Consider the following 121,896-nt stretch of genomic DNA (forward strand, 5'->3'; position numbering starts at 1 on the left):
AACACCACGTTGGAGAAAGTTGGATAAAGTACAAAGCCAATGATTTACAGAATTAAAAAGTGACTCTAAGGCCTGAAGAGGTCATGCACAAGGTCACATGGTTCATGGATAGCAGCCAGAACCAGCTGCTCAGATTCCTGATTTTATGCTAGTCCGGTAGACTCCAACAAGCCAAATAAAAAGTATGAGCTCTCTTCACACAAAACAAAGAAACTTGACTAAAACAAGGTAAATCTGACCTGCTCTCATTTTCATTAAGGTTCCACACTGTGAGGAAAATCAGTTAGCAAAATGTAAGGATCAGGTTACTGGCTTTAATGCCAGGACAGAATGAAATCGAAATTTATCTGAGGTGTGTCCAGAGCAATGGTAGGCATGAGAAATCTTTGCAGTTCCGTAGAAATGAAAATCTGTTGAAGGCAAAGGTAAGAATTTTAGAAAATAAGATCACTGGGGTAGATGAGTTGTATGAAGCCAGTAGCTTGGGTGGGGGTGCATCAGGGAATGGGGAGGAGTTGTACGTACATAGGGGAGGACTATGGGAAAGGGGTAACTTGAAGAAAAATGTGAAAATCCAAATGCTGAATTATAAAGCTAATCCAAGGAGTTCTTGAAATTTATTTACAGAAATAAAAATATACAAGAAAAAGGGGCGCCTGGGTGGCTCAGTCGTTAAGCGTCTGCCTTCGGCTCAGGTCATGGTCCCAGGGTCCTGGGGTTGAGCCCCGCATCGGGCTCCCTGCTCAGCGGGAAGCCTGCTTCTCCCTCTCCCACTCCCCCTGCTTGTGTTCCCTCTCTCGCTGTGTCTCTCTCTGTCAAATAAATAAATAAAATCTTTAAAAATATATATACAAGAAAAGGATTCACCTTGGCAAAGGGAACAAGCTAAAGAATGGAGAATAGGGATTTCCTTTTCTTTAGCCCAGAGAAGATAAAAATGATGATGATTTTAACAGGAAGGTGTACAGAGTTACAGTGTAGGCAGGGCAAGGAGGGGGCTGGTGAACATGATCCAGTGAAGTGGTAGAAAATGTAGAAATTTGTCACCATGATCTGACACATAAAAAGTGTGCACACAAAAAAAGTGGGGCTCTTAAAATAACCAAGAGGGTATTTTCTCTTGCTTGCTTGCTTGCTTGCTTTTATCTTTCTTTCTTTCTCTGTCTTGGTGAGACAGAATGAGGTTATCCTAGCAGTAAATATATTTTAGGAATTGATGAATTCAAATAATTGGCATCAGTATCTAGAGTCAGACCACCTAAGAGGGGCCACAACCCAGTCAACTTTAGTTTTCACAGACAAGGTTAAGGGAAATTTTTTTCCATTTTTAAAAACTTGGTTGAGGATTTTTTTTAAATGCCTTTCTTTTGTCATCTGTTTTCATTTCCCTGTTCCTTAAGTAGAAAGAGAGAATGCATGTGTGTCTGTGTGTGTGAGTCCATGTGTGAGCAGTTCTTCAAAGGTCTAACTCCCTCCTGCCCAAGGCACTCTCTTAAATACCAACCATGCCATCTTGTGGCAAGCTGACATTTGTGCACCAGGCTTAAATTTCACTTTGAAAAATGAACATCATGTTTGAAAAAAAAAAAGCAATATCCTGATTTCTCATTACCTTCAGTCATTAAATAAAATATTAATTCTTTTTTTTTTAAGATTTTATTTATTTGAGAGAGAGAGAGTGAGAGAGCACAAGAGGGGGGAGCGGGAGAGGGAGAAGCAGACTCCCCGCTGAGCAGGGAGCCCGATGTGAAACTTGATCCCGGGACTCCAGGATCATGACCTGAGCCGAAGGCAGTCGCTTAACCAACTGAGCCACCCAGGTGCCCTAAAATATTAATTCTGAAGCCATGAGTTTAAATTAGAATACATTAGCTAGATGCTTGTTATAAAATATTTGCTGTGAAATGAGGGACAATTAAAAATTTAATATACACAAAACCCTTTACCAGAATCTTCCACACAAAACTCGAGAATTGGATCAGTGATTACAGTTGTAAAGACTTTTTTTCGCTGAAACTAAAGTAGGTCCTCCTCATCCTTCTCTACTTCAGCCCCTTAGCCATTTCCCTCAGATTATTTATTACAACTTTCTGTTATTTTATTTGCTTTTTTCCTCCAGAAATACTCTTAGAATGCAGCAAATTTCATGAGATTAAGGATTGCTTTTGTGTTTTTCACCTTCGTATGCCCAGTGCTTAGTATTATTCCTGTCACATAATAGATACTCAATAAATATTAGTCAAGTGAGTTTCGTTGAATTAAAAATACTTCATAAATAAAATACACTCAAATTTTAAAAAAGTTATATGAACACATATAAATTAGAAAAATCCCTCTGACTGAAGTGAACTAACATTGTTCACGGAATTCTGTCACACTGGTTCTGATATATATCTCTCATATTTTCAAAAGCCGCAGTGTTTGGGGACATGCTGCCCACAGTAAAACTGCTAGAATGCATACATTCTTCGGTGATAGGTCATTAGTAATGAAAAGCCCCCTTACTTAGGCTGAGATCCTAGCAGTAAACTGGTGCCTTTCAGAATCAACAATCAACTCAAAGAACAGCTGGGAAAGTCACATCTTGATGTTTTCCAGATTTCACTGGGTTATCAAGTGACATGTAAGTAATTGATTTAAGCCCCAACATGGGTAGCATAATAACTTAGTTTGTGGATGTCAGTGCACTGGAAGCAACGTGCTAGGGCTCTGCTTTCTTAGATATAAACTTAATCATGTCACATCAAATATTCATTTTAAATCCTAGTACACATCTGTACTTTGACTTCTGACAAATGCCAAGTGTTTCCCAACACACACATTCTTGTCATGGGTAAAAGGTATTCAAACACCAGCAGAAGAAATCGTGGAAAGGTAGAAAGCTGAATTGCACATGGTTTTGAATTTGACACCGTGTAGATTTTGTGTGCGCTTGTCTTCATTCAATTTAGAGAGTAAGCATGTGGGTTCCTAAAAGTTCATCAAGGGACATTATTCACTTCATTGCAGGAACTGTCCCATAGGAAATGGGATGTGGGTGAAATAATGATCATAATAAGTCAAAGTCCTAGTCTTATTTGGGGGAGAGGATGTGTTCTGGTTGGCTCTTCTTTCTTCCGCCACCCCCTCAACCCTCACCAGAGATGCCGGTAAACCATGGAGTGAGTGTGGAAGTGGGGCTCTACCGGCTGAAGTGTTTTTTATTGACAGCAATAGGAATCAAAATTTAATGTGTACTGAAATCACTGCAAAACTTGCTAAAATACAGAGTCCTAGGCCCAGCCCCTTCTACCTCTATCGATGTGTAGAAGCCAGGAATCTGGTTATCAGGTGAGGCATAGAACCACTCTAGGACACCTCAAATTACTACTTTCAACCCTGTAAGTGTGGGGACTCTTTTTTTTCACCACTGTATTCCAAGTGCCCCTGGCACATGGTTGGTATGTAATAAGCAACATGTAGGGTGGGACAGTGGGTGGGTGGAATGATGAATGAAACAATGAATGTGTAGATTTAGGTACTCAGAGTAATTAAGAGTAAAATTTCCAAGGTCCACAGATTCTTTGAATTTATCCTTAAATTTATGATACATCGTATGTTGCATTTGCCCCTGATTTTGTGTGACCTTTATTTAAATACCATCTCCCTTTGACAACAGAATAATTTTGTCACTTGGGATTAAAAGTGATATCTTTTGCAAAATGGCAAACCATCTTGACATTTCATTACAAACCTTTTAACAAATTTCTGTTCTCATTCAAAACTGTTCTTCTAAGTGGAACAGAGACCACAACCCCCATCAGTAGTTTTACAAAAACAAAATGCTTCTTTGCAGGGAGAATACAATCAGAGGGGCCACAGGGAGTGGCTAGGAGTGAGGAGAGCTGGATTCCACGTGGATCTCCTCTGCTAATCTGACCTGTGACCTGGAGCTGCCTGAGACCCAGTTTCCTCTTCTGTAAAGTGCGAGATTTAAGCGGATGGTCTCTAATGCCCTTTGGGTAATACATATTACTTAGTATCACTTTGTAGCTTTGAAATTCCTCATCCCTGGGTGCAAAAAAATAGACTTTCCTGAAGGCCTCCACTGATTACATTGTGGGAAGCAGAATAATGGCTCCCCCAAAGATGTTCATGTTTTAAATCCTCATACCTGTGAATATGCTATCTTACATGGGAAAAAGGGACTTTGCAAATGTGATTAGGTTACCACCTTGAGAGAGGGAGATTATCGTGCTCATCCAGGTGCACAGGATCTAATCACAAGTCTTCAAAAGCTGAGAACCTGTCCTGGCTGTGAAGAGAGAGAGATGTGACTGTGGAAGGGGGGTCAGAGAGGACATTGGTGGCTTTAAAACTGGAGGATGGGAGCATGAGCCAAGGAATGTGTGCAGCCTCCAGAAGCTGGAAAAGACAAGGTATCAAATTCTCCAGAGTTTCTGGAAAGGAATGCAGCCCTGCTAACACCTTGATTTCAGCCCAGTCAGACCTGAGTCGAGCTTTTGACTTGAACTGTAAGATAATATATTATTTAAACTGCCAAGTTTGTGGTAATTTATTATGGCAACAGTAGAAACCAAAAATGCCCTAAACATACAAGTCATATTCTAAAGCCTGGCCCTTTGCATAGCCCATTGATGGAGCAAACCAGGGCCTCCTGTAAGTGAATCCTTGAGGGTCATTTAGCCTGGGCCTCAGACTGGGCACATACTTGGTATCCTTAGCAATTCTAATTTAAGAATCCTCAAAATTAGAATTTTTGACACTGATCTCCAAACAATCCCTTTGAAAAGTGAAATATATACATATATATATATATATATATATATATATATATATATATATATATATACACACATATACACACACACACACATCACATATCCTATATATGTGTGTGTATAAATACATTCAGTCAGATATATTTAGGTTAATTTTCCCACACCCCTAGAAAAACCACTGGATTTTATACTGGATGACCTATATAAAAACTGAATTGATAACTTGTAACAAATGGCACTCAGGTGAAGCCAGTTGCAATGGGCATGCCCAGTGTAAATAATAAAAGGACATTCTGAGGCAAGTAGCTCTGAATCATGCAGCTCTGAATCAGAGAGGTAGGTAGTTTGGGTCTGAGAAACTTGGAGGCTACAAGCAGCATTTTTTTTTAAAGATTTTATTTATTTATTTGAGAGAGAGAATGAGATAGAGAGAGCATGAGAGTGGGGAGGGTCAGAGGGAGAAGCAGACTCCCCGCTGAGCAGGGAGCCCGATGCGGGACTCGATCCCGGGACTCCAGGATCATGACCTGAGCCGAAGGCAGTCGCTTAACGAACTGAGCCACCCAGGTGCCCCCAAGCAGCATTTTGATACATGTAAAAGTATAGAATAGAAGGAGACCTTGGAGGTCTCCCAGGCCTCCTCTTAAATTTCACAGATAACCAAACCAAGACTCAAAGATCAGGAAATGTCCCAAAACTGAAGTATAATGTACCTGAAGTATTATTTCTGCCATAGTAGAAGGTCTTATGACCGAAAGGAATACAGGATTGCAAAGTACACTTAGATCACCGTGTCCTAGAATCTGCATTGCATGAGCCTATCTTGCAAGTCACTTGTCACATCACATTTTGAGGTCTTGCTACTCAAACCAGGAAGCTGATCATGATTTTTGGAGGCAGCAGGTGAAGGGGGAGGCAGCCAGGATATAAGAACAGACACACAAGCTAACAACTCACGCTGGCTACAAATAGGCACATACATCTCAAAATAATAAGTAGAATCTCTAAAGTGGTCTGCAATCTACCTTGACCTAAATTATCTGGATAATTTGCATATTATCACTGGTTTGATTCCATAACAAACATAAATGGGCACCATCTAGAATGTTAGAGGTGGAAGAAACCTTAGGAGCATCTAATTTATCCCCAGAGTTGTACAAATGGAAACAGGACCAAGAGGTTAAGGGATACATCCCAGTGGCAGAGCCCAGGATTTCAGCCCCATTTGTCAACTCCCAGGCACTTGCTCATCCCCTCTGCTCGGTGAAACCTAGATGATGCTTTATTGTGAGGACCCTCAAAGCATCATGAAATGTATGATTGGTCTCAGCCCCACCTACGACCATTTGCCTGTCAGTCTGAAAGTTGTGCCTCCTGAGTTCAGAATTCATATGCTCTGATAGAGAAGGAAAAAATGGGCTTGTATTCCCAACTTTTTGGTGAATAAATAAAAGACAGTTTACCTGTAGGCTGAGGACACAACTTCTTTAAGGAGACTGGGATGGAAGGCACTGATTATTCACCAGGGCTCTGAAACCCTAATGGCCACAGTGTTTGGGAAAACCAGACTTCACTTCCCTTTCCTCCACCAAGTAGTAACACTATGTTAACAGGCTGTCAGGGACTCCCCAGATATTCAGCTTAATATATTTAACAGTAGATAAAGATGTCCATCCAGAGCCATGAGATAAGCTCAAATTTGATAGTAAACCTAATTCGACAATATTATTCTAGTACTTCAAATCTCAGGCTTTGCTAGGGCAATTACTCACAGCTTTATTCCTGATTTCTCTAATTTACTCTCTGAATGAAAAGGCACACAGGATGCTTATCTGCCAAGTGCTACCGTTCTAGGAAAATTCATTTTATTGTTAATACTTAAGGGATGGGACGATTTCAGATTGGGAGTATCTGCATTCTTTTGGGGTACTGGATACGTGTCCCCCTGCTCATTTCCAATCTCATCCTAGAAATGAAATGCACAGGTAGGAAGAGTTGTGTTAAATGAACACTACCATGGATTATTCATTCGCAAAGATTGATAGTGCCATAAAATACTCCTAACTTTGAAACTGTGAGTAATAAAATGTAATCTTTCTTTGATAGTTCTGAGTGTACTTTAAAATTATGCAGTGTCTTAGAGTCATTGAAGAGAATATTACATTTTATAGATCATAGGACCATAGAACTTCAGAATCGAAAAGGACTTTTTGTGTCATCTGGTTGAGAGTTGACAACTAGGTTTTGTATAGTTGCCAACTACAGTTGATTGGTATGGGTCTGGTATGTCATGCTGAGGCTGGTTATGGGCTCGGTAGACACGTATAATGTGATTGATTGATTAGCAATGTCTGCCATGGGTGGAAGGAAAGAATAATCACTAGTAGGGCACGTATGTGTTATCCTTGTCACTTTAAACATGAGTAGACAAAAATCTAAGCATAGCTCAGAGATTTACCAGAATGAACCAGCTGGCCTATGGTTGAGCAGGATTAGCCACCACTATTTCTGACATGGCATGCTAGCTCTGTAATATCAAATCACAACTTCTACAAAATAGAAAATCAAATAAGAGTTGACTGGGTATCTAAAAACTTCAGCAGAAAAAAAAAAGGCAGAAAATATCTTTGGATGGTGATGTACATTCCCTAGGAAACCGGTGACAATTCACTGAATAATTCAGAGGAATTTGAAGTTAATTTTCCAGGGAGGCACCATGTACTTTAAACTATAATCATGCTTTCAGAATTCATTTTTATACAGTCAATTAATATGTTTTAGCATCTTCTCTATGCAAGGTACTGTATTAGAGCTGTGAGAATAGTAATGAAATAGGGGCAAACCAACTTTGTTTGGTGTTTAGATCCACAGGAAATTCCAAGAAACCAAAGATAGAGAGAATGCTCTGAAGAAAAAGGTAAAGTAAGGAAGATGCTGGCATTTTTTTCCAAAATAAATGCCCAATGAAGATGGGAAAATTTAGGCTTTAAATATTTCAAATCTTTTTTATTGAAGTATGGCACACGTACATCAATTAAAATGCACAGCTCACTGAATTAGCACACAGTGAATGGAGTAATTACATCCATGAAACCATCACCCAGGTCAAGAAATAAAGCATCACTAGCACAGAGGTCTCCCTTGACCTCCTCCCCAATCAGTACACCTTATATCAGCCCCCAAGGATGAAAACTGTCCTGACTTCCCACACTAGCCTGGTTTTGTCAATTCTTGAGCTTTATATAGATAAAATCACATTATATATATTGTTTTATATCTGGCTTTTATTCAACAATATTTTTGTAATAATTACCTGTGTTCTGGAGTAGCTAGAGCTTGTCCATTTTTATCACTGTAAATACCCTTTAGTTTCTTTACGCATTCTATCACTGTAGGATATTTGTGTTGCTTCCAGATTGGAATTATTACGTAAAATGCTTCTATGGACATTCTTGCATGCATTTATCCTGCAAATATACCTAGAATTGTAATTGCTTAGCTATATGGTCTATTTATGGTGACCTTTTTTCAAAGTGGCTAGTAATCAATTTTAATTCATACATATAGTGCTGGAGAGTTTCCAATGCTATACATTCTCATCAACATTTGATATCTTCAGTATATTGAATATAATCAGTCTAGTAGCTATTTCATTAGAGTTTTAATTTGCATTTCCCTAAATCACTAAGGAAGCCTAATACATTCTCATGTTTATTGGGCATTCAAATATCTTTTGTGAAGTACATGTTTAAACCTCTTGCTCCTTTTTCATTTGGATTGCGTTTTTTTTTTTTTAATTTGTACAAGTTTTTGATAAGGTGGATTATATTTAAAGTAAGAACATGGGGAACCTGGGTGGCTCGGTAGGTTAAGCATCTGCCTTCGGCTCAGGTCATGATCCCAGGGTTCTCAGATGGAGCCCCTGCTCAGTGGGGAGTCTGCCTCTCCCTCTCCCTCTCAAAGAAATAAAATCTTTTTAAAAAAAAGTAAAATAAGAACTTGTGTTCATCAAAAGATACAAGAGGGTTTCTGCCAGGGTTGAGTCAGGTTATATGACCCACCCCAGTTATTTAAAAAGAGAGAGTTTAATGATAAAGAATTATTAACTAGATAGAAAAACTGTTAACTGGATAACTGAATAGGCAAAAATAAAACACTACGGCATCATATAGATAGCAATTGCAGGAAACTGCTAACTCCCTGGAACTGGAAGAACAAAGGGAATGGATGACATTATTAAACTCAGAGCCTGGCGAAGTCAGCTGGTACTGGAGTCTCTGAGAGGGATGCCTTAAGGCTCTTCTGTAAGTGCTGGAAAAACTACAAACTGGATTTGATTGTCCCTGTGGGAACAAACCGACGCTGCTGCAATGAAGCATGGCTAGCACAGAGCCTTAGGAACTGGAAGCCGGCAGGAAGGGGCAAGTCCCCTCCTCCAGCCTTGAGGTATCCCATGAGCACCCCTACTGGCAGCTGTCGAAGCTGACCCCTGGTTTGCAGTGTTCAAGCCCCAACATCACAAAGCCAAATAGAGAATTATGGGGTTGTTGCTGAGAGGCAATAGCTTGATACCTAGCCAGAGAACAGAAGAACAAACAAAAGAGCGAGGGAAGATGTATATGCAACAGTGGGCATGGGTGTAGGTTTGCGTGATGCCTAGAAGTTAATAACAGCTATAACCTCAAAGGTGCTTTCCATGTGCCAGCTTGTTTTAAGGCTTCACCACATTATCATATCTCCCCTCGCAACAGCCTTTTACATGAGAACTCTCACTGTTCCCACTTGAAAGATGAGGAAATAAAGGCAGGAGAGTTTACATAACCTGCACAAAGACACACCGCCGGGAGGTGCCCGATAGAGTAGGTAACAATTCAGATTAATCTAATTCGTTTTTATCTTCACACTCAAATTCAAAAATAAAGAGGATTTACTGTTAAAAAAAAGCTATAAAAGATTATGGTAAATGAAACATGAAAATTAATAGCAGGTCTCCTGACTGAAGGGAACTTTTACAGTAATCAATATTTTCTGGTCATATTAGCTCATAAAAATATGGCAGATGGCATCAATATCTTTCCTTACCTTCTACTATATTTTCCTCTAGTTGGTCTATTTAGGAATCCTTGTCACTGTGGTGAAAAACCACAGATTCTACTGATGGGGTTGTTTAAAATTACATTTACTGACAGTTGCTTTGATTTCTGTACTTTGTTCTGACAGATGATAATTGTTTTTGGGTGAGGACAGTCCTTTCTCTCCTCTAAAATCAAAACTCAGACCTAAGCTGCTCTCAAAGCCATCACCAATAGGACAACTCTCTCATGCTGGCTGCACACAATTGTTTGGATGCATTTGAACCACTTACGTAGAGGGAACCACCATTTTGCTTTCCTCACTCACAGACACTGCCTCAGTATGCTGATCTGCTGGAGATTTGGAGAAAAATATATGAACTCATGTATTCATGTATTCTCAGCCTGAAGTGTACAGTCAGCTGCAAATCTGACTTCCTGGGAAAGACAAACCAGCATGGCAATCTTGTGGAATTAGAGGTGGGAGCTAACATGTATGGGGCATCCTCCGGGTCTCAGGCACTGTGGTAGGTACGGCAACTGCCTCCTAACTGGTATCTGCTCATCCATCCCCCCAACTCAACTGATCCTCCACCCTGCAGCCAAATGCCAAATGCAAAACTGAGCACATGACTCATTGTTATGGGGGAGATTAAAATTCTTCACTCTGTGCACCACGCACTGCTTTCCCTGGAGCCTGACTTCAGCCAATTTCACCTTCACCCCCTGACCCTTATCCCACTAGGTCCCTTCTGCCCCAGGGCTCTTGCATATGGTGTTCTGGCTTTTTCTCTCCTGTGCTCCACATACACCCCTTTCCCATAGCTGACTCTTACTAATGCTTCAGATATCATTTCCTGAGCGAAGCTTCTTTGACTTCCCTTTCCAGACAGGTGAGGTCCTCCAGTTAGAGGCTCACAGCCCCCTGTACTTTCTCTTTATGGTGTCTATCATTTATGATATATGTTCGCATGTCTATGTGAACTTTGTCTAGACTATAGGTTCTAGGAGAGGATGGTCATGCCTGCATTGCTCACCATCGTGTGTCCACAGTGCCTAACACTGCACTGGAACATGGTCACCATTCGAGAAGGAGTCATTAACATCCATGATCACAGCTGGTAGGGTACATCGAGCAACCTGTTTATTCTGCCTCTGGTCTGAACTGTTCCCTCCACAAAGGCCAGGGCACATTCATATTCTCATGTCAGCTGCATTCATTTATTTATCTATGTGGGTGGGCTAGACTTGGTTGTCACTCTTCTGACAGCAACACACATGAGGCCGTGAGGGTCACTGCATGAGCAGTTGACTGTGAAGTTCTAAGGTGGAGCCTGCAGATGTTCATTTTGGCAAGTGCTCCAGGTGTCCTGGGCCCACCTTGAGTGGCACTGCCTTGGCCCCTCACCCCCTCACCCTACTCCCTCCTTACCCCCAAACCAACCTGACCTCAGAAAGCTCTTCTCCGCTTCAAGACCTCTGTATCTTCACCTTGGGCCCTGCATTCATTTCCTTTCCCCACTGTACCAAATTCCCACAAGCTCCAGGTCCTAAAATGACACAAGTACAACTATCTTACCACTCTGGAGGTCAGAAGTCCAGAGTCCGTCTCTGGGCTGAAATCAAAGTGTTGAAAGGACTGTGTTCCTTCTGGAGGCTCAAGGGGAGAATTTGTTTCCTTGCCTTCCCCAGCTTTTGGAAGCCACTCCGTGCATGGGCTCCCACCTCACTGGTCCTCTGCTTCTGTTGTGATGTCTCCTTCTCTGACTCCCACCCTGTGCATTCTTCTTATAAGGACCCAGGGTGATTCCATTGAGTCGCCCAGGAAGTCAGGATAATTTTCCGTCCCAAGATCCTTAATTGAACACACCTGCAAAGTCCCTTTTGCTATGTAATATATTTACAGGTTCCAGGGGTAGGATGTGGACATCTTTGGAGGATTATTATGCAGCCTAGCACACACCCCAATCCCCACCCCATTGTTCTTCCTTTCTTACTATTTCTAGGGAAGAAATTCCCCCTGTATTTGCCAAAGTTTACACCACAACCTTCCCCCACCACCCCCCACCCCAGCTCTTCACATCCTCCCATGTTGCCTGCCCATCCTATTGTCAAATATTGCCTCTCATTGTCTTCAGCTGTAGTGAGTTCTTTTTGCAGACAGACTAGTCTGGGTTTGAATTCCCAGCTCTGTTACTTCCATGCTGGGAAGGCTTAGTCTCAGAACTTCAACTCTGGTTCCCTTTTAGTAGAGTTACAAATGTCTCCCTTCCGGGTTGATGGAAGGATTAATGGAAATAATGGATAGAAAGTCTCTCTCCCACAGCCTGTCAGGTGGAAAGCATTCAGATAAAGAAACTGTTGCCATTATTATCTTCATTGTTTCCTTCCTATCTTAATCTGGAGTCTGGAGGTCTACACCGCTTTTAAAGATGGTTGAGTCCTCTCTGTAAGCCATCACTCCAGTAGCGCATTCCATGACCGGACAGACGCAGGCTGGCCTTTTCTATCTGCCGCATTGTTTTATAAGCTGGATTCAGTCCAACAGTTGTTTACGAAGCCCCTCTTCTCCCCTGGGCTGTTTGCTGCGTGTACACAGGTGAGTATGGCACGGTCTCTGCCCTCGGCAGGCATTCCTCAGAGTTGGGCAATGGAATGCATAAAAATAAAATGTCAAAGTGAAGTGACAAATGCCATAGCCGCTTGGAGACATCAGAACAGATTTCTGGATGAAGGGATACTTGAGCTGAGTGAAGTAGGAAATACTTTTTGCAGGAAAAGGGTTATTGCTCTTTGTATTCATCACTTATATCACTGCCCAAGGCAAGGGGCCAAACTCTATCATCAGCAAGATTTATGCTTGAGTGTTTCAAAATAATAAGAGCTTCACCATTCTGTTCTTTCAAGCCCCAGCCGGGCACAGAGGGAACTTGTGGTGTGGGCCTGTTTAATCCCAGGATGCCCTGCTTTTCCAGGGAGAGGTGTGAAATAAATTTAAAGCAGCACTATCAGCTTGCTTGCTTGGAATGTGGCGGCTGCCCAAGCATCTTCAGCCAGTACTGAGAGACTCCTGCCAACAGGAACATGGCCATGTGATAAAGTATCAAGAACATCAGGCTGGGCTATAAATCAGTGGCTGTCTGACTTTTTAGATCTTGACTCATTACAACAGAGCGAAAAATCTACCTCCACACATCCTGTGCATGCCAGCTTTCTAAAGCAAAAGAATTCTGTGATGGCTAAGTATTGAAGTGAGCACGTAACAGTAAAATCTCTGAAAATGCATGTCACCAACCCAGTGATAAACAAAAGCAAATCCCAACACAATTTCTCAACTAAATTAATGCAATAAAAAGAGGAACAATCCAAAACCAAACCAACTGAAAGTAGCACTGATGCTATACATTTAACACAGCACCCTTCCAGAAAGTCGTGGGAGTCTCTTCGCTGCATGCTTGCGTGTTCTCAGCAGAAGCTTTGCGATATTGCCAAAGCATTGGGTGGCTTCCAGACTTACTGATAGAATATAAAATGGAATTCTTTAGCAAACTCTAATAATGCCTTAACTTAAATTTTTGAAAACCAAGTTTTAGTTGTCCGTATTTTTTAACTTTATTAATAAACAGTCCTTAGCTGTGCATCAAAGTGAAAATCTATGGGCTTGTGTCTACTACCTGCAAACAAACAAACAAGCAAAAAGATTTACATTCTCAGATCCATTTATAATCTATCCAGGAAAAGCCTGGTAACGTAGAGTGGACTCAAGTGATACTCAGAGATACTCTACTCCAAGTGACACCAACATGCATTCCTCATCTCCTAGTCCCCTTGATGTGGTTCTCTTTTCGTCTTTCCTGGGGGAAGCTAAGGAGTGTCACACAGCACTGCAAGCAAGAATCTACAAATCTATGGTAAGAGCATGAATTAGGAGGTAGATCCAGGTATTGGAATTCCGGGGACAAAGAGGATAGGTCAAAGGTTAAGGAACACAAGGTGAGCTAAGATCTGTGGAGACTTGAATTTACAGGTTTGTAGAAAATGAAAGTCGGTTGCGACATAGAAAATCATTCATCTTGAACCTTTCACTTCATAGGGAGAAAGGGACTTGAGATCATAAAAAAAAGGAAATGATAGCATGTACCTCTCAAGATAGTTGTAAATTCAATGAAGGGACACATGCAAAGCACGTGGATTTTTGGATCAGAGTAAATGTTTAACAAATGTTTGCTCATTCCTGAATGACAGGACCAGAATAAGTCTTCTCATTTAGAGGAAGTGTTTTGTCAGGCTGCCAGCAATCCCAAGCATACAGGAAATTCATATTAAAACAATGGTAATCTCCAGAGCATGATACTGTCTCCAAGCTCTGGTACACTATGAGGGAGTTCATGTTTCTGTTCGGATAGGCATGAATCTCGGGCACAGTTTACGATTCCATCTAGTAAAGTAATTCTTTTTTTTTTTAAGACTTTATTTATTTGTTTGACAAGAGAGATATAGTGAAAGAGGGAACACAAGCAGGGGGAGTGGGAGAGGGAGAAGCAGGCTTCCCACCGAGCAGGGAGCCCGATGCAGGGTTCGATCCCAGGACCCTGGGATCATGACCTGAGCTGAAGGCAGATGCTTAACCGACTGAGCCACCCAGGTGCCCCCCCATCTAGTAAAGTAATTCTTTATATGCTATCCTACCATGGCAGAAAGTTCTGCTATATAGATCTTGCCACATTGTGGTTTATACAATTATTTACGTGTATCTCATCTCAGCTACTCCTGTGACTTCTTTGGAAAAAAAAAAAAAACACCTGCTTTTAATTTGTTTTAATTAATGAAAGTAATTACCTATAATTTCATTTACTCATAAATTACTTAGAATTATGACCTATTGAAAAATAGAGGGGCACCTGGGTGGCTCAGTTGGTTAAGTGTCTTCCTTTGGCTCAGGTCATGACCCCGGGGTCCTGGGATTGAGTCCCACATCAGGCTCCTTGCTCAGCGGAGAGTTGGCTTCTCCCTCTGTCCCCACCACCTCCCCCCCGCCCCCGTTCATTCTCTCTCTCTCTCTCTCTCAAAAATAAATAAATAAAATCTTAAAAAAAAATAGAAATGTTTTAGAAGCTGGGGGGGGGCGGAATCCCAATATCCAGAGGCAACCACTCTTTCAGAATATTTCATTATTTAGGCTGTACATTGTTCGTGCTTTTCTTCTGTACACATGTCAGGATTTTCAGTTGAACAGAAACCGACTCTGGCTCACTTAAGCAGATAATATTTTAGTAGGAAGATAACCTATCACTTACAAAATATTGGACATTTTGTTTCTACCTTCCATGTTTTACATAACACTGCCAAGAACATCTTTGTGCACAAATTCTTATCTGTTCTTTGAATTATTTCCATAGAACTGAACTCTAGGAGGAGGGACTAAAGGTGAATCCTTTTAGGTCATGAGATCCCTATTTTGGGGTCCTAAATTTTGATTAAGTTCTTGGATGGCTAGTGTAAGTCTGAAGTAATTTTTATGAAGGAAAATGAGTGATAAACCTCTTTCATGTGCTTTCATGTCTAAGACGCATATAATGTCAGATCTACTGCTCTTTGTCCAAATCATGGCTATTGCTGCAGCCAAATGAAGAGGTCTGATGTCACTTGCAACTCGGACAGTTGGAGGAGGGGCATCCATGTGCAGCCACTACCACACTAACCAACCGCGTGTTGGTGCTGAATGCAACCGTTGAGACAAAGTGGCTGAGGCCCACCTTCTACTCAATCCTTCTCCTCTGAGAAGGTCCCTGCCCTTCTTATAGAGAAATGTGCCCCTCCTTCCCCAGCACCCATCATGGTTCACCTGTCATAGAAAAAGCACGCAACGTGGCCCACTGCCCTGGGTACCTTGCTATGGTGTTCACAGGCCTGCCTCCCCCACCTCCTCCTCACACCATAACCCAGCCAAGGACAGAGATTCCATCTGAGTCATCTTTTTCCTCTGCTCGTTCACTACCCTCTTTCTCCCAGGGGAATGTAAGCTCCGTGAGGACAGGCACTTCTGTCTGGATTTTTTCTGGGCGTTTGCTCAGTTCCTGTAACAACACCTGGCCCATGACACAGAATAATAAATACGATGATTAACCTGAGTTGAAGAATAGCCAAGCAATAGAGAGTTGAGAGTCTTAGTGTGATTGTTTTTCTCTCTAAACACGTCAGGATTTGTGTCTCAGCTCTGACCCTGGCTTGCAAAGCATCTTAGCCTTTTTTTTTTTTTTTTTTTTTGTCTTCCTGGCTCTCCAGTTAGCTCCTCTACTGGCACATTATTAGACTCTCTTTTATCCATCTTTCTATTTTTCATTAATTGATAGCCACATTACTCAGGCATCCATTAATTACTTCATATGAGGGATTTTTCCCAATAAACACCTAGGTTATACATTTTCCTTCTGCTTCATAATATAAATGAGGAACTGATCTCAGTTGCAGCTAAGTATACATGTACTAGAATTGGGGAACCCAAATTCAATTCATGCATTTGGAATTATATTTATTCAGACCCTAATTTGATTGGTTTTCCATCTCTCTTCTAATTTCCCTCATAAGTTGCTGGGCTTTCTCACATAGAGATACAATGAAATAGATTATTCTGATGACATCTGAATTTGGTCATTGTCTTGGTATCGTATTTTCAAGCCAGTGGCTTATGAAGTTGTTCAGTTCCAGGCCATTGGATGGCATCACAGCATTTTAGAACATCCAGGGATTGTGGAACTTTGTTCCCCTGCAAGTATAGAAGGCTGAGGACAGTTAAAAGCATCAGCCTCAACCATTCGTTTCCTTCCTTATAGTTGTTTATGCATCCATGCAAAACTTCATTTCAGTGAAGTATTTTGAAACATACATATTTATGAATACATGTGTGAACATATGTGTGTATACAAATATATACATTCATCTATGCATATATATGCACACACAGGAAATCCTCTGATGTAGTTCCACTGTGTGGCAGATGTTACAAAATATGGAACCAAAATACAGAGTATTATTCTTGCTGGCCTCTTGAAGTCAGGCTCGGCCATCGGATTCATGGTGGCCATTGAAATAAGACTAGAGGTGGGGTGTGTCACTTGCAGGCAGAAACACTGAAGAGGTAGTGCTCGATTCTCCAGAAGCAGGTGCTGATATGGGGGTGCCCTAGATTGAAGCAGCCTACACCGGGGGTCCATCTCCGAGAGTTCCCACACCCAGAGCAGACTTGATTTGAGCAAAAAATACCCTTGCTGTGTTAAGGCACAGAGATTTTGTTACTGTGGCAAAACCTCTTGCTTCCTGGCCATTATAAACCCCTGAATACGAAGCCAAGAGATAAGACATTGAAATGACCCAGCCGTGACCCAAGGTCACCATAGGAAACAAGGCTCTGGGTGGAATCTAGGACTCCCCCCGATCCCTGGCCTTGAGTTTCTCTCCCTGCAGCACTCTGTACTCTTTTGCTTCCTTACTACAGTGGAAACACCCCAATGGAATCAGGAAAAGCGAGAGGGTGAATCATAAAGCAGTTTTGTACACAAGTTTAAAAACATAAATTGTTTTACTATCTTGCAAAATCTTCCCTACTTTACCTGTCCAACCAGAGATGGATGTGATGGCAAGAAGTCTCAGTAAATTGCAACATTAAATATCGTCACAAATAATCATTCTTGCAAATAACATGCCTGAGACTTGAATAGGCTTCGGGGTACCTGAAAATATTACCAAAAGCAGTGAAAGACGTATATAAAGGCATTTTTTCAAATCCCAAATTATTCACCAATATTATTGAAATATGAAAGTGAGTAGTTAATAAAATTGTCAACACTTTGAAAGGGCTATGAAATATCCTTACTACGCCTCATTTTTATGCCTGCTCACAGAGCAGGTTTCCCTGTTCTCTCCCCTGCAGGTCTGCATAAAGCAGACAAGATCCATCTTTCACTCCCTTAGAACCCTGGGATTTACGGGATCCCAGACACCTAGACACACATTCTGAGGCAGTGGCTGCCAGACCCAGCACTTGAAGGTGAGAAGTAGACCAAAGAAAGGATGTATTGCTGGATATATTGTGTGTTTTTTCCCTGACAGGTAGGTTGCCAAAAAATTTTAAAAGCTTTCTCCACTTAGACAAGTTTAGGAAAGTATCTGTGGCTTCTAGAGCCTAGAAATAGAATTACCATGACTTTAGTATTCTAAAGATTTTTAAGACCGTGATAGAACCACTAGAAGAGCTCAACGAAACTAGGTGAAAATGATCCCCTTTCTGAATGAATCACAGAGCTACAAAGGGTTGAACGACCCTTAATTGTCAAGGGAGGCCTAATGTGAACGTGAAGGCTTGAGTGATGTTCGTATCAGCCCTCGCAGGCCCGGCACAGAGCTGGGAGCACCTCTGTGGGGCATAGAGTTCAGGGTACACGCTGGCCCTGTGGAGAGAGGATGGAGGGAGCAGAGGGTGTCCTGGTGATTATTACCAGACACAGGCCTGGGCTGTCCGGGCAAGTGATGGGTTGCAAAAACAGTGCCAGCCAGATCTGGGCAGGTAACACACTGGCCAGGTGGGGTCTCTGGCCAACAGGGGGCTGCCCATCTAAATGGGGCACCTGTCGCTTCCTTCCAGACAACCATTCCCCTGCATGAATCTCACCTAGAGCTGCCAAATCTTCCTATTTTTTAAAAAAGAAATCAATATTTGTATGGGTACTTTTCAATTTCTAAATGTTGCCCACAAATTGAAAAACTCAAGATATCACAAAGACCAAACAGAGCCTCCTAATTTTAGCCGGGAGGTCACCAGTATTTTTTATATCTTTTTTAGGAGCAGAGGCCAGAGTTGCGGCACGGACGCAGCGAAGGACTCTGGGAACAAGGTAAATCTGTGACTCACATGTGCTTTTGTGCCAGAGAGTAAAAACCGGAAGGCGTATGCAGTTCCAAAATTAATGAATTAATCTCTTAATTAAAAATGGTAACGGATGAAACACCACCCTTTTTCTACTGGCTCAAAGGGCAGCCTGGAGGCTCTCTGGGCTCCATTTTCCCCTGATTCACTGCCCTGGTGGCTGGGCCTCTTGCCTGGGAACTGAAGTGTCAGCTGTGGCCCTTGCCCACGGAGGCTCCACAGTGCCCACCCTGCTGTGGGCAAGACTGACCCCAGGAAATGGCAGAAACAGCAGGAGGGAAGAAGAGCAGCCAGGTGGAAATCTCCTGAGCACAGCGCAGCCTCGAGGAGGCTGCCCTTCCAGCCTCCGGACGGCTGCCCATCCTGCCAGCCCAATGCCAGGTCTCCAGCCAGCTGGGTGGCCGGGGACAAAGGTGCAAGGAGGGGGCACAAACCTGCCACTTCCCCTTGGGTCACCCAGAGCTCCCCTTCCAGCTGGCAGGGCTACCCTCCCTGTGGCGGGCACAGCCTGCCCTCCTGTACCCTGGAGGCCGCTGTCTGGGGAAGGCCACTTTGGCCCTGGCCGCAGAGATTTAGCAGCAGCTGTCCACCAGGGGGCGACAGTGGGCCAAGTTTATGGGCTGGGACTCTGGCCTTCCCACTGCCCTGTCCACGCACCTGGGGGCCAGCCAACACTAGGGCTGTAACCTCCAGGTGACCTTCAGAAGAACGTGGGCAGGCAGGAGGGGCTGGAGCTGAGAAGCAGGACGTGGGTAGCCTGGGCCCCTCTTCCCCAAACGGGCACCCCAGCTGCCAGGCCCCAGTCATGCGCCTATATCCACTGATCATGAGGGAAGGGCCCAGAGCCAATGCTTTTAAACACCGAGAAAGAGCTAAATTTAAAAATCTCAGGAAACCCCAAGGAAGGCCTGCTCATCCAGACTGTGTCAGGAGAAGGAACAGAAAGTTCTACTACCGTTCCTGTTCCCCTAGGCTTGTCATCAGTGTTCTGTACACGGTCCCTTCCACAGCTGCCTTGCAGAGGGGAGGGGGTAAAGAAGTGGGAGTGGGGGGGTGGGGGGGAGACCAGCACAGCAGAAGCGCAAATTCAAAAATCTTCATTTACCCCAGACTCTTCCCTTGTGTTGTAATTCCAGCGTTCTGAACATTAATAAACAGACATTTGTTTTAAAAAATAACAGAATATAGCTCCAAGTAAATCTCACTTTGCTTTCTCTAAAATCTGATTTCCTTTCAAGACTCTTTCGGCTGTTGGGCTGGTTTTAGCCATCAAACTAATTGGAGCTTAGTTTTCATCGCAGTGGAGTGAGCAGGAATGAAATCTTATCCTTTAATCATGAAGGAAAATCTTGTCTGGAAGTTGTCTTTGCCTTCTTGGTATGCTCCCTGGCTGCCCAGCAGACTTTCTCTACATCACATCAGCCAATGCCTCGTGGCCACCACTAGCTGCAAAGGATCATGAGGAAGAGGAGGGGGCTATGGGGCTGTCAGGGGCTTGGTGCAAACATGACCCCACAGGGCTGCCCACACTGTTGCCCCAAACAAAATGAGGGTTGTTAGCAAGGAAGAAGAGAGGAAATAATGTCAGGTCAATCAACATGACTGAACACTTCACTTATTCATTTATTCATTGATGAATAAATATTTTTTGAGCATTTATTAAGTTCCGAGCCCTGTGCTAGGCCTTTGGAACACATGAGTAAACAAAAGAAGCAGAGACATCTGACCTCCCAAGGAGCTTACATTCTTGGAGGGGTGAGGGCAATTTTTAAAATGAAGCCTTATAGTTAGTTTTAGAAGTTGACAAATGCTTTTGAGGGAAAATGCAGCAGAGAAGGAGGATAGAGAATGATGGGACTGGGGGTCAGGTTGCAGTTAGATACTAGTTAATCTGGGAAGGACTTCCCAAGAAGGGGCATTTGATCAAAGACCTAAATGTACAAGGGAGCAAGCCATAATCTGGGGGGGGGGGGGGGGCATTCCAGGCAAATGGAACAGCCAGTGCAAAGACTTGGGGTGGGAGTGGCCCCTACTCGGTTGTGAAACATGAAGGCCAGGATTGATGGAAAGTAGTGAGAGCGTGGAGAGAGTAGCAAAGGGGAGCCATAGCAGGATCTAAAAGCCCACTGTGCATTATAAGGCCACTGTTAAGAATTGGCTTTCACTGTGATGGGGAGTGAAGGAAGGGTTCTAGGCAGGGGAGGTACATGATCTGACTTGTGCTTTCCTGGGATCATTCTGGCTGCTTCATTAAGAACCAGCTGTAGAGGACAAGGGTGGAAGGCCAAAAACCAATACGGAGGCTATTGCAATACTCTAGGCAAAAGATAATTGACTGCTTCAACCAAGGTAGCAACATTCTGCAACACATTAAAAAACTAGAGAGCTATAATACAAAAAAGGAAGGAAGGAAGGAAGGAAGGAAGGAAGGAAGGAAGGAAGGAAGGAAGGAAGGAAGGAAGGAAGGAAGTCAGAAATTTCTCTTCCCAGTGTGTGTATCCCTGGCTGCTAATAAAGTGCAGAAGCCAGAAATTGAAACAACAGTGGGCTTTTTCATTCTCATTTTCTCTCATCTAATACCAGCCTTAATTATGTCCTATTAAAGTCAATTCTTGAGCTACAAGGCAACCATCTATGAACTTATATATTTCCTTCCCCTCTAGTTTGCAGAGCTCCTGATCAATGAACACGTTCCATGCAAACAAGAAGAAACGTGAGGGACTCAGTATGATACTTTGTTTCAGGATAAAGTTACTGAATTAAAAATAAGTGGTGAATGATCATGTTTCCCTTTTTGGTTTTAATAACCAAGGCTTAATCCAAGAAACCTGCTTGCATAGATGTTTTTGTTCAGCAATCATTTGTTATCATCCCTACTGAAAGATGTAGCTTTGGATGACTGGGTAGACTCTGGAAAGACGAAATGAAGGAGGGAGCAGATGGTGAATGGGACCGGTCGGGAGAAAAAGGAGGAGAATGGGGAGTAAAAGATCCGCAGATGGTAGCACCGGTGACCCGGGAGCAGGGCACAAAAGAAGACAGAATGAGCTAATGCTTTTCCAGCCACATCTGCTGACCCCACCAGACTTACAGCTGTCCTTTCTTGTCCACAGGGTTTTTGGTTGACCCAAGGGGCAGGTCAGGGCTTCCTCGTGTAGAGGAAACGTCTTGTGCAGGTAAGCGCAGTTTATTGAAATTCTGTAAGTCATAGTGAGGTTGATAATGCTACAGCATCAAACATGTACATCTGTACACTTGCTTTCATCCTCTCCCCCGGTTCACTCTCTCTGACACCCACGCCCCACCCATTCCGTCATCATTCTATCCTGCATTTTCTTTTCTGTCATTCTGGCATAGACTCACCCTGCAACTGACTAGAGTGATCATCTTAACTCCACTAACCATCACAAAAATGTATTCTGTGTAATTGCCATTAACCCAAATGTGAAAGGTGATACTGTCATTGCAGACATTTTTAACTAGAACATCTCATTTTGCAAATGGGTAAACAGAGGCCATAAATGACTCTACAAAGGCCACAAAGCGATTTGAGGACGGAAGGCAGGATGACACAGAGTGGATTCCTTAGTATCACTCATTAGGAGCTCTTAGTTTTTAACTTTTCGGCGAGGCACATTTTCTGAACATCTTTTTAAATCTCAGATTTATTACTCTCTTCTCCAGGGCGATGCCGCTGGTTCCTCGTAGCCCCTCCCCTTCCCACCCTGTCGAGATATGGGATTTCCTTTAAAGATTTTTCAGCTCTCCTCCGCCGCAGAAGAAATGATGGTAAAAAGACACTACAAAAATTTTTGTCTATTGTCCAAAACAAAAATCTTACCCGTCACAGCCCCACTACTGTAACACAATTATGTTCGTTGTTGCATAGCTTACTCTCTCTTTTGCCATATAATAACCAATTTTTACTTAGTTGAAGTCATAATGAGTCGTTTATTTTACATTCAGACAATCTTACTTACCAGGGAATCACAGGCCTTTTTCTATTCTGTGTAATCATCATTTCAAGCATCTGCTTCTGATTAATACAGGTTAATTTTGGAACACATGTGGAAACGACTGAAATTTGTTGAAAGGAGTATCAGCTATAAACTCCCTGCCCTCGGAATGACGCCTGCATCTTCCCAGTCTTCATACGCATACTTTGTTATTTAAAGAGTTGGAGTTAATGCCCTATAAGCAGGTTTCTATCTGCTCCCTGCCCCCTTCATTCAGCGCGAGGCGGAGACAAGGACCCGAGCCTCAGCTTCCCCACAGGCGAAACGTCACGCCAGGGGCGGGACCGGGCGAGGGCTCCGCAAGGACCGCGGCGGGCGGGAAGTCGCGAGCGACCGGGACAGCTTTCAGCCCCGCGGTGCGTCCGCCTTCCCGCCGCACCGTTTCCGGCCACGCGCTGTGGGCCCGGGGGCCGCCAGAGGGCGCTGTGGCCCCGGTGCGCGGCTGCAGCGGCGCGGTGCGGACTCTCCCCGGGCTGCCCGGGCGCCGCCCTGTCCCAGCCTCCTCTGCGGGTAAACAGACATGGCCGGCGAGAGAGACCCGCAGGACGCTGCGCACAACATGGGCAACCACCTGCCGCTCCTCCCTGGTAACCTCCCGGGGCCGGTCCCCGGCGGCGGGACGGGGCGAGGCGAGGCGAGGCGAGGCTCGAGCCCTGAGCGGCGCGGCAGGGCCAGGGAGACGGGCGGGGGGGGCACCGAGGCCTGCCGGGGCGCCCGGGGAAGCGGCCGCACGTCAGGCTTCCGGCCAGCGACCGAATCCCGGCTCATCTCTCTCCTGCCGGGTCGCCCCAAGCTTAGGACGAGGGTTTGGGATCGGGGAGGGGTCTGCATCCAAGGGCAGAGACCCTTCCCTCTCCGTCCATTGTGTGTCCAGAACTTGGCTCCAAGGAAGCGGCTTAAAACTGAGGGCGAAGCAGGGAGGGGATATGGGGGACCCGGACAGGTTAGCAGCCGTTACTTTTCTGGACTTCTTCCGTTTAATAAGAGTGACAGCTAACAAGTATTAAGCACTTATCCTGTCAGGGGCCCTGCAGTAAGCGGTTTGCATGCATTTCTCTGTTTAATCCTCCGCACATAACTTTTCTGATCCCGATTTGGTAGGTGGGAAATGAATTAGCGGATTAGTTCAGTGACTTGCCCAAGGTGACACAGTTGCAGAGCCGGAACTTCAGTTCTAGTCTTTCTGTCAGCATAGCCAATGTCCCTTAACCACTTAACTGCCAAGGCAGTATTGGTATGTTTTTCTCAAGGCATGTAGCTCAAGCAGGTAGTAGAATATGCTTGATGAGAGAGACTTAGGAATGTGATGTTGAATTCAGTTTTCCCTTTTTCCTTTATATTTCACGAAAATTTAGACCTTGGCTTTATATTAGAATCCTGGGCAGAAGAAAATGCATGAATTAATTGTACAGAATTGTCATGGAAGACTATAGAAGTGATGCTTTTCAAGAGGTTATCAGACAAACGGGCTGTTAGCTGAGTTCCTTCACTGTGTACCAGTTAGGTGGCACACTTACTGTGGACTTGAAAAGAGATACGATACACAGTCTGGTACTTGAGAAGGTTTATAATCTCTATGAAGCAAAAGGTAGTTGATTTAGGACCTGATAAATTAATGCTATTATTGTCCTTAAGAGAGATTGAGGTAAAGCATTGTGAAATGGATCTGGAGACATCCAAAAGCATACACTTAGGATGGGGTTGTGGAAGAGAAGCCCTAGGAGGTAGGTTGAGTCTAATTTGTTGGGGAGCTTGCGTCTTTTGCCAGTGGGTTGGTGCTTTTTTCTGTGGGTTGCCAAGAAACAATTGTGGGTTACAGGGAGTTGCCCAAGGAAAGCTTTTCTTGAAGGATTAATTTGTCCCCTGGGAGTTGTGTGGCTTGAAGGAGGAGAAGACTGAATGCATGCCCACCATATAGAAGGGACCTTTTATGTAAAAATAAACCAGAGTCAGAGTCGGTGGTTGTTCCTGAAGCCAACCTAGCTGAATTGACATAAAGGTAAGTGTGTCAGCCTTTGACTGAAGAGCTGAGCTGTTTATTTCAGAGACATCAGCCCCACTCTGAACATGCCAAATCCAGTGTTTCAGGGAGGTTACTGATGTTCTGTTGGCATTCATGTGGTGCTCCTGCATGGGATGAGTCATCAGACTTCACCCTGGTAGTTCCGAACACAGTGTGTGTTTTGTTGAAAAGAATCAGGAGTGAGGGGGTGTCTGGGTGGCTCAGTTGGTTAAGCAACCGACTCTTGATTTCTGCTTGGGTCATGATCTCAGGGTCCTGGAATCGAGCCCCTGCATCAGTCAGCTGCACACTCAGCAAGGAATCTGCTTGAAGATTCTCTCCCTCTTTCTCCCTCCCCCCCGCTCGCATGCGCGTGTGCTCTTTCTCTCTCAAATAAATAACTCTTTAAAAAAGAAAAAAAAAAAAAAAAAAGAATCAGGAGTGAGAAGGCCCAGAGAGGTTGTAATATAATAATAAAGCTTTTCTAAATCATATGAGTTTTATTTGTAAAGAAACATTGGATCATCCATAAACCCATGTAGTATGAGTTGTTTTGAAGAGCAGTACTCTTTAAGTGATAAGGAAATAGTTCAGTAATTAAGATCCTTGGCCAAAGGAAACGTTAGTAAACAACCAAGTAGAGGAAAGTGGCTTTTGGCCATATTTATGAGAAAGGCTACTGTATATAAGGAAATTGGTTGAGATTTTTTGTTGTTTTTACTTTTGGTGAAACTCCTCTGTTCTTAGCAAAAATACGTATGAAGTGTTAGACCACTGACCATTCAAATATAAGTTGAAATAATTATGTTACTTTTTGACCAATCCCTATATCTAGAAATTCCTGAGAATTAATAAAAAGTCCAAGGCAACTACTATATTGAAAAACATTTGTTTTTTTCTTGTCAGGAACCTACCTGGAGGTAACTTGATTTAAATAGTGGCATACACAAAATAAAATGACAATTTTGTAATTACATTTTATCTGTTTAGAAGTGTATTTGGGGCATTTAAAAGTACATGAAATATGAAATCAAAAATGAGATTCAGTTTGTCTAGGCCAGGATTTCTTAACCTCAACACTTTGGATTTTGAGGGGCTGGAAAATTCTTTGTTGTGGAGGACTATCCTGCAGGATGCATCCTTGTAGGATGTTTAGCAGCATCTCTGGCCTCTGCCCACTAGGTGCCAGTAGGGCTCTCCTAGTTGTGACAACCATATATTTCCAGACATTTCCAAATATCTCTTGAGGGGCAAAATCACCTCTGGTTGCGAACTGCTGATCTAGGGTTGGAATTTTACCCACAGCAGGTGTTAACAGGACAGACTCCCATTTAGTAGAATAGCATCTATTTGGTATAGCTTTTTCTATTATTAATAACATCAAGGTTTTAAAGTAGATCAGCTTAGTTTTCATAATTTAAAAACTGTGAGGGAAGTTTTCTAAGACATTAGCTTTAAAATATGTTTTATGTTCCATGTGAACTTTGTTTTTAAATTTAAAATTCCAAAGCAAATTTGGAAGGAAAATGATTACAGACATTTCATTTTTTAGTAGTATAGTGACAGCCAAGGAAATGATGTCCCTGCTATGAAAATGTTTTTGCTGGGTAATAATGTTAACTTTTTCTATTTTAATTAAAGGGCCTTCCTGCCTGCCTGCCTGCCTGCCTTCCCTCCCTCCCTCCCTGCCTCCCTCCTTCCTATCTTCTGTAAGAACTCTTTAAAGTTAAGAGTTTGAAAGAAACTTAGAGATTGTCTTGTTCCTGCCTGTCATTTTTCAGATGTGGAAATTAAGGCATAATCAGGTGAAATGAGTTGTCTAAGGTCCCTAAGTTAGTTACTACTGGCAAGAGAGAAGAAACAAATCTCGCACACTGAAGAATTAAAGTAATTTATGTAGATACTTCCTCTTCAAGGAGAAGGGAACATAATCCCTCACCTCTTAAGTGCGTGTTGTGCTGCGTAATTGGCTTCCAGATAGTACAATGTGGAAAGGAGGAAAAGAGTAACTTTACAGTAGAGAAACCTTTCAAAGAATACCTCAGGCAGGTGATTATGGTCAACATCAGCAGTGGTAAGTCATATTGATAGTATGCACCCTTGATATGATGTGATGAACACAGCCCTTAACCCCTTGTGGTCTTCTCCCCAAAGTACATAACGTCAGTGTAATCATGAGAAATATATCAAATTCTAATTGAGGGACACTCTACAAAATGCCTAACTAGTACTCCTCACAACTGTCAAGGCCATCAAAAACAAGGAAAGTTTGAGAAACCAGCCCCAAGGAGGCTAAGGAGATAAGACAACTAGATGTTGTGTGCTAGCCTGGATGGGATCCTGAAACAGAAAAAGGATAGTAGATGAAAATAAGAAAATATAAGTAAAATGTGGAGTTTAGTTAATAGTTAACGTGCCAACACTGATTGCTTAGACAGATGTACCATACTAATAGATGTTAGCTGTAGGGGAAAGTGGAGGGGGGATCTACAGGAAAAGGAAATCTCTGTACTATCTTTGCAATCTTTATGTAAATCTTAAACTATTCTGCAAAAAAAAAAAAAAAAAAGTGGTTAGTGGCAGAACCCGGCATAGACCCCAGCCCTCTGGCTGCCTCTTCGCAGGATGTAGAAATCACCACATGCGAGTTGCGTTTAGAAGAAGCCCTCTTCTCATGGGCTCAGAATCCTCGTGAAGGAATTATGCATTCGAAGGGAAACATCACTTTGACATTTTCTTGCATCCATTTTTTTTCTCATAATCTTCTACTTTTACAGCAGAGAGTGAGGAAGAAGATGAAATTGAAATGGAAGTTGAAGACCAGGATAGCAAAGAAGCCAAAAAACCAAACGTCATAAATTTTGACACCAGTCTGCCAACGTCACATACAGTATGTAATGTAGTAACAGATCTTAATAGATACACACATATAACAGTAGATGGAGGTTCCTTACAATAAGACCAAGGTTGGCCTTATTGGATATTACCTCACAGAAGGAATTGTGGATGAGGACATGGGCTATTTGCCAGTAGATACACATTCTTAACTCTAATTATCAAGCAGTTCAATACTATATCCTGGAATAATTCTTTGAAGAACTGTGACCCTCTGTATGTTTCTACTAATAATGGAGCTACTAAAGTACTTCTTACTCTCCTCAGTACTTGGTACCAGGGTGTTAGTTAACATGCTGACATCTTATGGTCGTCATTTGTGATATGTGAACGTAGAGATGTTTCTTATCTTAGTCAAAGAAAAATATTTTGAACTAAAAAATGTTCTTGAATTTGTGAGACATTCTTCACAAATAATAGAACTTACACTCCTAAGAATCAGAATTAGATTTTCATGTGGGAGGCTGATACACCTACTTTATTACTTAAATAAATATTTGTATCATCTGTTTATATTTCTTTTAATCTGATTTGCTCTTTAGGCTCTTGAGTTTGTATTTTTATTATGTATCTAAAATGACAGTGTATCTGTGTGTGTTCTTAAATAGTATCTGGGCGCTGATATGGAAGAATTTCATGGCAGGACTTTGCATGATGACGACAGCTGTCAGGTTATTCCAGTTCTGCCCCAGGTGATGATGATCCTGATTCCTGGGCAGACCTTACCTCTTCAGCTTTTTCGTCCTCAGGAAGTCAGTATGGTGCGGAATTTGATTCAGAAAGACAGAACCTTTGCAGTTCTTGCATACAGGTAAAATATTAGAATGAATTTGCTTAACACATTCTCTCTCACAGCAGAGTCACAGCAGAGGTCAGTGTTAAAGCCAAACCTGACTGTTATTTTGCATGCGCAGGAGACTGGATAAGGATGTGAGGTAAGAAATTTTGATGAAAGATTGAAAGTGCAAGTTAGAGTATTTTTATTGTTCTCATTACCATCGAGATCAGACATTTACTGTTACACACAATTAAACTTTCTGGTATTTGAAATTGTTTTCGTCATTAATGTCTAATAAAAATTTCTAGGATCTTATTTTCAAGCACTGTCCTTATTTAAAGAGAAGGAGGGCTTTTACATTTTAATGTAAAGGATTATTTTTACAAAGAAGTAGCTTGTTCTTTTGTCTGTCTCTCAGAATTCATAAGTTGAATATAGACCAGTGGCAAACTGGTATTTTAGGTATCTTGTGGCAACTGAAGGAAATCAGTGGTAGAGGCAGGAGATGAATACAGTGATTTCCCACCCCAGTACAATGCTGCTAGGATTAAGCAGCAGAATTGATGGTCTTCTGAAGTAAAAGAATGTCTCATTTGGAAAATGAGAGTTTAAACCCTTATCAGTCCTAGATCATTTTCAGTGACTAGAGAGCTATTATTTTCCTAAAGTGCTGTAATTGTAATTCTTTTTTTTCTTTTTTGCTCTGTCATTCTGAAGCCTTCTATATCTGCATTCCCCATGTGATTTCAAAATAAAATGATAATAGCTTTGCAATAAGGGCTAACTGCTGTAATTTTTTTTTATTGTGTATATTGCTTTGCCACTTTGCACATTTAAAATTTTTTTGCCAACTTTGCATATTTAAAAATTAAATGTTCAAAGTTATTTTCTTTTAAAATTTATCTTGGAAGTAATATACAGGAGAGGGAAGCACAGTTTGGAACAACAGCAGAGATATATGCCTATCGAGAAGAACAGGATTTCGGAATTGAGATAGTGAAAGTGAAAGCAATTGGAAGACAAAGGTTCAAAGTCCTTGAGCTAAGAACACAGTCAGATGGGTAAGAAATACCATAGATCTTAAAGCTGTATGTACATCATTAAATGAGGTGGTTTTCTTATATTTTTCCTGTTGTACTGACCCTTCACGGTTTGTAACTTTGAGTTAGTTGTTCTCTTTCCTTTGAAGGTATAACCTAGTGGTTTCCAACCTGGCTATGCATCAGAACCACTTAGGAAGTTTTAAAACTATAGATGCTTGAGTTTCATCCTCATCTCCCATCCGTAAAGAGTGGTTTAACCTTGGGTGAGGCTGCAGCGTCTCTTTTCATGATTTCCAGGTGATTCTCATGCCCCTGCACGTTTGAGATGAATAATATAAACCCAAAGTGCATTGTCTTTGGGGACAGGGCTTCTTTGGGATTGAAGGCCTCTCTTGAGAATGGGGAGGCCACAAGCTTCAGAGTTGTCTGTGTGCACACAGGACAGCTGTGGTGTTTGCAGCATTCCTGTGATATTTGAAAACCACACCGGTTACACCTACCAGCTCCTCCATCCGAGCTGCAGAAACCATTTGCAGTTAGCACCCATCTCCGGTGTGAATTTCACATCACCCACAAATGTATTAACTATATAATAAGTGATCAATAAATGCTTGTTGTGTCTGTACCTTATAAAGTTTGGCAATTCTCTGAGTATATTGTTTTAACAGTTATTTTGGCATGACTCTCATGATTCAAGCTTTTTAAGTACTACTGACCTCATCAAAAAAAAAAAAAAAATTCCAGTTCACCTTACTTCATCCTTTTAAAAACAAAGCAAAACAGAATAAGCATTTGTCCATACGATTGCATATTACCTGTTAAAGGAGTGGTTCTCAACTCTGGCACATAAGAATCACCTGTGAAGTGTTACAAGGATACAGATTCTTGGAATTCACCCAGTCCTAGTGAATTGGTCTCTTTATAGCCAAGCTGAAAATGTTATCTGACCTCTGTGTTGAACAGATAATATCTTCTGAACACATGGAACTTCAGAAGTTTTGTCTTGTTTTGTTCACATGGTGGACATTCACAAATATCACTGAAAATATGGAAGTATAATGGACAGGTGAGGCAACCCTTTGGGGCTAGGGAAGGCATGGAAAAATGAGGGATGAGGTGCCAGAGCCCTCAGTGGTACCCCCAGGACATTCACGATGCAGACTCTCGTGGTATTAACACACTGTACTGTCATTACAGGATTGTGTATCTGTCTCCCTCAATAGATGAGCTGCCTGAGGACAGTGACTAACACTTCTATATGTTCTACACTTAATAACTATAAATGCCATGTGAATGAATGAAACCATGTCCTCCTGAGGGCTCTGCATTCTGATAATTAGCAAGCTGTTTTGTTACTGCAGATTTTGCTAACAGTTCCATATTTAAAGTGCTTCTTATCCTCCTGCTTATAAAATTTTTATTATTTGTGAATAGTATATTATAGGAACCAAAGAAGAAAAATGACTTGGGAGAAAAGTATGTTTCTGAGGCTTTCTTGACTTTTGATTGTGGAAAAACTATTTTCAACACAAGATGGCAGTAGACCATTAACTCTGAAAACCGGTCAAAGACTTAGTTTGACTCTAGTGAAGATAAACATGAAACTGATAGTCAGGTTAGACAAGACTTGGCAAAGGCACGTTCTCTTTATTATTCCATAGACCCACTGCTAAGACCTCTCACAGAGGTGAGTCTTTCTTACTATAAAAGGCTTCCATGGAGTGAGATTTCTCTGGTTGCCTTGCCCCTCTGGCCTGTAACTCCCTTCAGTAGAAATGGTGAGATGGAGATAATATAGGGCAATTTCTTCTTTTTCCAAATAAGACAACTAAATACTAGAGAGATGAAGTGATTTGCCTACAGTGATGCAGCTAGTAAGCAACAGTTGGTTGGTTCTAGGTCCCCTGACTTCCAAACTGGTGCTCCTCGTACTCTACCTGAACTCCTCCATAGCACCTTGAAACTCAAGCCAGTTTCCTTTCCTCCAGTCAGGTAGTGCTGGATAATAGTCATCTGTCTTTTACGTAAATGACCCTTCACTTAAAAACTATAGTGCTGCCTTCTGACCTTGTCTAAGTTAAGAGTCTTTATTTCTTTGGCATTTTCTGAACACATGGAAGGTTTTTTTTGTTTTTTTGAAAGGTTAATTAAAAAGTAGAAGTGTGTCATTGAATCACCGTAGAACCCTTCAGAAATAACAGGATTTCTTAGCATGTAGAGGGAAAGAGATTAATACCCTATTTGGAATTACAGGACAAGTTCTCTTACCTGTCATAACTGAAACCAATAATCATCTGAATTATTAGAACTGTCTGAACCTAATTTGAAAGCAGTTTTTATTGCTCAGCTTTATTCATTAAAGCCATTTTATTTAAGTCATATTTCATTGGTTTTTATAATACTTATATAAATTATGTAACTATAATCACAAAACAACTGCTATAAACAGGTTGGGAAGAAACAAAAGTTTTGTTAAAAACAGGACCCAGCAGGTGGGAGAACTAGCCCGTGTGTGCAGCAGGCCCCGGGCATGTCTAGCAAAAGCAGCGGAGAGCATTGCTCAGTCCTGCAAGGCAGTTCAGACAGCTGGTACTGCAGACTGATCAGTAAAATGATCAGTAAGCCAATCTCTCAGTAACATTGATGTTTTTATCGTACTACAATAAAATCATACATGATAGTTGAGTTAAACATCATTCATAATTTAGTTACTGATGACCTTAAAGAAGAATCAGATTTCTAAACATTTCTTTAGAAAGGTACACACTTTTGTTCTAAAAATATGATTATAAGTATTTGTGTTCATGTGACAGGTGAAGAAAATAGATTTTGTTTTTAATGAGCTCTAATAATGTAAGAACATTTGAATATAGTTTGAACATAATTTGTTTTTTTAACATTTTCAGAAGTTATGCATACATAAATTTGAGCTTCCAGGAAAGAAATGAAGTTAGTGGAATAAGTCTAACCAAGTTAGCTATTTTTATTTAATAAATAAATAAAAGTATCAAAATTTCATTCCTAACTTTTTGTGGGTCAAGGCAGTAATTAATATGAAAAACCACTTGAGAATTTCTAAACATAACTAATAATGAAGCAGAGACTTTAATACATTGAATTTTGTCCGTCTGACAGTGATTTGTTCCAGCATTTGAATATACTAATACATTCTACATTTCAAGAGCTGTACTCTAGGAAAAATGCTTCAAAAGAAAATAGCTCATAGGTACAGTGTTCCTATTGGCATTTGTTCCTGATAAGATGTTTGCAGTTACAATATTTTCCAGTAGCAATCTGGAAATGGTGACTTCACTCTCATGGGAGTTTAAGTAATTTTTAGGATTAAAAAAAGATAATATGCATATTTTGATTCTTTGCATTTTCAAGTTAAATGTTTGAGGAGAAAAAGAATGCACATACAAATATAGGCTACATGTAATTCTGTAGTCTTATTTTAACTATCCACATAAATGGGTTCTTGATTTTCTTTTCCTTTCTCTACCTACTCCTCCAGTTAGATTAGACTTAGGAGAAGGGACAGGTGTAAGAGCCCAGCAGCAGATGGGGAGCTGGGAGGGGTAGGGTATTTAAGGATGTCTAAGAAACTAATTTAGAAGTATCAAGCAGTAGTAGATGGTTGTATATTTATTTTTTTTAATTTTGTTTCATTAATAGACTCTCTATTTATCTGAAATGTACAAATCTCCCTTTGCATTTCACAGTGAGACTGAAAATCCATGTTTTAGGTTATCTTTGATTTTAACTTTGGTATGATTTATGAAATATAGATATTCTGAAAATACTTGCATCTTAACAGTATCTTATGGGTGTGCTTAAAAAAGAAAACTGAAAATCTTAGTATTTAAAACTGCCCATAATGTTCAGAAACTTAAAGTTTGAGTTAGTTTATTTTAAAAATGAACACCATGCTTGGTTCTCTTTATTTTAGAATCCAGCAAGCTAAAGTGCAAATTCTTCCTGAATGTGTGTTGCCTTCAACCATGTCTGCAGTTCAGTTAGAATCCCTCAATAAATGCCAGATATTTCCTTCAAAACCTGCCTCATGGGAAGACCAGTATTCATATAAATGGTGGCAGAAATACCAGAAGGTGAGAAACTGATTTTTTCTTTTTTTTGGTGGGAAATAACATTTTTTTTCTCTTTTTTTTTATCATGTTAATTGCCATGCATTAAATCTTAGTTTTTGATGTAGTGTTCCATGATTCATTGTTTGCATATAACACCCAGTGCTCCATTCAGTACATGCCCTCTTTAATACCCATCAACAGGCTAACCAATCCCTCCACCACCCTCCCCTCTAGAACCCTCAGTTTGTTTCTCAGAGTCCATAGTCTCTCATGGTTCATCTTCCCCTCCAATTTCCCCCCTTCATTTTTCCCTTCCTACTATCTTCTTTTTTTTTTTTTTTAACATATAATGTATTATTTGTTTCAGAGGTACAGGTCTGTGATTCAACAGTCTTACACAATTCATAGCGCTGACAATAGCACATACCCTCCCCAATGTCTATCACCCAGTCACCCCATCCCTCCCACCCCCCACCACCCCAGTAACCCTCAGTTTGTTTCCTGAGATTAAGAATTCCTCATATCAGTGAGGTCATATGATACATGTCTTTCTCTGATTGACTTATTTCGCTCAGCATAATACTCTCCAGTGCATTCCACGTCATTGCAAATGGCAAGATTTCATTCCTTTTGATGGCTGCATAATATTCCATAGTATATATATACCACATCTTCTTTATCCATTCATCTGTCGATGGACATCTTGGCTCTTTCCATAGTTTGGCTATTGTGGACATCGCTGCTATAGACATCGGGGTGCACGTACCCCTTCGTATCACTACATTTCTATCTTTGGGGTAAATACCAAGTAGCGCAATTACTGGGTCGTAGGTTAGCTCTATTTTCAACTTTTTGAGGAGACTCCATACTGTTTTCCAGAGCACTTTTTCAGGTGTCTGTTGGCCATTTGGATGTCTTTGGAAAAATGTCTGTTCATGTCTTCTGCCCATTTCTTGATTGGATCATTTGTTCTTTGGGAGTTGAGTTTGATAAGTTCTTTATAGATTTTGAATGCTAGCCCTTTATCTGATATGTCATTTGCAAATATCTTCTCCCATTCTGTCGGTTGTCTTTTGGTTTTGTTGACTGTTTCTTTTGCTGTGCAAAAGCTTTTTATCTTGATGAAGTCCCAATAGTTCATTTTTGCCCTTGCTTCCCTTGCCTTTGGCGATGTTTCTAGGAAGAAGTTGCTTCGGCTAAGGTCAAAGAGGTTGCTGCCTGTGTTCTCCTTTAGGATTTTGATGGACTCCTGTCTCACATTGAGGTCTTTCAACCATTCGGAGTCTATTTTTGTGTGTGGTGTAAGGAAATGGTCCAGTTTCATTCTTTTGCATGTGGCTGTCCAATTTTCCCAGCACCATTTGTTGAACAGACTGCCTTTTTGCCATTGGACATTCTTTCCTGCTTTGTCAAAGATGAGTTGACCATAGAGTTGAGGGTCCATTTCTGGGCTCTCTATTCTGTTCCATTGATCTATGTGTCTGTTTTTGTGCCAGTACCATACTGTCTAGATGATGACAGCTTTGTAATAGAGCTGGAAGTCCGGAATTGTGATGCCACCAGCTTTGCTTTTCTTTTTCAATATTCCTCTGGCTATGCGGGGTCTTTTCTGGTTCCATACAAATTTTAGGATTCTTTGTTCTATTTCTTTGAAAAAAGTGGATAGTATTTTGATAGGGATTGCATTGAATGTGTAGATTGCTCTAGGTAGCATTGACATCTTCACAATATTTGTTCTTCCAATCCATGAGCATGGAACGTTTTTCCATTTCTTTGTGTCTTCCTCAATTTCTTTCATGAGTATTTTATAGTTTTCTGAGTACAGATCCTTTGTCTCTTTGGTTAGATTTATTCCTAGGTATCTTATGGTCTTGGGTGCAATAGTAAATGGGATTGTCTCCTTAATTTCTCTTTCTTCTGTCTTGTTGTTGGTGTATAGGAATGCCACTGACTTCTGTGCATTGATTTTATATCCTGCCACTTTACTGAATTACTGCATGAGTTCTAGCAGTTTTGGGGTGGAGTCTTTTGGGTTTTCCACATAAAGTACCATATCATCTGCAAAGAGTGAGAGTTTGACTTCTTTGCCGATTTGGATGCCTTTTATTTCTTTTTGTTGTCTGATTGCTGAAGCTAGGCTTCTAGTACTATGTTGAATAGCAGTGGTGATAGTGGACATCCCTGCCGTGTTCCTGACCTTAGGGGGAAAGCTCTCAGTTTTTCCCCATCAAGAATGATATGTGCTGTGGGTTTTTCATAGCTGGCTTTTAGGATATTGAGGTATGTACCCTCTATGCCTATACTCTGAAGAGTTTTGATCAAGAAAGGATGCTGTACTTTGTCAAATGCTTTTTCTGAATCTATTGAGAGAATCATATGATTCTTGTTCTTTCTTTTGTTAATGTATTGTATCACGTTGGTTGATTTGCGGATGTTGAACCAACCTTGCAGCCCAGGGATAAATCCCACTTGGTCGTGGTGAATAATCCTTTTAATGTACTGTTGGATCCTATTGGCTAGTATTTTGGTGAGAATTTTTGCATCCATGTTCATCAAGGATATTGGTCTGTAATTCTCCTTTGTGATGGGGTTTTTGTCTGGTTTTGGGATCAAGGTAATGATGGCCCCATAAAACGAGTTTGGAAGTTTTCCTTCCATTTCTATTTTTTGGAACAGTTTCAGAAGAATAGGTATTAATTCTTCTTTAAATGTTTGGTAGAATTCCCCTGGGAAGCCATCTGGCCCTGGGCTTTTGTTTTTTGGGAGATTTTTGAATACTGCTTCAATTTCCTTGGTGGTTATACGTCTGTTCAAGTTTTCTGTTTCTTCCTGGTTCAGTTTTGGTAGTTGATACATCTCTAAGAATGCATCCATTTCTTCCAAGTTATCTAACGTGCTGGCATATAGTTGCTCATAATATGTTCTTATAATTGTTTGTATTTCTTTGGTGTTGGTTGTGATCTCTCCTCTTTCATTCATGATTTTATTTATTTGGGTCATTTCTCTTTTCTTTTTGATAAGTCTGGCCAGGGGTTTATCAATCTTGTTAATTCTTTCAAAGAACCAGCTCCTAGTTTCGTTGATCTGTTCTACTGTTCTTTTGGTTTCTGTGATTGCTGCTCTGAGCTTTATTTCTCTTCTCCTGCTGAGTTTAGGCTTTATTTGCTGTTCTTTCTCCAGCTTCTTTAGGTGTAGGGTTAGGTTGTGTATTTGAGACCTTTCTTGTTTCTTGAGAAAGGCTTGTATTGCTATATACTTTCCTCTTAGGACTGCTTTGGCTGCAACCCAAAGATTTTGAACAGTTGTGTTTTCATTTTCATTGGTTTCCATGAATTTCTTTAATTCTTCTTTAATTTCCTGGTTGACCCATTCATTCTTTAGGAGGATGTTCTTTAGCCTCCATGTATTTGAGTTCTTTCTGACTTTCCTCTTGTGATTGAGTTCTAGTTTCAAAGCATTGTGGTCTGAAAATAGGCAGGGAATGATCCCAATCTTTTGGTACTGGTTGAGACCTGATTTGTGACCTAGTATGTGATCTCTTCTGGAGAATTTTCCTTGGGCACTAGAGAAGAATGTGTATTCCGTTGCTTTGGGATGGAATGTTCTGAATATATCTGTGAAGTCCATTTGGTCCAGTGTGTCATTTAAAGACTTCATTTCCTTGTTGATCTTTTGCTTAGATGATCCGTCCATTTCAGTGAGGGGTATGTTAAAGTCCCCCACTGTTATTGTATTGTTGTCAATGTGTTTCCTTGCTTTTGTTATTAATTGACTTATATAATTGGCTGCTCCCATGTTAGGGGCATAGATATTTACAATTGTTAGATCTTTTTGTTGGATAGACCCTTTAAGTAGGATATAGTGTCCTTCCTCATCTCTTATTACAGTCTTTGGTTTAAAATCTAATTTGATAATAAGGATTGCCACCCCAGCTTTCTTTTGGTGTCCATTAGCATGGTAAATAGTTTTCCACCCTCTCACTTTCAATCTGTGGGTGTCTTTGGGTCTAAAATGAGTCTCTTGCACACAGCATATCGATGGGTCTTGTTTTTTAATCCAATCTGATACCCTCTGTCTTTTGATTAGGGCATTTAATCCATTTACATAACTATTGAAAAATAGGATTTTAGTGCCATTGTATTGCCTGTAAGGTGACTGTTACTGTATATTGTCTGTTCCTTTCTGGTCTATGTTGCTTTTAGGCTCTCTCTTTGCTTAGAGGACCCCTTTCAATATTTCTCGTAGGGCTGGTTTTGTGTTTGCAAATTCCTTTAGTTTTTGTTTGTCCTGGAAGCTTTTTATCTCTCCTTCAATTTTCAATGACAGCCTAGCTGGATCTAGTATTCTTGGGTGCATATTTTTCTCATTTAGTGCTCTGAATATATCATGCCAGTTGTTTCTGGCCTGCCAGGTCTCTGTGGATAGGTCTGTTGCCAATCTAATGTTTCTACCATTGTAGGTTACAGATCTCTTGTCCCAAGCTTCTTTCAGGATTTTCTCTTTGTCTCTGAGACTCGTAAGTTTTACTATTAGGTGTCGGGGTGTTGACCTATTTTTATTGATTTTGAGGGGTGTTCTCTGTGCCTCCTGGATTTTGATGCCTGTTTCCTTCCCCAAATTCGAGAAGTTCTCTGCTATAATTTGCTCCAATATACCTTCTGCTCCTCTCTCTCTTTCTTCTTCTTCTTCTGGGATCCCAACTATTCTAATACTGTTTCGTCTTATGGTATCACTTATCTCTTGAATTCTGGCCTCGTGATCCAGTAGTTGTTTATCTCTCTTTTTCTCAGGTTCTTTATTTTCCATCATTTGGTCTTCTGTATCCCTGATTCTCTCTTCTGCCTCATTTATCCTAGCAGTTAGAGCTTCCATTTTTGATTGCACCTCATTAATAGCCTTTTGGATTTCGACTTGGTTAGATTTCATTTCTCCAGAAAGGGTTTCTCTAATATCTTCCATGCTTTTTTCAAGCCCAGCTAGTATCTTTAAAATCATAATTCTGAACTCTAGTTCCAACATCTTATGTCCGTATTGTTTAGGTCCCTGGCAGTAGGTACTGCCTCTTGTTCTTTTTTTTGAGGTTATTTTTTCCATCTTGTCATTTTGTTCAGAGTACAACAGAGGAATGAGAGAACAAAATGCTAACAGGGTAACAACGACCCCAGAAAAATATACACTAAACAAATCAGAAGAGACTTGAAACCAGGGGAAAAGAAAGGGAAAGAAAGAAAAAAGAAAAAAAAAGAATATGATCAAGTATGATCAGACTGGTGCATAGATCATTGCCACACACTAGATTTTGGGCATATTTTGGTCTGTTAGAAGAAAGTGCCTCCCAAAATTTTAAAGAAAGAAAACTTATATCTGTACAAAAATAAGGGTAAATACAATGAAGGGATGGAATATGACTGTAAAGATGATAATTATAAAAGATTTTATAAAAGGAATTGATAAGTTGGTTGAAAAAAGAAAAGAGGAATTAAAAAAAAGGGAGAGAATGTGATCAGGCAGGAGACTAGAACACTAGAGATTTAGGGTGTATTTTGGTAGTTTTTGGTCTGTTAGAAGAAACTGTATCCCAAAATTTTAAAGACAGAACAACTTATATATATATATATATATATATATATATATATATATACCAAAAATAAGGTTAACTACTATGAAGGCATAGAACATGACTCTAAAAATGAAAAATAAAAAAGATTTTTAAGAAAAGGGATTGATAAGATGTTGGTTGAAAAGGGGAAAAAGAAAAATAAAAAAGAGAATTAAAAAAATTAACTTTGAAAGACTACAGAATCATGGTAAAAAAGCCATGAATTCTGTGTGCAGTATTCCCCTAGTGCTGGAGTTCTGCCGTTCTCATTGACAGGTAAACTTGGTCTTGGCTGGCTGTTCTTGCTGATCTGCTGGGGGAGGGGCCTGTTGCCGTGGTTCCCAAATGTCTTTGCCGGAGGCGGAATTGCCCCGCCCTTTCCCAGTCGTGGCTAAGTAACCTGCTCTGGTTTGCTCTCCGGAGCTTTTGTTCCCTGCAAGCTTTCCGTGCAGCTTTGGAGGCGGAGAGTGAAAATGGCGGCCTCCCAATCTCTGTCCCGGAGGAGCCGAGAACTCGGGGCCCCGCTCCTCAGTGAGCCCCCAGAGAAAAGCAGTCAGTCACTCCCGTCTCCTCGGTCTCTGGCCGCACTCCGTGCTCACCCGCCTATGACCGAGCATTTCTATCTCTGGCCCCTGACTTGGTGTGGAGTCTCCAAACACAGCAGATCCCTGTGGTGCGCTCCCGTGCCGCTCCTGCCGGGGGAGGAAGGGAAGTCTCCCCGGATCTGCTGCTTGTTGGGTCCCTGCTGGAGGAGCAGTGCCCCGACTGTGCTGCGGATCACGGTTTATGGCAACCCCGCACTGAGAGCCTGTGCCTCGGCTCCGTCTCTGCAGCCGGCTTCCCCGCTCTGATACCTGGGAGCTCTGCCACACTCAGGCACCCCCGGTCTTTCTGTGACCCCGAGGGTCCTGAGGCCACACTGTCCCAGCGACGGTCCCACCCTTGCTTAGCCACTGGAGCGACGTCCTTCAGCAGAGCCGGCTTCTAAAAGTTCCAATTTTGTGCTCTGCTGCTCTATCACTTGCCAGAAGCAGCCAACGGAGGCTCCCTCCCCCGCCATCTACCCTCCCGAATATCACCTTGGATTCACTTCTCTGCACGTCCTACCTTCCAGAAAGTGGTCGCTTTTCTGTTCTTAGAGTTGCTGCTATTCTTTTCTTTGATCTCCTGTTGAGCTCGTAGGTGTTCAGAATGGCATGATCCCTATCTAGCTGAATTCCTGGGACCAGACGAAAATTAGGTCTCCTACTCCTCCGCCGTCTTTCTCCTCCCCCTGGAAACTGATTTTTTATGCATCTTCAAAAAATGAAGACAGGTTGCTTTTTTTTCCTGTATTTAAGAAAGGAACACAAACAACTCTCATGATTTATTCCCCAGACACCTTCTGTGGTAATACTCTAGCTACATTTGATCAAAGGTAGAGCTTCTGAAAATTTCATGGGCAGCCATTTATGTAAAAGCAGTTTGCAGAAATAGTAAAATGTCACAATACTGTAAGGTGTTCTTGCTTTTATGCCTTTCAGTTTTATATTAGTTAATAGCTTGTGATTTTTAGTTCTGGAGGAATCTCTTTCTAAATCTCTTACCATCAGATCAGATGTTTGGCTCTTGAATCACAAACACATTACCTTAAAGAAGAGTTTCGAGTAGCACATCGTAGTCATGTGTTTCAATTCTTCTGGACTTCTGAAAGAAAAGCTTTTTAGCTATCTTTTTATACAGTGTGGTTGACACCACAAAAATTGGCTTGAGACTGTGTACTCTGTTAAAACACTGCTTGTTTCGGCATTAATTCTTACACATATCCTTTTGGCTAGATCACTTTTAGAAAAAAATTGGTGAAGCCTGTTTCTACTCATTTTTGAGGTGTATCAGTTTTGAGTATAAAATTCCTGCCTATAGGAAATGACTATCCGTTTTTAAATTTAGGAAATACAGGTTCTTTGCGGTTTATCTTTTTAAAATATGGAGACGATTTCTATTTTAACCTGGAAAGTTGTGCATTAATCACCCCTATTCTTTGTCAAGTAGTGCAGGTTTTAATTGTGAGTAAATTAGCATAGGATCCTAGTTTGATATAAATATAGATAATTGAAAAAGGAGTCTTACTAGTCAGTGTACCACCACTTTTAATGTTCTGGAGGTAGAATTCATTCAGTTTTGAGAGAGGACCTTGTGAGGATGGCTGCTTGGTGGTCAGCAGGCTCATAACCAGGTATCTATATGCTTCTTGATCTTGTTAATCTGTATCTCAGTTGGACAATCTGAGACATGGTTTTGTGTATTTTAATGAGTGTTTCTAAGAGGAGTCTAATAAGCATGTTAGTTTGCTTAAGGATTCCCACGCCAGCTTGACACTATTTTTGAAGATTTAACAGATACTGCCTTAAGTTTGCAGGCAACTTTTGTATAGTTAGGCAGTCCTTCTTTTTTCAAACCTGATACAGACACTTTAGATACACTTTTACCCTTGTTTTAGTTTAATGGTAGAACAGTGGAAGATTTTGTCCTCATGGTCATTTTAAATATCACTGTTGAAATAAGTATGTCAGAATCAGCTCTGAGGTACATGGGCTCTAAGGGAGTGGCTTTGGAATTTATTAAGTCATTTAATGCCTAATAGTGTGTTCAGCACCGGGTGGTACTGAGATGTTATGTGGCAAGGAAACTGCACAAGATGCTGCCTATTTCTTGTCCCAGTGTTTAAACAGTTGTGTTCATTTTTCTGCACTAAGATTGGTTGTTAAAAATTAACCATTAAAAAATCCTAACTTTGTTTTGTAAAGTGGTAAGCATAGGGTGAGCGTGACTGTAGTTCATTCCTGACTTAAGTGCTCTGTGCTAGTTGTGTGTCCTTGTCTGTGGGATCTTGCCATTTTAAGCCTGAACATGATGAGTGAAACAAATAAGACTGCTTTTTTATTCTAATTTTTTTGTGAATTCCTGATTGAATTCTTCCTGTTCTGTGGCTAAAGCACCTTAGCTTGTTCACAGTAAATTCTGAATTAGGCCTTTGCAACAGGGCTGTCACTGGCTTACCCCAAGCAAGGAGGGCCAGACGTGCAAAGACCAAGGATGCATATGTTTGTTTGGAACTAGGTCCTCTTTTCCATATTGTTTTACTTCTCTCGTAATAATAATAATAATAATTCTAGACTCTCAAACATTAGCACTCAGTTACTTTCATATTTAGAGTTGCCAAGGACTAAACAGAAGGTGCTAAGGAAGGAGAGAGGCATAAAAGATTTTAGGAAATACAATTCCTTCATCCCATGTATTTTTCAGATTGTTAAATGCGTTCCCTTGCTTAAAATTTGAGTAAAGTTTGTTAGGTTCTGAAATTTGGGTCTCGATCACTAGGCCAAGAAAAATTGCAAGCTGATTTATTTTGGACTGCAGATGACCTAAAAACTCTGTTCTACTTTAGGGAGACCTCTCTGAGCCACTCACAAAGTGTAGGGAAAGGGGATGGTAGATGCCCTTGGCGGGAACTCCATGTGCATTGGTACCGTCTCAGTGGTTCAGCTTACCGCGCCATTAGCCGGGTGCTGACTCACCACAGTACTGGATCACGTAACACCGCTTGTCTTTATTTTTTTATTTTTTTTAAAGATTTTATTTATTTATTTGAGAGAGAGAGAATGAGAGAGAACACATGAGAGGGGATAGGGTCGGAGGGCAAAGCAGACTCCCTGCCGAGCAGGGAGCCCGATGCGGGACTCGATCCCGGGACTCCAGGATCATGACCTGAGCTGAAGGCAGTCGCTCAACCAACTGAGCCACCCAGGCGCCCCACACCGCTTGTCTTTAGATGGATATAAGGCTCAATTCACTCCTCTCTTCATAGAGTTTATTCACATTTGCCTCATATTTCCCACCAGGACCTGAAGCAGTGCATCCATTTGTCTCCATGTCTGAGAAGTAGGTAGTCAGAATTGGGAGATGCTTACATGATTCTAAACCAACCCAAGCTTCTCAGGTTGCCACACATTTTTTCAGCAGAAATGATACTTAAAGGGTCTCGAAGTGTAGTCTTCCTGATGTGTATTCAGTGAACCTTGAAACCGTTTGCATACACTTCCCTTCACATTTGCCATTGAGAACTGCACATCCCAAACCACATAAAATTAAGCTTCCACAAGTATGCCTGTGTCATCTTCCGTTCTGACAGGGCTGCATCAGAGAAGATGTCCCTGATCACTAAGGAGTTAGGCCAGTATAATCTGGAACACTTCCAGAACTCACTTCCATCTGGAAATGTTCCTTATTCTGTGATTTGATCTTTGAAACTAAAATTTGCTTATTTCCTATCACAGTGCCTTTCACTCCTCACTGGGTTTATTGTAGTGGGGTTCTCACAGTGAGGAAACTTTTCTTTAACCTACTCGGGAGCGACGTAAACGTTTTTAAGTGCACTCTCTCCTTACCCAGACTATCTCTTCGTTCCTTTATACAGCCCTGCTGTGTTCATCCAATATGAAATGTAAAAAGAAATGAAAGGTGGAAACAAATTAAGAAAGTGATCGAAGCTCATCTTTCTAGTCTTGCTGAATTTATAAGCCATGCTCATACGGAGCAGGGAAGAACTGAACACTGATTCCAAAGGGCAAGGCCCTCCAATGTGGACTCACATGTTCGTTTCCAGGTCTGCCACAGTTTCTCTACGAAGACGCAAATGTTCTCATCGCGTTCCGTTTTCTTATGTGAAAGGATACACACTGTCCTGGGCCAGGAGATTATTCTGTATGGGCTTTTGGAGCACGGCTTCCTTGTTGCTTGAGCTGCACAGTGTTCTCTTGCGTGGCTGCACTGTCACGTAGATAACCGGTCCCCTAAGGATGACAGTGTACAGTGACCTCTCATACATGTAAATATTTATGATAAGTTTTGAGACATGGGATTATTGGATGATAGGGAAGCTGCATTTGTAATTTTGACAGATATTTTCGAAGCACCTCACTAAGGAGGTTGTTGCTATGTGTACCCTGATGCTGGCTTCACAGACTGTGTAGTGTCCAGTGTAATTTTTGATGACCTGGAAAGTAAAATACAGAATCTTGTTGGAGGTTTAATTTGAACTTCTTTGGATATGAATGAGGTGTAACATTTTGTGTTGAACAGCAATTTGTATTTCCTTTATTGGGAAGTATCTGTTCATTGTATTTGCCCTTTGTAGATTTTTAGGAGTTTTTCATACGTCAGGAAACTTATCCCTTTGCCTGTAATTAATAGGTTCCAAACATTTTCCCTGGTTTGTGACTTGTCTTTTGACTTTGTCTTTGGTGTATTACAGAAAGGTTTTTTTTTTTTTTCTTATGTAGTTGAATTTACCTTTCTTTGTCAATGCCTCTGTATTCTGACTTCTTTTTTTTTTTAATGTTTTATTTATTTATTCATGAAAGTCAGAGAGAGAGAGAGGCAGAGGCAGAGGGAGAAGCAGGCTCCCCGCCTAGCAAGGAGCCCGATGCGGGACTCAATCCCAGAACCCTGGGATCATGACCTGAGCTGAAGGCAGTCGCTTAACCATCTGAGCCACCCAGGCGCCCCAATGCCTCTGTATTCTGAATTATAGCTAGAAATGACTTCCCTGTACAGAGGAATCTTTATTTTTTAAAAAAATATTAAAAATGTGATCTTTTACTTTTGATTGTTGATTTCATTGCTTTTAACGAAATCAAAGCTTTTAAGCTTTTATCCACGTATGGTTTATCCTGGTATGAATTCAATTCTACTTTTTTTCCTGATGGCTCCCTATTGTCCTGTTAGCATTTTCTGAAAAAGCTCATATTTTCCTTTACTGATAGGACCAGATATCATATAGACCAAATTCAGGATTCTTTTTCTTCTGCTTTGTTGTCAGTCTGTTTGTGTAGCTCCACAATACTGTTATAACCGTGGACAGTTTATAATTTTTATAAATGTAAATATGACTAGTAACCCCTTACTGGTCTTCTCTTTTTTCAAGGTGTTTGTGAAGGCTACTGTCGCTTCACCTTCCCATAGGAACTTCAGAATCTGGTTTTGTCTTGTCCCAGAATAATAATAGGAGCAGTAAAAAAAAAATAGCACCTGTTACCTATTTTTGTAGTAAAGAAGAAAAAAGTCTTGAAATCTTAGGCTCTGTGTAGTCAGGGACTCCCGCAAACAGAGTTGTGATTTCCCAGGCATACATCTTATCCTTGTAGCTGTGCATCTGCCATGAGGAGTTGAGAACTCTCAGAGCAGGAAAGAGCATATCCTTCCATTCTCTTTTTTACACGCAAGTAGGGATTTGGTAAAAGAAGGAAGGAAACAAAAACTAGTAGCTTTTGAATAATTTGGATAGATTATTTTCATTATTTACATTGCTGATTGTGATGGGATTTAAAACAATAAATGACCACCTTTGGTCACTGTGTATATCAGTGGTGATGATTTACTATTCATGTTTAGCCTTTTAAATTACTCTTCCAATTTCATTGCACTTCAAAGAGCCATTTAAGTAGAGTTTCACATTTTTTTAATATTCCGCATTGTTGGAAGGCAAAGTTGGAGCTATAGTTACGAAGCTTAAAAATGGAAGAATGTGATGGATTATGTTCAGATAGCAGAGATTTCATTTTAAGGGCCTTTCTGCTTGCTTTCGATAGTAAATCCTGTTCCCAGAGTGAATACTCCTTCACTAGAGAATCAGTCATTGGTCACTTTTAAGCACCTAACTTTTGGGCTAGTATTAAAATTTTTTGAGGTATAGCCCTTTTAAGAAGTAAGTCATGGTGTTGATATATGTGAAGAATGCCCATAAATTGCTAGAACTTACCATCATTATTACCCAGATACAAGACAGGAGCCTCTGCTATTGTGTCAGAAGTCTAAATTGGACTTCTAAATTTGAGATACTGAAATGGCTTAAATCTGGGCATGATTCGCTCTGTGCAAGCTAGCTAGTCTTCGCTGGTATACTTCTCTTCAGTTTGTATAGTTGACTGTATAAAGCACATCACAAATATTAAGGCTAAATATATTTAATTGATCTATAAATGGAACTTCAGAATCTGTTAAGATGATCCTGATAAGAGAATTTTTTTGGCCTTATCACTTTAAAAAGTTACAGCTTGGTCACGTTCCCAAGCATGCGTGGGCGGCAGGGCACGTGGTAACCATCCTGAGCCGCTGCGCTGCTCTTAGTAGACTAGCCAGCCACGCTTTGTTCGCCTTATATTCTCGTGGGAAGGAATGTTTATAGATGAATAAATTGGTTTGGTTTCTCTTTATCTTGACATGGGTGCCAAATAAAATTATATGCTTTTGTATTACAAAAATGATCATTCTCACATCATTCTAAGTGTATATTGATAACTGAGCTGGGAGTGTGTAGTGCATGTCAATCAGCCACACTGAAGCTTCATTGCATTTTTGTCATTTTGTAATTCTGAGTATACCACTGGAAAGTAAGCTTCTCTGCACTAAAACATAATGCTCCACAGGACAATTTTAGTATTTTTTTTGTTTTAATCACTGGTTTACCCCAAATGCGTCAAGATAATGCCTGACACATATTGGGTGTTCAAAATATTTTTTGAATATCTGAGTAATGGTTAGAGTCAGACTCCTGGATGCACAGCCTAGCAACTCCCCATTTATGAACTGCGACCTTGGGCAAGTTTTACCATCCTTCTGTGCTTCTGTTTCCTTATCTTTATTTTTATTTATTTATTTATTTTTAAAGATTTTATTTATTTATTTATTTGAGAGAGAGTGAGAGACAGAGAGCATGAGAGGGAGGAGAGTCAGAGGGAGAAGCAGACTCCCTGCCGAGCAGGGAGCCCGATGCGGGACTCGATCCTGGGACTCCAGGATCATGACCTGAGCCGAAGGCAGTCGCTTAACCAGCTGAGCCACACAGGCGCCCCTCCTTATTTTTAGAATGGGGATGATAATGCTACCAAATGCAGAATTTTTGTAAGAAATGTACAGTGGTTGCCTTTGCTATTACTGAATAGTCAGGGTTACCTGATAGGCTGCTTTAGCATGTTTTTATTCTGTGTTTATTCTGTAGTATTTATTTGTACTGTGACAAAAATCCTTAGCCTTAGTTTTTTTGTCTGAAACGTAAAGAACTGATTGGAGAGTAACTTAAGTGTCTTATGTTCCGGCTCCTTTGGCTTAAATCACTTTTTGAACATGTACTTGGAGGCCATCCCAAACCCATTCTTTGTTTTCTTGGAATTGCCAAATTTCTTATGTTTGCCCCCGTGGTAATTCATCTTTTGGTAGCTTCAAATACAAGAAGGATTATATTGAAACAAAAAATCTCATTAAAGAATCCAGTGGTTCATGAGCCTTGAAAAACAAGTCTATCCTCATCCATGTAGTAGTTCCCTAAAATACTTAAAAATTATTATCATGTCCCCTTGAGAGGCAGCTCCAAACTGATCATCCCTAAAGCAAACTCTTGACCTCCCCTTAGCATCCTGATCCCTGACCTGACAATTGGAGTTCCCAGTTCTGGCTGTTACAGAAGGGGAACATTATCGTCTCATTTTAGATTCTGGATGTCTTCAAAACCATAGGATTGCGGAGAGAGTAGGATGTGAGCTCTGCAGCACAAGGGTTAGTTCATAACTGTCAACTGAGTCCCCCAAGTCTTTCCTACATGTGTCGTGTACCTACCCCATTTCATACCCATTCATTTGGTCTTGCAGGTACAAGCGTAGGATTTCCCTTTCATTTTGTTAAATCTTATAGCTTGCTTTTCTTGTTCCACTCTGGGACAGTCCCCATCTTCTTCCTTTCCCACCTACTTTTCATGTGTCATGCCCGATGTCTGACAGTTTACAAAAATATGAATATCTGTACCTCTGTAGGTTTTGTTTTCTTTATTGAGAAAGATGAAATCATTCATTGTACTGTGGGTTTGATATGCCTTGTTTGATCAGGTGCAGCATATCCTCTCTTACATACATACACAACAATCTATTGTTCCTTGACATTTAGGTTGTTTTCAATTTGTTGCTGTTAACAGCACTACTGCAATGCATTCTCTCAGTCATGTTTTTGTGTCCTATAGAACACTTCTCTTTCCAAACTTTCCTGGTAGGTTTTATACATTTATTTTTCCAAACCAACTTTAACTTACCCTTCTAAATTCCAATCTCACTGGTTATTACATTGAATATATACTTTGAGGACTGACATCTTAATGATTATCGAGCCTTCTCATCAAACATAGAAATTCCACTGGAATTTAAGTATAATTCACATTTTTCTATGGTTTTAGGCATGCTTTCATTTGTATTCCAAAATACAACAATTGGAAGACATACCCAGTGGTTTTCCCCTTTCCCTGAATTCTATGAAATGGGGACTTCATCATGTTGAGTCTTAAGTGTATGATCATTGTTTTCTTGGAATTGCCAAATTTCTTATGTTTGCCCCTGTGGTAATTCAGTTGAAAGCCATTTAAAGTTTTACACAAAGACCATTTGGATGGTATTTTGAGTTTTCACTGCTTATACTGAACAATAGTATAAAAGCAGATAATGTGGTCAACAGAAGTATGTTTAGTCACTCTTCAAGTTCATCTTAATTTTACTAAGTTTGCTTGGCACTGAAATTTTATACTTAAACTTTGCCAGTAAGAATGAGGATTCTAGGTACAATATAAAGATATAAAAACATGATTGTCAAATTTAATAGAAAATCATCTGTTACAGGGTTATCTACAAAATGTTCCATATTTTTGAAATTAAAAAATCTTTTCCAGGGCCAAAATCAATTTTCAAATATTTTTCTTTCCACTATAAGAATCTGAGTTTCTTAAGTGACTTTCTTTTTCGGTTTTCAGAGAAAGTTTCATTGTGCAAATTTGACTTCATGGCCTCGCTGGCTGTATTCCTTATATGATGCTGTAAGTATTACCTGGTACATTTTTCTTTCTACAGTAAGCCTTTTCATAATTAAGGGTCATTAGAATGAAACATATGCTTTCATACTCAGTGGTATCTCATTTTCAGAACTAATGCCATCCTTTACATTTAGGTAGAGCACGAAGGAATCGGATACTACTGGACTTACTTTGCTTTTAATCTATAGAATTTTTCATTTTCCCAGTTTCTAGTGGCTTATAAATTCAGGACAAGATGAGACATTTTGGGGTCTATTAAGGATTTGAAATGTGGTAAGTGTAGGTAGATTTAGAAAATTAAAGAATCCCATAATAATGTTTTGGGTTTTTTTCCCTAAATGAGTATATGAACTTATTGTCTCCTGATCCCCAGTTAGTCTGTTACATCCGCAAGCATTTTGCTCCTCAAATTGTAATACTTCAGCATCACCATGCCTTGCAAAACTTAAAACTGGAATTCTTCAAAGAATCTGGGTTTTAGACATAAACACTGTGTTCGAAGCTTTTCTATCATTTCCTCTGTGGCATGGGGCAAATTACTTACCTAAATAAATTGATTTTAAAAAATGGGTATAATGATAGTCATTGTACTTGGCACACAGTAGGCATTCAACAAATGTCAGTCATTCCCCTTAGTGAATCACCTCACACACAGATATAGACTCTTGCTTGGGAAGACTAAACACTGAAGGTTGAACACTTACCACAAGCAGAACACGAAAGGAAACTACAGTTCACTCTGCCCTGCAGCAGCTTTGGGCTATTACAGATGACACAACAGACAAGTATTTGTGAAAAGATAGTAGGCAGTCTTGTGTACTAAATAGGTGCCAAGTAAGGTATGTAGGTAGCAAGTGCTCATGAAGTTTTTAGGAACCACTGTCCCTATGAACAGAGTCAGAAAAGCAGTCCTAGAAAGGGGGAGAAGGGAGACCAGTTCCACACAGTTGATCAAAGAACACCTAGAAGGCAGTGAGTCAGGAGCATGTGCCATGGGGAAAGAGACAGTGGAGGAGAGAAGCCTGGAAAGCTAACTTAGTGCCGTGCACACAAGCTGGGGCTTTGATCATCTGAGCATAAGGAAACAGACACTTTTAAACTGGGACTCAGATTTTAGTAGAGTGAAGACTTAAATTGCTATTAATATAGTAGTTTTATTAAAGAGAGTTGAAAATCTAGCAGTACGTTCTAAAAAGTCTGTGAACCTTATTATGGCTGCTTTTACTTTAAACAAGGAAACTTTAATGGATAGAATCAAGAAACAGCTACATGAATGGGACGAAAATCTAAAAGATGATTCTCTTCCTTCAAATCCAATAGGTATGAAAAGTCAGCTTCCTTCCTGGGGCCTTTTGATATTTTACTAAATTATTTTTCTGTTTAATGAAACAAAAAATTTTAGTTTAATATTTTTATTTGTTCTGAAAAGCATACATATCTGGGCTTTTAAGAAAGATTTTTTTAATTAATTGTAACAAAGTTCTTAAATTTTGTGAGTACTCTAATCTTAAGCAAAGTTTTTTCTGTTAAGTTCAAATTGCAGACAAGATCGGGCACGTTCAGGGTGGTATGGCCGTAGACCAAATTGCAGTAAACGGGGCACATCCAAAAACTTGAGTGTCAGAACGCTCCCTTTTCTTTAAGATGGCTTTCAAAAGGACCCTGATTCTAAGACTTACTTAATCTTATGTACATCATTGCTCTGGTTATTAGGTACAGTTACTGTAGCCATTTTTCTAGTCTTTTAGCAGATTGACTTCCTATACCATGGGTTTGATTTTCATGTTCAAAAGACCAAAAAAAACCTGTTGATAAAAGTCAGAAACCCAGACCCTGGAGCACAGCTCTCTTGGACCTCGCCGCCCTCACATCTTGAGAGTGTAATTTGGCTTCAGTAAACTTTCCCGCCTATACTGCTAAAAATAAGTAAATAAAAGACATTTCTAAAACCAATTATGGGAAAATAATTTTAGAACTTCCTAAGAATATATACTCGATAGCTAGTGTATTTTAGTATTAATTATGTCAAACACATTCTTTGGGAGCCCTGTAGAGAGGGTTTATTTCAAAAAGACACTGTCTGATTCATAAGTCATCTGTTACTTATCTGCTTCAAAAACTTGAAAAACCACCATGTCTTTAAGACTTTTCTTACAGAGTAGCTGCTTGTCTTCCTATTGATGATGTATTAAGGATTCAGCTCCTTAAAATTGGTAGTGCCATCCAACGACTTCGCTGTGAACTAGACATTATGAATAAAGTGAGTAAAGTGACCATGTTCGTGACACCTATTTTAGGCTTGATTATCTATGGGACCCAGTCATGTAGTCATGCAATTAGAAAACTAGTTGTGCTAGTTTTATTTATTTGAGAGAGTGAGCGAGCAAGCATGGGGGTGTGCAGAGGGAGAGGGGAAACAGACTCTCTGCTGAGCAGGGAGCCTGACACGGGGCTCGATCCCAGGACCCTGAGATCATGACTGGAGCCGAAGGCAGACGGTTAACCTACTGAGCCACCCAGGCGCCCCGCTAGTTTTACATGATTTAAAGGATAATTCAGACATTTCATTTGGGATCATACAGACACTTAGATTGTTTTTACATCCCTCACACATTTAAGAGTTTGTGAAGACACTCCATTTCTACACGGAGCATCTGTGCCTGTATGTATCTGTCACTCCTTGTCCTACAAAGTCAGTAGTTTTATAAATGAGTAGGTGTGAGATCTCAGAGGTTTTCTTGGTCCTACTTTAAAACTCTATTTTTGAATGATTGGAAGGAAAACATATTTAGAGGGATCAATACTTTAGAGAAGTTTCTTGATGAGCTATGTAATTACATAATTAAACAAGTGTGATTTTTCCCCACTAATTTTCTCTTAAATTTTTTAGTGTACGTCTCTTTGCTGTAAACAATGTCAAGAAACAGAAATAACAACCAAAAATGAAATATTCAGGTGAGAGCTTTATTACATTTTCAGTATACTTCTAAATACATTTTCCCAACTGCTGTAACAGAGTTATGGTCAAGACCATATTTCCATTTCCCATAGATTTCCCTCTATTAAATAATAATCATTCAGCAAATGCAATGTGGGGAGTTTGGGTACTCAGCAGCAATGATTATGTAAGATATTATTCACAGGTAATGAGCATGGTAGAGTCAAACAAAGGGGCAGTCCTTATTTTCCTCCATTCCTGCTTGATAATCTGTTTATCTTCTTAGTGATTAAGGACCTAACATGAATGCCTCAGGTATGGTCTTCCAGGCAGACATAGGGCCCAAAGGTAAAGTGGGACATGCTTCTGAACATGTACTGATGCTGTGATATAAGTGTTTAAGAATTATTTTAGTTAGTACTTATAAACCAGGACAGTAAAGATAATCAGTTGCCCAAGGATGACTAAATAGGACCTTTTCACTGTACTTCCACTCTGAGACTCCTTTAGATGAGCTCCCTGTTTTACAAACATGTAGACTAATGAAACTGGGCTGACTCCCAACCTCCTCTTCACATACTAAAGTTCTGATATTAGACATTTTTTTCTTCCCATTTTGACTTCTATGCTGATTCTGTCTTGTAGTTTATCCTTATGTGGACCAATGGCAGCTTATGTGAATCCTCATGGATATGTGCATGAGACACTTACAGTGTATAAAGCTTGCAACTTGAATCTGATAGGCCGGCCTTCTACAGAGCACAGCTGGTTTCCTGGGTAATGTGGTGGTTACTTTTTTTGGGGGGGGGGGAGTGGGTTTGCCTTAATTGGACAGAGTCCTAAGCAGAGCTGTTAGAATTGTAATCAAAAATAGTGAGATGAATAATTCTATTTAAATGTTCTTCATTTTATGAATGGCTAGTAACAGCTAGTTTGGCATACTCTCACTAAATATAAAGTTAGAAGGTTGGCAACTGCAGTTATCCTTAAATTAACTATACATTTAATCCAGACTTAGCTCATTCTGAAAACCAGCTGGCTTAAAACCCAATAAAACTGTATCTGAACCATATTCTGTAATGTCAAACCAGAGAATATTTCCCAAGCAATGACAAAACAGCTGGAAAAGCATTGAATCCTGGTTTTCTTCATTTTTTTTCTTTCTTTAGCCCAGTGGCCTTCAAAGTATGAGCCTAGAACTAGCAGCACCACCTGGGAACTAGTGTTAATAGTCTGCTTCCAAATTCTGGGTCAGTCTTTTATTTTGAAAGAGGCCAGCAGAGTATGAATTAATGATTACAATTATCCTTTTGGGAGCACCTGAGGAGCAAAGCTGGTTAAGCATCTTTTAGTTTCTGCTCAGGTCATGATCTCAGGGTAGTTGAGCTCAAGCCCCCACGTCTGCTTAAGACACCCCCTAAGGCTTTCTCTAAAATAAAATTAAAAATAATTGCCATTTTGGATGTAGGACCATATCACTTGAATTGTCCAAGCTTATTTAACATCCTTGTTAAGGATTAAAACTAGAATTAACTGATTTTCTGGATGAATTTTCTGACAAAGTCATTCTTCAGAAGTAGTTCTTAGAAATTCATGTATGTCTCCCTCCCACCCACCCCCCCCCCTTTTAACTCATAAGTGTATTTCTGGAAGTGGATAGTGTTTTGTAACATGACTGCAATACAAAACCATGAAGGAAAGGTACCTGCGAGTTAATCCATATTAACAAGATTAAGTTTTTTCTCCAATGCCAAGAAAGAAAAAAATAAACACAGCTTAAGAACACAATCAAATTTGTTTCAGGAAACCATATAGAATTTAGCTCTGTCTTGATAACAGCTTTATACAATGATAGGCTTGGGGTACAGAAATGTGTTTCCTTAGCTGATACCTTTCTTTAATTTTGTAGGTATGCTTGGACTATCGCCCAGTGTAGGATCTGTGCAAGCCATATTGGATGGAAATTTACAGCCACCAAAAAAGACATGTCACCTCAAAAATTTTGGGGTTTGACTCGGTCTGCTCTGTTGCCCACAATCCCAGACACTGAAGATGAGATAAGCCCCGACAAAGTAATACTTTGCTTATAAACAAATATGGTAGAGATAGTTATTTATCTAGTTGGTCTTGTAAAATCAGATCTGCTTTGGAAATTACTGCTTTTGATGCATACCTAAGTAAAAAGCAACATTATGTGGAAGGTTGCAGTTTCTTAGTCAAGGGTTTTTGAAGATTTAAATTAAAATATACTATTGAAAAGGCTGAAAAGCAGTCTAGAAAACTTGGTTTTTAGGAATATCTAGCTTGATACCATTATATTCTGGCCTGCTAGGATACGAAGACCTCTCTGAAAGGGAGGAGATGGGTTTTCCTGCACCGAACATATTTGTAATTCCCCTAACTCGAGGTTAATCATACATGGAACCAACAGCAAGTTTTTAGAAGTTCCCAAAGCTAGGGTGCCAAGTACATGTTCCCTTTGAAAGAGGCAAAGGCTTTAATTTTCTTGAGTTTCTCTCCTACTGATTTGTAAATTTTGAAAATATTAAAGAGTTAAAATACAGTTTGAGCCCCCAAATAGTGTTCATTTCCTTATGTATTTGCTGAGTGTGTCTGAACACCCTGCTTATTCTGTTCCAAATTTCAATTTGAACCTTAACTAGTATGGAACAGAGATACTAAAACATACCTCCCTTCATTCAATCAGGCTACAAGTGACTGTATTTTGTAAGCACCTTTGTTCCATGTAAATTGAAAATCTAAGTAAAGTTTAAGAGCAAATATTACACATTTTCTTTGTCTAAATAATGTAGAATATTTACTCACAAGCTGATAATTTAAGCATAAAGATGAAGCTCTAGATACTGATTAGCCACCTACCTCTTTGCTTGATGGATCCTTTCACATTTGTGTAATTAACTTCAGTTTTCATAACTGGGCAAAGGTCAACTGATGGGGAGACTGTTAAATCTCGTTTTAATTTATCAATATTTTCTTTTACCAAATGTGCAATGGTTGTGAGTGCCTAGACTAAAATGATCAACTGAAGATCTCACATTGCGTATTTACGTACAGGAGGCAAATGAAAAGCAATGTAGGACCTGCCCAAGTTGTAGGGTTTTTGTAATACTACTGAGAACCTTGGGTTTAGAGGACTATACTAGTTGTTCACATAGTCTTACACTATTCCAGTAGCAGTCACAGAGAGGGCACCCCGCTTTTACTTTTGCCACCTGAAGGGTGTAATCACAGAGTGTTCTATTTATTTTGTTCATTGACACTGGCCAATAAAATTTTCTGATATGTAAAAGAAATGCATATAACACTTTTAGATTGGTTTTATACATAACAAAACAAGGCCTCTGAAATAGCGGTATCTCTGCATACTTCCTATTTAGAATAGAGATTCTATTTTAGTAGGACTTAAATTACTGACTTGTCCCCACAGAGGACAGAGATGCTAGGACTGGCTATACAAGAAGTCAAATCAGTTATAAAATGTTAGAACGTAACAGCTGAAACAGTACTTTGCACTGTACACCCCTTTACCTACCCAAAGCATTTAGGGCTCAAACCTTTAAAAAGCATATGTACAAGCCTGGTCATGGATATTTTAATGTAGGCCATATCTTTTTAATTCGTGAAAAAAATTAACGACTAAGGGTACAGGAGAAACCTGATGTATACTGTCACATACCACATAAGCACATTTATCTTCCAGTTCCAAAGGGAATGTTTATTAAAGGCTCAAGAGTAACTTTCAAGCCAGTCTTTCTCAGGCTTAGCATGCATAAAGAAATCATTATGACAAAGGAAGGTATCAACTACATACTAAAACTTAGAGCTTGCGAGAACAAGTTTCAGGTGTACGAATGCCAGCCACCCAGGACATACCTAGTCTTCATAATTTTATACAGGATATTGTCAACTAATTTCAACACAAGTTGGTGTTGAAATTAAATTCATTTAAATGTGTTAAATTCAAGTAAGAATTAACACTTAAAGACACTGATAAAATAATGTAGTTATTTCAATAGCAAACACTTTTTTCTTAAAGATAGTTACCACTTTTTAAGATCAGTAATGCGCTACACCGGAAAAAAAAAAAAAAAAATTTAAACCCTAGACAGGGGAAGCCAACTATACTATTCACAGCAGGAACTATTCCAGAAGCAGCAGAAGGTTCAAGGATATAAATGAGATTTAAGAGGAGGTAGACTTGAGTTTACTGCCAGAAACTCAAAAAGACCTCTCTTGATCTGAGAAGGTCCTCCAAGCTGGCTTTCATTCAAGTCTCTTAAATCTCACTGAGAGGGAGAGAAGAAAACCTAGCCTTACCCCCAATTTTCTGCTATTTAGTGCCAGCTCTCATCAATTTTCGCTCTTCTTTATGTAACTTAGGAGTTCGTCTTTCTCCATTTGGTAGCCGCTTTTTTTCCACTGTTCTCGCAACTGCTGCAACAGAGCCCCAATTTCTTTTCCTGAAGAAATGCCCACTTTTCTGATGTCATGGCCACTCACAGGAAATGGAGGAATGCACCACTGCTGCATCTGCTGCAGAAGACCATGCTCTCCCTGGTACTTCAGGAGTTCACACACGCGGGGCATTGCATCAGATTCCCTAGACTAAGGGCCAGAATCAAACATTAAAGTTCCATCTCACGTTAGAATGCTTGCTAACGAGCATATCCTAAAAGGTAAATAATAACCGAGGTGAAATTTTTCATTTAAAATAAATGACATCCACATAACACACTGTAGACCTTAATATTAATTAGTTCTGACCAAGCCTGTATATACTTACATCTATAATGAAGTCTTGATAGGGTTTCAGTGGCTCTGAACTATCCATTGCTTTAACTAAATCTTTCCTGTTTTTAACTATGAATATACCAAGGTTCTTCTCTTCTTTTGAAATCTTCAACCTCAAATCCAATTTTGTGACATCATCCTGTACTTTGAATAATGAGGCCAAGAGAGTCATTGGCTTTGGTGAAAAACCATCAGCATTTTTACTAACTTTGTTAAATTCTTCTAAACTTGCACTAGTAGGTAAGCCTGTAGGGACAAAAACATTTTTCACCGATTATGATTTTTTACACACTCATATCCTCAACCAACCATGGTGTAATATACAAAATGCCCTGTCACTAGAACTCACTGATTCAGTCTGATGCTCCATCTTACAGGTTAGTTGCTATTCCCTCCCATAATGTCCCCAAAACCCAGGGGAGTCCTAACACATGAGTTTCCATTACTGAGCTACATCAGGAGGTCCTGAGGCAGTGGTGGTGTCAGACTCATGGGAGATACTAACTTACTCATGACTTCCCACTGACCTGTCACAGACCATCCACGCCCCACACTGCCATGCAAAAACTGTATATGACATAGCCCCAAGTTTCCTGCAGTGTGCTCCAGCATAGACCACTGTTCTTTCTAAAACAATATTAATTTCTATGTATCTCACTCTTTCAAGTGCTTTACACGTATTAACTCATTGAATCTTTTAGCCCTTCTATTAGACCGATGCTGTTCCTCTCACACCCTTTTGGATTCAGTAACTAATGATCATGGAACTAATCCAAATCACAAAGCTGACATCACTCAAACCCAGGTCTGACACCAAAGGCCACTGTGTCCCACCCCCGACCCCGAAGTTTATCTTATTTTAAAATACTGCATTTCTCCTTTTGGAATTAGTCAAACATTTTTCCCTATGAAATTTTAAACCAGATGTTTCACTGTAAAAAATTCAAATATTTTGTAACTTGCTCTCACCTATGTAAGGAGCCACATCAAGATCATAGAGGAGGTGAATCAAATGATTTACATGGTTACCAACAAGAATTTTTTTCAATTCCACCCAAATCCTCTCTCCTGATATTCCAGCCAAGCCTTTTGCATTTTCTGCAATTGCTTCCAAAGTCTCAGGATCGTGGTCACCAGGTTTGTCTACAATTCTCCCATAAAACCTACAAAACAAAATTCTCAGAGCATGTTACCTCTATGTTGGCGTATCACTAGAAAAATCTTGTTTTTCATTTAACTGGTACTATTCCATACATCTAATATGAGACAACACAGATTTAGGTTTAAGAGGGACCTTAGACATCATCTGGTCAAATCCTTACCTTCCTTTTGTTCCCAAATGACAAAACCTGAGCTCCAATAAAATATAAATAACCTTTTTTTTAATAAGTAACTTTCTTCAATTAACAAGAACTAGAAACCTCTACTCACTTGCATTTCCAAATCAGTGACTCAGACATTTAGAATGGCCATCAAATGTACTTCCTGGAACTGGTACCTATACTGGATGAATAACGCAGAACATTCTTGGGAAGACTGGAATGCCATCAACAGAACAGTGTACAAAGCTTGCCTCTCTGTGCCCATCAATACTTTTAATGAAGAGTTTCAAACAGGACTCATCTAGCTGCAGACAACGGAGTATATTTCTAGCAATCTCAGAATTGGAAGCTTTAAAATACACCTGTACTAACACATCTTTAAAATTCAGTTCATTAATAATGTAGATTAAATGACAGTAAATACGGATGTCAGTCTGTGTTCTATTATTTGCAAAGAGAGACTTTTGCAAATACTCCAATTTAAAGGAAAAGCGTTTACTGACAAAATATGTAGGCTCCGTTACAGAATATTCTAAATATGATCCCAACCAGTGAAAAATATTATTGGACATAAACTAGCCAGTTAGAATCGTTTTTAAAAAGGGTTACAGCTTGGAGTTTAAAAATCAGTGCTATGCACAAAACCATCCAAATTTATTTCATGCTTTTAGCAAGTTCATCTAAGGGTTTCTCATGACCACCTAAAACTGTAAACCATATGAAGGCAAAGACACTCACTCCTCCGTATTCAAAGCACCAGGAAGTGGTTGGCCTGTGGTAAACACTAAATTTTATGATCAGTGCAGGAAATAAAAAGAAAAATGGACATTTAAAAAATGATTTAAAGCTGAATTCTATAAAAGACCATCACAGAATGGAATAAATATCTATGTTTCGGGAACAATCTCACAGTTAAGTCACATTTTACTAGTAAGTCTATTGGAAGCAGACATTTGGGATGTCACCATGTTGTACTCTGACCTGCGCATTTCACATGATTGGAATTGTGCTCTGGGATATTAAAATCTGTATTATTTTTTAAAAATTCTTACCGGAAATACCGTAAAATTCGAAGATAATCTTCTTGTATTCTCTGTTTAGCATGTCCAACAAACCTAACTTTCTTATTTTTTAAATCTTCATAACCATTGAAGTAGTCAAATAAGGTACCATCAAAACCTATTCATTAAAAAAAAGGGAAAAGATCACTGTTAGCAAATAAGAACTGGAAAACAAAATTCGCTTTTAAAAACTATTACAACAGTAAAAGCTAAGTGAAGAGTTACAAAGTTAAAATACAGACATGAACAGCATTCATGCATACCTACTATCAGATGGAAGATCAAATGGAATAAAACGCTGTATTTACAACAGTAACTAAAAAGATAACGCCCAGGGGTGCCTGGATGGCTCAGTCCTTAAGCGTCTGCCTTCGGCTCAGGTCGTGATCCCAGGGTCCTGGAATCAAGCCCTGCATTGGGCTCCCTGCTCCGCGGGAAGCCTGCTTCTCCCTCTCCCACTCCCCCTGCTTGTGTTCCCTCTCTCGCTGTGTCTCTCTCTGTCAAATAAATAAATAAAATCTTTAAAAAAATAAAAAGATAAAAAGATAATGCCCAGAAATGAACTAAACAATAAATATGTCTCAAGTATGAACTGGGGTGGAGATAAGACACCAGACAAGCTGATTTTCAAGTTAATATAGGAAAATAAACAAGAATAGCCAAGGTAATCTGGGAAAAAAAATAAGTAGCAAAAAGAATCTGGAAAACTAAAACAATAAACCATAGGAAAAAAAATTTATGATCCTGGGAGAAGACCTTTCAAAATACACAGTTAGGGTGCCTGGGTGGCTCAGTTAGTTAAGCGTCTGCCTTTGGCTGAGGTTATAATCTTGGAGTCCCAGGATCGAGTCCCACATCGGGCTCCCTAGTAAGTGGGGAGTCTGTTTCTCCCTCTGTCCTTCACCCTGCTTGTGCTCTCTCTTGCTCACTCTCTCTCTCTCTCAAAAAAAAATCCAAAAAAAAAAAAATACAGTTAATCCTTAAACACAGGTTTGAACTCTATACATCCACTTACAGGTGGATTTTTTTTCCTGAAGATTTTCTTTTTTAATTTATTGGAGAGAGAGAGCAAGAGAGAGCACAATGGGGAGGGGGGGGGCGGGAGAGGGGGGCCGAGGGAGAAGCAGGCTCCCTGCATGAGCAGGGAGCCCGATTCAGGGCTTGATCCCAGGACCCTGGGATCGTGATCTGAGATGAAGGCAGACGCTTAACCAATGGAGCCCCTATCTTTTTTTTTTTTTTTTTTTTTTTTACAAGACTATAAGTGTTTTCTCTTACGATTTCCTTAGCATTTTCTTTTCTCTATATTGCTTTACTGTAGGAAGGCAGTATATAATACATTGAACATAAAAAGTTTGTGTTAATTGTTATCAGTAAAGCTTCCTACCAATAGTAGACTATTACTAATTAAGTATGGGGGGGTGGAGTCAAAAATTAATATGCAGATTTTAGACTGCATGGGGGTTTACTTAACAAAACTAAACACACAAACACACACACACCACCAGAACCTTAAATAATTCAACCACCTAAAAATCAAATATGCCTACATGACAAGAACCACCATAATGAAAAGCGTAAGATAACTGACATACTGAGAAAAAGACATGTAGGTCAGTATAGAACCAAATACCTAACTTCCAGAATATACAAAAAGCTCTTGTAAATAAACAAAAATACCATGTATAAATAGAAGAATTAGCTAAAAATATACTAAGGAAACATAAAAAACCTTTAAAAATGAAGAATTTTTGGAGAACCTGGGTGGCTCAGTTGGTTAAGCTCAGATCATGATCTTGGGGTTGTGAAATTGAGCCCCACATAGGCCTCTGCACTTAGCTGGGAATCTACTTAAGATTCTGCTTAAGATTCACTCCCTCTCCACACCATTCAACCGTCCAAATGGGGAGGTCGGTGATTCTGAGAGATACTTCACTTGTGCTCTCCCAGAAGAGAAGCACTGCCACTACTTCTGAAAAACTACTTCTCAATTTAGTTCTGTCTGAACTTTAATGCTTCTTGATATCCCGAATGCAAAAATAATAGTAAGCTCAGGCTTAACACTTCCCAAACTGTTTGGATTTATATGGCATTTCGATATGTATAGCAAATTCAAAAGGCTCCAAATTCAAAGAAATAACAGAATATGGGGGAAAAAAGGAAATAGGCAAAAATATGATTACAAAGTAGCAAGTGCATGTGGTATATCTGTCTCTTAATGACAAGATTGGACTCTCCCTGGTGAGCACGGAAGTGCTACCAAAATTTGGAGGGAAGAAAAAGAAAAAGAAAAAAAAAAAAAAAAAAACACACACAGGATAAGACAAGAGTGAAGTTTGAGAAGCAAAAAACCAGAAATGCCAGAACTCGGAATGCTTCATCCAGTAAGGCTTGAAAAAAGCCTGGATGGAAAAATGGGTTGAAAGTAAAAATTAGTGAGAATATCCCATCAGTGTGCACTTCATCTTTTGCTCTGAATAGCACTTTCAACATATGGTGCATAAAAGTAAGAAATAAAGTTGAGCTGTAAGAATAATGTGTAGTGGTTAAGAAAGTGACCTCTGGAGCCAGGATGCTTAAGTTGGAATCCTAATTCTGCAATCTACCAGCTGACTTTAAGCAAATTATTGTGGGTTAAACAGCAGTACCTGCATCATAGGGATGCTGGGAAGATTAAATTTCTGTGATGTGCACAGTGCCTGGCATATTATAAGGGCTCAGCAAATGTTAGAAAACAGTAGTACCAATAAGAATAGCTTTTATTTCTATAAAACAGTATACTGAAAAGGAATATTAGTTTCTCTCTTTTAGTTAGGTATGCTTAGGAGAAGCCAGTTACAAATTTTATAATTGCACTAGTTGGAGCAGTTTACCCTAAGTCATTATGAGCTAAGAAGAAACAAACACCTGGAGTTTGATCACATAATGGAGAGAAAACATGTCCCAAACTGGGCTCCCTCTTGTCGTAAATCACCTAGGTTTTGGAAATCCAAGCTTCAGTCATGGTAGTCTGTGACTTGAGCTAAGCTCTTAACATCTCAGTCTATTTCCTCACCAAATGGATTTAATACTTAAGTTTTTGTGACAGTTCAAAGCGATAAAGTATATCAAGTAACCGAGAACCTAGCAAGTGCTCTAGAAACACATCATTAATGCAGTTAGCAAGAGAGTCCCATCTTGGCATACAACCCCCTTCTCCATCCCATGAAGCAAATCCTATTACAGGTTTTCCTGTAATATCTCCAAGTTCACTTTAGGCCGTATCACCTTTACAAAAGACCTACATTAATACCTGTTTTTGTTAACCAAAAGAAATCTGGAAGAGGATTTTCATGTTGATGAAACAGTAATTGCTTCCACACCTTATACCATTTCAACTTGAAAAAAGTTACACAGGATACTTTTGGGTAGCAAGGAACCTGTCCTTCATCCTTTCACTATTACTGCTGCCACAACTAGGTTATGAAGAGTGGTTGCTTCAGCTCTATTTTCTAATCCAGTCTTAAACACAAAGGGCTTGACTACAATTTATAGGACAAAAAATAACGCTTCAATAAAGCACTAACTTAATTCACCTATTATGAGTCTCATTGGTTTCATTAACAAAAAAATCAAGTTGAGATGATAAATAGGTTCTCTCTTGCATGCCAGCTCTGATTACAGGTGAGTCCTAAAATGTAATGCTATGAAAGAATCGGACCTTGTGTCTGGGCACGGCCACAGAAAAGGTGCTCAGGTCATTCACAAGTGTGTGCCATGGGCACCAGAAAAGAGGAAAGGCAGGCTAGTGTGGGCATGCACAAAAGACAGTGCAATGGAGAATGATTTGGGGGATGTATGTGGGTGCATTTTTCTTACCTGAAATGTTAACCATTTTTAGATGCAATTAATAAGTGAGCACGGAATGTGTACATGTGCCAAGCACTGTTCTAAAGACGTATAATTATTAACTCCGTTAATCCTCACGACAGCCTTGCAAAGGAAGCAGATATTAGCATCCTCATTTTATAGCCAGTGAGTCAGAGTCAGAGAATTTGAATCCAGGACTTTTGGCTCCAGAGTCATCTTTTAACCCATACACTACACTCTCAGATGAAACTAAACCTCTCGGGTTGGAGAACATTTCCAGGATGCAGATTGACTCGAAAAGGCAGCTTTCAGGGGTTAAGCATCCAACTCTTGGTTTCAGCTCAAGTCATGATCTCGGGGTCGTGGGATCACACCCCACATTGGGCTCCTTGCTCAGAACAGGGTTGGCTTGGGAGTCTCTCTCCTTTTCCCTCTGCCCCTCACCCCGCTCTCTCTCAAATAAATAAATCTTTAAAAAAGGGGGGGGGCAGCTTTCAGAAAGACTGGATTAAAAAATTATCTCTAGATATTACCTAAAAACATAGAATTTATAGTGAGATCTCTGCGTTCAGCATCTTTCTGCCAATCAGTTGTGAATTCTACCTCAGCATGTCTTCCATCAGTGACAACATCAATCCGCAGTGTAGTAATTTCAAAATTTTCTTCATGAAGCTGTAATGAAATGTTTTTTAATTAGTTTTTAGTATCACTGGATGAATTGAAAAAAATAAGAGTCCTGACAAGTATATCTTCTTTTCAAAGTCACCTAGTACACATCTATCTTGAAACAGAAAGACACAATATTCAAGATAGATCCAAAGAATTTTTTTTAAAAATAAATCCATCTTAATTAAAAAGGATGAGTCTGACATTAAAAAAAAAAAAATGACAACTCTAACAAATGCTGTGGCAAGGACAGAAGAGGCCCTCAAAACAGTGTATTCCAGTTCTTCATTTCAAATTAGGCTACTCTGAAATATTTTTTAATAGCTCCAGTTTGCCTCTTAAGAGCTGAATATCAATTTATAACATATATACCATTAGCAAAGGACTGATAGAGGAAGAACTACAAACCATTAACTCCTTCTGCAACTGGTAACCATCAATGAAGCTGAAATAAAGTACTATATATATATATATATATATATATATATATATACACATATATATCGTGGGAAGAGAGATGAGCTCCAGCTGGGAAAAAGCGGAGTAGCTTCAGGATAGATGACATGTGAGCTGAGCCTTGAAAACTAAGCAGGATCTGTACGTGCACACGTGGAAAGAGCATTTCAATGAAGAGAAAAGATAACCAAAGGCACAGGTGAGAGAAAGAGGGATATATGCACAAGTATTGCTGACAAATAGCATGTTAGCATTTAGGGTAGACGGCAAAGGGTTTCACATGCCACTGAGGAATTTGGAATCTCTTCATTAAGAACTGAAGGCTACTAATGATCACTGTAAGTCTGTTCTAGAATTCCTCTCGATCTCATTTCTTCTCTAGAAACAAGTTAGATCTCACTATAAGGTTCTAGAACTCAAGAATTTGAAGCACAAGTTTTCTGTAAAGGTAAGCGGTAAGAAAAGGGTTTGAAATATGGAAGACTGAAAATCACTGTAGGAAACAGACCCCTGGAATGTCTCCCTGGCAAAGAACCAGAGATTAACTCACTAGAAAGGCTGACCTATAAACAGTCACAATTTGGGACACCAGACACAGAGGATGGTGGGAGTGAAGCACCACAATGAAAACAAGATTAAGTGAAAAAAATCAACACGACCCTCATTCTCTTTCCCCACTCGGTTTTCCAAATGCTAATAACCAGGCTTGTTCTAACCTGAATGACACTAAAGGATTCTTCTGATTTTCCCTAATGAAAAGGCCTACCGATACTGACATTGGTGATCCCACAACTAACTAGCTGACATTTCCTACACAAACTACAGTAAAGTTCGCAAGTCACCTAACGAACACCAGAGGATCACCCAAACTTAAGAACCAGACCCCATTTAAGGAAAGCCAACAGCAAAGACAGAAAAAGAGGAAAGAGAGTGTCAAAGCAACTATAACCGATATCCTAAAGAAAGAAAGATACTGCATCTGAAACAAGAAGAGAAAGTTTTCAAAACTTTCTGAGAAACACCTCAAAAATTTTTTAAATGGCAAAGGTTGCAAATATAACAGGAAAACTGGATGATCAAGTTAAGGCAATCTCACGGAAAGTAAAATAAAGATATGAGAATATAAAATAGGAGAGGGGCGCGTGGGTGGCTCAGTCAGTTAAGTGACTGACTTCAGCTCAGGTCATGATCTCAGGGTCCTGGGATCGAGCCCTGTGTAAGGCTCAGCGTGCAGCAGGGCGTCTGCTTCTTCCTCTCCCTCTGCCCCTCCCCCTGCTCGTGCTCACTCACTCTCTCTCTCAAATGAATAAAAAAAACTTAAATATAAAATAGGAGACAAAAGATAAAACTAGCAGATCAGAGTCCCCATGGTCCAACATCCAACATCACAGCAGATTCCAAAGGTGAAGACCTTGAACAAAGGGGATGGAATTATGAGAGGAATACAAGAGGGCCCACTAAGTATCCCTACACAGTGAATGAAAAGACACATCCAAACCAAAGCACAGCGTCTTGAAATTAAAAACACTACGTAAAAAGCTCAGAAAGCCTTCCTAAGGAGGGGTGGGGGGCTGGGATCCGGAGATGAAGTGGCTCAAAACACAGGAACTGAAACTTGATGGGTTTCATCTACTAAGAGGAAGGTCACAGAGTACAGGAACGAAATAATGGCACACAGAAAGCTAGAGAAAAGAAAAATGCTGTTAAGTGCAGGGAAAACCAAAATCACCCCAGAAAGAGATGCAGGCACAATACACTTCATAATCCAGCTGCAACCAATACAGTCAGAAATGAAAACACTGAACATGAATTCAACCAAACATGATGGTCCAGGCATAGTGTGAAGACGAGGGAGGGAGAGCTGCATGCACTGTGGGCAAGAAGCTCCCACTCTCCCGTGCAGCAAGTCAGCACACAACATCTCACAACTGGGAAATCTGAAACAAAGACAAACTCTGCAGCATAGAAATGACTTTTTTAGAAATGTGGGGCTAACAGGTAAGTACCATAAAAACTAGTTGAAAGTGGCTGTAGCAAAGGAGGATGCAGGGTGTAAAAGGGAGAGAGAGACAGACATATTTTATTAGTTTTTCGTCACTTGCTTTTTAAAACTAGAAAAAACATATTAAACTTCTAAAAATTACAAAAAAGACAATGTAATTGCTGTCAAACCTTTCACTTACCCTGGCAGTAATTGTTCCATGCTTTTCTCCTTTGTTGTTTATCATACGAATACCCGCAGCCTGAAACATGTCCTTCATTTGAGCAGGGGTAGCAGTGGTAGCAAAATCCACATCTTGAGGCTTTACTCCATTTAATAAATCCCTCACCGCTCCTCCTGCTATTCTTAATTCATGATTTTCTTTGACAAATAATTCTGAGAGGAGAAAGAATATATTTTACTTCAGTTTATTTAAGAATTATAAAAGTACAAGGTTTTTCCAATCTATTAGGGACAGCAGAAATTACTTAACTAGACTTTTCACATAAAAATTAGAACAAGGCCCACAGAAATGAAGTGACTTACCTAGAGTAGAATGCCTCTCACAACTCTTGAGAGCAGGGAATTTGCAGATTTTTTTCTTGGCAGATTCGGAAGATAATTCAGAATTATCTTCCCAATTATCTTCCACAATCCCCCAAGGTCACCGATACGCATTTGAATTATAACCAAAAAGTGAAGAATTCTGCTTTTCCTCCAAGTTTATGTGCATACTTCAGAAACGTCAGGTGTTCTTAGACCTATTTCTCTTTGTGTACTGATGCTGAGGCTATAACGTTCATGCATGAAGCTATGAAACTGTCAAACAACATTAGTCTATCACCCCAGGTATGATAACATTACAGCTAAGAATCCCTCAAGAAATAATCTGCATACAATGTTTATTTCTGCTCCTCTCTGTGCTCTAGAAAAGCCATAGGAAGGCTCAAACTACTGTGAGGGCCTCAATACAGGAGACCCAGAGTGGACTCCTCTAGGTACAAGATAAGGCAAAGTCCATTGTTAATTACTCATGACCAAAGGACATCATATGGCACCTAGGGAGAATGACATCCAGAAACTGGCCTTATACAACCCCCTGAGCCTTGGTATTGCCAAAAGGTGGCCTGGCACCCATAACTGGGCCCTGGTATTCTCCTGTTGAACCCAAACAATGTCAGAGAACATCCACATCAGATAAGTCCACTCGGTGACCATGATGGATCGGTTAAAACAAGACAACTAGTAATCCTATCTGAACACAGAAGACAGGAATACTATCAAAGACACCACCTTATGACAATTAATAATATGTGTGACTTCTTATTTATCCACCGGTTAACAGAGCAGAGAGCTGTGTTCTCACCTTCTAGGTAAGAATTAAGACACCCATCGTAGATTTATCCTTGCTTCCTGATACCACCTAACCCACAGGAAACTGTACTTCTTATACCTGCCCCAAAATATGATACAAGCACAAACCCTACAAGAAGTCCTTTCTAAAAACCTTTGGCTGAGATACTCCAAGGTTCTCCATGGTCAGTGTTCTCCTAACAACTCACCTGGTCTCTGACTGGAGGGCACTGACCTGAGCACTGAGCTAAATACATCAGAGTTCTGACATCCCTAATCACAAGCCAGTATGTTAACCTCCATCCCTACCCTAAATCTGTGCTTGCTCATCCTCTTCCTCTACCTATTCTTCCTAAACCTTCAGCCCAACTCTCTGGAGACAACCTACAATGATCTGCTACAAAGTAACAAATGCTCCCTCCATTTACCTTCTGGCCTAAATTTCTGGCTGTCCCAGACCATCCTAAGTCCTTTCCAAGAGTATGTGTTGTTCATCTTCCTTTCACTCCACATTTCTAATCAAGTCCTACTGACTATATGTCCCTATTAAGGGTTCCTTCATATAGGGTTCATGGTCTCTTAAAATAAAATATAAAAACCATGTATGGTAGTCAAAAAAAACAAAAACAAAACAAAAAACCATATATGTTAGTCCAGTTTTCATGAGATTTATAGAGGTCCATGACCCAAAAAGTTAAGGACTGCCAAACTATTTCTGGACTCTATCCTCATTTCTCCCTAGTTCAGGGCCTCTTCATCTCCTTCCTGAACAAGAGTGCTACATCAGCCCCCTTAAATCCAGCTTCCACCGTCTAGACAGAGGGTTCTAAATCACTCGCTTGATTAGGCTATGCCACCGTTCCTCTGACTACTCCCAGCACAATATCCACATTTCTGTGGTACATTATACAAGGGCCTCCTGACCCAGTTCTGTCTCCTCTCTCACTAATCTCTGCATCGTGCTTTACACTCAAACTCTCCCTGTAGTTTCTCTCTGTAACTTTGCTTGCAAAGATCACTTCACCCAAACACCTTCCCAGCTTACTCACCTCGCTAAGCAGCTGGCCATGAAATGTCTTGGTGCACAACCCACACCAGGAAGACATTTTGCATGTTAGTCACTCTTACCTAAACCGAACTTTCAGGATGTCATACCACACGATCTCATCTATTCTACCCTCTTTTCCTGTTTTTCTAATGCTGGTCATGACCACTAAATTGACTTTAAGGTCGACTAGTGGGGTTACTACCCACAATGAGGAAAACACTGATCTAGCACATCCTTATTCATCTTTTGTGATTCAGTTTAGGAAGCCTCTCCTGCTGGTGGAGTTAAATCAATTTCCTCTAAGCTATGAGAGGAGCCTATTTTTTATGCATACTAATTATATTAAAATTACCTGTTCATTCTTAGGGTAGAATACTTATCTTACTTATCTTTACACCAATGTGGCTCACAATGGAACCTAATTGTGATATCCCTGCTTCAAAAAAAATTTAAAAAAAAAAATCAGAGTGACCTCATTGGAAATGTATTTTTTTTTTTTTTAAGATTTTTTATTTATTTATTTGACAGAGAGAGACACAGCGAGAGAGGGAACACAAGCAGGGGGAGTGGGAGAGGGAGAAGCAGGCTTTCCACTGAGCAGAGAGCCCGACGCGGGGCTTGATCCCAGGACTCTGGGATCATGACCTGAGCCGAAGGCAGACGCTTAACGACTGAGCCACCCAGGCGCCCCGGAAATGTATTTTTTAAAGGTTTTCTTCCTTCAATACAGTGAGAAACTATTTTGAAATGCAAAAAATGAGTAAGTTTTACTTTCACTTGAACCTACTTTAACAGGATGAAGAAGGTCAAGACTGAATACAAGATCACCTGTTTTAAGATTCTCATGCTAGCTTGACCAAAATTTTAAGTTCAAAGTCACCTAATCAATTAACCGCATTACACAAAGAGATACAGAATTCAAAGTAATCTATTCATCATTTTGATTAGCCGTATGGAAATAGATAACTATTTCCCAAAAACTCACAATTCTAACATAATACCACTGAGAAAGGCGTATTAAGGCAAAAAATGTGCCCATGTGGAACAGTCATAAAAAGTGTAAGAAATGCAATGACTTTATGCTGACCTAAAAGAATAGGGATTATCAAGCTTAGACACTCCTTTTCCTCAATTACTGGTATCTTCAATCTTACAGAAATCCACATTTCAATGAATTTTGTAAACTACATACTCAGAAAAAAAATACCTAATGCAGCTAAATTTAATTGTAAATTTAAGCCTGAGACTCAAGAAATGCATAATTTCATCATTCCAAAGCTATTAATCTGCTTCAACTGCCACAGCTGATAGTAAGCTATTTTTAATTACTATCGTTAGCAATCCAAAGGACCATGATATTATATGTCAGAAAATTTTTACAATTGTCTATTTTTTTATTTTAATTTTCAATCTAATTTTCATTAACTTCTTCCCTCTACAATTTTGAATTTTAAGTTTTGGAGGAAGGGGGTACAGAAAGTGCAACTAAAATGGGAAGACCATTTTATGTCATGACTATTCCTACCAAAAAATAAACGAACTGTTCTTCAGTTTTTCCAGGATCTCCCAAACTTGAAGAGTGATCAGGTGTTCCTACTGTCCCAAAAGTTACAGTGATGGCCTTACGACAGCACATACCAAAGCACTTAAAAGCTAACCACTGAGTGCTAATGCCCAGTATTTGACCACAGCCAAGCAGCCAAAGAAGTCCTGGCTTGTCCACTAACCACGTTAACTTAGGAAAAAAATCAATGTTTGGAACTTCAGTCTCATGTATAGAATGGAGAAAAAAATCTCATATGCCCCTAGCATGCCTCTACAATGTTGTCCTCAAGCAAAAGGAAAAATAAATTACATGAAATAAACTGACAAATTATAAAATCCTATACAGTGTACAGATAATCCACTACCCTAGCTTCCCTAAGTCTTGCATACTGGAAACTAATTTCACATGTGGCAAAGCACCTATTAGGATTTGAGAACTGGTATAGTATTCAACTGCACAGTATCACCATCCAACAGCCATCATTTGTGTGTATGTGTTTGTGCATTGTTTTCATGCAGAATATCTTATTTTACCAGAACACGCAAGTCTTTAGAAAGTAGCAAAAAACAAATAAAACCAATTATTTGATTTTCTAACTGATGAGCCTTGCACTAAAAGATTCCATTCTTGCCACTTCCACTCTAACCTAAAAAAGTCAACTTTAGAATATGTCCGTGCTGGGGCACCTGGGTGGCTTGGACAGTTAGGCATCTGCCTTCAGCTCAGGTCATGATCCCAGGTTCCTGGGATCGAGCCCCACATCGGGCTCCCTGCTCAGGGAGCTTCTCCCTCTCCCTCTGTTTCCCCTGCTTGTACATTGTCAAAAATAAATAAAATCTTTAAAAAAAAAAAAAAAAAGAATATGTCCGTGCTACCATTTGCCAGGCTTTGGAGGACAAGACCCTGGGGGTAAATAGATCTGTATCTTCCCACCGTACTAAGTTCCTAAATCCATAGGATTTCACCTCTCAAGATGGAGACAATTCAACTCTTGAGGTAAGGGTTAGTAAGCCAAATGAAATTGTTAAAATAAAATATGTTCAAGAACCTATAGCAATCAATATCCAGAGCCTTGTTTCCAAAAGAAAAATGCAGAAGGACCTGAAACAGGCCACCAAGAGTTAATTACCTACATCCAAGCATTTGGCACCTTTCTTCCAAGAGGCCTCTTGCAACTGAAGGTGGGAAGATTAGGAGCTGGGAAAGGCATATAAAGAAAGAACAAGCTTGAATTCAACTCAGATTTGGAGCTTCTAAACTTGTGCTGTTCAAACAGTAGGCATATATGGTTACTGAACTGAGCACTTAAAATGTGGTGAGTCTGAATTAAGATGGTTGGGATGTGCTAACCACCAGATTTCAAGGACTTGCAAGGAAAGATGTGAAATACCTCATTAATAATTTTACATAAATTTTATATTAAAATGATGGTATCTTAAATGTAGTTGATGAAATGCTATACTAAAATAATTACTAAAATTAATTTCACCCATTTCTTTTTATCTTTAATGTGGCTACTAGAAAAGTATACATTGGACATGTGACTGATATTTCTATTGGACTGGAGTTTCTACACTTTTTCACTGTAATTACAACTCAGAGTGAAGTATCAGCTTTAGACCCTCCACTTCAAGATCACATGAAGAATCTATATGAATCAACAAGTTCTGGACCACTGACCTGTGACATGTATCTAAAAAATCATCTAAATTCAAGAATAGAAAAGTGGCTCTGGGAATAAACGAATACAAGGAAAGTCATTTCAACGCTCCTCCACCTTTTGTGCACAGGATTAATGGAGTTCTTACAAAAATTTATGGATGCCCATCCTCCCCAGAGATTCCAGTTCAGTAGGTCAGGGTGGTACCCCAGGATTTGTGTATTTTAAAAGCTCCCCAGGTGAACCTAATGGACAGCCAGGGTTGCATGCCACTGTATAGGTCATGTTTCTACAAACACATACCTTTGTGTATTTCTTAAGGGCCACTAAAATACCAGAGGCTTTGGAATGCAGCTGTGTGGCTGCTTCAGTAACAGCATAGCTGATTCTGAGGACCAGTGTAAGGAATGGTAAGACTGTGACAAGCAACCTGAAGCTGCTGTAATCAGGGACTTAGCTTAAGTCATTTCCTGTGCCCCTTCCAGGTGAGTTTTGTATGTGCACAAATGGAAGGAACTCCTATTTCCTTCTGCCTTCAGTTCACTCAGAAAGCACTTATGACTAAGGAGGAAATACAGCTTGATGGTTACAAGCTGGGTACTGAAAGCAGACTACCCAAGTTCAAAATGCAGCTCTCTAGTTATTATAAAAATGTTGGCACATTCCTAAGCCTCCTTCCTCATCCACAAAACAAGAAAAAATGTATCTACCCATTAAGTTAGTAGGCCCAATTCTGTAACCTATCTATAAAGTAATTAGCATAACATACAGAAAAGCCATGTTTTTTAATTGAAGTCACTGCCTGAATCTTTTATGTCTGGCTATAGTTTGGGATTACCCATAGTAAACCTTTCTTTTGTTAGCTCAACAGCAAAAAAAAAAAAAACCTGAGTGTTGACTAAAAAACATTAAGCCTCCATTTCTCCATTTACACGGCCTTCCAAAGCAAGAAAGCGTCCTAATCTCTCACCTGTCAGACTCTTCAATCCTGCTGTGAACAGTGACTGGAATTCTGGAGACTGCAACTTCATTGTAAACAGATACTGCTTGAAAAGGCACAGCCTACTCCAACTACCGCTCAGTAATGGCCTGCGGCAGGGATTCAGGCACCTCAGCATCTGGGGGCAAGGTCACCAACCACACATCTACAAGACAAACATGCATGTACGATAATGAAACTTACAAGTGAGGGAAACTAAAGGGATATACTGCAATTCTATTTTACATCGGAGAGACACTCAATCTCCTGTTCAGATGAAAAAACTGAAACCAGTGACAATTGGAGGGACAGTCACCTATGACTAGATCTATGCTTGTGGCTAAGCAGTTTTGTACTCCTGAAGCACTTACTGCTATAGTCGCGTTATCACCTTTTACTATTACAGTGCTCCCTGGAGAGGTGGGTTTCGGTTAAAGCCTGAGGGGAGCAGGCTGCCAAGAACAGTGGTTGCAGAAAAGGAAACTCAAAACACAGGAAGACCTGGCCTCCTCCAAAACACGGCACAGCCACACGTTTAACACTGCACTTGCCCACCTGCACCTAAGATATACGACCCAGGGACATTTCCCAGGCATTGAAAAGCATTTCCCCAAGACTCGTCTTAGCTGCCCGCTTTTTTCCTCATTCACCATTCCTTTCCGTCCTGCCGGCTCCTGAGTCCCACCCACACCGATTTCCACGTGAACCGGGTCTCCGTGAGGGACTGCCTGGATTTCAAGCGGCCCCCACGGAACCCACAAGGGAGTCCTTCCTTTCCGTGGGCAGCAGGTTTCAAAAGGCGGCGTTTCCCACCAGGGGGCGAGACGAGTTCTCCTCACCCAGACCACGTGGGGAAGAAAAAGTGTCCTTCCAAGTCCGCCTAAAATCAGAAAAACCCGCTGAGGACCCTGGCCTCGAAGAGGCGTGTCCCGCCCCTCATTCCAGGTGCCAGACCGAAAAAGCTTAGTGAGACCCTCGGGGGGCCGGCCCCAAAGAACGGAAAGTGCCCGGGGAAGCCCGATGATTCAGCCTGCAGTTACTGGAACGTGGCGGGGACGCGGCCCCACGACGTGCACGTCGAGCTCTGTTCCGCAGTGGAGAGAATGCCTCTCACCGCCACAGGCTCGCACCCTCCCCAGGAGGCTCCACCGCCCCGGGGCCCTCCCTGCGGCGCGCACCCGCACGCCTCCCCCGTGCACCCGCTCACCGGCCCCACCGCCGCCGCCGTCGTCGCCACCCGCGCACTTCCGGACGGCGGACGCCGTGACGTCACCGCCGCGCGTCGGTCGTCAGCGAATGGGGAAATCGCAGCGGGGCGTGGGCGGGGTCCGAGTGGGCTCTCCCCGCGTGCCTGCCTCCCTACCACCGGGCTAGAAGCAGAGGGCGGTTTTTCCGCGCCTCTGAAGCCAAGCTACGCTGCAGGCGGTGCTCGTGGGGAATTCGAGGCACCAGGGTCTTGTATATCTTTTAACTACATCTCGCTACACCTCTCTCTTGCCCTGAGGTAGTCAGACGCCCATCTGCGTTGCATGCCCGTGTGATCTTGGGCAAGTGTCGCTCTTTTCCTTTGTAGAATGAGACTGTCAATAAAACCTATTACAGGGGGTTGCCAGGCTTTAATGTCATGTTACTTCCCAGCAAGGAGGGAATGCTCAGTGAGTGTTATTACTCTTCCCTTTCCTCAAGACCTAAGCAGAGGGTTTCAGACACACTAGTTCTAAATTAAACCCTCTAGTTCGTTGAAATTACTGGGCATATTTTATTTTCCCACCTGGTTTTTGTGAAGTCTGAAGGCTCTCGCAGCTGCAAAATGAAGAACTTGGATTGATGCAGTTCTTTCGTTTTTTCCAAGCCTGAGAAGAGTAAATAAAGTAGCAAAGGAGTAGGAGTAAAGCCCTAAATCCTTGAAAAGGGACACTTCCAATTAATTTGCCAATTATCTTTAAAAAAAATTAAAAAATCAGGGCACCTGGGTGGCTCAATAAGTTAAGCATCTTCCTTTGGCTCAGGTCATGATCCCAGGGTCCTGGGATGGAGCCCTGCGGTTGGACTCCCTGAGTCAGCTTGTCCCTCTGCCCTTTCCCTGGCTCGTGTGCACGCTCTCTCGCTCTCTCAAATAAATAAAATCTTTAAAAATAAATAAAATAAAATCGCATCATATGTTTTCATTAAGTGTAGTCTTTATAGCACTCTAATTTCCCTAAAATTTTCCTAGGAAAATTCATGTGCCGTAGTGTTTCTGTGGTTTCCAATGATCAGCCCTCTTATCTTCAGGGCTATTAGGTAGCCCATTTTGAGAAGAACAGGCCTAGTTTCCCAAGTTGCTGTTCAGAGGCCAAGCATTGATTTATGTTTCTTCGTGTGGCAATGAATGTATTCATATATCCTAACTAGCCTGTGCAAGAAAAAAATTAGAGAATTCAATGTGAAAGAGCATAGCACTACAGACATAAGACATTAACAGGATAATAGAAGACATTATGGACAATTTTACTGACAATTTGCACTGGGGATGAAACGGACAGATTCTTTGAAACATACATCAAAACAAACAGGATGAAATTTAAAAATCTAAATAGGCCTTTACTACTAAAGAAATTGAAGTTTGTTCACAACCAACTTCCCACAAAGATAATTCCAGGCCCAAATGGTTTTAGTGGTCAAATTTATCAATCACTTAAGGAAGACATAACACCAATCTTCTATAATTTTTGTTCAGAAAATAGAGTAGGAAACATCCTCTAATTTGGGGCCAGCATGACAACTGATAACCTGAAATAGATATAACCAAAAAAAGAATTTATACATCAATATCCACATGAACCTAGAAAAACATATATTTAATGAAATATTAGCAAACCAAATCCAGCAAACTGGATTTTGATCAAGTTTGATTTATCCCAGGAATGCAAGATAGATTTAATATTCGAAAACCAATCATTGGGGGCGCCTGGGTGGCTCAGTTGGTTAAGCGACTGCCTTCGGCTCAGGTCATGATCCTGGAGTCCCAGGATCGAGTCCCAGGATCGAGTCCCACATTGAGTCCCACATCGGGCTCCCTGCTGGGCAGGGAGTCTGCTTCTCCCTCCCCCACTCCCCGTTTGTATTCCCTCTCTCGCTGTGTCTTTCTCTGTCAAATAAATAAATAAAATCTTAAAAAAAAAAAAAAAAAAGAAAACCAATCATTGTTATTCACCATATTAGCAGACTAAAAAAGAAGACTGTATGATCATCTCAATAGATGCAGAAAAAACACTTAAATTCCACACTTATTAATGACTATAACTCTCAGAAAACTAAGATCATGGAGCACTACAACAAAAACTAGCAATGTGTTGTATGGTGACTAACAAAATTAAATTAAAAAATAAAGTTAAAAAAAAAGAAAACTAAGGAGACTTCCTTAATCTGGTAAAGGGCATCTATGAAAAATGTACAGCTGCCATCATACGTAATGGTAAAATATTGACTACTTTTCCTCTGATATCAAGAACAAAGATGCCCAGTCTCATAAGTTCTTTTCAATATTTTACCGTAGTTCATAAACATTAACATGAGAAAAAGAAATAAAAGATGTCATAATCAGGAAAGAAGCAACACTGTCTTTTCAGATGACATAATGGTTTGCATAGGAATCGACAAAACTACCTGAATAAGTAAAGATCTAGAGGTCTTAGGATTCAAGGTTAGTAATTTAAAAACAAACGTATTTTTATTCAGTGGCAGCAAATATAAATAAGTTTTAATATTTTAAAGATTTTATTTATTTGACAGAGAGCGCACAAGTGAGCAGGGGTGAGCACAAGCAGGGGGAGCAGGAGACAGAGAAGCAGGCTCCCCACTGAGCAGAGAGCCCGATGCGGGACTGGATCCCAGGACCCTGGGATCATGACCTGAGCTGAAGGTAGACACTTAACCAACTGAGCCACCCAGGCACCCCAATAAGTTTTAATTTTAAAGCATTTTTTAAAAGATTCTATTTATTTGACAGAGACACAGAGAGAGAGGGAACACAAGCAGGGGGAGTGGGAGAGAGAGAAGCAGGCTTCTCACTGAGCAGGGAGCCCGATGCGGGGCTCGATCCCAGGACCCTGGGACCATGACCTGAGCCGAAGGCAGACGCTTAACGACTGAGCCACCCAGGCGCCCCAGTAAGTTTTAATTTTAATAATAACTTAAAGTATAGAGAAACAGGTTATAATACAGAAACAAATGTAGCAGAAGTTATATGGTTAGCAACCAATCCTGTAAAGACAGGCAACCTCAGTTATTAGGGAAATACAAATTGAAGCCACAGTGAGATGCTATTACATACCTATTAGAATGTTTCAATCAAAAACCTGGGATTATCAAGTGCTGCCAACAATGTAGATCAACTGGAACCCATACACTGTTGATAAGAATACAAACTGCTACAACTATTCTGGAAAACAGTTTGGCAGTTTCTGATAAAGTTATATCTACTCTTTTTTTTTTTTTAAAGATTTTATTTACTTATTTGACAGAGAGAGACACAGCGAGAGAGGGAACACAAGCAGGGGGAGTAGGAGAGGGAGAAGCAGGCTTCTCGCGGAGCAAGGAGCCCGATGCGGGGCTCGATCCCAGGACCCTGAGATCATAACCTGAGCTGAAGGCAGACGCTTAACGACTGAGCCACCCAGGCGCCCCTATATCTACTCTTAATATAAACCCAGCAAACCTACTGCTTGATATTTAACGGAGAGAAAAGAAAACTTACGTTCACATTTAAAAATGTATGTGGGGACACCCGGGTGGCTCAGTTGGTTAAGTGTCTGACTTTTGATCTCAGCTCAGGTCTTAATCTCAGGGCCATGAGTTCAAGTCCTGTGTTGGGTTCCATGCTAAGCATGGAGCCTACTTAAAAAAAAAAAAAAAAAAAGTATGTGAATGGTAGTAATAGACTTACTGATAATCATCTGTACTTGGAAATAAGCCAAATTTCCTCCAACAGATGTATGGATAAGTAAACTGTGGTACATCCATACAAAGGAATATCACTTAGCAATATAAAAGAGTTAACTCCTGATATATATCTCAATCTGAAATAAAGAAAGCCAGACTCAGTTGGCTACATAATGATTCTATTCATAAGACATCCTGGAAGAGGCAAAATTATAGAGCTATAAAACAGCCCAGTTGCCACAGAAAACAGCAGATGGAGGGAGGGGCTCACTACAAAGTGGCGTGAGTGAACTTTGGGGGGTGATGGAATGCTTCTATATCTTGATGGTGGTGGTGAGTGCATGACTGTGTCTGTCAAAACACATGAACAGTACACTAAAAAGGGTAAACTTTCCTTTATGTAAATTATACCTGAAAAAAACCTGACCAACTATTTTCTTTCCATATATTAGCCAAAAACTAGAACATGAAAGTTTAAAAATATATATTTAAAAAGGCTCTCAAGAAATGCTTATTCAAATAAATTCAACTATTAAAGCATTTCCATATGAAGGTAGAATGAAGAACTTTGAGGCCATTAACTAAAGTGGAAGAGAACTCTGTAGACAGATGCTGCTCAACCCTCCCCCCAGGACAATGGTAAGAACCACCAAAGCAATGAAAAATCCTTTCTGCTGCACACAAGAGGTTTACTATTCTCTCTTAGTATAGACCCATCCTGAGGGAAATAGAATTTTACCTGCAAAGGAACTGACATTTATTACACAGAACTCCTACAGAAAGTATTCTTATTGTATATTATCTACCCCCAAGTAAATATGAACGGAGGGGACTGTTAGGGTAGGGCAAGTTTCCATTATACTATAGAAACACCACTGCCATGAGTATTATTCTGCAGTTAGAATGCAACATATTATTAAAAAGTAAAGAAAATTAGATAAAAACGGCTTAGAATTACTTATTGTATATACAAACTTCAAGTCTTAGTTACCAATGCTGGTTTGAAAACCCATTAATGTTGGTTGGTATGCACTTCAGTGCTGGCTAAAGACTCCCTCAGGAGTGGACAGCTTTCAACTTTCTTCATAGTGGATCAGATTTTTTTATTCCAGTTTATACATCTAGTAGCCAAAATGTGGCTCCCAAATGTTCAGTTGTCTCTGTTCATCTAAGTTTTGGTTGTGTTCCTTTAAAACTGAATCATCTCTGCAAATCAGAGAGAAGTAACAGACTATGTGCAACAGTTGTGAATGCAATGCTGTTTTCATCCATCCATCCATCCATCCATCCATCCATCGTTTAGTGTCTACTGTGTCCATGGCATGTGTGAATGCTCACAGTAATGATAAGTCTACATAGTAATTTATACTATGCTTAGAATGGTGACAAGCATTGTATTCTTATTAATCCTCAGGAACATGCAATGAGGTATTTTCCAATGAGAAAACATAAGCACAGAGAGGTTAATTTGTCTAAGGTCACACAGGTAGTGAGGAGCACACGCAGAATTCAACTCAAACATTCCGACTCAAAATCAGTAGAGTACTCTGATGAAGCTGAAGCAGCAGGCAGGACAAGATCCTGCAGGGCTGGGCACCTCACATGATGACACTTGAACTTCATTTTAATGGTAATATGAAAGAACTGAAGGTTTTTTAAGCAGGAGTTTTCATAAACCTACTGTATTTTCATGTGACTAGTCTGGCTGTAGCATGGAAAATGGGTGGAAGGGCCTGGTACATAAACTTATTTTCTCCCTTTCTGACCTTCTCTGGAGGTCACAAGTCTAACATGAATCCAACAGGCCTGCATTCCCTCTAGAGGCACTTGGGGAGAATCTGTGTTTGTTTTCTTTTTGGTCCTTTCCAGCTTCGAGAGCTTCCCTCCCTCCATCTTCAAAGTCGGCAAACATAACCTCTTTCCTTTCTGACCTCTCTGCTACCTCCTTATATGGACCTTTGTGATTACACTGAGCCCCTTGGGTAATCCTGGTAAACCTCCCCATTGAAAGATCCTCACCTTAATTACATCTGCAAATAAGGTGATACGTGTGCAAGCTCTAGGAATTAGGAGGTGCACATCTTTAGGGGTGGGCTCATTATTCAGCCCTTCAAGTGTGTGCTTTTGTGGGTAGGGGGATAGGAAGATATGGGAACACCAAGGATTATCATGTGACAAAACAACTGGTTGATCAACTTGGGATAATAACTGTGTTGACCTTAATGCTGATATTTTCTCCATTTCTTCCTGTTTCTGGTTTTAGGCAGAGGCTTTGATTTCAAGTAAAAACACATGGCTGAACAGAGGTAAAAACCATTAAAAAGCAGAGTGGTAACCCTGAGATCAGAGGTCCCCACCCCACCTGCCAGCACCCACTGGCATCAGTGTCCTTAAAACATCACTACTCCAAAGAGCATCTGCATTTTGAAATAGGACAGAGAAAGGAGAATAATGCTTCCTATAAAGATAAGATTTTGTAATAGCATTTTAGGCCCCTTGAGGAAGATATTTGAAGCAATATTTAGACAAGTCAGATAAAAACATAATTTTGGCCTAATTTTAATATTCTGCAATTTGGGAGTTGATTCTGGTTAAACCTCAAACCCGTCCCCCACCCTTTTGGGGGTAAGCAACACTGAGTAATTTGTTTAAAAGACATGTTCTCTTTCAAGAATGTCTTCTTTCTTCGAAACAACAAAAAGTACCTCTTTGAAGGAAAAATCATTCACTCGTTTTGTTCTCATAAAAGTTTAATAGAAGCCAACTAAAGTTTAAGATCTCCCAGAGGACAAATAAAGAGATTTCTCAGAAAATGTAGAATCGCAATTTTCATTGGTGCTAGGGGATTTTACACACAAATGCAATTTTATTTTACATTTAAAAGAGGTAAGTAAATAGACAAATCAATTTTAGCTGTTCTGAAATCTCATACTGGGTCATTAATTTTAAAAGATGGGACTTCAATAATAGTTAAAAGAACAGAGGCCCAAGGGTAAAGACTGAGAATAATCACCTTCAAAATTCTGACTTACCAGCAGCCTCAGATCAGAACCAAGAGTCTAAACCAGCTTTCTTGCGATGTTCTCCATTGCATTTCTACCTTAAAATAGAGAATCATACGGAATTCCCTATTGTAACAACACAAACTCCCTCTTCTTTTCTTAAAACTGGATACTCTGATGGATTCTGATAAAACCAAGCTAGATCAAATTAAGACCTGCCCTTGCATCTAGTGGTGGAGATAGAGATATAAACATACTATTCAGTACAGTATAAAAATAAAATAGTCTCAGCTGCAGAATGAACACTCCCTTGGGAGAAAGGGTAGAGTCGGAGAGATCTTCCCACTGGAAATGATATTCAGACTTCACCTGAAATAATTGGAAGTTTCTCCAGAGGTATCTCTTTCCCCCACCACCACCAAGTAGGAGACTTAGTCCTTGTTAAGTACTTGTTACATTATTTCTCTTAAAATAATTATGACAATTACACAAGTGTTGCCATTGTGAGCAATGTGACTCTGGGGAGCATAACAACCAAACTGGGCTAAATTGTCTGAGTTTCAGTTTATTCATCTGCAAAATAGGCTTATAGGATTGTGATATGATAATGTGTATAAAGCAATTGACAGCCCCAGGCATGAGGTAAGTTACCTCCTGATTGAAATAGAATACTAATTTACCTTAATAAAGTAAGCTTAATTATATAGTTTTTTTTGTTTCCACATTCTGGTTGATTTCCTGTATCTGGCTTTGCAAGTAAAGAATTGGTCCCTGCAAAATTATTTTGTAATGTGTAGTTACAACAAACCATTATGTTGTACACCAACTTATATAATGTTATATGTCAATCTTACCTTAATACAAGTGAAAAAATAATACAAGCAAGAGTAAAAAGAAGAACTGGTGATTAACAACTCAAGATGCTTAAGCTCCTGGGATTCTTTTTTGAATAAAGATATGCTTTTAATTTTAGCTATACATGGTAAACCTACACATTGATTTTACACTGGAATTGTTCTAATAACTACCTAGGTTTCTATTTAAATCCTGTTAGGGCATCTTTTTTTTTTTTAAAAATAATAAGTTTTAATGAGATGTATTCACATCATAAACTTCACCTATATGAAGTATATAACTCAATGATTTTTAGCTTAGTCTCCGAGTTGGCAATCATCACCACAATTAGGGACATTTTCTTTACCCTCTGAGAAACCCCACCGCCATCAGCAGTCACTTCTCATTTTGCCCACACTCCCCCTACCCAGCCCTAGGCAATCACTAATATACTTTCTATCTCTATGAATTTGCCTATTCTAGACATTTCATATAAGTGGAATCATAAAATATGTGGTCTTTTGTGAACTGGCTTCTTTTACTTAGCTTCAGGTTTTCAAGGACCATCCATGCTCTAGCATGTGTGGGTACTTCATTTCTTTTCACTGCTTAATAACATTCCATTGCATGGATATTTATTTATTTTATTTTTATCTTTTGAGAGACAGTGAGCAAGTGAGTGGGGGGGGGATAGAGGGGTGGGGGAGAAAAAGAATCTTCAAGGAGACTCCCCACTGAACACGGAGCCTGACACGGGAGCTTGATCTCAGAACACTGAGATCATGACCTGAGCTAAAACCAAGAGTCGGACAGCTTAACCAACTGAGCTGCCCAGACGTCCATCTATTGCATGGATATACCACGTATTCTTTATCATTGGTTGACAGGCATTTGTGCTATTTCCACTTTTTGACTATTATGAATAATGTTGCTATGAACATTCACATATAAATTTTTGTGCAGATATAGATTGTCAATTCTTTTGGGTATTTGCCTAGGAATGAAATTGCTGATTCATATAGTAATTCTATGTTTAACTTTCTGAGAAACTGCCAGACTGTTTTCCAAAGCATCTGTACCATTTCACATTCCCACCAACAGTGGTAGAACAGTGGTTCTACCCAGAACCTATGAGGGTTCTAATTTCTCCACATCCTCAACAACACTATTAGTTGTCTTTTTTATTTTAACCATCCTAGTGGATGAGAAGAGGTATCTCCTCGTGGTTTTGATTTGCATTTTTCCAATGGATGATGTTGAACAGCTTTTCATGTACTTGCTGCTTATTGTGGCATCTACTTTGGAGACATGTCCATTCAAATCTTTTGTCCATTTTTCATGGGGGTATTTATCTTTTCATTGGTGAGTTGTAAGATTTCCTCATTTTTTTCCTGGTTACAAGTCCCTTACCAGATATGTAATTTGTAAATATTTTCTTCCATTCAGTGGGTTGTCTTCACTTTCTTTCTGGTGTCCTTTGCAGCACAAAAGCTTTTAATTCTACTGAAGTCCAACATATCTACCTTTTCTTTCATTGCTTTTGGATCAGGTTCAAGGAACCACCGCCTAATGTGAGGGTCACTAAGATTTATGCCTATGTTTTCTTCTAAGAGTTTTATAGTTTTAGTTCTCACTTTTAAGTTTTGATTTCTTTGGAGTTAATTTTTGTATGTGGTATGAGGTAGGGGTTGAACACCATTCTTTTGCATATTTATATGCCATTTGTTAAAAAAAAACAAACTGTTCCTTTCTCCATTGAATTATCTTGGCATCCTTGTCAAGAATCCATCAATCATAAATGTGAGAGTTTATTTCTGGATTCTCTGTTCTACCCCATTAATCTGTGTATCTCTAATACTTTTTTTCCTGCATTTATACACAATAAGATATTTGTATATATTGGAGCATAAGAAGAAAATTAAGGGACATGTTAATCCCACTGCAGTAGATGAGCCATTGGTTCCAATTTTTCACAGCCCTCTAGCAGTTGCACACATCCACACCCTTATGGGAGTAGACTGTGGCTGGGTCCACTCGACTCTGGGTGTGACCATGTCATCTGTTCTGATTCTTGGGATGTCAGTGAATGTGACATAAGGAGATAAGTGAAATGGGCTTGCACAGTTGGTCCTGTTCTCTTGCACATTTGCTATCACCATAAAAAGAACCGCCTTGGGTAGCCGTTGGTTCCAACAGAATGACAGTGTTGAGAATACACGTGATCCCACTCTGTGATCTGGAGCCCAGCCAAATTTAGCCAGAGTCTAGTCAAAACTCAGACACTTGGGGGCGCCTGGGTGGCTCAGTCGTTAAGCGTCTGCCTTCAGCTCAGGCCATGATCCCAGGGTCCTGGGATCGAGTCCCACATCGGGCTCCCTGCTCGGCAGGGGGCCTGCTTCTCGCTCTCCCACTCCCCCTGCTTGTGTTCCTGCTCTCGCTATCTCTCTCTCTGCCAAATAAATAAATAAAATCTTAAAAAAAAAAAAACAACTCAGACACTTGGGCAAGAAATAAATGCTTATCAATATTTACCACTGCAGTGTCTGTGGGTGGTTGTTCTGCAACAATAGCTAACTAATAACCTACTACTTAGAGATAACTGCTCCTATCGGTTTGCTCTTTTGATCAAAAATGAGATTATGGAAAAAATCTATCTATATATGTATACTTGCTCTATTGTTTTTGCTTAACATTTTTCTGTAATACCCTGTATTATTAAAAGTTCTTGATAAACGTTCCCTTTATTATCTACATATTTCAACCTTTAAAAGTTATCTTTCTTGCAACCATCCCCATATTATTTTTCCTATTACAAGTAAAGGTATAATGAATTTCACTCTTTTTCTCTCATATAAATCTTGGTCGCCATTTCACATTTCCATGGGATGGATTCCTACTTATAGACACATTTAGTAAGCTTCGGTAACCAGAGTCCAAAATGGAACCACTGAATCCTGAGTTCCTTCCTGTTACCCTATTTGTATTTTCAACTATACTATTTGGCTGAACCAAGATTGCTTTTCTTCTAAAAGATACAGGCAAATTTGATTTTACTTAAAAAAAAAAAAAATGGGGGGATTCTTCCAGCATGTTCTGTTATACTATCTTTGGACATTTACAGTTTATTCTAAAGAAGAAAACCATTGCCCAAAAAGTAAACTATACAAAACCATCATTTTCCTTCAGGCTACAGTGGAAATAGGACATGGAGACAAAATATAAGCACATTTTTAAAATTATTATGGAGAAAGCTGAAAAAAGATCATATATCCAAGAAGATGGTATCCAGTGTAGTAGCCAGATCTAATAGTCTATGTTCTTAACAGTGCCTGGCACTGTGCAGAGCTGCATTCAGTAAACACTCCTGGAGTAAAAGAATATAAGAAATAGAACGTGAAAGCAGACTTTGAGGCCAGAAATTATGGCCCTCACAATGATCAATAACTATTTTTAGGGTTTCTATAGTGACAAGTATGCTACACCTAAAATTAGATGTGTGGGACATCCAAGAGTAGGTCAGAGGCTGATGCTCTATCTCAACTTTGCTGGGTGCTTCTTAGCAAATAAATGGATCTCTCTCCCTTTCCCCAGGGAAAATCGCATTTTTTCAGGTCATCCAATAATGACTGATCCAGTTTGGCAACTGCTACAATGGATACCTTAAGAACCCCACTCAATGTTCTTACACATTACCTACACTGAGCCTCCGGGAAGTCTCATTCAGAGTACCTGTGGTTCCTCATCCTGCAAACAGAACTGATCTCACCTGGCAATTGCCTCTGGGCCCTTGCTCCCCCCTCCTGCTTTGGCTTCTCAGAGACCATTGTCACTCAGCTCCTGGGGCTAAGAGTGGAGGTCCCCTTATAAAGGCAACGACTAGTACCTGGCTCAGATGCTTAGTACAATAAGTGCTATTCTTTTTTTTTTTTCCTAAGATTTTATTTATTTGAGACATAGTGTGTGAGAGACAGAGAGAGCACACACGCAGAGGGAGAGGGAGAAGCAGACTCCCTGCTGAGCTGGGGGCCTGACAAGGGGCTCTATCCCAGGACCCTGGGATCATGACCTGAGCGGAAGGTTTAGCCGACTGAGCCACCCAGGCACCCCAGTAAGTGCTATTCTTATCCATTCACACCCTAGGCCACATGTTTTTAATTAGCTTTGCTAGTCAGTCACCTCAAAATTTCTAGACAGAAATGGAACAAAATAAAGGAAAAATGCAACTCAGTTTACTTCAATTAAAGCATACTGAGGACAGCGGAGGCGCTCTGCTGGAACCTGAGAGTTGACAGGAGGGAGAAGGTCCTGGGCCGTGCCCGCAGACCCAACTGCCACTGTCTGTCACAATTTGTACAGGACAAGCCAGGCTACAGCTCCCAGCAGTTTATCCACTCAGAAGCTCTCCCTGCCCCTGGCACACAGAAGTATTTGCAGGTGCAGGACTTGCTTGCAAAGAAGAGAAAAGGCTAAGGCATTCTCCTAAGACTGAGAAATGCTGCTAACGCTCAGAAGGCAGAGAGACTTATTCCTCACGCTCCATTCTTCTTGTCCTCACATGAGCCTGGCGCTGTGTGGGTGACAGAGACGCAATGCATACATACCTTAACTGAATGGAGCATGTAAAGAACATAGAAAGGCAGTGCTTGAGAGTACCCACAGAAAACTTGACCTTGTCACCCAGGACTAAATGTGACTTTCAGCTCCAGAACAGAGCCAAACATCTTGAAAGAGAATGAGAATGCAGATGAGACCGTTATCAGATAGTGGTTATCTGGACAAGAGAGATCCTTTCATTTCATTCATTGGGGAGCTGCTGTTGAGGGTCGTCCATAACTGCTTTTACAGATGCTCCTGGAGATGTGCTTGGAGAAGCTCTGTTGCCATCCCAGGTACAGCAAACTGCCTGTGAGTTTGTAACCATTACAGCTGTGATGACGAAACAGTAAAGAAGAACCGCCTCTAAGTCAAAAAGTGCACCCAGAGATAAGATTCATTTTCAATGCCCTTGCAGCTGCTCCTGATGGCATGGGGCCACCGCACTTCTCAGTAAGTGGGGATCCAAGGCTGATTCATCACAAAGTGAGCAAATGCCTTTTTTTTTTCTCTAAGAGCACCCTATGCTCCACCTCCTAAGAATTTCATTACATGGGGAAGGGTGGGGGAGGGGGAGGATAGGAAAAGGGAGAAATAAGTGATTTCTAAATATATGGCAAATTTTTAAATAAAAAGGGGAAACAAGACCCCTTATAACTATTATTAGCAGGGGCAGAACTAATAATGGTGCTATAAAACGTCTATCAGGCAGGTCATATCGATTCTGGGTATAGCATTCTATTCTTGTGTCCTTGTAACTCAGCTAAGTAACTGAGGATGGCAAATCCATGGCTAGGTGAGTCATATTAACAAGACACCTAAGGTTTTTGTTGACCCTTATATAGGGGACTGGTTTGCCATTGCTGCAGATACTTTAGGGATTAAAAGGAAAATATATACTCTGCCAAGATTTCTTAGAAAATACCTGAGGTTAGAAAACAGGGTGTAGCAGTTAATGAAATATCTTGGTGAGGACGTTTGAGAGTTAATTAAGAAAGCTACAAATTAAGGAACAACAGCAAAAAGGAGATGATTGCACTGCATCTAACTGAAGGCATTCTGCTTTTTGTCTCTCCTGGGAGTTCTGGGACTTTTCAAGATTGTTTGACTTGATACGAGATGTACAATAATTTGAAGTATCTAAAACATAAATAGCTGAAATATCTCACTTGGTTTTATTAATTATTTACCCAAACTGACAAATTTATTTTATATATTTTATATTTCCAGGAGAAATTGATTGAATGAAAAATTAAAAAAAAAAAGAAAAAGAAAAATCCCTCAGTACCCCATGAGCCTAACATTCATAAACACGTGAAAAGTGACCACTTTTATAGCCATATTGATTAATGTATCTGATACTCAATTTAATGGATTATCATGCCCAAAATTTCATTACCAGGTACAATTTTTATTTTGCAGGAAAGTTATGTCCTCTTTTGTAGCTATTGAAAAATATATTAAGGTATGTAGCTATTTGTTAAAAGTTTGCCTTTCAAAACGTAATGAAGATTTGGAAATCAAATCACCTCATTTGTTTTCATTACGTGAAATGCTACTTGGGGAAATTTTTAGGCAAGGTACCAAATGTATCACACACACACCCCAAATGGACCAGGCTTATTAATATGCTCCCAGCCTCCTGAGCTCTGGTCTCTCCCATCCCCATGCTAGATTTTACCCTGCAGAGCTGGGCTTGGTAAGGGTAGCATATTAATTTGCCTCTATTCTATACAGGGCCAGGCACGTTTAACATCTGCCCTGTGCCTGACACTGTGCTAGGTGCTGGGGCTGCAGCCAAACGCACGGACAGGATGGATCTGGTCCTGGCCCTCTGATACTGAGCACGGTCGTTGGAAACAAGAGGATCACCAGAGGAAGGTATGCCCCGGAATGGGGGAGCACAGATGCAGGATGGCAAATCATACCACGTGGGATTAGCTGGCAGACATTTAACCACCACTGGGAGATTAGCAGCAAAGTCCTTCTTCCTTCATTTTCCCAATGAAGCACCATTCCTACCTTGGCTAAAGATTGTTTATGAATGTATAGGGCAACAATTTGAACCCATGACTTATATTTTATGACTATTTCAGAAAGTTGACCAAAATCCAGTAAGAAAAAATTGCACGCATTATATACGGTCCTTATCACTCATTTATATTTTTAGGAAGCTTGCACATGTTTTCATTTGGGGGTTAATACAATATACCTAAATGCTAAATGTGTCATTTGCATTTTACACCTTGGGTTATTTATTTATTCTTCATCCCTCAAGAGATGAGTTTTATTGCTGATTACGCTGTACAGGAAAAAAAGAGGAAGTAAAAAAGCAAACTCTTTACTTTTAAGAGCCTAACAGAGCATGAATCCTCTCAGTTGCTTTTCAATTTCTGTGCACTGAGGTTGAGTCTGGAACTAGATGTCACCACAAGTGACTCAAAAAAATGCTCTAAAAACAGGGTTGCATATACAACTTTGGTTATAAAACAAATGCCCCAGGCAAAAAAAAAAAATAAGTTGAAAAAAAAAGAGGGGAAAATATTCTTAAGTTTGAACTTCGGTAGAATTTGACCAATTCTTAGGAACACTGGGGAAATCCATTGCCAGTTGCCAAAACTTAACCCAACTTTCTACAAACATCTATAGTGCAAGAGGTTGTGCTCCTGTTTTCTCCCAAATTTCCAATATATCACTTAACCAGAAGGCAGATTCTTTGAGGGCACTCGAGGAATTTTAGGTAAACTCAGTGAAATGTCACATGAACAAGTAGCCTATGATATCTCTAAGAAGACTGATTTTGTTTTGTGAGGACTGTAAGTAGGCCCATATTTGCTTTATTCTGCTGAATTTGAATGTTATCTTAACAACTTGATATCTTTCTTGCAGATTTTAATTGGTAGCCATGAGAAGTAGTTGATCATATTGTCATTTTGATATATATTTTTTTAAGCTAGAGAGGTAGCTAGCTCTGTTCTTGTACAGTGAAAGGTCTCCCAGTTGACATCTATTTAACAATATACCTTTGGATTAAAAACATGGCCCAGAGAGATTTGGGTTGTTTTTCCAGCAGTGGTAATTGTTCTGCCTGAGACCAGAAATAATAAGGGATCATAGACAAAGGCTGGAGGAGCTTTCAGGGAACAGAGCAGAGAATGAACAGGAACGGGAACCCGGGAAACACGGGTCAACTGCCAAAGCTCCAGTAATACCCAGTCTTGGAGGCAATTTATCTGGCTCACAAAAAATTGTCATTCTCACTAATATTTTGACTTCTATTTGAATATCTTGTGTCATCTATAGGACACCTAATTTTGTTGTGTCGCCTTTTTGAATGGAAAATATCACAATGAGATGTGAAAAAAACTGTATGGCTGTTTTATAGCAAAAAAGAAATTAATCATCAGAAAAGTTCTGAGTGATTGAATACAAAACATAATTCCATTTTCAGCAGCTATGATGTCGGAATACGTAACAAATTCTACAGGAGGGTGCTTGGTTATGTAAAATATTCAATTATTCTCCCAACAAATTCTATGGGACGGTGCTTGGTTATGTAAAATATTCAATTATTCCCCCACTTAGATCTTCAACAGTTTTATCTCTTCAATTACTTAACTTAGAAGGACAAATAAGTGTTTGGTCATAACATACTATTTGCTTTGCCAGTCAGTACAAGTCACTAGGGAATATCAATCTTGCATTCTTTTTTTCTGACCTAGAATTCCTCTTAATGACCATTAGTGCAAAGTTAGAGCATATCTAACATTTCAGGAAATGCTGACGTTTCAAAGACATAACTTTAACTTGCAGAGGAAACTGTCTTTATTGTTATTTGTTAAGGGTTTTTTTGGTTTTATTTTTGTATTGTTGCTTCTTAGGCTCAACAAATTACTAATGTTTCCCTTTAACTCCTTAACATTCTTACTTGTTGAAAAATTTTAGAGTATTAAAATATCTGCTTTTATTGTCCTTGTCATTTTTAAAATTCTGTTTCTACACAATGTGGGACCAGAGTAAGAGAAAATTATTTTTATCAAAAGTAGCACAATTCTGATTAGCAATACTGAAGTTTATTTGAAAAAGAAATTGATTTGTATGATGTTGCTATCTTCTATATTGTGATATTTTACTAATTTCATTACAAAGTTAAGAGTGATAGTCGTAAGGTAAGTAATAAGTTGGTTAAATAGCGAGCTAAAAAATAAGAATTTTTTTTTTTTGCCATTTAGCCAAAAGTCTATCTTCTGTGGTTACCATTATATTGCCAAATACCAGCCCATTTAAATAAGTTTTTAAAAAATATTGTACTTTATGTAATCCCTATACCCGATGTGGGCCTCAAACTCATGACCCCGAGGCCAAGAATCACATGCTCTTCCAACTGAGACAGCTGGGCACCCCTTTTTAAATAAATTTTTAAACTGAAAACTAGAAGTCACTTAAATTAGTAGAGAACATAGGCTTTGTTGTTGGTAAATCCAAGACTGGGTCCAAATTCCACTTTCTACTAGCTGTTTGATCTTTGGAAAATTATTTAAGCTTTCAGACTCCTTTTCTTCATTGCCAATTGGCTAATAACCATGTGGGCCACCCACTGAATCAAAGGGTGGAGGGGCATGAGAGATAAAAGGAAGAACTGCTTTGTAAAAGCCAGGATAGCACACAACACAACATGGAGAAGCTGTGAAAATTCTTTGTTCCTTAAAATCCAGGCCATGTGAAAAATGCCTTTCAATATCTTCAGAGGAAGCCCTCAAGATTTCTAATCGATAATTCCCAACAAGGGATCCCAGTCCCTTCTTCGACAACATGTCCAACAAGATGCTGATGTTAACAACCACACTTCCCAGACAGCCATGCTGAGTTATTATAACATTACTACTCTAGATTCAGTTTCATTGTCCAGTTGTTTCAAGTAGGTAGCAAGACCGTGTTTATTTTCCTCAGGTCTGTACCTATGTTTTTAATTCTCTTTAATGGCCTGCCCCTATTTGGATTCATCAACATATTTAACCTCTCCAAAGCTCAAAGTGCCATAATATTCCAGGTTTGTGATACGAAGTGTCTCTTTCCCACATTAAAATTGTTTTAGGGGCGCCTGGGTGGCTCAGCCGTAAAGCATCTGCCTTCGGCTCAGGTCATGATCCCAGGGTCCTGGGATTGAGCCCCACATCGGGCTCCTTGCTCCGCAGGAAGCCTGCTTCTCCCTCTCCCTCTCCCCCTGCTTGTGTTCCTCCTCTCGCTGTCTCTCTCTCTGTCAAATAAATAAATAAAATCTTTAAAAAAAAAATTGTTTTAGATTTAAGTTTCTTGTCATGTTGGCCCGTATTTAAATACTTGTTAATGAATCGGAATGGTGCTTATTTTCAATCTGAATAACAGTGCCTAGAAATTTTTACTCTTCAAAGATCTGCTCTGGTCTCCCGCTCAGTACCCAACCTCACCCACTTAATCTCTGCTCTTCTGACTTTACCCTCGCTGTGGATTCCACCAGGACTGCCTTTCCCCTTGGTGTGTCAAGAACTCTAGTTAAGGGACACCTGGGTGGCTCAGTCGGTTGAGTGACCGGCTCAGGTCCTGATCTTGCGGTCATGAGATCGAGCCCTGCATCGGGCTCTGTGCTCAGCACCAAGTCTTCTTGGGACTCTCTCTCTCCCTCTTACTGTCTCTCTCTCTCCCTCTAAAACAAATAAATCAATCTTAAAAAAAACAAAAACTCTAGTTAATCCTTCTCAATTCAGAAGTCTCTTGGCTCCTACTGTGCCCCATTCACACCTTTACCGCAACAGTGTTTAACTGGACTACAATTATTCATTTACATTTCATCCTGCCCCTCAGACTATGGATCCACGTTTTAAGAACAAAACCCAACATTTGTTCATATTTATATTTCTAGCACATAACAGATAATTCAGAACTGTTAAATGGGGAAAGGACTACATTTTATATTCAAAGGTAGCTTCCAGTTTTTCTTAAAAATGGTGACTGGTGGTGATTGGGATCTTCATCCTTCTGTTTTCTGTAGGATGTGATGATCATGGCACCTGCATTACTGATTCTGTTGTGGGCTATGGTGATACCGAGAGCAGACTTACTTCCTGATAAAAAATGTAGGTACACCATCTATTAAATTCAGTAGTGTTTCTTTAAAAAAAAAAAAAAAGGACATTACAAAAATGATAGCATTATTTTTTTCCTAAATAATCCCTCAATTAGGAAATTATGTATGGATTTTTTTAAAAGAAGAATATTTACTCTCTTCAGAATACAAACTTTTTCAACACGCTGTACTTTAAGAAAGCAAAGTTGGCTGGAATGCCAATTTTATGCTACACTGGGGAATCATATTCTGCGTGTGGGTGTTTGGGCTCTATGGAATAGAGTTGGAGCTGGTGGCCACATGTGAAATGCCTTCCCATGCAAGGGGTTGGTTACAAGTCCTCACAACCAAAGAATAAAAACTTCCACTACGCTTCAGTTCAGAAACTTGTTGATCTATGGATATGGTATAAGGACAGAGTCTAAGAAAAGAAAGTTATCATATGGTCCATATGTAATGTTGTCTAAGAGAACTTTCTATGATAAGGACACTGTTCTATATCCCCATTGTACAATGGAGTAGACACTATACGTAAGTGACTACAGAGTAGTTGAAATAGGTTCATGCAACTAAGGTAACTTAGTTACCTTACTAGGGTAACTTACATTTATTTTATTTTATTTTTTTAAAGATTTTATTCATTTATTTGACAGAGAGAGAGAGAGAACAAGTAGTCAGAAAGGCAGACAGAGGGAGAGGGAGAAGCAGGCTTCCCGCTGAGCAGGGAGCCTGATGCAGGGCTCGATCCCAGGACCCCGGGATCATGACCTGAGCCGAAGGCAGCGGCTTAACCGACTGAGCCACCCAGGCGCTCCGGTAACTTACATTTAAATAGCCATATATGGCCAGTGGCTACCATAATGGACAGTGTGATATAGACAGAGCCCTATATGTGGCAAGTATAGACGCAGAGTTATAGAAGGCTATTCAAAATTAAAGGTCAGTGGAAATATCCTAACCATGTAGTAAAGGAATAAAAGTCAGTTTCCTAATGGTGTGTACAATATTGTCCTAGTTTTAGGAAACAGTTTAACACGTTGTAGCAACATATGCCAAGGACAAAAAATAATGAATATATCACATATTAACACTATTCTCAGTTGCAGGATTAGAGGTAATTTTTCTTTTTCTTTTTGCTCACCTGTGCTTAAAGGAAAGTTTTTATTTTGAAAACGTGGTTCAAAGAAAAAAAACCTCTTTTCTATTAAAGTCTAAGTAGTTTTGCTCACAAATTGTTTTGACTTTGAATCAAAATGAGAAATAAATTAATTTTACATCAAGAACCAGTACAAATACAAATATTTAAGTACATTCATGTAGTGGAAATAAGAGGTTCGTGAAATAGTAATTATGTTTCATGGACCCTGATATTTTCTATCCTATTTTCTTCCATGTCATTAAAAAAAAATTCTAGCCACAAACCAGTAAGTTTTTCTAGCCAATTTATAGATAATGGCCCTCAGCTTGAAAACTAGAGGTATAAGGAATGATATATTAAAATATTCATATTTCAGTAAAAACCTGTATATGCTATAGGGAAATACCTGGGCAAAGTTAGAAAGATAAGGAGTTAAAAGCAGTTTTTTAAAGCAAATTTTCCAAAATTATTTCAGTATTATACACTCTAATAATCATAAGATCCTTACTCCACACTAAAGTCCTTGAAAAATTTAAAAGTGCTGCCTCCGTACAATTAACATCATGTGGCTCCTTTTCATCACAGCTTTACTTCTCCCACCTGTCAACTTCACCATCAAAGTTACTGGTCTAGCCCAAGTTCTTTTACGCTGGGAACCAAATCCTGATCAAGAGCCAAAGGATGTCGAGCTAGGGTATCACGTGAGAATAAACGCTCCACAAGAAGATGATGTAAGTATTTATTCTGACAGTCGTCTTTATTTAGAGTCACTTTTAACTCTAACTGCATTTTCCCTATCAAATTAACTTTTAAGTTACCAAAAAAAAAAAAAAAAAACCCACAACCGACCCAAGGGTTTTCCATTAGGCTCCAAGCAGAGTAGGGTGTCAGTTGAAAGGACCATGAACTAGTGCTGTGTGTGTTGCTTAGCATTCGACAGTGGCACAGAACCTTTTAACTTTGCCCCGATTCTTTCACCAAGAAAAGAACGTTTAGGGACTTTGGAGGTAAAATGGATTTGATACTTGAAAATAGGCAAAGAGAAAAAGAGAAGAGAGCAGTGGCATAAAATGGGAGGCAGTGGGGTGCTTAACCAGAGAAGCCAAGTTCGAATCCGGCTGCAATCACTTCCTGCCTCGGCAACCTTGGGCCAGTCACTGTACGTCTCAGAGACGCAGCTTTGCCATTTCCCACTGCAGGGATTATGTTAAAGCACCTGATACCTAAGAGATGTGCAGTAAAATGAAATGAAGGGAGAAGCGATTAGTATTAGCTATTTTTTTCAGTCAATATGGAATTCTAGAGAAATTTCCCTTAGAAAGTTACCTCTGGGGAAGAGACTGGGTTTAGAGGTGATGGCTGAAGTGAATGTGAGCCTTAATCATAGTATTTTGTTTGTTTTTATAGGAATGTGTTCATCTATCATTGAGGAATTATTATATATTTTTGTATGTTTTTTTTTTTTTTAACACCCAAATGCTAGAATTGGGTCATTTATTTACTTGCTCATTTTTAAAAATCAACTTCGTTGAGGTGTGAATGGTGTGGAAAAAGCTGTACATATTTACCTAACTCGATGAGTTTGGGGATGAGCAGATATGTACCTGTGAAATCATGCGCTTAATTTTTTTTCTATCCAAACTAGTTCCCTGAATTTTATTTACATGCCATTTAAAAAGTGGAAGAAAATGCCTATTGGATTAAAATAGCTCCCTTAATGCTCTTTCCCTTTTCTGCATCATGACTTGTGGGGTTTATTTTTAGTATGAAACCAGAAACACTGAAAGCAAATGCGTCACCGTTCTTCATCAAGGCTTTTCAGCAAGTGTGCAGACCATCCCATGGAATGGCCACTCCCTGCTGGCAAGCAACTGGGTTTCTGCTGAGCTTAAAGCCCCACCGGGTAAGGCAGGCTCCTAACAGCCTTGTATTGTATTCCTGACTTTGGAGATCAGGCAAAGTTGGAAAAGAAACTGGCTTTTCTTTTCCGTAGTCAGTCAGCTGTTCCTGCCAAGTATTCTTCCTCCTCATCAACATCCTAACCGAGGCTGTGATCACTTATTGTCATAACCCACCCCATTCCATCTGGTGCATCCCTGCAGACATAGCTCACCCTTCTCGCTCCCCTGCTCCCAAGTCACAGGGTCATCAGCAAAATCAGGGCCAATCAGGTCTTTCATAATTGGGCTATAAGACATTTTCTAACCATACCCAACATGATTCCTCTACTTTTCTCAGATTTCTAACATTGGCCGCCCCCCGCCGCCCCCCTCCCCCGTTCCCCCACAGCAGCTTTTTCTTGCCTCAGAGGCTTTGCTCTCTTGGATTCCCCTCTGCCTGCTCTTCTGAATCCTTTCCATACTTCAGAGCACAAAGCAAGTTGCACCTCCTCTAGAAAGCCCTTTTACTTTTCATCCCGTACACTGAAGGAGGCTCTTCCTCCTCAAAACCCACTCATGGGCTGTTACTCATTTGGCATATATGCCATTCTCTTTCACAAATAGCTTTATACCCTGCCGCCTCTGAATGTAAGCCTTTTGGGGGCAGGGATGGTGTCTCATGCTTTACTGGGCTATGGAACAAGCAGTGCACACTTCAGAAGGAGCGTTTCCTCCTGTCCTGTTTGTGGCGTTCTGCACTCTAGGACTTGTCATACCAAATTTAAGGAAGCTGCTGGTGGTTCACAGCAGCCACAACACGGAACATCCCACCATGAAGAAAGAGGATAGGTAGCATCCACTGTCTACACTGTCCTTTGGTGGGAAATTGGGGTTTCTAATACGTAGAATCAGTGATACTTGGGATTAAAGCCTTGGAAACACACACACCCACACCAGGGAAAGAGAGAAGGATCACCATGTCCCAGGTTACGTGAGCGTTCCTAGTAACTGTTGTCTTGGCCCGTCCGGCCCATGGGTAATCATCCAACCGTTGTCTCATCACATCACTGAATGAAAAGGCTGTGTAGCCTCTGAATTGTGTCAATGACCGAGAGCAGCCCTGTGAACATCTTTCTGTTTACTCATTTTAACGTGTTGCGTAGACCATAGAACAGCCAATTCACAATGGCCTTGACTCCAAGTTCAGAGACTAATCCAAGGTAGACATAAGATCACAAATACAGACCTCTGTGTGCCTTACCTTAAACTACTTTCCCACATCTCAGTAACAGGAGTATACCTGTAATGCATCTTTCAGAATTACATGTCTGCAATTCTAATTATTCTCTGAGCATGCCAATATACAGTGACAGGAATGAAAAATTAATTCTCCCCTGAATCAGTCTGAATTCATACCACATGATTCCTTGGAAGAGAGGTGGGAGGCAAACAGATTACAGAAGACTCCAAACTATACTTGGGTGTGGAACATCTGGTCATTTAACACACTGAGTACAAGGCATACATACAAGTCTGTGTACATTTGTTGTATATGAATATAGAGGAAAAAACCTATCTGACGGTGCGTGGTAATAACACAAACTAGCCAGTGTCCCTTTTGTCCAACTTCTCTGCAGACACAAGTGGTCTGTCTTTTCTCCCCCGTGAGCTACACTGGCTGACAGTGATAAATATGAATTGACTTAAACTAAGCTAAACTAAGAGACCCCCTTCTATCATTGGAGATTCAATCGCAAGGCTCCCGCTTTGATGAGGTCCTCCTTGACCCTCAGCCCAAAGTGTTTTTTCCCTCCTGTGAGCAACCACAAGGCCAGTGTCTCCACTATGGTGTGTTCTGAAGAGCCCCCAATTAACATGGTGACAGTGCAGTTTGAAATGAAAATAAGGCTTTCCAGTCAAATAATCTTCAGAAATCCTGGGTGAAATGAACATAATGCGTTTGGTGGAAAATCACAAGATCCCCTTAATATCTTTGCACAGTAAAGCTGACGTCAACAGACTACTGTGCACGGAGTCTCCAAGGAAGTTTTTTTTTTTTTTTTTAAGATTTTATTTATTTATATGAGAGAGGTAGTGAGAGAGAGCAAGAGTCGGGAGGAGAGGGAGAAGCAGACTCCCCACTGAGCAAGGAGCCCGACGCAGGGCTCGATCCCAGAACCCTGGGATCATACCTGAGCAGAAGGCAGATGCTTAACCGACTGACCCACCCAGGCACCCGAGGAAGTGTTGTTTTTCAGTGCTGCTAGAACCCACTTCCTTCGGAGCGGCAATCTATGTTATTCAGGACCATTTGGGTGCGACCTAATGAATCACATAATTCTAGGATGGAAAGTGGCACTAGAGACCTTCTTCTGTCAACTCTCCCGTTTACAGCTGGAAAAACTGAGGTCCAGAATAGTGGGGTTCAAAGTGTCACAGCTCATTGTTGAAAAATGTGGCATTAGAATACCAAGCTTTGAACGACAATCTCTTGTACTGCTCTTTAATTTTCATACAAGTATATCACGCAGACACACTCCCTTAGCCCAAAGTGGCCAGGAAGTTTAATGCCAGAAACTCAGGCTTTGTAATCCTAGCTTCATCCCCCCAGTAAGCTGGCCCTTTGCAAAAAGGTTTCTAGAAATTTATGATAACGTTTACTTTTTCATGGTAAGATGTTCCCAATCACTACAGTTTCAGAGGAAGTGCAAGATTTAAAAGCTGTCATGGCAGTGTTTTGTTCTTATTTTTGACCCTCTTATTGACCATCTAGGGTCTCCTGGAACCTCAGTTGTGAATTTAACGTGTACTACGAACACCACATTAAATAACTATAATCCCTTAAGGCCATACCAAGTTTCTCTTTACTGTACCTGGCTCGTTGGCAAGGATGCCCCTGAGGATACGCAGTATTTCCTCTACTACAGGTAAGTAGCTATGTTTACTTATGAAAAAGCATTGTTGCCTCTCATCTTAAAAACTTATGAGTGTTGCCATTTAGGTATGGCTCCTCGACCGAAGAATGCCAGGAGTATAGGAAAGACACGCTGAAGAGAAATATTGCATGCTGGTTTCCGAGGACTTTTATCAGTGGCAGAGGGAGTGACTCCCTGGCAGTGCATACTAACGGCTCAAGCAAGCATGCTACAATCAAGCCTTTTGATCAGCTGTTTGCTCTGCATGCAACTGGTAAGGTAGACTTAACTCAGAGCTGAAATAACCAAATCGCAGAGTCCCAGCATTGGAAGGGATTATAAAGATCACCCAGTTTGACTAATTTTCCAATGCTAAATGCGATCTGTCCCCTAACAATCACAGGGACCAGCTTTCTCAACCTAGGCACTACTGGTATTCTTGATGGATAACTGTCATGTGGGAGCTGTCCTGTGCCTTGCAGGATTTTGAGCAGCATCCTTGGTCTCTACCTACTAGATCAGTAGCATCTCTCCCCCCCACCCCCCACCCTGTGACAACAAAATGTCTCTCAACATTTCTAAATGTCCCATGGGGGACAGAATCTCTACCATGTGAGAATCACTGAACCAGGGAATGTGAACTCACTGCTGAAGGGAGCAGCCCTTTCTCAGCTCTGACTCATTTCATGAAGTTTCTGCCCATTGGTCCTGTGATGGACTGGTACCAACCCCAAATAATTCTCAACCCTTTCCCCCACAAATGGTTTCAGAGCTAGTCAAAGACAGCCAGCTTTCTCATCCTGAGATTTCTCTTCCCCAAGCTTCCCACCCCCAATTCCTCTTAGGATCATTTACCATTCTGGTCTGTCTCCTCTGGGTGATCCGAAAATGTTTCACTCAGCATATGATTCTCAGATCTAAACGTATTATTTAAAGTTTCATTTGCTCGGTTCTCAAAATAGTCTCCTTCCATCCTAGATACTTGTACTAATGAAACTCATCAAGAGCCTTTCACGTCACATTCTTGTTACTAATGCTCAAGATTTCAATCGTGGCATATTTACTGGTGTGGGCTGTGGAGTCAGGCTGCCTGGGCTTGGATCCTGGCTCCCCCACTGACTAGCTGAGGGACTGTAGAGAAGCTGGTCATTCCTCTGTACCTCAGTCTTCTCATCAGAAAGAAATGGGGAGAAATTAACACTTCCTGCAAGGCTTTTGTGAGAATTAAGTATGTTAATAACCATACAGTGCTTAGAACAATGCCTGGTAATTATACATAATTATAAATATAAAAAATATTATTTAAAGGGACAGGATTTACCTATATCTCTATCAAATGAACTGTTTAAAGAACCATCTCAATGAAGAGGTTATGCAATTCTATTCAATAGTCTATTTCTCAGATGACCTAAAAATGTCACTTTCCTGAAATTTGGTAATAAAAAAATGCTAAGGAAGACCTAGGAAAAAATATTAATATGAAAATGGACACGACCTGATACAGACCACAGGGATTCATTTTCCTGTATGATTTTCATTTCTTTGAGATAAATTCCTCATATTACTAAAAGAAATACATTCTTGGTTAAATTTTTTCTGCTTAGGGAATGGCAGGCTGTGGAACCAATAGGTCCCATTCTTAGCTTATCCTTATGATTCATTAATTGTGAGATCTAAGTCCCATAACCTAAGAGAACAACGCTCACTTAGAAATAATTTCCACCCACATCTCGAAGCTATAAGACAATCAAGTGATAAGTCAGGGAAAAGAACTCTAGAGTTGTAAGTTAAGACAAATGTGGCCCAATCTATTCTTCTTATGCAAGAGAATATTGAAGCTTCCTGCTCCATCTCCCAAACCTGAAAGAAGGCAAAGAAGACAAAATGAAACAAAACTGAAGCTCAGAATGAGGAAATTACTACCCAGGGCCACACACCTGGCTCAGGAGAGGCAGGGCTCAGTGGAAGCTCCAGAGCAATTTCTCTCCAGGTTGAGGCTGACCCTGTTTGGTCCCACTTGAGAAACAGGGATAGTGAGGTGGGTCTTGCAATGAGCTGAAGGGGAAAGGGACTCCACCACTCATTGCCATTTGGAATAGGAATCCTTCAAGATTCCAGTAGAGATCTCTTCAGTGCTACAACGTAGGAGTCATCTGTGAGCCACTGGGGTCTTGTGGATCAGTTAGTTAAATCCCGAGGGTAGATACTTGAGAAGATTGTATCTTAGAAATGCCTTGAGGAGTGTGAGTGGATTGGATTCATCAGCCCAGACTACTGACCTTTCCTTCTCTAACCTAGATCGAGTTAATCCTCCAGTGAATGTCACAGCAGAGATTGAAGGAACCCGTCTTTCTATTCAGTGGGAGAAACCCATTTCTGCTTTTCCAAATCATTGCTTTGAATATGAAGTGAAGATTTACAACACAAGGAAAAATTATTTTCAGGTAATTCTTCAGATCATTCCAATTTTGATGATAGCATTCTCTTAGAAACATTTTAAAAATTCTATTCGGTGATAGCTTGGCAATAACAAGGTCAAAGGTAACTTATATCCACCCAAGTTTTGTAAAAATAAACCAAACTTTACTGTCTTTTTGTGTTGAAGGACAAACTTTTGGTTCAAGATAACACAAAGATCAGATAAAAACTCATGAGCACTACTGTTGGTGTAAATATAAAAAATTTTTTTATATTTTATATAAAATATAAGCAGCCACTGTGGAAAACAGTATGGCAGTTTCTCAAAAAATCAAAAATAGAATTATTGTGTGATCCGACAATTCCACTTCTTGGTATACATCCAAAAGAACTGCAAGCAGCGTCTCAAAGAGAAATTTGCACATCCATGTTCATAGCAGCATTATTCACAAGAGCCAAAAGGAGGAAACAACCCGAGTGTCCCCTGACAGATGATGAGCGGATCAACAAAATGTGGTCTATGCATACAATGCACTGTTGTTCGGCCTTTAAAAGGAAGGGAATTTGGACACATACTACAACCTGGATGAACCTTGAAGACACTGTGTTAAGTGAAATAAACCAGTCACAAAAAGACAAATACTGCAGGATCGCACTTACAGGAGATACCAAGAGTAGTCAAATGCAGAGAGACAGAGAGTAGAATGGTGGTTTCCAGGAGCTGGGGGGAGGGGGGCGTGGGGGCTGTTGTTTCATGAGCAGAGTTTCAGTATTGGAGGGTACAAGAGTGCTGGAAATGGTTGCACAACAATGTGAATGTATTCACCACTACCAAACTGTACACTTAAAAATAGTTAAGATGGTAAATTTTGTTTCCTATTTTTCACTACAACTGAAATATACTCATCAGCACTAAAGAACAAAAAGTTCAAGGGACAAGGAAATGAGAAGCCAGCCAGCATTTATGAAGCATTAGCTCTGGGTCAAGCTTCATTATGCTAATTTATTCCATCCTCCCAATAACTCCATTAAGTCACTCTCATTCCCATTAGGCAGGAAAGTGAGGCAGATTAAGCCACTTGCCCAAAGTCACTAGGCTGGCAAAGCATAGGGAAGTTAGGATCACCACTGGCATCGTACTGACAGTAGGCAAAGCAAGTTCCATTCCATCCAATTTGATTCAACCAATACTTACAAACTGGTTTCTATGTGGGAAGTACAAAGATAAGTAAGATAGTGTCTCTACCATCAAGGGGCCTAAGTCTAGTGGACACACTCACCACGTCACTGGAAGGGCCAACAGAGGTCCAGAGGAGGGGGTGGGCAATGCAAGGCCCACTGAGGGCCCCCGCTGAGAAGAATTGAGCAAAATCATGCCTGGTGACACGGGAAGAGGAGACCAACTTCTGTAGCCAGCGCTTCCCCAAACACCTATGTTGAAAGACTGGCTTTCTTTTTATTTAAATTTCGGATCTAATTTCCAATTTTTAATTAGATTTCTCATTTAATTTCTAATTGTTCTTTTGTAAAATACAATAAAAATGAGAGGCCAGAAAAACCAAATATGCCCAGAAAGAAGCCCAGCGATCATGGGCTTGGATGTTGTGGCAAAGTCAAATTGCTACAAGAGCTCCAACTGTCATTTTGATTTCTGTGTTTCCCTCACTGTGGCTCAGCAATAAACAGCTCCTGACCCACCCCCGTCAGCCAAGCACACTCGAAGTGGCAGGGGGTCTAGGCAGAAGGCAGAACTCAAAGGCTTAAGAGAGCATGGCTCCTCCAGCCAAGTGGCAGTAAGTGAGTCGGCCTGGACAGAAAGCCAACATTGGGATAACAAATCTGGATCCTACACGGGGACTTTTCCCTGAATGACTGAGATTTTGCTTAAAAAAAAAAAAAGCGGTTTCTATTTTTAAAACCACTGCCATAGGGACAGAAAACCACTGAAGGGTTTTATTCAATACAGAAATGCGACTGCATCTGCAAAATCAAAGAATAATTTTGGTAGCAACATGAAAGCTGGATGCATGGGGAGGGGGCCATGTGGACATAGGCATGTGGGGTTAATGGCTCTGGCAAATGGCCAAGCAAAAGATAACAAGACAAATGGGGCGGGGCGAGTAAAAGAAACACACCCAGAGGAACGGAAGATGTAGGTGTCAGGGCTGCATCTCTGGTCTGGGGCATAAAGGATTAGGTGAACGGTATGGACACTGACCAGTAGAGAGAGTAATGTAGAAAGGCTCATTTGTGAGGAGACAGCCTCGTGTAACACTGGACAATGTTAGCCCAAATTCCCTGTGGCAAACTAGCATTTCCTGAGTCCCCGTTATTGTATTGAACTAACCAACATTGCTGTTTTTGCTCATCAAAGATGGGTTGAATATTGGCAGTTTTCATAGGATTCAACCCAATACACCCTTAAACGTGGAATTACAAAGGTACGGTTTAGTTCAATAATTCGTGCTCAGGTGTTGTTATTCCCATTTTATAGATGAGAAAACAGGCTCAGAGAGGTCAAGGAATTTGCCTTGCAGGTAGTTTGGAGCATAGGATTCAAGCCCAGCCCTTCCTAGATTCAAGGACTCTGCTCTTTCCTCTTTATCATGGCGCCCCCGCAGGCTCCAATTATTTGAGACATTCCTATACATCAGCGTTCAGCAAACCTTTTTTTTTGGTAAATGGCCAGATATTTTAGGCTTAGCAGGCCATTTGGTTTCTATCACAATCACTCAGCTCTACCACTGTGGAACAGAAGCAGCCATAGATAATAGGTAAACAAATAGGCATGGGTGTGTTCCAGTAAAACTTTACCTGTGGATACTGAAATTTCAGTTTCATGTGTCATGAGATACTCTTTTGATATTTTTCAATCATTGAGAGATATAGAAACCATCCGCAGCTTGCAGGCCCTACAAAAAGAGGCAGCGAGCCAGACTGGCCCACACGTTGTAGTTTGCGGATGCCTTCTGCATAGGATGGAACCCAGGTGATATCGTTGAGTAATTTGACCACAATATGGAGGGACGAGATGAGGGGGATTATGCGTTCTACTATCGGCCACTCCAGTCACTTCATCTGGAAACATCAGCTGGGCCCAGATAAATCATCTAGACGTTATGGTTGACTTTTTCTTGATTTTGGTTACGAGATTGCTTACCCCAGAGGGTAGCTGCCGGCACATCCATAACGAAGCCTTCTAGAATAAACTAATCAATGTATGTCCTGTGGATTTTAAATGGGTCAGGTAACAGTGAGTCACATTACTTAGGTACGGCCTTCCATTCTTCCATTCTGATAACTGACATTACTTAAATTACGTGTCCAGAGATTCTTATAACGCTAATTTTTTCCTCATTTAGACAGAAAAAATGACGACGAATACATTCATCTCGATAATTGATGATATTTCTAAGTATTCCGTTCAAGTGAGAGCAGCAGTGAGTTCTGTGTGCAGACAGATGGGGTTTTGGAGTGAGTGGAGCCAACCTGTATATGTGGGTAAGTCTCTTCTATTTTAAAGCGAGCGACCTTCCTCATGGTTAAAACCGATAATCCTGGAAAGTGAACACATTCATTCATGGACCCAAAATGCCTCATCTTCTGTCAGTCTACTGCCCTTTTGACCATTGCCGTGCTCTCTCGGCTTCAGACGGCGATCCCATAACCTGGAGGGTATGGCCTTGCACCTTGAAGACAGAAAATTCACAGCCTGTGTTTGTCATTACCTGGGCGTACTGGGTTTCCATCGACGTTTTAGGACAGAGGTAGACAGTGAAAAAGCAACTAACCTATCTCTTTTGTGCGCTGCAACTATGCAGCCTGAGGATGTGGACGAATGTGGTTAAGTGTTACGTGAGATCTACGAGAACTCGGAACAGTGGAAGGAACACGGGAGTCGTACTTCCATAGCACAGATGTAATACCCAGCTTTGGTACGTAATGACCGCATTCCCTTGGAAAAATCCCTTCTGACTTTGCTTGGGTTCCCAGGACAAAGCACATAATATCCACCTCACCTGCCCCACAGGGTACTATGAAATAAAAAATAATGACCGTAGCTAACATTTATTGATGGCTGTTTGCCACGCACTGCTAAATGCTTCACGTGCATTACCTTCGTTAATCTTATCAACAAACCTATTTTGCTTTGAAAGTTTAGGCAATTTGCTTAACTCTGCATGCCCAGCGAGTGGCAGATATGGGATTCAAACTGAGGTTGGCAGAATCCAGCTCCAGAGCTCTTAGATATAGGCCACGGGTGACAGGATTCTACAAGCTGCAAAGTGCTGAACAAATTAAACAATTATGAGATCCTGGGAGCTAACTTTGTGGTTATGGCTGGGCGAGCATTTGAATGTTATCTCTCACTCATCCTCTGGGGCATTCAATGATCGTTTGAAGAGGTACTTAAGGAGAGCTGTCTTTCAGGCCTGTTGTAAAATTTTCTATTTAAGTCATTCACTTAGGCTAATGGGTGGGTCTTCAGGAAATTCGTGGGCAGTGACCCATTAGATTATGAGGATGTGAGTCAGATTAGAAATGTATCAGGTAGATTTCCATGGAATGATGGGTGAGATCAGAAAAGGCCTAAGAACTGCAGAGTGGTTGTGAGTCTGCCAGGGGGATGGCCATGAAGAGCTGCAGAGTTTGCAAAGGGGGACGGCACCCGCTAGAGTTGTGCAACACACAATCAGCACAGCCTTATGGGAGGGCCCCCAAATCACCCCACTGGAACTCAGAGGGGCAGCGCAAGCCTTCCTGGGAAGAGGGACAGGAAAGAAGGATAAAAGGACCCAAGATTGGGCCAAGTGCACCTACTTCCCAATTCTGCCAAGACCAATCTTCCCTGCCTCTTCTTCTCCCTAGGCTGATGCCCCGACCTTGTTCCCTGGACCCGGCACACACAGGACCTCCCTCCACACTGTTGCTTCTGCACAGAGTGGATTCGCTTTGCTCACCAAGATCAAAACAAACAGAACATTAATCAGTCCCAGGAAATTTTTAACAAGATTATTCCTTTTATCAAATGCCTGTGATAGAAGCTTAATTTTCATTACTTACATTTGGTCACATTTTTTTGAACGGTGTATGTTATTCCCCAAGGGCACAAAACTTGTTGGCTCCGAATTACTGATATTTCTGAGCGTCTCCCCAACATTACTACACATAGAGCTTCAGAGATTTTTTTTAAATGCTGTCCAAGGACTTCAAACCAGCATGATGGAAACCAAAAGGAGAACCCTAGTTAAGAAGCCAGTTCTGCTTTCTGAGTGTTTGAAGTTCAGGTCAGCGTTGACCGTAGACGGTTTAGAACTTACAGAGCAAAAGAGACCAGATCAGGAAATCTAGGTTTTAGCCATGACTCTGTCAATGTCTAGCTCGCTGACCCAAGCAAGAGATAGCAAAAGATAACACCTCATGAGCCAAGGAATCAGAGCCAGCTTCGCATGCTGTGTTGTGAAGGATTCTCAGGCTACGTGCCTCTCAGGAGTGGTGATCTGTCACCCCCGGCAGGGTACAGAGTGGTGATGAGTATGCCCGGCATTTGCCACCCCTGACTGGCGATCCATGCCTAACCTCTCTTGGTCCCAGTTCCCTCACCTCAAAATGTGAAAGCTGCCCCCCAAGTTTCTTCTACACTCCCTCAGCCCACCACAAAAGTGCTGAGAGTGAAATTGTGATCCATAATGAGAATTTATTTTAAGCTTTTTAATTTATTATTCACTCTCCACTTTAGAGCTCTCCTCCCATTATTATTTCCTAAATAACAGCTTCCTAGTTTGTAACTAGGCTCATTATAATTGCCCCCCAGGTATACCTCACTGCCATTATCTATGGCAAATCCCATTTCATTTACTGCCACCCTTTTCATAAGATGAGCTGATTAATATTACCACTCACCTTACAAATCCATCGTTTCTAGAATTTACTCCCCTGCTCAGTTTAGGATCATTAGTGAATTTAATCAATGCAGACTTTCCATTTTCATCAAGATGATTAATAAACATAATAGGAAGTCCGGGCCCCTCTGGGATATGTTGCATGGCTCTTCCTTACCCCTTGAGGATGCAACCATAATTATGCTCAGCTTGCAGTCTCTCAGGCAATTTTGTCGCTACATTCATTTCCTTTAGACAACCTTCCTCCTCTCCTACCTTGTGTGTATGGCGCCCTGAAGCCCTCCCCTTCCATTGTCACTCTGCAGCCCCACTCAAATATCATCTCGTTCTCACGTATTATTAAGTCTATCTCCTTTAATGTAAGGAAATGGAGACCCAGAGATATTAAATAAATCAGTAGTTACCCAACAGCCCAGAAGTGGCTATTAATAGCTAATTTTCTCAAATAGGTGACATATTCGTCAATTGGTGAAGTGGAATAGATTCAATTCACTCATTAACCCACGATAGCCCAAGGTTATTCAATAGTGAGACCCAGGAAGACTAAGTTTTGGCAGTGAGAGGGTCCAGCCGGCAAGGGCCCTGAATCTCGGCCCTAGATGGGCCCTCCCGTGCTAGGATTTCCAGCATATGCAACATGTTTGTTTTCAAATGGAAATAGCGGTTGGTTTCATTTTTATCAATACTCGTTATCAACTGCCCTTCCTCAACTGGCCTCTGTCTTAAGAGCTAACTTCCACTTTTCACATGTCTTTCTCCTTTTTAAGACTGTCTTAACTTCCGGATTCTTCTGTTCCTTTATTATCTCTGCTGTCTGTTTATTTAAACCTCTTCTCTCCTAACCCTGGTCCTATGAAGCCTTCCATTTGCTCCAGTCCATCATCTCTCTCCTCCTACCCTGTCCATGAAGCTCACACAGCATGCATGAAAAAAAGCAATTATGAAAATTAAATGCCCTACAGCTATAGCCTTCCCTTTGGAAAAGAGCGCTTGTTATATGAGTCTACCCTGTGCTTCTTTCCTGCCGTGTCACTGGTCAGGCTCGGTCCTTCTGAGACCTGCTTATCAGAGATGGGTCTTAACTGCAATCACAGGCATGGCCCTCCAAACCAGCGATTGGGTTTGAATCTGACTTCACTGAAGGCCCTATCTGAAGGCCACCATCTGTGTCATGACAATACCAGGTACCAATTAAGAAAAAAAAACAAACACCTTTTAATTTAAAGATTTCCTTAGGCTTGAGATATGCAGCATTTTTACCTCCGGGAGTAGAGCAAAGTTTCCCCGCGGTCCTCTGTTGCCTTCAGAGGCTTCTCTTTCCACAAGACGAGTTAGTCAGAGGAAATCTGGGCTTTAGCTCTCCTGTCACAGTTTGGGGCAATGGTTGGGGGTACTGGTTCTTAGAGTCACGTGACCCAGCCTAGAGCCTGTAAGGACTTAATGAAAGTAGGCTGAGGCAGAAGATCAGGGATATGTTTAAGAATTTGGGTTGAGATGGAAGTAGGGTTCCCACAGGCAACTCTTGTTGCCTTTGTCCTCCGACTAGACTTTAAGAGGCTGTGAATAGTTGCGGAACCAGATACATTGGCCCAGGTCACCTGGACTCTCCTGCAGCCTCACCCTCAGCCCTGGACACACCTCCTGCGCTCTCTCCTGGGTGGTCCCCGTAGCCTGAAGGACAGAAGAGGACTAGCTAGAAGGGAGCTTTCAGATTCTGTCTCCATCTGTCAGGAGCAGGGCATTTTACTGTGTTTTCTGGCATGGACACCTCTAGTGGTGTCCACACTGACCTTCCGTGCATGAATCCCACCCCACGAAGGGCCCAGCAGATGGGCTCAGAGGAAGGAAGGACTCGACTGTTGAGGCAGGCACTGTGCTAGGCACATTCACCTATGGTATCTTGTGTATCTATTTATTTGACAGAGACAGACACAGCAGGAGAGGGAACACAAGCAGGGGGAGTGGGAGAGGGAGAAGCAGGCCTCCCGCAGAACAGAGAGCCCGATGCGGAGCAGGGTGCCCGATGCGGGGCTGGGGCTTGATCCCAGGACCCTGGGACCATGACCTGAGCCGAAGGCAGACGCCCAATGACTGAGCCACCCAGGCACCCCTCTATCTTGTGTATCTTCACAAACAAAGGATTTCCTTAATTACGTGGATTTACAGATTATGTGAAAAAAGATGCAGAGAAGTTAAGGAAATGCCCAAAGTGACAGAGCAAGGAAGTAGTAGACCTGGGTCTGGAACCAAAAGCCATAGGACTGGCTCCCCACCCTGTCATGCGTTCACATCCCAGAGGTCTTGGTGCCAGCGAGGGAAAGAGAGTCAGGAAGATGGGCAGTGGGAGCTGGGGTTTGTGAAAGGGTGACGCTCTACCAGCCCACGATCAAGTTGTCAGTAATTTCATTTTAACGTAGACCCTTGAGGATTAGGACCCTACATGCCTTGTGTTCCTAGTATCTGGATTATTTGGTGCATTCCTTTCCCCTCCAGGGCTGAGCTCATTACTCTGCATTCTGAGAATTCTGACAGCCCTCGAATTTTAGTCTTGCTTTGACGACTTAGGGAAATCCTCTTGATTCTTCAGTTCTGACACAATGTGTTTAATTGCAATTATAATGACTACTATTTATTAAGCACCTATTATGTACTAGCACCGGGCTGACGACTTTACGTCTACCAACTCCTTCAGTCCTTATCCCCATTTTACAAAGCAGGCAGCGCAAGCTGGAGAGGACACCTGCTCAAGGTCGTCTTGGGGGCGAGTAACAGAACCAGGCTGACACCCTTCTCCCCCTCGTTTCTTATTTGTATGCGATGCCCGCAGCCGGCTTGCAATGGTGCTTCCTAGCCGGCTAACCGAACAGGCCCAGCAGCCCCTTAGGGAACAAAGTTCCGCGTGCCTGGGAGTACGGGGAGCGCTGTGTAGGAAAGCCTGCAAAGCAGAGAACAGCAACAAGTTCTCTAGTCCACTTCAGCGCGCCTGGTCCCGCGAGGAGTAAGGAACAGCCCCGCAGCGAGCTCTCTGGTGAATCCCGAACACACGGGGGCGCACGAGTGCACAGTCTCCATTTCCTCTCCGTGTTTCAGTCTACTTGAGCCCCGTTTCCACAGAGGAACACGGGGCACGTTTTGTCTGTCTTGCTCTGGGCCCTGGACTACCCTGAGTTTTGTCCACTGGGGCTGCACTTACTGCCCTCTTTTTTTCTCCCTAAACCAGGTGAACCCCACAGCCCACTTGACGGCCGCCTCAGAAAGCTCCCCCGGCTAAAGGGCCGCTTCTGACTTTCGCTTGCATTGGGAGCCCGTGGCCTGGTTTGGGGGCCGCTGGTGAACGATGCCACAGCCTCTCCTTGCAACGAGAGGCGAGCCACGGGCAGCTTCGTAGGCGGACGCATGCGTATCCTCTCCGTGTCCTGGCAGCTGGTGGTGCCGCTTGCCTCCTCCCAGCACCCGCTGGTTCTATGAACACAGAGCAGGGCTGCTTCATTGGAAGAGTCCCATCAATTTACCAATTAGCTCCTTCCCCTTGAAACCTATTGTTAAGTCTGAAGTCAGATTCAAAGTCAATATGGAAGCACTGAGAGCCATACATGCATGGACAGTTTAAGGTGGAACGGGCTTGCACGCCAAATTGACCCTCCTCGGAGTTATTAGCCCGAGCTCCATAGATGCCAGATTCATGCGCCAAGAGGGGCCGCAGCATCGGGGGAGGGGGCTGGGGTGGCGGGAAGCGATTGGACTAAGCTCCAGAAACAGCCAGATGCGGATGAAGGGATTAAGTCGGGTCTGGTGCCTGGGTTTTTGTCCACCCACCCACCATCCCATTCCCTCCCCGTCCCATGCGGCGTCCCACCCCCACCCCACAGGCTGCCACGTCACAGACAGCAGAATTTTCAGCAGCTGGTTTGTTCTCAAGGTAAAATGGGTGAGAGGTCAAAAATGATAGCCAAGGTCACCAGAAGCCGGACAGCTGAGCTCCCAAATGCTCTAAGTTGACAATGTCAGAGGAGCATCCAGGAATGCGGTGGAGGGTCTGGAGGGCTTCTCCTCCTTAGAAGGACCGACGGTGTGACTTCCTCTGCATAACTAAATAGCAGGGCCCTTCAATTTCTTGAAAAGAAACATCTGTGGCTTCCGTTTTAGGGTAGGAAAGGCATTCTCCTTGAGTCAGAGAAAAGATTCAAGTTATCTGGAAGTCATTTTTCTTAAGAAAATCTCCAAGGCCAGAAACCCCAGAATTCAAATTAATGATATATTCAGGGGCCTCCCAACTTTTCAGTATTGAAATTTTTTATCACTTTGACCCAAAGGACATATGTACTGCCCTTGGGGCCTGTTCCCTTTTTCTACCTTCAGTGAAATCAGAGTCGATGCTAACTTTAATTCACTCATTTATCTAACTGACTCAAGACTTTTGCATTAATAATTAAACAGTAGATAATCCACAAGTAATTTCCATTTGGCGGTGAGTATGTGAAAGCTTTTCCTTGTACTAAATTTACCTGCCTGTTTATGTTTTCTTCATGGTAGCGCTGACCTTGGCTCTCTCCTCTGGGGCTGAGCTCTGTTCTCACTTGGTGGTAGGGGGGTCTTTCTAAAGCGCATCAGGAACACTGCAGAAGCCAGGCCAGGAGAAATGACTCATTTGCCAACTCCCTCCAGGCAGCGACCATGACTTTGCTTCCCACGTAGCACCTTGCATGCATCAATAACTTTTTTTGACTGAATGAAATAAAATCAGATGCCTTTGTATTTTTTGCTAATTCAGTGAAAAGCTTTGTTTATCAAAGTGAGAGCTGAAGTGAATAACTGGAGAGTGGCTTAACTGAAAAGATTTTTGTAATCATGGTCAGAGGTGAACGGTACTATTATCAGCGCTCGGCATATCTGACTAGGAGGTATTTCACAATTTGAGACACAAATGGGACCAAGTGTGTGACCCTGATAATATTTACAACATGTCTTTTTTTCTGCGGGGCCTACACTTTACCTGTTAAACCTGGTTGTAAGCAGGATAACTTTTTTTCTGCTGACATACCCCTTGCTAAATTTATATCCCATGCATGGAATAGGAGTCTGGAGTTTCTGAATGTACTTATTAAGGTACTTGAACAACGGTTAAGAGCATAGAATGGTGCGTTCCAGAAATGGGGAAATGAAGCAGAAAAATCCCTTATTCAGGACATCAGACTGGGGAATAAAGCTAGATGGCATTTGACGGTATTAGTTCATCCCAGTTGCTCTTTACATTAGCTATGAACCAGTGCAATAAAAACTAGGTTTAACAGGATGCTCAGTCACAACCCACGCCACTGAGTATTAGTTCTAGAACCTTTCAGTGTCTGTGGCATTTGGGAAAATAAAAGTTTTCCTCCTTATCACTTTTTTTTTAATCATTTTACAAAGTATGACTAATGCCTCTTTGTAAAATAATACGTATAAATACCCAAAACTTGGGGCGCCTGGGTGGCTCAGTCCATTAAACCTCTGACTCTCAATTTCGGCTCAGGTCATGACGTGAGGATCGTGAGATCGAGCCCTGCATTGGGCTTTGTGCTGGGTGTGCAGTCTGCTGTGGGTTCTCTCTCTCCCTCTGCCCCTCCTCCCCTGCTCCTGAGCATGCTCTTTCTCTCTCTAAAAAAAAAACAAAAACAAAACCTTAAAACTTAAAAAAGATACAATGGTCATAGGTTTTTAATAAAGTGATTCAGTCCCAACTGCATGCAGCCTGAGGACATCAGGGGGAATGCTAGTTTGCAATGCAGCCCCCTCCTGTTGGAGTGCAGCCCACCAACTTAGCTATGTCCAACCATGGGGACCCCACAGTGAAAGAGTGCTTCCCTGCAGGGAAGTGGTATCCAGCTGGGAAGATGACTCTCGGGAGAGTGTTCAGTGATAGGGAAATGCTTAGGATGTCTTAAGTGGAGCTCCTGTCTGGGCCGTTTGTGTCCTCAGTTTGGGGATGATGGGCAGTGGAATGGGATCCCTGCATCATGGTTAAGAGCATTACAGCTCAGCCATTCCCAGGCTTGGATCCCAGCTCCCCCTGCGAGCTGTGTCCTCAGTGGACTGAGTCGGCCCTTCTCCGCTCCGGTTTCTCCATCTGCCAAGTGAGGATAGTGGTACCCACCTTGACACACTGTTGTGAGAATTACACTAAAATGCATGCTGAGCACCTTGCATAGTGTCTGGTACCTATGAACACTGAGAAAAAAATGAAAAAGTATGTACAGAAAATATGCTGTTAGTTACTTCTGATTACTGTTTTTATTTTGTATACTTTATGACAATTTTCAGAACTTCAGCAACACAAACGACTACTTTTCTAAAAATCGATTGTGTCAAAGGTAAGTACATAGGAAATGACAGTGGCCTGGATGGAGTCAGTGGTATTAGAAAGAAGCTGACTTGGCACAGATCTTAAGGATCATGTATTTCAACTTGCTTGTTTTTATGGACGAGGGAATGGAGGCCCAGAATGGCGACCTCCACTGGAGGCTGAGAAGAGAAACCAGATTTCCACACCAGGCAAGGATGCATGCATGGGACAAAGGCAGGCCTCTCTTACTTTTATGAGTGGGTATGATGTGATGATGTAAACTTAGTCCGTGGAGAAAGGCTGCAGGGCTGTAGAGAATAGTAAGAATCAGAGTGACTTCCAACGATCCCAGTAGGGAGACCATCATGGGGAAGTCAGTGAGAGAAGGCGTTCTGATGTGAAGGAGAGCATAAGCTTAATTTTCAATGTTGTCAGCTTGGAGGAACATCTAAGTGGGTTTCACCTAGGGGCAGTTTCAGATCTACAAGTGGAGCTGTGTTGTTAGGGATGGGCCAGGAATAAAGACCAGGGAGAAGAACGCACGGAATTCAGAGATGCAGCTCTGTTCAACAAGCTTTCCAGTGGAAAAGACCCAAGGGTCCAGAGCTGAGCTGAGAGGGTCAGTTAAAATTAAAAAGGGAAGAAGGAAATGCCACTGAGAAAGGGCAATATTGGGTAAAAGAGCCAATGACTTGGTTTCAAGGTAGGCGCAACCATCATGTCTGAAATTCACGAAGGAGGTCAGGCAAAATAGTTGGAAAAAGAAACCACGTGTCCTTTGGATTTGACTAGGAGGCAGCCACCAGCAAATAAAAAAGCAGTTTCTGAGGTGGGAAATGAAGCAGCCTGAATCCCTTATTCAAGAAATTAGGCTGGGAAATAAAGTAGGAAGGTATGTGATGATAGTTGGGAGAGATGGCAGAGCAAAGTAATGGCTTATTCGAGATAAAGGACTCTATGAATATTTGAAAGCAGAAGGGAAGAAATGAAGGAGGAGAGATTAAAGGTTTGGTAAAGTAGAAGATAAATCCCAAATAGAGTTCTAAAGAGGCAAAAAAGCAAGAGATCAAGGCAAAGTTGGACTCACTAGCATTAAATCCTCAAGACATCTCTCCCTCTTAATACGTTGAATGTTTTAAGTTTGAAGTTATGTTGGAGCTTTCAGAAGGCTTAGGATATTTACAAGGACTTGAAAGTTCCACTTCCTCACTTTTCATTTTATAAAAGAAACAATTAATGGCAAACTGAGGTTTGGGGCCCTTTTCTTCTGGTGCAGTGTAGTTTGACCATCCCCCACACACTTAGCGCAGCCGGCTTTAAGTCATTACCTATGTCATTATTTGCTTAGAGCCTTTCTTCTTCAATGGATCTAAGTAGCACACAGGGAGAGCCCACATGTGTGCTTTTAACCCAGCTCCCAGCAACCTGTGCAGTGCCAAACATAGAAACGGAGTCTAGTATTTATTAAACGGGTGAATAAAGGAATGAATTAGTGAGTGGCCTCTCCCACAGAAAGCAAACTAGTATCTAGGGAGATAAGGCAAGATTTGCCTTATTCTCTGGAAGTGAATCAGGCAGTTTAACAGGTGCATTACCTCTTTAAAAACCATGGGGTTAAGGACCTGGGGCTTTTCCTGAAAGCATTTCTAGTACCTTAAAAAATAATCACACATCCCAAAGATATCATCAAAACTAATAGAAGAATCTGTCCTTGAATGCAGATGAGAAGCAAATTTAACTGGAGCGTAAGATGGTATGCAACATATTTATATTGACTTAATGGCAATTTGCTTCTACTTTCCTATCTGTGAAATGGGAATAATGGTTAGGGGGTATTGAGCATAATTAAGATTGCAAAGTACTTCTAGCAGAGTCTGATGCCTTTAGGGTTAACTCTGAGTATTATTCCATCATTTACTTCCTCTACAACTTAAGTTTCCAACTTTATATACTATTTTTATTATGATGCAATTAGATTACTAAGAGGGCTTATCTTTTATAGCTTTTTTATCTAAAAACCTTACTACTCACCCAAAGCTGATAAGCTTCAAGATTCAGGAGGCAGTATTACATCAAGTGTGGTCCATAAATATCTGCGGGCTGACTAAATAATGTTTTAATATTAAAAGTGGCTTCATTTCACCCTCATGAAAAATCTCAGGCTCAGGAAGGCTAAACTACTTGCCCAGCCTCACCCAGCATTGGCAACTCAAACCCAAGCTTTCTGATGCCTGCCTCTAGTCATTTCATATATCTGCAGCTGATTCTAGCTCTGATTTCTTTCTTTTTCCATCAGGAAATGATGATCAGAAGCCCTCCACAGAATGGTTTCTCATCGTGCTTATGGCAACCATCTGCTTCATTGTGTTAATTTTCACCCTCATCTGTAAAATGTAGGTATATTTTTTTATTTCCATGTTTCCAATGAGGTCTGAGTATGGAATTTTTACACTTGTGCCCTGCATCCACTAGGGTGCTTGTTACCAGATGGGATTTACAGTGCTTTGGTGTCTTCTGTACCGCCTTTCCAAGATGAGTATGGACCGAATTAAAAAGTGAGAAACATCCTTAGGTGATTTATGGAAACCAGACAGAGCACAACACAGCCCCTCAGCCATTACACACCCTTCTTGAATTCGACAATGTATTCATTGCTGTGAAGCCTTTTACTTTCATGTTCTTTTTACTCCTTTACTGCCTTCCCACTCAGTATTTGGTGTTCTTAGTTGAGCCACTAGCAGACTCCTTCTATAGCTTGGGTGAAGGAAGGCAGCCCCCTAGAGACTGAAATCACCCCAGTGCCTCCCATGGTATGATCTCTAATTAGGAGGTGCCAACTCCTACCCATACTCTTTGTTCACCCAGTCCCTGAGTGGCTGATTGTCCTTTGGTCAAACACAGATTGTAGAAAGGTGATACAGATCTGCTGACCAATCCTCGAGCCTGCAAATGGCCCCATAAGAACTCCTCATCCACTTTGGCATTCAGTAAGGCAAAGTGCCATTTAGGAGGCTTAAGAACATGCTCTGTCTCAGTCCTTTCATAATTTAGAAAATTACTTAGGTTTTAAAGAGCTTCATTATTATAAATGTTATATTCCGTGGGTTGGAGCGTGGCAGTTCAAAGGAGAGGAAAAACAAAGCAAACTCTGTGAGCCAGCACGGTTGGGTAAGGGGCTGGAGCCAGCACTGTGGTTAGTGGTGGGGCACAAGGGCTTACACATCACCCATGTTCAGAAATTAGGCCTGAAAACATGGACCAACATGAAGCAATCACTATCATGTCTTTCTTGGATGATCCGGAAGCCACATCATAGCCCAACTAATATTATAATACAGATATTTATAATCTTGGTCAATAAAGGTTTTGAATTTATAGAACAGCAAGTCCTGAGATTAACTAGGTCAATTTGTAGAGTAGATACTGAAAGACAAGAAAGGATGCTCTTGCTCACCTAATTTTCTTTTACGCTGTTTTCAGAGGTCACTTATGGACCAGGCTGTTTCCACCGGTTCCGGCACCAAAAAATAGTATTAAAGATTTCTTTCTAATAGTCAGCCCTGAGGTAATGTTGAAGGTTCTTATGATGGGTCCTATCTGCCCAGGGTTGGGTCTCCAGGGACTGGTCATCAGGTTACTGGTTTTCCATATTCCAAAGCAGTGTCTACCCGGGGGGTGGGGTGGGGGGCTGGCAGTGACTTTATGTCGCTTTAGTCATTCTGCTCTTTGGATCAATGTTATGTTACATATGTTCATTACTATCTTAGAGTATTGGAAAGGTCCTGCTCAGTTATAAGTGTCCTCACCAGTCAGACTGGAATTTTTTCTATCAGCCATCTCTTAGCTGAGCTTGGGCAACTCCTTCAATCCCATGAGCCCTGACTTCTTTTTCTATATAGTCAAGGGGCATAGATGAGATGGTCCAATGTCCTGTTTAGCTCTGATGTTTTAAGAACCCGTGTTTCTGCACATGGATACCCTAATCAATAACATTTTTCAGAGGAACTTTTCCTAGGTTCTTAGTATAAAGAACCATAGAGAAGGCAAATGACTTCCCCAAATACGCATTTCCTTAGGCCCTATTTGCCATTCACAGCACTTAAGCTTAACTGAATGCTCACTTACCCATGGCTGCCCAATTGTTCTGGCATCATTTTGTGAAAAAAAAAAAAAAATCATCCTTTCCCCAGTGAATTGTCTTGGCATCTTTGTTGAAAATCAGTTATCTATATATGTGTGGGTCTACTTCTGGACTATCTATTTGCTTTCATTGATCTGTTTGCCTATCCTTATGCCAATGCAATCTTGATTACTATCACTTTATTGTGAACCTGGGGATCAGGTTAGTGTAAGGCTTCCAAACAGGATTTTTTAAAAAAAGATTTATTTATTTAAGGGGCACCTGGGTGGCTCAGTTGGTTAAGCATCTGCCTTTGGTTCAGATCATGATCCCAGAGTCCTGGGATCGAGCCCCGTATTGGGCTCCTCACTCAGTGGGGATCCTGCTTCTCCTTCTCCCTTTCCTTCTGTCTGCTCCTCTGCCTGCTTGTGCTCTATCAAATAAATAAAATCTTTAAAAAAAAAAGATTTATTTACTTGAGAGAGAGAGCACATGAGCGGGAGGGGGAGAGGGAGCGAGAGAGAGAATCTCAAGCAGACTCCATGCTGTGCACAGAGCCCTACTCGGGGCTCGATCCCAGGACTTTGAGATCAGGACCTGAGCTGAAACCAAGAGTTGGAAGCTTAACCGACTAAGCCACCCAGGTTCCCCCAAACATGATTTTTTCCCAAAGTTGTTTTGGTTATTCTAGGTGTTTTGTTTTGCATTCCCATATAAATTTTAGAGCAACTTTATTAATTTCTACCAAAAAAGCTGCTGGGATCTTGATTAGGATTGTGTCTTAAAAATGAGTCTCCCAATCTGTAAACATGACATAGCATCATACTCTACAAACACAAAATATCATCGACCTATTTAAGTTTTAATTTCTCTCAGCAATGTTTTGTGATTTTCAGTGTATCGTTATTATATACTTTGTCAAATCCGTCCTTAAATTAAGTGGTTATTTAGATTAGGGATCAGCAAACTTTCTCTATAAAGAGCCAGATAGTAAATACCTAACAGCCAATAGGTTTCTCTCAACTATTCAATGCTGCCATTGTGGTGTGAAAGCAGCCATAGACAGTATGCAAATGAACGAGATTGGCTCTGGCCAATAAAACTTTATTTACAAAAACAGGCAATGAGCCAGATTCTACCCACAGGCTGTAGTTTGCAGATCCCTCATGTAGATCAAGCTATTTTCTTAACAAATAGAGTTTTCTAATGAGGTGCTTCATGAATGGATGAATAAACTGGTGACTGTTTGTAGGGCAGTTAAGGGTCAAGCACTCACTGAAATGGATCATTTCAATAAGCTGTGACCTTTAGAGTTTTCGATTTGGGTGTTTGGAATAATTATAGACCATAGTAGTTATGAAACTAGTCAGGCAAAGAATGGAGTCAGACAGAAGAACCACCTCCACCTGAGTCCTTACCTCCATCCTGAGTTCTCCTTTATCAGGGAACAGGGGCTTTGCTTTTGTTAACCCATAGCTTTTCTGGAAGAAGAATGGACTCCAGTGTGAAACCTTGTTTTGGTTTCATCTGAATTTGTGCCGTCAATCCCCCCTTGCTCCAGCATACTCATCCCTGAAAAACTACATTTGATTTTAGCAGCCCACTGAAGTCATTTGTCTTGCCTCTTAGTGGAACATCTTAATGCTGGTATCTAATTTCCCTATAGAGCCCCCAAAGGTTTTCTTTAATATTCTGAAGTTGGTGAAAGAAACTGGCTTAAGAGCTTATTGTATAAGCTTGTGGTTTGTTGTTAATTAAAATCAAGTCATGTGTGCAAAATAACAACTTGGGGTAGAAGGCTGGTTTCAAAATAAGCAAAGAATTAATGTCAGAGCTCAGCACTGCTAGGCTCCTCTTAGACAACTTACTTCTCACATTGTTGAGTTTCATGTAAAAAAAGACAAGAGAGAGCCCGACAGATATAGCAAGTAGAACTCAGAAAATGAAGTATTGCCCCATAATGCTGTTAGCCCTATGGCCTCAATTCTCCACCTGGGAGAATATGCAAGCAAGGGCAGAGTTGACCACAGCCTCGGCCCCATGTAGCAGTGCCCCAGCCTGTAGCTCTGAAGGTAAAGCCCTTCAGACTCACTCTTGGGGCCTCTGCTACAAGGATGACAGAGGGGACCAATTAGTGCTATTGGCAATGATGGTTTTGGTTTTGCACCCCACTAGGAAGCCTTTAATGAGAGGGGAAGGAAACTTTCTGCTTTCAATTACAACCTGTATCTCTGAGCTTGGTGTGGGTACCCAGAGTCCTGGGATTTGGAGGATATCTGCCATCCCTGAGCTCTCATTAAGCAAGTTTTTGCTTTTCCAGACCCAAGTTAGAAATTGTTTTGTAACATTCAAGAGACAGGTACTGGCAGGGAGAGGTGGGGGCGGGGGGGAAGACGGAGGGGCAGAAGTTGACATTTATCAATTACAAAGAAGGTATCTTTTTGTTTAAAAAAAAAAAAAGATGTATCCTGTGTTTTAGATTTGTTAGAGACCAGTTTCCAGCTGTTCCTTATTTCTACAATGGTAGCCAGAGAGAGTTCCTTCCAAAATGAAATATAAACCATTTAAACTGTAGTACCTAAGGCAGAGAGCACATCTGCTTTGTCACTGCATACTCAATGCACAGCAGTGTCTAAAGTACAGTAGGTATTATAGGTATTAAAAAATGTGTTAAATGAGAGGCACCTGGGTGGCTCTGTCAGTTAAGCATCTGCCTTTGGCTCAGGTCATGATCTTGGGGTCCTGGGATTGAGCCTGCGTTGGGCTCCCTGCTCAGCTCCCTGCTCCCGCTGCCCCCTTCCCCCCACACCGTGTGCACACATGTGCATGCACGCTCTCTTTCTCTCTCGAATAAATAAAATCTTTTAAAAAATGTGTTGAATGAGTAAACAAGGTAGAAAAATAGTTCTTGTAGGGGATTTCTGTCACAAAGTTTCTACTTAATAGCATTATATTAGCCCAAATTAGACAAACACATATCTAAATTTAAGGGGAAACTACAATAAACTATGAATGAAAAATGGTGGAGCTATTCAATGATGCAGCCCAAGAGTATATATTTTAAAATATTACATGATGTTACACAGAAAGCAATTTATGAAGCTGACTATCCATTTGCCTTCATTTAACTGTAAAGGTAACTTTGTACCTAGAAAACAAGGCTGGAGGGAAACAGTGGGCTGTGTTTGGGAGATAAGGTGATGGATAGGTTTTCGTTTTCTTCCCATTTTCCCTATTTTCTTAGTGAACATTTACTATTTTTATAAGCAAAATACACTTAAACAATTGTAAAGAAATTCAAGAGAACAAAAAGTGTACTAAAAGACACCTAAGGAAGGATGTTTTGTTTTACAGAGAACTGTTTCCAGTGAAACAGAAATTGAAGTCATAAGTTATGTGGAAGAGCCTGGACTTGAGACCCTGGAAGATTCCGTGTTTTGACTGGCACTGTAACAGTCTCAAAAATGAACTCACACTCACATGCCTCAGTGATAAGAAGAACGGGAACTGTTGTTTCTTGGCTAACAAGAGTTCCGATTTTACTGAACACTCAGTTTAGCTGCAAGGCAATACAGCCAGACAAATTTCTTAAAAGCGTGGATGGCTCTTCAAAAACTCCTTGCTCACTCAGGGCGATTGATCAATCTGACCATTCTGCCATGTCTTTTCTTCCCACTCTGCAGGGTACCAACTCCTCACCCGCGAATCTTTGTGATTTACATTACTTGCCTGAAACTTTGTGCAAGAGACGGTTTTTAAGGCTGATGTCAACTGGCAGAGCCCGTTTTATAGCTGAAGCTGCCAATGGTAATACTCAGCTGAAATATCAGCAAGAAAGCATTTTGCACCAGCGTGGAGTTCATTATGAACTTAGATTTGAGGCTCTTTCCTAGAACAAGTGGGAGCCATGGTGCTTTTTTTTCCCCCCTGAGTTCTAGAATACCTTTTCTTTCAAGTAGTGTCTGGGGGGTGGGCGGGCTATGATTTAGGAAGGGCGACTTGAGGCAAACACATTACAAATGTGAAGAGCTAATACATCACTCCATACCAAAGCAGAGAATAGGGTTTTATATTTGGGATTATATTCTTGAAGGCAGCCTTGATATTTGGGAATATACGGAGAAAGGCATTAGGTAGAATTGGGTTGGGAAGGGGATTGCTCAATCAAGAATGACCTTTCCGGAGAGATGTTGGCTTGCACATATTTTGGAGCAACTTGTCAGGTGCTGGTCAAGTAGCTCTGGGTCAATCCTACAAGCATCCCATCAAACATCCCAATCTAGACATCCTCTCGACATCCTCCTATATGAGTCTGCATCTAGATTGGAGGCCTTCTTGATGGGCGATGGGCTATAGGTAGAACCAAGTACATACAGGTGCGTCTGGGGGAGAGAGGAGGTAGGAGGAACAGAACTCGGAAGGACCCCAACAGTGCTGATGGTACCTGGGCCTGGAGTAGGAAGCTTAGGACAGGGAAAGGAGGTCACAGTGTTCCAAACCCCCTGTATGGCAGCACACAGTTTCCAAGTATTATGGACTGAATGTTTGTGCCCATCCCCCTCCAATTCATGTTGAAACTCCATACCCCAATGTGATGGTATTAGGAGGTGGGGGTCTTTGAGTGGTGATTAGATCATTGAGGGTGGAGCCCTCATGAAGGGAATTAGTGCTCTTTAAAAGGGACCCTAAGGGGTTTTCTTTCCTCTATGTAAAGATAGGAGAAGTTGGCATTCTGCAACGAGTACAAGGGCTCTCCCAAGAACCCTGCCATACTGACACCTTGAACTGGGAACACCAGACTCCAGAACTGAGAAATAAATTCCTGTTGTTTATAAGTCACCCAGAGTATGATTCTTTATTATAGGAGCCTGAGCTAAGATGCCAAGGGTTGGGAACTATACTAGATACTTCGCACACATCATCTCTAATCCTGAGAGGCCCACATCATTTGTATCACTGCATTTTACAGGTGCAATCACTGAAGAAAGTGC

At 40.9% G+C, this 121,896-nt stretch overlaps 3 protein-coding genes and 1 long non-coding RNA gene across 13 annotated transcripts; 3 read left to right on the plus strand and 1 right to left on the minus strand.

Annotated features, from left to right (window-relative positions):
- The first annotated feature begins 23,227 nt into the window (after positions 1-23,227).
- On the plus strand, positions 23,228-54,584 carry CRBN (cereblon). Of its 6 annotated transcripts, XM_064593555.1 has the most exons (12): positions 23,295-23,379; positions 24,663-24,791; positions 27,572-27,684; positions 28,298-28,500; positions 29,379-29,528; positions 33,460-33,619; positions 49,024-49,086; positions 50,319-50,403; positions 51,228-51,343; positions 51,974-52,038; positions 52,667-52,798; positions 53,931-54,584. In XM_064593555.1, the coding sequence occupies exons 3-12, from the start codon at positions 27,601-27,603 to the stop codon at positions 54,109-54,111; spliced, it is 1,239 nt and encodes a 412-aa protein (XP_064449625.1). In that variant the 5' UTR covers positions 23,295-23,379; positions 24,663-24,791; positions 27,572-27,600; the 3' UTR covers positions 54,112-54,584. The 6 variants fall into 6 exon arrangements, with proteins under 6 accessions (XP_045717899.1, XP_064449626.1, XP_064449627.1 ...); XM_045861943.3 differs by lacking the exon at positions 24,663-24,791 and having other exon boundaries at positions 23,228-23,379; XM_045861944.3 differs by lacking the exon at positions 24,663-24,791 and having other exon boundaries at positions 23,260-23,379; positions 27,575-27,684.
- Positions 29,536-33,336, plus strand: LOC135364681 (uncharacterized). The gene is made up of 2 exons (XR_010412109.1): positions 29,536-29,807; positions 30,474-33,336. It is a non-coding gene; the product is annotated as an uncharacterized LOC135364681 (long non-coding RNA).
- A 1,158-nt stretch (positions 54,585-55,742) lies between the features above and the next one.
- Positions 55,743-74,080, minus strand: TRNT1 (tRNA nucleotidyl transferase 1). Of its 5 annotated transcripts, XM_045861950.3 has the most exons (9): positions 73,962-74,018; positions 73,594-73,634; positions 72,746-72,920; positions 66,371-66,564; positions 63,599-63,737; positions 59,208-59,334; positions 57,803-57,996; positions 56,826-57,079; positions 55,743-56,647 (listed from the first exon to the last, which is right to left on the minus strand). In XM_045861950.3, exons 3-9 carry the CDS (start codon positions 72,891-72,893, stop codon positions 56,393-56,395), a joined length of 1,311 nt encoding a protein of 436 aa, XP_045717906.1. In that variant the 5' UTR covers positions 72,894-72,920; positions 73,594-73,634; positions 73,962-74,018; the 3' UTR covers positions 55,743-56,392. The 5 variants fall into 5 exon arrangements, with proteins under 5 accessions (XP_045717906.1, XP_045717903.1, XP_045717907.1 ...); XM_045861947.3 differs by lacking the exon at positions 73,594-73,634 and having other exon boundaries at positions 73,962-74,080; XM_045861951.3 differs by lacking the exon at positions 73,594-73,634 and having other exon boundaries at positions 73,954-74,017.
- Positions 74,081-87,826: 13,746 nt separating this feature from the next.
- Positions 87,827-121,655, plus strand: IL5RA (interleukin 5 receptor subunit alpha). The gene is made up of 11 exons (XM_045863783.3): positions 87,827-87,987; positions 92,135-92,219; positions 93,933-94,078; positions 95,112-95,250; positions 98,001-98,154; positions 98,229-98,416; positions 100,441-100,586; positions 103,923-104,061; positions 115,082-115,178; positions 116,266-116,350; positions 120,260-121,655. The coding sequence occupies exons 2-11, from the start codon at positions 92,141-92,143 to the stop codon at positions 120,344-120,346; spliced, it is 1,260 nt and encodes a 419-aa protein (XP_045719739.1). The 5' UTR covers positions 87,827-87,987; positions 92,135-92,140; the 3' UTR covers positions 120,347-121,655.
- Positions 121,656-121,896: the final 241 nt, after the last annotated feature.

The sequence above is a fragment of the Mirounga angustirostris genome, unplaced genomic scaffold, assembly GCF_029215605.1.
Source record: "Mirounga angustirostris isolate CCGP_5_RB_7025 unplaced genomic scaffold, mMirAng1.0.hap1 SCAF_1, whole genome shotgun sequence".
Classification (NCBI taxonomy): Eukaryota; Metazoa; Chordata; class Mammalia; order Carnivora; family Phocidae; genus Mirounga; species Mirounga angustirostris.

What these genes read in the sequence shown, in the direction of transcription:
- TRNT1 (XM_045861947.3), bottom strand. Translation starts at nt 72,893, where the DNA reads ATGCTGAGGTGCCTGAATCCCTGCCGCAGGCCATTACTGAGCGGTAGT. An exon ending in CGAATTTTACGGTATTTCCG is followed by an intron (nt 57,997 to 59,207) that starts GTAAGAATTTTT and finishes TTTGTTTTGTAG; the next exon opens with GTTTTATGGGAGAATTGTAG. An exon ending in TGATGTGGCTCCTTACATAG is followed by an intron (nt 57,080 to 57,802) that starts GTGAGAGCAAGT and finishes TTGTCCCTACAG; the next exon opens with GCTTACCTACTAGTGCAAGT.
- CRBN (XM_045861943.3), top strand. Translation starts at nt 23,313, where the DNA reads ATGGCCGGCGAGAGAGACCCGCAGGACGCTGCGCACAACATGGGCAAC. An exon ending in CTAAGAACACAGTCAGATGG is followed by an intron (nt 29,529 to 33,459) that starts GTAAGAAATACC and finishes TCTTTATTTTAG; the next exon opens with AATCCAGCAAGCTAAAGTGC. An exon ending in TGTATTCCTTATATGATGCT is followed by an intron (nt 49,087 to 50,318) that starts GTAAGTATTACC and finishes ACTTTAAACAAG; the next exon opens with GAAACTTTAATGGATAGAAT.
- IL5RA (XM_045863783.3), top strand. Translation starts at nt 92,141, where the DNA reads ATGATCATGGCACCTGCATTACTGATTCTGTTGTGGGCTATGGTGATA. An exon ending in ACGCTCCACAAGAAGATGAT is followed by an intron (nt 94,079 to 95,111) that starts GTAAGTATTTAT and finishes GTTTATTTTTAG; the next exon opens with TATGAAACCAGAAACACTGA. An exon ending in TTCACCCTCATCTGTAAAAT is followed by an intron (nt 115,179 to 116,265) that starts GTAGGTATATTT and finishes CGCTGTTTTCAG; the next exon opens with AGGTCACTTATGGACCAGGC.